Here is a 144,179-nt window from a genome sequence, read left to right on the forward strand (position 1 = left end):
ACGAAAAGAAAAGAAAAAAATGAAATTAAATGTGTGTGTACATTTTATCATGCCTGCTATCGCCTTTTGAAAATTGCAGGTAGCGGAGTGTTTAACATTCTCTTGTCAAGCGTCCTCCTGCTGGGACAATAAATGCCTGTCCAGTTTTGCTCACAGCGGCGGCTGCAGATTACAAACAGCAGGAGCACGCCGGAGTCTGAACACAATACCGATAAGGACGCCTGTCTTAGTGCCGCCGCTTTGGCTGGCTTCTCTTCACGCCAGGAACCTGCTGCTTTCTAATATTTACACACAACTAGAATGGCAAATGTACCGTAACTTCACCCACATACTGCCCCCACACCTGGAATCGGTGTGCATATTTTTGTGTGTTTTTGTCTTTTGGGAGAAGGGGTCTCTTTTTTGACGAAAACGGGAGAGGGAGGGCTAAATTACAGCCCAAGCAGAGTGAAATTTCCATTGCTTCTTTTCATCCAGGAGTTTCAGGAGGAGGTAGGTGTGGATGATTGTAACTGTTGGAGAGTTTTTATTGTACTTTTTTTTTTGGGGTGGGAGCCGGGGAAAAGCCAGAGTTTGTGTTTCACTTTTCTAGGTGAGGGTGGAGGGTGAAATGCAGATTTACTGTCTAAGCTGTGACAATTGAAGAGCCAGGCAATGCAGAGGGAAGACACAGGAGGCCACTGACACAGCATATCAGTCAGCCGCAAGACAAAGGGCTCCATAGGATTTAGATGAAAGCACAATGAAAAGAAAAATCACTTCTTTTTACCTTTTTATAGCCACTAATGCCAAACAAATAAACATACTCTGTCTTAAAATTTCAATAGTGAAAGTGGCTTGATTGAGTGAGCAGTTCACAACATATCGATACAGTTTCTGAACAATCTGTCACTTTATTCCTGCCTGCAGCTGAAATCACAAACTTTAAAGCTGCATTTGTTGATTTTTATTTTTTTATTATTTTTTTGGGGGGGGGGGGCATTTTGGTGGTTATTGCTAACAATTTTCTCATAGTTTGTTACACACACACACACACACTGCTGAAACTAAACATACACCCTCACTCTCACCAGTATACTCAATTTTATACATTGGTAAAGTACTGAGCCTAAAAATACTTGAATCACCTGATAGATATTTATGGCATGTATACATTTTTTATAGTAGAATGTAAACTGCCACAGCTTACCTGACCCACAAATATGTAGCTTTAAGTTTGTAGCTTAAACTTCATTTCTCCCTAGAACATGAAAGAGTGCAAATACGTGTACGTAAACAGTACATGCAATAGAAACTGCCTAATAAAGTGCAAATCCAAATGACTACATACACAATTCCAAAGTGCACAAGCTAACAGTACTGATCACAACAGTAAGCAGGGTGAGGTGCAATCCAAAAATATACACAATGCCAGAAAATGTCCACTGGCTGTAATTATCAACCAGTGGACGGAAAGGTGGAAATGGAAGGATGGTGGATATGTAAGAGAAAGTGGCATATTATTATGTCAGTGTGAGGTGCAGCTTAGCGCCTGTTTCATTCAAAGGCAATGGTTACATCCATGATATTGCATGATTTATGATCCATGTTATCCGTAAATCAGAGCTCATGTTTGTGATCTTCAGACAGACAGTAATCCAGAGAGAGGAAGATTTCAATGATCAGAGCAGAGCTGAAGTGGTGGCCGGAGTCATCTCAGCACCTCGTCTCTGCTGTCCGTCCCTGCTGCAGGCAGATGAGCTGGACAGCAGGGTTTAGGGGGCGTTCTCCACCTGCTCACATCCACCACCAACTCTTTTGTCTCGACAGTGTTAAGATGCAGGAGCTCACCACGGCCTCATACTGAGCCTCCTTCTCGCTGATGCTGAGCTACACTGATGGTTTCACCTCTTTAAGCTTTGTTATCTTTATTTATCTCTGGTTGTTTTTTGGCTGTTTGACATGTTATGAGCATGAGAAGTTGTTGTGCTGAATGTGTTGCCTGGTTTTGTCTGCATCTTTTTGACTTGTGTCTGTGTTCCTCTGATGAATGGAAGTCCAGTCTTCACTCCCTACTGGCTGTCTTTGGTCCAACTCCAGAAAAAAGTATGTGGCTCTTCAGCAGCTTCATCAGGTAGTAGAACTGACATGAACTGCAGAGCTGGTGATAATTCTATGGCTTTGTCACAATTACACACAGTTTTTCCCAAGATACTAAAACTCAGGGGCTAGAAAGTTAGTCATTTTAAAGAAACTCAGTTTTATAATCAAAGCATTTTGGAACTTTTGAACAGGTCAGCAACATTTTGTCACACTCATAAACACAAAGAGTTATGGAGGAGAGGCCCCATCAAAACATTTTAATTCCTTTCCAAAGAGCCACCCAACAAGCTCTCAACTAAGGCAGTGAAACTGTGCACGTTTTTACTTTGGGTGGAATTCTGTGGCATTTGTGATATTGTGATCTAAACCCTCAGCACGATCTACAGGTAGGTACATGAATGGCAGCTTGTGGACACGGTACAATTCTCTGTACTCCCTCATATCTTGTGCAGACACAAGAACAACCAAAGAACAAACGCGGGGAAAAGAGAGTACCACTTTGATCGCTGCTGAGTTGCGAGGCTGAACACACCCCAGCAGATGTTCAGGCTAGTTTAGAACGCACGTGACAACAGATAAAACCTTCACACAATGCAGCATTATCAAAGTTTTCACAGGTCCACATTCCCCTTCAAACTCCTCCACATTCTTCAACACACAGGGTTCAAAACAGTTGTATCAGGGCAGGACACAGAATAGGAAGTGACATCACACACAAGGGGGGGGGGGTTACAAATCAGAGACACCTGAGAGCGGAGAGGAATGTTCGAAAGGCGAACAAAGGAGGCTGAAGCAGAATCAGTGTGAGAAGTGGGATCAGGAAAGGAAGGAAAAGAAAACAGAACTGGGATCCAAAACGAAACAATCTGAGTGATCTGGAGGTGGCACGTTAAAGGATCGGTTAAAGGAGAGGAGGATCGAGCTTCCTGGAACAGGCCGACAGCCTTCGGCCAGTTTGGAATCAGCAGAACCACACTCCCTCAGATAAGCCCCTTCCTCCCCCTCGTTCTCCAGGCTTCTCCACCTGGCTGCCGATTCACCTGCTCTCTCTCCCTCTCTAAATTCTCCACGTACTCACCCCCAAACTCTCCCCCCTTGGACTCTACTGCATTCATTCACCCATACAGACACACACACACACCCTTATGAACTGAACTGAACTGAGCTGAGCTGAGCTGGACTCTTCATACCACACACTCCCAAACAACCTCACACACACCTCCATCAGGAGTGAAGGAACTGAACTGAACGGCAACCTGAACACACACACTCACCCACACACAGGAGGACAGGCGTCTCCGCTACACAGTTCAAACCCTGAAGTTCTACTTTGTGTCCAGAACTTAACCTCCAGGTTTAGAGATCAGTTTGATTTACTGTACCTGTCCAGTCTCTCATGCTCTTTTTAATACTACATGCATTTAGATAAAACATTTCTATTAACATGTCAAATGTCAGCCTGATACCAGCACACTCACACAACTTTTCACAACTAGTGCTGGCTTGTCATCTGAACTTGTTGACCCTGAATCCTGCCTTAGCTGCACCTTACATTCGGGTTTGAACACTTTGGATCCCCTCCCAGCCTACTCCACCAAAATACTGACAATTGTTCCAAACACAGGAAACCCACCGGCCGGGGAAACTGTTATCGAGTTATTGGCGTGTGGTCCGGGGAGGGCTGTCATCCGTATCGTGAGAGTGGTGGTTAGGCAACTGCTGTGAGGCTTTCACGCTCTGCCGGCTCGCCGATCGGAGGCCAACAACAGCAAACACAGGGGCAACAACTGCCTGCCAGGCCGGCCAGTGGATAACACATCCATGCTAAATGAAAAGGGCTGGCCGGGGTGAAATTGTGCACCTCTCTCTGCAAGACGAAAAGATGGTAGTGTTGTGTTTAAGTGCTGTCCCTTTTCACCCTCCATCTTTCCAACCTCCCACCCCCACATCCATTTGCTATCATTATGTACTACTGCCCCCTATTGCGGGACCGTGGCTGTGGCGCCCCCATGGTCATTTTTTTGGTGGGGGGAGGTTGGTGGTAGTGGTGGAGACAGGCAGGGGGCTCTTCACTCCTGAAGAGGCTGGAACAATCGATGGCAAGCCACCAGCCACCACAGGGGACCCAGGGGGCCCTCTCAGCAATGATATTTGTGAGGATGTCTTCCTCAATGGGGAGGGAGGCCTGTTGGGAGTTAATGAAGGGGGTGGGGGGGCCTATAAACTTGAGGACAGGAGTGGATGGAGGGAAAATGGACAGCCTGTCAGCAGCTTCTCATGTGTGAAATGTTCTCCTGTCCACTCTTTGTGATAGAAATATAACTGATGATTCGACCCAAGTTTCACAACAATTTCACAATTTGAGCAGCAGATGGACAGAAGGACAAAGACTGCACCTGCAAATGAAGGACACGGGTTGACATATGTCTTTTCAGAAAATGTGACATGCACGTGTATCACAGGCACTGAGCTTGGCTTTGTTGCATTTATTCCCTTGAAGGTTTGAGAAAGTCAAATGTGACGTTCGCATTCATGTTGCTTGAACTCTGAAAGTTGTTGCATTTTCAAAATTCCTCTTTAATGTTAACGTTCAGTTAAGCGGGGTTGGTGCTGATTGGATTTCCTCAATTCAGAAAATTACTCAAACCCTGTCAAATTCATTTGCCTTCTCTTACCAGAGCTACTTCCGTCACACAGAATAGCGAGCATTCTTGGACACTCAGCACACAAATGAATTGTGATGAATTGTGAATTCATCAATGGCCAAAAAATATTTCACTCATCATTTAGAGATCAGTTACTTTCAGGTGTATGTTTAACTTTTTTTCGTCTGGTACTCCCTCCACACAAAGTGTAGTCTTATAAACACAGCCCTCCTCTTCAGCTTCCTGCATGGCAGATGATGAAGGTTCACCTCTCAGTCCCTGTTTGAGCCTCTGATTAGCTGCCTCCATCCACAGGTCAACAGCTGGCTTTGGGTCAAATGTCTGTGGTGATTCCTGACAGGTGAATGTGCATCAGTGCTGAGAGACGAGTATATGACAGACAAGATCTGTTCCTTGTTTTCATTATGTTGAGATGTGAGAATCCCCTCATGCTGCACTGCTCAAAGGCAGTGGAAGAGACCATTTAACCACCTTGTTGATGTTGGAGTAACAATCTGGATTTCTTGCATTTATTTGGACCAAATCATTCACAGGGTATGCTGCCAAGTGTTTTCCTGCTGCTTTAAGCGCTTTGTCGAAAGATGACCTCATACCTCTGAATCATGGCGCACATCATTGTGTTGCCAATATGGTGAAGGTTGTGCGTGTCCTAGGTAGTGAAGGATCAAAAACCTTAAAAATGTCCATGTGACTTGAAGATTTTAAACTCTTTAATTAAACCCAAGTACATTTCCTTGTCCCTGTCAGCACCAGCATTAGAAACGGTGTGTGTCCTGTGGCTGTTAACGTCAAGGAAAAGTGTGAGCTGCTCAACGGCCACCATGAGTTTAACTTTACATTCTCAAATGGTCGACTTTTCCTTCTGAAACCTGCTGGATGCGGTCTTCAAAATGTGGCCAATGTCACGCATGTTGGTCAGAACGCTGAAAACGCTGCAGGTCACTGTCATCACATGGAATATGAACATGGTAACTTGGCTTTTATCATGGAGGAGCTTCAGGACTCAGTTTGGTCAGCACCCAATTCAACCAATCCATGAACTGAGGGGAGATAGCTCACTGGAGTATGACCAAGAAGTTGTTCTTGTTAATGTTAAATAACAGATACAGCTGATCAGTAAATGTTTATCCATTAATAACGCCATCAGTTACAACTTCTAAACTCTTTATAGAGGGTGGGTAATCAGAAAGTGGTGGTACGCAGTACAATTTAACAGCTTGACAAACGAGCTCTTCCAAAATGATCATAAAGTTGAATCACGATCTCTATAAGACAGTTTCAAAACGAAGTAAACATTAGAATCTTCATGAAAGTTTGCAGAGCTGTTATGGACCCCTTCAGCTCGGTACACTGAGTGTATATTTAGAAATGATGTGTGATAATGTGAGTTGTATTTGCATTATATCTTCACAGGGATGGAAAGAAAGAGAGCTTGTTTGCTGCTTCCTGATGATATGTGAAGTCACACTGGCTTAAACGCACTGCACTGTAAAGCAAACCCTACATATTTACTGCTGGTCTACTGGACACGTCTGGTAACGCTCCTCAGCATCTAATCATACTGGAAATACCATCAGCAGATGGCAGACAGGTGACAGCTCATGGAGCGTTCTCTGTGGATGGGAACTCCAGCAACTCACTCCTTGGACTCCATTTGGGAAGACATTTCCTTATCCTGGCCCTCAAGTCCTTCCACTTGTTGCCAGTCTGAGTGTTTGTGCCCCAGTGGAGTGGAGTCACTCGATTTCAGTTTCAGCTTTCAGTTTTAAGGAGGCTGCTTCTGCTCGGCACGCGCACACACACGCGCGCGCACACACACACACACACACACACACACACACACACACACACACACACACACACACACACACACACACACACACACACACACACACACACACACACAGGTTTACTCATATGAACAACATGTAGTGAATAACGATCATGGTCTCATTGACAGCAGGTCCAAATGTGCAGTCAGCTGGACACACACACACACACGCACACGCATGCACGCGCACACACACACACACACACACACACACACACACACACACACACACACACACACACACACACACACAAACCTCGCTCAAGGAGTGTGTGCTGCTCCTTAGTCTACAATTTACCTTGAATAGTTTTCTTTCCATCACAGTTTGGCCCTTTAATTAAAAACCAAAGACGGACAACTTAATTTCCTCTTTATTACAACGGATCCGGCCTCAACTACACCAAAAGCCACCGTCAAACATAAACACCGATCAGTGCGTAACAGATAGAAACTCCTGCTGTGTAAAACTTAAAAATCTATCTTAAGAAGCAGTGGAAAGACAGAAGGGTGGAGGGAGGAGTGTAAAGTGGATGCTTAGGCGCTGCTTTTCTTGGTTCTGCCTGTGGATTTCAGAGCAAGTCCAGGCGACGTCTGGGTGCCCATCTCCACCAGTCTGGTCTTGGGGTGACCCTGTTTTCCTCTGCTGGGTACCTTCCTTGGTCTAGCAGTCTTCTGGGGACTTTTCCTCACTCCATTCACTTCTGCCAGGGAGAATTCATCATGTTTAAGGAGGGAGGTACAGCCTTTCTCTCGTAAAAGACACCACCTTCTGGATATACAGCTATTTGACGCCGCTTGCTATTATTTATGTCTTTGACTTATTTATGCATCTGGCCATGCTCTGCTTCCAACTACTACAGTGCAGCATAGCTACGCATCCTTGTTCTCATGCTTCCTTGGTAAGAGCTGCCATAGCTGCTGTGTAAGAAGTGTGTGGTTGTAATTTCAGATCAGATTTCTACCTTCACTCCAGTGAACGTGGAGTACAGTGGACAAGGATGCATTGTCTTCGTGTCCACCGTACTCCACTTTTTGTTTGGCACACAGCAGAGGTGAAGTGCACACGTCAGTCATCAAAATGTCTCAGCCTCACTCTCAGTGTGGACATCAACATCAACTTACAATCACGCTCTCTGTAACGTTTTTGGCAAAGTGCCATACATCTACAGCCAAAGGGCTTTAAACAAATCGCACATGAACACAGTGAACTCAGAGGTATCCGATCTGGGACAGAAAATACTGACCTCTTTTCTTTGTTGCTCTCTTTTTCTTGACGGGACTTCCATCAGTCTCACTCTCATCTGCTTCAGGCGCTGCTTTCTTTCTCTTGGTGGTTTTCTGGAAGGAGAAAATGAAGAGAAGGGACATTGACTCGATGACAACTGGACTGTGTGTTAACACACACACCATTTTAAATTTGTTTCCCAGCTGAGAGTCATGTTTGTTGCTCCACCTGTTGTTCAGAATACATAAACAGACATCTTGATATTTTGTTTTCAATCTCTTTTTGTAGCTGAGCGGGGAATGCCTCAATGGACATTAAACAGTCTGAAAGTTATCCATGAAAATGAGACAAAACTGCCTAAAAGGGGCCCAACCGCAAAGTGCAACAGAGTCCTTTTAACAATGAAAAGTTATTAAATGAAGGCGTTCCTGTTTTTAACTAAAATCAAGAAGCAGAGAGTTTGTCAAAGCTCTCAAGGCCTGCAGCCTTGTCTGATAGTGAGTTTGATGAAGAGACGATCACTGAGGCAAAGCCTTGACTTGGCGGCGAGGCGACCCGACATTTCGGAGCCTCCAGCCTTTTGTGTGAGAAGTCTGAGCAAATGCAATTATGCTCTGCCATCTCACCAGACGCCTCGCAGACATTAATCCATTAAAACATCCGATTATGTGTGCCGCTGTTTTGACCACAGAGTCCCAAACAGAAACCTTCCGGCTTTCCTTTCTTCTGCTGCTAAAGCGGGTTTGAACAGTGAGGTCAACAAACATGAAGCAAAGACTATTCCAGAAACTCTGATTTTATCATCTCTGTCCAAATCAAAGACACTGTGGGGTCTGCTGAGGAAAGAAAATGAAAAGGTGGCCTCTGAGACAGTCGTGCACTTAATGAAGGCAATCAACTTCTCCGTCCGTCCTCTTCCTTCCCAGACCTCTGTAATGAAGCTCCACCCTCAGCCTGAACCATCACTCACCCCCCTGCCCCTCTTCCCATTTTTGCCTCCATTTTGACAATTGCTACCTCATGATCACCATGCGGCGCCTGCTGAGGTGAACAGATTGGCGGGATAATTACATACAATAACTAGCGCCGGGGCCCGGTAACCCTTTGGCTGGCAACGCCATGTCCCCGGTGGCATCTTCCATATGCACAGAGAGCAAGAGAGCAAGAGAGAGAGAGAGACAGAGAGACTGGAAGAATAACAGATTGAAGCACAAATAGGAAAATGGAAAGCAGGAAACAAATATCTAAATATAAAGAAATGTTAGAATGTTGACCTATTAGAGGACTGCACAACCAACAGCTCACTACAAAAATAGCACAAATTACAACACTGTTTATGAATGTTCAGTAATAATCAAACAGACCTCAGGGACATCGCTGGAGCACCAGTCTTATAGCATTATATCATGTATATGTAGCCATCAATGCATGTTTAGGACCCTCTTGCAGGGTCCTCATTTTATAAATAGTCAGATGGAGACAGCCAGGTGGAAAAAGTCCACACAACAAGTTCCAATTCAAAGTCCACATCTAACAGCTCCACAAGTGTCCTTGCTCTGCCTGTTTTATCAAGGACACCTACTTTCAGAAATTAGGTTTCTCATCTTGATGAAAAAAAAAAAAGAAGGAGCCTTGATGTACTTTACAAGACTGATCTCAGTTTCAAAAAAGTATTTTTCTCATTGAAACATATATACATTGCAGAAATCAAAAGCTTCCTATCAAAACCAGACCTGCAGACTCGCTTTTAGGACCTGTAAAACTGGCCTTCTCTCTGGCCTGCCACAGCTGACTGTCCAGTCACCATCCCCAGAGGAACAGTCTTATCTCGGCAGTCTTTGATAAGTTACTGCTGTTGAAGTATTTTGATATCTAATGCATTTTGGAAGGTACATTTTGGTTTCAGAAATGAAATAAAACATTTGTTGCTGTCACATCAGTTTGATTTTTGATTGCTGGTGAAGCTGTTGTGGGACACTGTGCTGTCTGATGTCTGATGTCTGTCTTTTGTTGCTATATCTGTCTGACAATCATCACACACATTAACACATTTTAATCAAAATCAAGAAACAAGTAAATGACTCTGAACGGAGGCAGTGTTTGATATTAAATTTAATTGTTATTATTATTGTTATTATTTAATAACCATACTGACTGTATCTTATTGTCAGTGAGGTTAATTGGTCACAGCACAGTGAGGTACAGTTGTGTTGAACTGTAATGCTCAGAGCTGAACTGAGCTGCTGGTGTAGCAACAGCGCTGCACCCATCATACTGCACCCTCCTGCTCTCTAGAGTTTGGACTCCAAACAGAGCTGCTTTTGTCTGCCTCAAGGACCAGATCTTTGAAACACGTTGTCAATCCACTCCCAGGTAGATTAACCGCCAAAGCATGTTTGGTGACTCATTTTAGCATTTTTTTTTATCTAAATGTTTTCATCTGTCCGAGAGAGCGATGTCATCCACTACTGACAATCCCCAGAGCACATGAACAGAACAGCTGCCTACTAACACACCCAGATGACACAGAGCAACATTATCATTCATCTGGAGTCATGTTTGTGTCCTGTGACAAAGATCCAGCTAGTCTCCAACTGTGTCTGTGGCTGCTCGCTGCTAAAATCGAAGGAAGGTGCAGATTCAGCTGATAATTCTCTGTAGGTTCACCACTACGAGAAATCCCTTTCATGCTGTCACTTGATACATTTTTATTATAAACATACTGATTACACCTGTTTCAAGTAAGTTTTGCTGATAATACTTTGAACGCAGGACTTTTATTTGTAACAGTACTGTGACTCTTTTATCATTAAACAAGCAGTACTTCCTTCATCACTGGCCATGCTCAATCACTTCCTGTTGGCAGGTGTAGGCACTGGCAGATACTAATCCCTATATGCAGCAGTGATATGGCCGACACCTTTGCAGTAGCCTAGCTAAAGGGCCAGCCATAGCTTAATACTAGTCTTTAAGATACAGCACATGGTCCACCCACTGTATAACAATTCCACAATAAAATTAAGCAGACAAGATGCAGAGAATTCCTCCTGAGGATTTCTATTACTTAAGTTACTCAAGTTGTTGTTTGTTTCAGAGTGTGTGTGTATATGTGTGTGTGTGTGTGTGTGTGTGTGTGTGTGTGTGTGTGTTGACCTTTGCAGGAGGTGACACAGCTCCGTTGACAGGAGTGAACTCTAGCTTGCCGTCATCTTTAGCCTGCATGGCCTTCAGTCCGGCCTGCAGGATGGAGCGCAGCTTCTCATATGGTGGTTTGTCTTGGTATTCCAGAGATTTAACCTCCTCCATGAACCTCTGGATCTCATCTGGAACACAACAGAACAACAATGTGACACACAACTTCCTGTATCAGAGGACGATGCAGGCTGAAGTCATTTGTTTCACTTAAGATCATAATAGTAAACAAACCAAGAATACCATGAGGTGTGAGTATCAGTGATGTCAGTGGTGTGGGCACATGTTTGCATAAGTGCAACATGTAGTGTGAGGAGAAGAAAATGCTGGACGACTGAAAACAAAACAACAGGGGTGGAGAGCGAGACTCTGGGCCAGAAAGGAGGGGTTTCATAGTGTGAGAGCATCAGGCCCAGGTGCTTCCAACTCAGACACAGAGGAATCCGGCCCCCAGGCCCCCGCTACATGTTCTAAACTAAGAACATAGAATAAGTAAACAAACCAGGGAAGCGTCACACAATGGTACCAGAGAGAGTGATCAGGCAGGTGAGGAATTTCTGTTCAATCTTCTTCTATGCTCCTGTGTATCAGTGTATACATATTTGTGCAAATATAGCATAAATACACACACAGCTGCAAACACACACAAAGATGGAGCTGTAAACAACAGGCTGGTTGTGCTCAGCGGAGCAGAAGGAAGGAGGTGTGACATTTAGTGTTCGTCTCCTGTGCTTGAACGGACACACTGCATGTAGGTCAAAGTGCCAACACTAACATGTTAGCTCTCACCACAACATGAAAACAAAATGTGAAAGTCACCGTTTACAGTCTGCGCTAACATCGGATTGGACTTCTATCTAAACGAGGGACAAGAAGATGAGGATCAAAGTGAAGTGAAGGATTAGAATCAGATGTGGCTGAATATAAATGAAAGATGTCATTCACTTTGGTCAGTAGCAATATGATTAAAATCCTTCATGATGATGCATGAAACTATTGTGACAGCAATATACATTCATAAGTTCCTAATTTATCTCATTAATAGCGGCCTCCTTGTTGACTGATCACTCTCTAAAGTTGTATCAGAGCTGTGTGTTAAGTTACAGCCACTGCAAAAGCCAAACATGTCCCCCTTCACACTGGAGGTTATGTTACTGGCAAAGTTTCCTGCAATGTGTGCTCTGCCCTGAGATACGCTTTTGGACGCAACCAGGTGAGGTCATGCCTTCTTAAGTGAAAACTTCTGGTGGGAAGAAAATGACTTCTGACGCCAACAGTTAATAATCATTAAAGGTTTATCACTCACCTTACTAACTGAGGAAGACCCAAAGCTACTTTTCCCATATTTCTATCTGTAAAGATATGTATTATTGCACAGATATTGCATGGGTGTAACAGCAAGATGTGAAGCATAAATCACACAGTCGTGCAAACAGTAGGTATGTGAGCACAGTGTTACATTTAACAGTGCTAGAGTTGAACAGACTGACAGCTGTTGAAATGAAAGACCAATTAGATTTTGGCTTGAGGTAAGGGTAAGGGTTAGGGTTGCGTTGGAGTTGGGGTACAGCATTTAGTTGCGATGGTTGCAGTTAGGGTAAGGGGCTGGGGAATTCATTATGTCAGTTAAGGTCCTCATAAGTAGAGAAGTACAACTGTGCATACATGTTGCTGACATAGGCTACGCTCGAAGACATATTTTAGACAGAAGGTCAGCTAAGTGGGGAAAAAAATGCGGATAAAAGCTGTGTCCCCAATTGGGAAAAAAGCTGATTTTTGGTTCAGTGGTAAAGTCAGGGTTAGGTCAGGGTAGGGTTAGGGTTAGACTGAACACTGGAATTTTCTACTATTGGAATGGGTCAGAACACCTCTGCAAGATGGCTGCAACAGAGACGCATCTCACAAGCCGGATGCATCATCTACTGTATATATCCATGACCCAGTTGAGCTAGATGACATGAGAAAAGAGATATTTTCAAGTTTTCAACAAAAACAAAAGCCCCAACAACCCTGGAAGGAATGAGGTCTTAATGCCTGCCCACAGACCCTCACTGTGACTTGAATTCTTGCTTTTAGGTCTTACACAGCCTCCCACGTTTATTTGTGTGAAATCACTGATAAGATTGAACCATTTCAAAACAGAAACAATGCAGCCATCAGTAGCAGTCCTTTTATAAAATAATTAAAAGGGCTGTTCCTTTGGGTGACCACATCCGTGATCAGTTTATACAGTGGCAGGTTTAACAGTCTCTGTTTGGTGGTCAGCTCAGCACGCCTCACTCGACCAAGCAGGCGGCCAGAGCAGCCTACGTTCAAACCCACAAGGTTTAAAGTATGTGTGTCAGGACAGTTTGGCTATCACACCGCTACATCCATATTGTCTGTGACAACAGCATTACCATAATGATGGTTTTTATTCTTTAAGTCGAGCTCCTCAGCTATGTCGAATCTAGTGTGTGACTGGAAAAGAGGACAAAACTTTTCATTTCCCATTCGCTGGTCAGAGCACGAGCTGTGACTGTCATAGCTCTGAGCAGCTCATGAAGTCCATTGGCCTGGCTGAAGCTTTGTTGTTACTGTGATTTGAGCTTTTCTGGGGCTTATTTTGGGCAGCGCTTGGCTTGCATGCAAAGGGTGCCGAGATTCTGTCTTCTTCACTACTCTGCTCTTCAAACAAAAACAATCCAATTTTCAACAGTGACAGGTAGTAAATAACCATGTTATGTCATGGTTGACAGCGTCATGGTCCCACAATGGCAGCAAGCCATATTTCTATGGCGATATTGTGAGATTAAGGAAATTGTGACATCCCAAGAGGTCTTATGTCCCTGCAATTTACCATGATGGGCAAAGAGAGAAAATGTCTGTTTGAAAACATTTCTTGTTAAGGTTTGCCCAATATGCAACATTAATGTCCGTTCTACGCAACTTTCAACTAGTGTTTTTTTGGCGGCCTATTTTAATTTTAGTCTTAGCCAGTCTTTGTGTAAAGCTGTCATTTTAGTTTTTATTAGTTTTAGTCACGGTCATACTCTTTTTAGTCTAGTCAAGTTTCAGTCGACTAAAAATCTGAGCATTTTAGTCTTATTTTAGTCAGAATTATCCATGATTATTTTCGTCTAGTTTTAGTCGACGAAAACTGATGACGTTTTAGTCTAGTTTTAGTCAATAAAAATTGTATTTTAGTCTATTTTTAGTAATGCAATTGACTATATTGACTATTTAAGCCAGTCAATATAGTATAAGTACCTAGTAGTATAGATAAAACCAAAATTTTCTTTTGGCCAAACCCATTTCACAATTCAAACAAGGTTGTCTTATTATATTATTGTTACCTTATAGACTCAAGAATACATCCATTTCAGACACGAAGACGCTCTGATTTGAATTCACAACATATTTATTTTACCAACCAAAGCCGGGTGGCCGGCCATCGGTCCCGTTCTCTGTGTCAGTTGTCTGTCATTAACGCTAACCTACCGCAGCTGCATCTTCTGCGAGTGGGAACTAATGCCGTGACGTCGCCTGCGACTGCGCAGTGCAACCTGATGCAGCCCCTGAAGTGAGACACAGGAAACAGAAATACTGCAAAATAATAACAATAACAACAACTAAACGAGATGAAATAACATTATAACATTTCGTCTCGTCTCATTTTAGTCAAACATAAAGAGTTTTTATTTTGTTAACCACACTTAGGCTTGTTTTTATTCGTCAACAATATTGCATTATATATTTAATTATAGTTATCGTCACATGACCAGCATTTACGTTGCGTCTCGTCTCGTTTTCGTCACGTGATAAAGGTTCGTTGACAACGATATTTAGTCATAATTTTCGTTGACTAAAGCAACACTACTTTCAACCTCTGTAGCACCAGTGCTACATGCAAAAAAGTTACAGCTCTGACACTTGATTATTAAACAGGTTCGGCTCCAGTTCTGGGGCGACTGAGATGACTTCACTCTTAGCTGCTTTCAAGATATATGTAGCTAAAAAAGGCGATAAAAACTGTAGCACACGCTGTGCAGTGAAACCACCACTGCAAAACCTTGACTAATGGCTGAACTGATAACACAGGGCCTTCAGGCTCACTGGGCTCAGATGATGGACTTGTAATGGTGATATATAAATAAGAAGTTAAAGTTTTTCAGCACCACCTTTACGTCTTTTTTCATGGTTTGTTTGCCCATCCTGATCCACTCCACCGTTTACCCAAATGGCACAACCATTTCCATCAGGCGCGTAACGTCTGTGTTTTGTCCGTGGTGTGTATGATGCACAAACATAGAAGCACAAACATCAAGGAAAAATCATCAAATAAACACGATCCAAGCAAGTCAACGAAGCTCTTCAGGCAAAACATTTTGCTTCTGAAATGCAACCGCTGGTCACAAGCCAGTGTTTCCCAACCACTGTGCCGTGGCACATAAGTGTGCCGTGAGAAATCATCAGGTGTGCCGTGGAAAATTATCCAATTTCACCTGATTGGGTATAAAGCGGTTGTGGCAGGTATAACGTAGCGGTGGGTCATCATGAAATACGTAAGGGATAATGCCAGACGAGGTGTCCGCTTCGCGTCGGCCGGTTCATGCCTCCGCGTCGCCCATTCATTTCTGATAATGGACACCTCGAAGGGCATTATCCCGCTTATACCATGGTCACTTATGAAAGAAATAAATATTAAAGCAATTATTAATACGTTAATGTTGTTTTTTTCCGTTAAAATTGTAAGTTTTTCACAAGAAGTGGCTGAGTAGACTATTTAATATCTCTCGTTGTGACGCGTTGCCAAGGTAACCGGCTCTGGCCACAGAACCTGCAGCTCGGTCGGCTGCAGCTGTTATATTAAGCCTAATCAGTGGAGGGAAGTGAGATGATTGCTGAACGTTATGTTACGTGATACAAAGTATCATTTCAGAGGGCAAGTGCACCTCTTACCGCTTGTTTGTGTCCAGAGGATGATTTTTATTGCAAGAAATATTATCCACCAGTCACTCTGATCATTAAATGTGTATCAAGCAAATAAATCGATCCTAAATCGTTTTTATAAATATTATCCACCAGTCTACTGTCTTGCCGTTGTGAAAAATAACCTGTGAAATAACGTATGTTAACGTATGTTCTGAGTTTCTGTTGCCACGGTTCCCAACTAGTGTTTGAGCCAGCACAATAATTTAGAACAATCAGGCTATTTGACCGGAACTTTTTCATAGATGTCCTACAACACTTTTTAACGGACACCCTGCAGCCAATCAGAATCGAGTATTCACCCAGACCATGGTATAAGCCTTGTTGAAGTTGTGAACAGTTTCATCTCCAGAGCCAAACAGCGGAATTCAGCAGGTTTTCCTACCTTATACGTGCTATAGTCTACCTACCGGTATGTCGTTATGTCTTTTTTTTATTAAGTAAAGAACTTCAGGTCATGTTCACTTGGTTACGTCTTTTTTCTTTTCTTTCTTTTTTTTTCGTCGTATGCTTGATGTGATTAGACGAGTAGGTTGTGAAATGTCAACTCTGGGCTTGCATGTTATCACTGAAATTGATCATAAGGTTGCAGTATTTTCAAAACTTCATCATAGAGGGTTTTTATTGCAACTTCAACTGACTCTATTGCCTTGCCTCCGCTGGATCACCGGAGCAGTCGTCTGCTTCTCCGTGTCTGTGGCGCTGCATGTAGAGGCTTCAGTGTTGATTGGCTGTCACTGACTCACTTGTGCCATGTAGCCAATCAGTGAGGGCTGTGGGCGGGACATTGTTACACAGCCAAGAATGGTGACTTCAAGCGGAGAGACGGCTGCATCGGAGCCAAAGGAGCGCGTTTTAAAATCCATCCATCCATTATCTATACCGCCTATCCCTTTCGGGGTTGCGGGGGACTGGAGCCTATCCCAGCTACAATGGGCGAGAGGCGGGGTACACCCTGAACCGGTCGCCAGCCGATTGCAGGGCCACATACAAGGACAAACAAACATTCACACTCACACCTATGGACAATTTAGAGTCATCAATTAACCTAATGAGCATGTTTTTGGTCTGTGGGAGGAAGCCGGAGTACCCGGAGAGAACCCACGCGTTTTAAAATACATTAATTAATTTTATTGGTTATCGGTGGAAAGAACGGCAGATGCCGATGATCGAAAAAATGACGAATATCAGCCGATATTATCGGCCAGGCCGATAATTGGTTGATCCCTAATTTTGTGTTGCATTGGCCCAAACTGTCAAGCAGCCCACTGGAAAAACTCCCGGTGCTCCAAATGGTCAGACTGTCATTGCACTGATCATACACATGGCCCCTCTGGATTCCCACTGACAAAAATCCATCGTAGTGAACTTTAAACTCTATAACCCTTTTCAATAAATGCTCGTATTGGTCACACAGGACTGGTGTGACCCTGATGTCTGGTGAATTATTAGCTAGATGGAAACAACAAAGGGCCAGATTGGGCCATTAAGCCGTTGAAGAATCTAGAGGGTCAATGGTAATACTAGTTGATTTTAACTGGCTTTCAGTTCTTATTGGCCATGAAGTCTTCCCTAACCCCTGTGTTTGCCACCTGTGCGAGAGTGTGTGCATGTGTGCTTACCTGGCTTGTCTTGAGGGGAGAAACACTTGGTCATAAATTCAGAGATGTTTTCTTGACTTCTGTAAGGGAGGAACAAGTAGCATGAGTTTCCCTGCAAGTTTAAAAACTCAGTTTAAAACCCCTTATTCTACTGGAGACAAAAAAAACTGCAAAAATGCTTTGTATGATACTGAATTTCACACTTTTTCTCAGCTGGATGAAGCAGACAACCTCTTGCATTCATAAAAGCAGTCAGAGATGATGTGTGCAGTGAATGCAGGTGTGCCTCCCACCTGATTTTGGAGTCTCTGACATAGACGGGGTCATGCAGCTTGTCCTCCCAGGGCAGGCGTCCACAAAGCCACTGAACCATGCAGTAACTCAGGATCTCCAGGTCACTCCGTCTACACGCAGCTGAACCCAAATAACAACATGAGCAACAGCAAACACGGTCAGCAGCTTCTTTTAAGTACAGGGATTAATAGCAATACCAGCATTTAAGGAGGAAATGTACTGCTTTCCAGTTATGAACAACATATACTTGTATTCTCTGATTTTATCTTACAACAAATCAATTTAGGGAGTAGTTCCACATCCTACAAAATACACTTATTTGCATTCATTCCCAGAGTAAGATAAGTAATAATACTTAATAAAATTATTAGTAATTAATAAAATCTCATTCCTATGTGTTGTATGAAGGTGGAGTCTGGACATGGTTAGCCTAGCTCAGCATAAAGACTGGAAAGGGAGGGAAACAGCTAGCCTGGTAGTTACATACATCTCACAACATGCTGCATATTGTGAGTTTGATCCATACAAACGACCCCGACTCCACCTCTGTACTTCACACACAGACATGAGACAGATATTGATCTTCTCATCATACCATCCATAATACAACTTCCCAGCTTTCTTAATTAATTTGGCTAATATATTTTATACTAGAAAAAAACAGCTCAGTTGCTTGCATTGCCTGTTAAAAGGAAGTTTTTCCTCGCCACTGTCGCCAAGTGCTTGCTCATGGGGGAATTGTTGGTTTCTTTGTAGATAAAAGAGCTTGGTCTGTACCAGCTCTATATGGAAAGTGTCCTGAGACAACTTCTGTTGTGATTTGGCGCTATACAAATAAAATTGAATTGAATTGAATTGAATTCTGACAAGGTGTGCTCACGTGACTGACATGACTTTACGTGTCAGTAATTAAAGCTTTCCCAGCTAATGTTAGCTTAATAACACCAAGATAACCACTCCATAGGTTTATCAAAAAAAAAAAAAAAAATTGATACACACACACACATATATACACACACACACACATATACATATATATGTGTGTGTATACATACACACACATATATGTATATGTATGTGTGTGTGTGTGTATAAATCAGTATATCAGTATATATATAATTTTATTCAAGAAGGTGTCATAATTTACACACACACACACACACACACACACACACACACACACACACACACACACACACACACACACACACACACACACACACATGTTGCAAACAAATTCACTACATCACAGAACTGGCAGTCTGGTTTGAAAAGCTGTGTTTAGGCTCATAAGTCCTCCTGGCATTTGTAGTAGCAGTACTTGTACCTACATGCTCCTTTGTGGGCGTCGATGCTTGTGAACTCGATGGTGCCATCATGACATCTCTTGGGGTCTTCCTTGTACTCTTTCAGGACACTGTCGGGTGCATACCTGTATGCCAGCCCATAATCTACTAAGTAAACCTACAATTCACAAACACACCAATTGATACAGGCGCACACACACATGCACAGACCAAGAACAATGTTTCCTGAAATCTAACTTTCTTATTAAAATGAAAAAAACTTGCTATGCAATATAGGCGGAGAGAGGCAAGGGATATGTTCAGCCTGCCTAACACAAAGACTGAAAGTATGGGGCGCAGATGAAGCCACGCTTTTAGAATCTAAATTGTAATTCCACCTACACAAGCTCCATCATTATTAATTAGTCTGCTCCATGCTTACATACTACAGTTGGTTACTGGCGTTAATAAAGAAACATACAATAATAATACAAAACCTACATCCCAGTAATGCCAGGGGAAAACATCAAATTGGCATAGCTGAAAAAAACAAAAAACACCTTACCTAATATTAAAATCCTCAGGGGGCGATTTTATCATTTATAAATAGCTATTTAATAACAGCACCAATGATACATTATTAATCTTCAAATTAAATATTTGCTCCTGCCTTGTTTGCTAGAAAAACCTCTTAGCTGCTACCATCTAATCTCCCCCTCTTTGGAACACACACACACACACACACACACACACACACACACACACACACACACACACACACACACACACACACACACACACACACACACACACACACACACACACACACACACACACACACACACACACACCTCCCTCTTTTCCAGACTTAATTGAATCTAATGAAGCAGCAAGTGTGTTATGATCAAAAAATACAATCATCTCCCTGCTTTCAAGAAGCAGTGCTGAGGTCAGAGGAGCACTTTACTTTCCAAACATTAAAGAGGCCATATTATGCTCAATTTCAGGTTCCTACTTTTACTTTAGGTGTCTGCTGGAATAGGTTTACATGCTTTTTAAAAAAAAAACAAAAAAACAAAACCTTGATTTTTCCTCCTTTTCTCCACTGCTGCAACACCACAAGTCTCTGTCTGAAACACTGTTTTAGATCAAGTCCTCCTGAAAGTTCCCCTTCCGATTAGCCCAGTCTGACTGGTCAGATTCACACAGGCCTGAGCAGGCACCATTCACTGTGTTTCCAATCAGCTCTGATGCTGTTTTAGCTTCCAGCTAGCTGTACTTCCACAGTCATTATCTTCACAATGAAGTAAAATAAAATAGAAAAAAAAAAAAAAAAAACTTCACTGATGCTTATGTTCGAACCTCACAGCCCAATGTGCCACTAGCGTTACAGCTTCATAAGGGGCTTTGTATGGTCTGAGCAAGCAAGAAAATTATTCCTACAGTTTGATCTTTTTTTTTTCACTTTTTACCATCAGCACATGTCTTCCAAGTAAACTGACACAAAGCAGTAACACGCACACATTCTGTCGAAGATCCTGGTACAGAACAGGCTTTGTGTAACAACAAAGCTAACACTAGCTAAGCTAGCGCTGCAGCAGTAACACACAAAAAACAAAATGAAAAAACTGTTATCAGCATCAAACCAAGTACTACATTATTGAACAGAGAGCAAAGCATGCAGGACGGTCACCTAGGCAGAGGACAGTCACAGAGCTGGAGGTGGTGCTGTGTTACATAGTGACGGAGGACATGGCTACACTACTGACCAGGCTTTTCAGGCAGTTCAGGAGAAGTGTTTTCTGTGGGAAAGAGTAACTCCCTTTGGTGTGGATTTTGGGCTTTGTAATTTTGGAGACATTTCACATGCATGAAAAGCTATTCAACATCATAAAGGAAAGGGAAATCCCCCAAAAAGCATAATATGGCCTTTTTAAAAAATTCTGAGTACTAAAAGTTGAAGGTTTTGGAAGCACATTTCCATTACATTTCCCTAAAATAGAGAGCAATCTGATTCTATGATGCTTCTACTAACCTGGTTGGAATCACCGTGGCTCAGCATGAGGTTGGATGCCTTAATGTCTGCATGCACATACTCATGTTCATGGATGTACTCCAAAATATCAAGCTAAACAAAGAAAACAGAAGAAAACAGTGATCTGCCTTAATATTAGCACAAGAAAGAAAAAAGATAACAGAAAATTAATACACAGTGTCAGTGCAGTGGCCTAATGATGGCAATACCCAGACTGGCTGTGGCATGACTCCATGAATGGGAAACATTTTGAGATAGAAAAAGAGGACAATGATAACTCCTCTTCATGCTCTCTGTCTGCAACATTTCCCTCAAAATGCCATGACATTCCTACAGTGTTTCCCCTAGGTTGCTTGTTTTCCCTACTTTCTGAAATAAAGCACAAAGAAACAAATGCATTCATATCAGTGGATTGTTACTGATAACCGGAACGAACTCAAAGCATTTCAGGACTGTAAAATGGGATCGGCATACTCACTCAGAGACTGTGTGTATAGGACTAAAAACCAACTGTTGCAATAACCACCGTTGCTATAATATTGCACCGAAACCACATTAACTGTATACTAGCCAGTTAGTGTGACACTTTGCAAGGCTAACTTCTGAACAGGCTAATTACTGAAAAATGCCCTTACCAACATAACAGTGGTACAATACATCGACTAGACAGTGCAACGTCATTAAATGCTCAGAGAGAATGAGTTGATCCTTATTGCGCAAATGTTAGAATCCTCACTGTCAGTGACTTCTGCACCTGTAACGACCATAACGACGGCGGCAGGAACACATGGCAGAGGATGAGTGGAAAGGCAAAAAAGCGTAAACAAGCCTGTAACTTCCGAAGAAAAATTCAAAGTAAAGACCTCTGCACATAAAAGTGTGAAAGCGAAGAATTCAACACATAACATAAATAAAATATTTTGTTTCCTGGGGGTGGGGGGGGGTCCCACAGGTGGCTGGCTGCCTTCCTACGCAACAGTAGGGGAAACACGACTAAAATTCCATTAAGCTGTTGTTTACTACTTGATTGCAATTCAGTGGGAAATTTGCAAGTGAACTGGAAGCATTTGATCATGAAATGACGAACCAGTCGAAGGCCAAGCTGCAAGACCAGTTTTCTGGGGAACCTCCTTTCGCACTCTTCAAACTTCTTTTGCAGGTCTGTGCCAAGCCTGTCAATAACCATGAACCTGTACCTGGAAAGTACACAAAACACTTATTTAGTACTTCTGAAGTATTACTGAATTGCTGATGTAGCTGTGCTATCATTTGCAGTAAAAACAATAGACATATAACATTAGAAAACAGCAGAACTTTCTGATGAACTGTTACATTTGCACAGGTTGAGAGGAAAGTCAGATGAAACCTGAAGGCAACCTTTCACTGACAGAGTGATGCCTCTGGCCACAGGTCTCACCTGCACGGAGGCATAAAAATGAACGTTTTCCCCAAAAGGCTAAAAGAGTGAGCGGGGATGAGTATTGTGGCCTCTGTTAGCGGCCCTGGTCGAAGTCTTACCTTTTTCCTCCTCTCTCATGCAGACCTGAGCCCCAGTACCTGGGAACTCCCAGATTTTTCAACTTGCGAGACTTCATCCAGCTCTGAACTGCAGGACAAGAGGGAACTTATCAGAAATGTTTGCAGTGCTTTCGATGAGTATAAATCTATGAAATGCACACACACAATGTAAATCAATGCAGTTTGACAAGAACTTCCTGTGAATACACTGCTAACTGTAACGGGTGTGGGTGACGGCTGTGATGCTCAAAGTAATAACAGTATGATTCCGTGGGGGGAAGCTGGGCAGTGCGGCCGCAAGCTAATCTGCTGCTGGGACAAATATTTACCAACAACGTGAGATTCCAGCATGAATAAAATATGAGCCTTTGGTTCCTTAGTAATATAACAGCTAATTGTCAGGGGAGATTGACATTTGGATTGTTATTATATAAAATGCAAAGCTGTGGCCTGGGGGCCAGTGGCGCCGCCACCAAAAGCTTCCCTTCCTCTGCAGGGCCCCGCCGTGCTCAGCTACAAGATTGTCTTTTTTAATTAAGCAAGTTGGATTTCTTTTATTTGTTTGCCCTGGTAGTGAGAGACGATGCTGCGCTGTGATCACAAGGCTAACTTTGGCTTAGTGACATACTTCCAGTTGTTTGTGTTGGTGTATTTGTGTTTAGAGGGAATGATCAGGTGGCTTACTCAGATCAGGCTTAGCAGCTCTCATGTAAAACTTGAGCTCAGAGAACAGCGGTCCATTGTCACTGGGCTCCTGTGGACAAAATAAGGGGTACATTTATGTCTAGATTCAAGCATTCAGGTGTTCCTCCAGGACTGTGCTGATGATGCATGATGCATTATATTGGGGAAAACTTGAGCTAAGTTTACATGTTTTTGCCAGATGAAATTAAAGAGGAATAATTGTTTTTGATGCACTACTTCTGTTGGTCACAGCCTGAGGGCTTGACACACCAAGCCCATTTCAAGTAACTACACAAAGACTGGACGATGTGTGTTCAGACATGTTAAAAGCTGCACATGAACACAGGATAGAGGGGGTCGCAGTCCACAGAATCGTCGATCACAGTGCAATTTTAGGTGATATCTTTATACACTATCATACAATACAACTCCTTGACAGTTAATTGAGAAACCATTAGTAGTAAAATAATAACGAAGTGCATTGCATAGTACCTGACAAATCAGGGTACAATGTCACACTGACGAAAAAAATTTAAAAGTCCAATAATGCCACGAGGACATTTTTTATTCATTTACCACTTTTCCTTACAAAGAAATTCTATACATTACAGTGAGATTAGTCAATCAACAAAATATTGATCGGTATTATGAACTATTTTGATGACCAATTTATCAAGACATATAAACAGACTTGTTGTCCTGTGATCGGCTGGCGACCGGTCCAGGGTGTACCCCGCCTCCCGCCCGTTGACAGCCGAGATAGGCTCCGGCTTCTCAAAAGCGAATATTTGCTGTTCTTCTTTGTCTTTTGTGACAGTAAATTGAATATCTTTGGATGCTGGACAGTTGGTTGGACAAAACAACCCACTGAAGACACCACCTTGGACACGTGCTGGACATTTATCACCGTTTTCTTACGTTTTTGAAATCACATAATGAATTGTTTGAATAATCAATAATGAAAAAATATAAGCACCAGTGCAGACAACAAATAACACGCAACAAGCTAGATATAAGTATGAAGCAGTTCTGATTATTTGATTTGCTCCATTGTCATAACTGACTAACTATAGTGTTTGTGAGCATAAAAACAGAATGAGGAGGATCTGTCGGTTGCAGTTTGTAAACAGCATTCAAAGTTAGCCTCTCCTCCATGGCTGCCACATTTTCGTGGCTTCCTCTTGGATGCAAGGAGCACATCCACTGTCCAAAGGCTGACGGACAGAAACATCGCGACCACAGGAAAATAAATAAATACAGGCAGAGTTCAAGGTCTCTGCAGATGCAGACAACTGCAACAACACACTTAAATGAGTCATACATGATGACTGAGAGGGATTATTTTTGAGTTATGAGTCTATACATTGTTTTTAGGAAAATCCTACTAACCCTGCCTTGAAATTATTGACATGATGACATATGAATAAAAGTCAGTTAGAGAGAAGACACATCGCTCTGTTGGAAGTACAGAAACTCAGTCCAGTCCAAATAAGCCGTCACATTCATTAACTCTTCTTTTCACTTGCAAATGCAGTGAAATGCTGCACTGTCAACTACGCGAATTCACTGATTTGACAATTTCTTTAGAAGAAAACAAAAACAACATGTAACTGAACATTAATTTGTACTGAAGTGGGCAGTGCATGTGAATAGGCAACATATATAACAAAACACATGTAAAAACAGACCATTACAGCTGATGTTTGGGGTTGTTTTGTCTTACCACTTTGATGACATAGGGAGCATCCGCCCCCACAGGTCTGGCAGAATTCTCATCAGCTGGTGAACAAGAAAGGAAATAATTTCTCTACTTAGTTGTAAATTGCTTGAATGTCTGACTTTGTAGGTTATATGTGCGAAGTTGGATTTAAATACATGCAACAGCTAAGCATAAGGCATTAAGTTTTGTCTGAGAAAAACAACGTCTGGTGAATGATAAAGATGCAATCAAATAACCTGTAGATGTCCTTTAACACTGCATGTTTGGCATAAGTCATCTGCCTTCTATCTGTTCTTACCCAAATATATGAGACCAAAGCCCCCCTGACCGACTGGATGGCCCAGCTTCCACGCCTTCTTTGCGGTGTCTGTCAGGACCTCTCCGGGTGGAAACTCCTCTGCTAGCTTCCTTTTAGCCGGAGCTCTGCCCTTGCCCTTTGGAGGCATCTGAAACGCAGTCAGCCGTGCACTTAGTGCTCCTCCCTCTCGAAAACATTTTGGATGTAGGTTTCCACAGCGCAGTTGAGTAGAAGTGAACTTTACACTGAGAGCAGACCGACGAGTTACCGTATGACCTCGTTTTAACACGAAAAGGACGATTCGCCTTAACTGCTGCATGTCATGTTCTTCTATGTACTCGCGAAGTTTTGGTTACTACATCGCCCGTTCAGGTCACCTGTTAGTAACGTCAAGTATCTGTACAATAACATAGCTTTAGCTAACACGATAATTACCAGTATGTGAAGTGCAAATTTGACAGCGTCCTGGTTTAGAACAAACAGCGTTTACGGGCAGACTAAGTCAGCAAAATACTACGATAGGTGGGGAATACTACTAACGTAACGTTCTCATAAAGACGGTTAATTTTAGCTCTTAGGCTAACAGCGCTGTCTCGTTAGCATCTATATCTCACGTTAGCTGCTAGCTTAAATGATGATGTTTAATAACAGAAGCTCTGGGATATCTGCGACGTTGTCAGTAAAATCGACACGTACACATTTTATCAAACTATAAGATGAATACACACCTTGATTCTGTTGTTTATTGCAGACTATGAGTCAAGCTGCGTGCGGACCAAACTTCCCGCAAAACTACCGGTCAGGAAGTGGCGTCACGACACTTTGCTATTCTATTGGTGGATTACGCTGCGTAAGTTACGACTGAGATTCTCCGTAAACGTAAGAGATAAAACTCTTGATATACTTGGTGGGAATTTGTGACGTTTGGGTTTACTGAACAGGTAAGGAAGAAAGCTTTACCCTAATTTATGGTTACATATGCTACAAATGTACGTCAGACATAAAACGAATGTCCATTTTTATATAAACACACTGTCAATGAGCAGTAGTATATTTAAAAGTAGACTAATAATCATCTGTCAAAGACATTTGTGTTAGTATTGTTCTTTTTTTAACTAAACTATGAAGTAATGTTCTTGTGCTCAAATCTTTTTTGCAAGTGACATTTAGTTGCTTAGCAGCTTGCTGGTGCATTAGCAATTATTAACACACCAAAACACATCAGGGTCCTTCATGCATTAACACACAGAGGAACAGAAATGAGTTGGCCCCATTTTCACACTCAGCTCGCAAAATCTCTGCGCATTGTGTCAGTATTAGTTAGTAATAAGTTTGTAGTAACGTTTTTAAGTAAAGTTTCATTTTGTTAAATGTGAGTTATAAATATAATACTGAAACAATAAAGGTCTTAAAACTAGATTTTAGCTCATCTTTACATGAAGTGGTCTCAAAATAAGGTTATGATGCAGTTATGCAATGTGTGATGTGCTCTTGTGGTGCATGACTAGGTAACACATTTTGTTTCATTTAACGCCCCACTTAGCAAGACTTTTTTGTACAAATCTATTCAGTCAACAATCACAGATGACTTTGCTTCTGTCAAATTGGGATGATTTTGAATTTGCTTCCCCAATCAGTTCTGCTGTATTGTCAGTGTGGTGAGAGGTTGATTTCAACACAAAAGCTAGTCAGTGTAAACAGCAGTGAGGAGCAGTTAAACCTGATTTTACCAATGTATTCTTTCATTGGGCGTGTCTCTAGATGGCAATATCTAGTTGATCCACCACTTTCATCCAGGAGAAAATATCTCAGTAAATATTGGATAGATTGCTAGAAGTCTGAACAGACGTTCATGTTCCCCCAGGAAGCATTTGGTCATCAAAACAAAATTTTTGCCCAATAACGTTTATGACCAAATGGTAGAATGCAAAGACTAAGATGGTTTACATGGCAAACATTACCTGCTAAACATCAGCAAGTTAATGTTGTCATTTATTAGCATTTAGTTAAAGAACTGCTCTGTCTCAGCACAACCTCACAGAGCTGCTCGCATGGTTGTAGAGTTACATTTTCTTAGGAATTCAACTTCAAAGTTTTTTTGTCTTCAAAGGAGAGTAAGCAATGTTGGCTGCTGTAGGACGTTCAGCAATGACCAACTGTAAATCCTACAATCTTGTGGCCACAGAGAGATTCAGTCAAGGCCAGCAGGGTGCACTGAGTAAAGCCCATGATGTGCTGTCAATGAAAAAGCTCCTAAAAAGTTTTCATGCAGAATAGAAAAATGCAATTCACAAATGTTTGCTATCACTCTGATTCCCATCTGTGTTCATTCTCATTCTTTCATGTCAGTAATTTCCACTTTGTGTAGATTTGGCATTGCTTACATCTCTTGTTTGCCCTTCATGTTTCAAGAGTTTTTGATGAATGTGATTGTCGCCATAAGTGTTTTTCTTTGGTGTGTCAACAATTGATAAAATAGTAGGTAAATAGTGGAATTCATTATATAATACTCAGGATGCAGCAATAATTCCATCTGTGACCTCAGCACTTATTCTGTAATTTTGACATATAACTTTCCCAATTCAAACATCAGGAGAACACTGAACATTATTATTTTTTACCAGAATCAGGCTATGCTATCAGGCAATAAGGTCTCCCCCCAATGGAAATTATATGGGAATTATTGCTATCATTATTAGTGTATTCCTTATTTCATTCTGCCAATGATAACCACAAACAAACAATGCATATTGAAATCTGAAAAATATACTCAATACTGGTTGACTGAGGGGGTTTGAATGATTTGCACATATTTGTTTGAAAGCAAGGCCTATGGGGAACAGATTTAAATGCCGATGGTGTCGTTATTATACAGCCATTGTGCAATCAGTACTATACTTCATGATAAGTTAAAGCAAAAAACGGAGCAAAATAAAGGTTACTGTTCATTACACGTTTCTCTTTATGGGTAGCAATGTGTAAAATCCAATAAAAACACACTTTTCAGGTAACATGAACATAAAACATCTGTAGGATTTTATGGGCCAGAGAAGCCAAAACAATGAGCTAAAAAAGGCTAAAAAGCTCAATAGCACTGACAGTAACTGAATAGTCAGGTGATAATTTTTTGGGTCAAATAGAGAACATTGACCCAGGAGACCAGGGTTTTCTTTGTTTTTGGATTAAAATAAGAAGTCAGTGTTGACTTTTGGTTTCCCTTTGGACACCGTCCCGTTTCATACCCAATCATGATACTATCACTATCACCTGTTACCAATAAACCTGTTTACCTGTGGAATGTTCCAAACAGGTGTTTTTTGGGAATTACCCATCTTTCCTGTCCCACCTTGTTTGAAAAATGTTGCTCCATCAAATTCAGAATAAGCATGTTTACAAAAATCAGTGAAGCTAGTGAGGTCAAACACTGAATATATTGTCTTTGGACTGTTTTCAATTGAGTATATGTCAAAAAGGATTAGCAGGTTATCACATTTTGTTTTGTTTATGTTTTACACAGAATCCCAACTTTTTTGAAATCGGGGTTGAGGCTGTGCACCTAATAAAAATTAGCTTGCAGCACATGGACATAATAATTTCCGGTGCCATACCTGCCCTTCTTATGGGGTATATATTCCTAAATGTTGCTGTAAATGCTGAATAGGTGTGTGAATGTGCCTTACCTATTTTGAACATGTCATGTGATACAACATATTGGGTTTCACTTGCAACCCGGTGCACAACTCATGAATAAGATATTGTTTCTTTAGTGTCTTTTCTTTCCAAGTGATCACAGAGTGGAGAGAGCTGCACTTCACATCCAACAAGGCCAATGGTCCAACTGTTTGTTAATCAACTGCTGCACACTCTTTAAATTAGCATTACTTCAGTAACTGTTGCCATGGCTCCCACAGGTGACAGGCTATGGCGGCTTTTGACACGTTGACTGTTTACAGCTTTAACTGAAGTGAACCATCTCTTCAAATAACAACTGAACGCTCCATGGTGGAGTCCTAAACAGAGGGATGACCCGCTGCAGTGACAATGATGAGCAGAGTGATGATGGAACAGAAAAAGCCAACAAGAACCAGAAGAAGAGAAGTAAAGGAGAGAAGCATGTGTCTTTCCCTCCTGACGAACAGATCGTGTCGGGATTTGCTGAGCACAAGAACGCTGACAGAGAGGGTAAGCTGCTGCTTCACCATGTGTTCAGTTGAATATAAGTCTGGTCTGATATCATGATGTCATTCTGGTGGCCTTTCATCATCTGTATTAAAGTAGCCATTGACTGGATATTTGGTGTGTAGCTTGTTTTAGATTAAGATCATGTCAATAAGAGGTAATGTTACATTCAAAATTAAAATATACACAATGCAAAGAATGCAATAACAAATGCAAACGCATGGGTATTTATTGCAATCTTTATAGATTTTTCCACTCGTATGGTGACCAGCAGGGCATGAAGGTAGTTAGGTTACCTGTGGATCTGTGCAGTCACGTGCTGTAACTATAACTCATCCAGCAGAAGTTACATAACATAGCATAACACTGTCATTTTTACATTTTGGTTTGTGTACACATAAATGTTATGCAGTGTGTTAATTAGTGATCTTTAGAGAACTTTGAACACAGCCAGCTAGTTGATCCCTGCTTCCAGTCTTTATAATAAGATAAGCTAATTCCCTCCTAAAATGATTCCAGCTCTCGTCAAGTAAAATTCCAAATTTGAAGAGTTACGGCCTGTTAAGTGTATCAGGCCACACCTTCAGAAGTTTGGTAACCAACAGACAAATGGTCAGTGATATGCAAAACAGATTCATATGTTTTGTTTTGGGTTATGTACTTATGGTATGCAGCAAGTTTGGTGAAGATAAGATGAAATATGCACAAGAAGATATTTCATCTTATTGCTTTACTACTCCGCAAGGTTCATGAGTTATTTGCCAAAACGCAAAGCGTAATAACTGTTATTGACACGGGCAATACTGACCAAATAGTGGTGCTAGTCTAACCATGCTGTAATAAGATAAGAATTTCCATATGGGGCACCCGTCCATAAAAAATGACTACTTCACCACAGTTGTTGAGATTCAGTTTTCAACCATGTTTCCCATAGACTTTCACTTTGATTTAAATATTTTAAAAAGCATATCTAGAATCACTGAAACATGTGAGCATAATGACAAGTAATTGCATAGATGTCCTGAAGAAGGTGTATGTTTTGACACTGAGAGTTTCTACGACAAACAGTGCAGAGTAGATAGAAGCCGAGAAATGTCTAAATAATACTGATGAAGAAGAGGAGCTGTGCCAGCTCTCACACTAATAATAATGCCAATAATTAAGACTAAGGGCTGCACGGTGGCGCAGCAGGTAGTGCGCGTGCCTCACAGCAAGAAGGTTGCCGGTTCGATCCCCGGGCCAGGCGGGGCCCTTCTGTGTGAAGTTTGCATGTTCTTCCCATGCATGCGTGGGTTCTCTCCGGGTACTCCGGCTTCCTCCCACAGACCAAAAACATGCTCATTAGGTTAACTGATGACTCTAAATTGTCCGTAGGTGTGAGTGTGAGTGTGAATGTTTGTTTGTCCTTGAATGTGGCCCTGCAATCGGCTGGCGACCGGTTCAGGGTGTACCCCGCCTCTCGCCCATTGTTGCTGGGATAGGCTCCAGCCCCCCGCAACCCCGAAAGGGATAGGCGGTATAGATAATGGATGGATGAATTAAGACTAAAGGGAGTAGAAAACAATAGTGTAAATACTTTCAAATTTCAGAAATAGCTGGTCTTTGTTTATCTTTGTTTTATCACCAATGTTTTATACTCCAAATACTTGAAAAGCAGTCTGGCGTTTGAAGGATACACAGATCAAAATGTTTCAGCGTTTCAGTTGTAAAATCCTGTCGTCTCCCACATCTGGAATTTCCCATCCCGTAAGGCTGTGGTTGAGGAATTGAAGTGCTTGATTGGTTGATTTATTGTTCAGACATTCATGTCCTTCTAGGTTCTCTCTGACTGCCATCTTCCTTGTAGTACACACAAACACACACGCACACACTCAGAGCACAGCACAGTTTACGGTATAGCATTTCTGAGCTCCTCAAGCACTTTTGAATGGCGGCTGATGGCTCACTGGGACACAGAGGCATTAAAGCAGTGAATGAGTGTATTCTTCTATTTTAGCTGACAGCTGCCTCACCTTGACAGAGGTAATGGTGGCCTACCAGCAGAGCTGCAGCAGACACCAGGTCCAGCCTAGAGCGCACATCCTGCAACAGCTCCAGGTACACTGCTTCACATAGAAGTGTTAGTCTTTGTACATGTCAATCAAACAGCATGAGGAGAGTCTTTCTGTTGGATTTACTGTTGAAGTTTGAGTTCCTGTGACTGATGCTGATCAGTGGCTACCAGCGCTCATTCTGCGGCGCACTAGCTGACTGGATTTCCCCACACTGTGTCAAAATGTGTGTCCCCCAAGAAGTACAGTAATTGCAGGGAGGTTTCAAATGAATCACGTGGACATTAAAAGCAGTCAGAAGACTTTCAAAAACAAAATCATACATACAAACATTTTTTTATGATCATGATGACATGGGGGCGCACAACTTACACAACTGATCTCAGACAAGGTGTCCTAATTTTCAGCTTATACCGGAGATAATAGACTGATGTAAACTATTTTATACGTGTGTGTGTGTGTGTGTGTGTGTGTGTGTGTGTGTGTGTGTGTGTGTCCACTGCATCCCTCCTTCCCACTCCAGTTTCCTGTTGCGCTCTCATTGGGTACAGCCCATCTTCCATTGGAAACTTGTCCTCCAACTACAGCATTGAGTTTACGGCTAAAATAATGTTCAACTTTAAATCGAGGCTCCGAACTAAGTCTCAAAATGTGGCTTGACCTGCAATGTGCAGATGATTCTGTGCTGATATTAATGATTTTTGCCTCAGATTTCACAAATATGTCTGCAGCAGTGTAGTTACACTGCACTAGTTTTGTTCAGTGAATCCCAACATGGTAGTCGGGGGTCTCACAAGGGGTCACAGGATGATTTCCCAGGTAGGAAGTTATGACAAACGATCTCACCCAGGGTCAGTTTGGTGACTTCTTCTCAGCAGGTGGGGCTATTGATGTTCAAATTACTATTTTTTCTAAAAATATGAAATTCTTATACACAAAACACTAATTATTTATAGTTTTACCCTTTCAGTCCTCAAAAAATGACTCAGATAAAACAAATGAATGAATTCAAACCGTGACAACAGATCATCATGCTAGAGGTCTAAACCTGATGAAACTTGTGAAATGTTGCTTTAAATGAAGTGTGTATAACCCTATTCTCCTATGCAGCATCAGCAACTCTGCTCATAAAATAACTGTACCATGCAGTGATATTACAGCGCTCCAGAAAAGATCTTAATATCAACAGTATAAGCTGGTGCAAGCCTCACACACTCAAGGTTTTATTAAAACAAAGGCACCTTCATGTAGCAGCACCAACTTACAGACAGACTGAAATACTGATTCACCAACATGTACCGTACACATACACACTCACCATGCCACAGTGAGTGTGTGCGTACACACATTTGAGAATTCCTTGGATAATTTGAATCATTTGGTTCCATCAGCCTCAATCAGGCTTATTGCTGCAGAACGCTAACAGCATCTTCACTGCAAACAAGAGGCTAAGAGCAGGTTAACTGCAGGGCTCAAGTTAGCGTGAATGCAAATAATTCACAGCTGTAAGCTACACATACACACATGCAGAGTGCTGTACCACACTTTATCTAAGTTAACACTGAGCAAGAGGCTTTATCAATTTACAAATATTTATTGTAGCACTGATTTATTTGACGGGGATCTAATTTCTTTCTATTAATTCATGCTTTTGCAATTTATGATGTGTCACATCAATGTGCTTGTTTTGATGGAAAAGACTCGCAATTCGAAGAATTTTGTAAGAGTTCTTGTTGTAAAATCAATGACATTACGCCTCTCACCACAATGCATCGTGCATATACGAATCTTTGAAGCCTAACAAATATGGTGAATGCATTTCCGTGTTCATAAAACACTTGCAGAGCTTTTTTTCCTCCAACATTTTAAATACTGTGTTGTTTTTATCCGCTCTTACTAGCTAGCTTCTACTCTTTCTTCATTGGTGCACTGCTGCATTTTTTTGGCAGGTCACTAGTACAAATATTTGACCTGAATTTTGAGTTACAGGACGTTCAGCTCAGTGACTGTCACTAGTCTGGTGCACCATATGAACATAATAAATGATGTTGAATAAGTTTAACGTATTGGATATTTTAGTTTTTATTCTTTCAGTAATATAAGTAATACATTTTCTGCTTTTATTAGAATATGCCATTCAGTGTTGGGTAACATTACTTTTAAAGGTAACTTGTTCTGTGACTGAGAAAAGTTACTTGCTGGACTACAAAAATGAAAAGCCTCTTCATGAGTCCGTGCACATGTTGGTTATATTGTCGGGAGGCTGCGTAGCTGTGCGTCTACCTTTGAATGTACTGACTCCACAGTCATGTTCATACGGCTTAGTTTTTTTTGCAGTTCAACTGCAATGAAAGAAGTTGAACTATTCAAAGTACATTAAAGTAAATGTAAAGAAAGTAAAGTAAAGAAAGTGAGTGTTGTGGAGATGCGTTGTGATTTTCTTTTTTTGTTTTTTGTGGCAACAAAAGGAATAGGGAAATATAGTGAGATGTTAACAGTAACAGGTTGATTATTTGAAAACGTAAATAACTGATTACTTGCACAATTAATGTTACGTTACCCGTGGCAACAAAAAGTACTCTAATGCGTTACTTTGTAACAAGTTACCGCCAACGCTGGTGCCAGTAGAGAGACGATTTTCCCTGCAGCACAATGCGACCTCAAGCTATACATTGGCCAATCAAATCAATGTGCACATTCCTGTATGACGTGAGATCACTCATGACAGTAAACTGAACATATTTGGGCTTTAGACTGTTTGTAAGACAATATGACTTTGGAAGACATCACCTTTGACTGTGGGACATTTTTTTCACACTTTCTGACATCACCAATCAATCCATATTTGAAGATTAATAATCATCAGATTAATCAGTTATGAACAGAATTGTTTGTTGCAGCCCCTCTAATTTCCAGGAGAAACAACCTTATAACAACCAATCATGCTGAATTTGATTTTCTTGTGAAACAGAAACTTTTTTAAAATCTTTTTAAGATAAATTTTTTTTGACATCTCTGCATTATTATGTGATAGTGACAGGAAAGGCAGGGGACAGAGGGGACGGGGGGACGGGGGGACGGGGGGACAGAGGGGACGACATGCAGCTCTACCAGGTGTTTTCATAATGTTTTCTGTTCACTCAACAGACAGAAAAGAACTTAAAACATAATGTAGGAACAGTTGATTATGGTAAGCAGCTTCCCACTTCTCACAATAGAACTTCAACAATCTACTGTGACTTACATAACATAACGTAACTCAGCAGAGCACAGTATTTAAATTAGGGGCTCAGTGAAAACACACCCACAAGCTTCAGGCTGCTGAGAGACAAGAGACAGCCTGCCACTTTGAATCTGCATGAGTGCTTCAAAGGTGTGTTCAGACAGAAAGCAAAGCAAATTTTCACCTCATCTCACGTCATTTGCGCAAATGTCACTGCTGACAGAGCATTGCATGTTTATTCACCACAAACAGCCAGTGCACTAAATAAGCTGTAAGCTAGCGAGAGAAATATTCTCTTCCAGTTCTACTGTTTTCCTCTTCCTCCAATCTCGGTCCTTTTTCTTGTCATGGTTGCCTCTGTGGGTTTCATAAAGCATCCTCGCATCACTTTGTGTCATCCCAGGAGGCTCTGCATCTGATCCTGCCCACTCACGTCTTTCCATTGACTTTGCATGTAACTGTGGCGCCTCTAAAATTTGCCTTGCGTTCTGTCTCACCTTCGGAAAGAAAGCCTTCTGATTGCCTTTATTCCCTCTTGAAATCCAATAAATGATATGCAAAGAAAAATCTATCTTATATTTGCAGATGCATTGCTCTCAGAATGTATAATTCTGCATAGGTCACACTAATATGAGAAATCCCTTATTAGTCTGTCGTTTTGCACACATGTACCACAGTTACATGTACCACAGACACACACACATATTCTCTGCCTCTCCAGTAAAATAAACTCACTTATTTTTTCTTAGCCTCACTTGAATCTCGCAAGCTGCCATTTATAATTCAGTTTATGTACATACTTACTTTACTTGGACCGGCACCACCCTCCCACCCCTCACGGCATAAATTTTCCTTGAGATCAAGGGGAATTATTTGTGGAAAATTAGAGACTTAGTGCTTACATTAACCATAGAGCCGCCGTATTATCTCCGAGGTGCTAATGAACCCAGTTGCAATGGAAACGAATGTAGGTGGTCCTCCTCGAAGAGTAAAATATGTATGGTTAAGCATTAGCTAAGAGGGGCAATATTTAGACCAAAAGGGCTGCCTGCGAATGAATCCATAATAAGACGATGCAAAATGAAAAGACAAATGCCTAAAGAGCAAATTTATTAAATTAGGTCTTTTCAGGCGAGGGGTGATTCCCTGAGGACCAGTGTTGAAGACTATTTTAAAGCTTTTTTTATTGCACCCTTGGGCCCCTTTGCACTTCTTTGAAATGCTGTAAGTGGATAAAATGGTATTGCCGTTCGTGACATCTTCATAGGAGCGGTAAACAATAATCGGTTGAAGCCACCCAGGGGTCGAAGGCCACCATGCTCAAACTCTCTGATTTCACTATGCTGACTGTGAAGTCTGCAGCTCCCCTCTCTGTTTCTGTTTGGCTCACTCTGTGATTAGAAAGATAATTGAGATGATCAAGCTCCGTCTCTACATGACTGTTTTGGCACGAGCGACGAGCTTAACTCCAGTGATTTATATTCAAATTGAGAAATAACTGTGGAACACATTAGGAGCTAATGCAGGCGCTGTAAGGTTGGTGTCTCCCCCAGGGAGAGAGGGGCATTTTTTTTAATTGATTGATCGATCATTGTTTTAGTATTTAACTTGAAATTAATAGAACCTGAAAACAGACATACAAAACAGCTCCAAAATGATGACTCCGTTTCTAGCAATGACTGAGAGGGTGCATTAAGAGTCCACAGTCCAGCAGTTAAAGAGCAACTTGCAGGTTAAATATTTCATGAAATATATACTTAACCTTGTCTGTAAATGACCATTTGAAATGTTAATGCAGGATTTTAGATGTTTTGATTCAGAATGTTTGAGGAAAGCCATTTTTTCTAAAATTGCATCATATTGTGTCACAGAAAACGAGTCGGAGTCGTTGACTCTGCCTCAGCTCAGTGTTCAGCAGTATGTGGTCGGGAGTGTAAGTGGCTGTAATTTTGTGAATCCTTTTTTTTTTTTTCTTTCTTTTTTACATTAGATTTCACTATTTTACATCATGGCAAATCATTGTGTTGGTCCACAAACTCCACCCGTCAGGAAAAACAGTCTGCTAGCTAGCTGGCTTTGGTGCATGTTGCAGATGAAGAGATGGGACTTCACTGCTGCGTCTATGATGAAAATAACAGTCGTATTCATGGTCGTGCTCTGATTGCAACCCTCCTCCCTGTAGATGCTGTATTTCAAACAGGCTGAGAGGTTGCTGTGATGCTGACGTGTGTTATTTTAAACATGGTTTCCTTAAACCATTTATGCATCAACCCTCATGGAGTATCTGACACTCCAGGCCACTGGATGCTGCTGCAACATGCATACCTCACCAATGCAGCATGTGTTCAATATATGATCTTGACTGCAGAATATGTTGTACAGCAGAGGTGGGACCAAGTCATTGTTTTGCAAGTCTTTACACTGAAGTCCCAAGTCCTACAATTTGACTTTGGAGTCCTTAACTAGCCATCATGCACTCTTCACCAAAGTTAACACCATTTTAACTACAGACTGAAAGTTTGATGTCATTAAATGTGTGACTTGAGTTTGACTGGAGTCCAAGTCATGTGACCCCTGTTATGCAGGATGACTTTTGATCGTGTGGACACCCTGCCTGTAAGCTGTGTGAAGGTGCTGCTCGGGGACAGGGATAAAATATCTACAGTTCCATCTGATAATCTTTTTCTTAACATCATCAAGCAGTGTGATATAAGTAGTAGTTCTAATAGAGAAACAAAATTGCTCAGTTTTGATACTGTCTCCTGTTCACAAGTTCAGATGGGTGAAGTCAAAGTTCACATGTGGAGGATCAAGTGTATGATTTAAAAACAATGTTTACTAGACCTGCTGATCACTCAGCATCAGTCTGTACTTCATTACATTAGTCCACAAAGCTTTTATTGTAATTGTAGAGAAAATCGGACAATTCAACAAACTGGCGGATCGTCTCTGTCTGTCTGTCTGTCTGTCTGTCTGTCTGTCTGTCTGTCTGTCTCTCTCTCTCTCTCTCTCTCTCTTTCTGTCTCTCTCTCCTGTGGTAATGTTAGAGCACCATTAAACGTAGTTATAATAGAGTTATAATATGCAGTGTGAGCTACAACTGACACAAGCTGATACTTGTGCATTACTTTCTGTTATGGATCACCGGTCCTGTTGGTATTAAACGAGCATTAGACTGATACATGATAGCAAACTTTCCAATGTTGTGATGTGAGCATAGATACTGTATGTACACGCTGGTCACTCATCGAGACGCCCAGTTTTCCACTAAGTCATTTACACCATTAGGCAGTTTCTGTTTCCATTTTGTTCTTGTTCGTTTGGTCTCTTTGACACAGGTCAGTTCATTTCTTATTGTTAAACATGGCTGGTTCCCCTCATGTTATGTCACTACCGGTTTGTCTTTTTTTCTTTTTTTTTAAATTTATTTTGGATGCAGAGGCAAAATTCTCTCACAAAAACGACACCGGGGGGGTCTCCAACATGCTAGTTTCCCTTTAAAGGTTCTGTCCAGACACCTAATGCATGCATATATGGAGGATCCAGTCACCACTGATGGCCCTTTGTACAAAGTACAAAATGCAGGAAAAAAAAAAAAAACCACAGTGTAAAATGGATTTACCATGTAAACAAAGCATGGTGAATTGTCAGACCATTAGTGATTTGACAGAAGGTTTTTTTTTTTTCTTGATGAATTCCAAAGTAAATATCTATTTGTTCCTGCAGTCACTTCACAAATCTCTCACTTTCTGATGAAATAAGAGAGCCAAACCCTTATTTTTAAGAGAAATCTTTTTTTCATGAAATCACAACAAAAGACGTTACCTTTCTCATCACCGTGTTTGCTCCTCCATTACAAATTCACAGAAATAAACTATCCTCCCAGAATTTGGATTTAAAAAGACTGATTTTGCTTCTTTCATATTGTGGATGATTTATTGATTAATTAACAGAGAAAAAAAATCCCTATAGTTTCTTAGTTTTAAGTGAAGTATTTTTCAATCCTCCACACACAAAAGGACTCTAAATCAAGCAAGCTCAGAATGAGTTTGTATTCTTTCCATGATGTTTGGAGAATAAGCTCGGAATTAGCTGCATGTTGGCAAATCTTCTAATGAATAGCTTAGTGGTTGTTTCTCCTGCAGATTATTCAGTTGAGTGGACTGAAGAGAAATCAATTACCGCAACTTAACACAACGTATGCCTCTCTTAAATTCATGGGGTCAGATTCAATACCCACAAATGTTATTTTCCTAAGATAAATCCATAAATCCCTCTGAGGAGGGGGGAGGGAGGCATCCAGAAATGAAAAGACAAGAGAAAATCTGTTTTTACAGACCGCTGCTGCTTTCTCAGCTCTTTTGATTAGCATTAATGTTGCACTGCGGAAGTCTGCCGGCACAACTGTTATGGCTCCTTACACACACACACACACACACAGAAAGCTATATCTTTCCCTGCTCGCCTAATTCTACAGGGAACATTTTTTTCTTTTAAATTAAATGCATGCTGATTGTTATTGCACCCCCCCTCCCCCTCCTCGTGTGGAAGAGTCTGCAGCGAGGTAAATGTCACTAAGTAAGTGCCACACTTTTTCCTTGGTGGTTGTTAGTACGTTTTGCATACAAAATAAAAGCACAGAGAGGAGAAGGAGGAGGTGGAGGAGTGTTCCTGCATGCGTCTGAATGTGAGGGCTTATCAGGAAACAGCAGGGGGACCGGACATATGTCGCTCCTCTCATTACAGGCCGAGACAGCGATAACGGGGCGGTTAGTGGCGCATTTGAAATGCCATACAGAGGCAGCCGCCGTGATCACACGGAAAAAAAGAGAAGCAGGGAGTATGGGTCGGGATGAGGATCACCACGGGACCCGCCACTAACACACTTCAGTCTGTCATTCAGACGGCCTCCACACACACAGACACACACTGTCAGACACAACATGCTTTATTTAAAACACACTGACTCCACAGCCTTTCTATTGTAGTTTTACACGATTTTGCTCTAATGCCGTTTGGGAAACAGCATGAATAACTTAAAAAGGATAAAACCTCGTCTACGTGTAAAAGAGTCTATTTTACATCCTCTGCCTCTAATTGAATTCGGAGCAGTTGCAGTTAAACTGAATGGCATGTGTGATGCACTATTGGTGGTGCACTATTAGGCTGAATTGAATTTGCATGGTTGGGTGGTCACACAAGTAATATGAGTGCTTTTGTAAGTAGGCTAATATTACAGGGCTGGACTCACTGAGGGTTCACACAGGGGAGACGCTCTGTCACCAAAATGACCAAACGCCTCACAGACAGAATCTTTACATCCGCTAAGCTCATGTGTATGTAAACAATGTGTGAATCACGTCAGTCTCCTCACGTTTTCATTTGGAGTTGCAGTAGATTGTCGTTCTTTACTTCATAACGGCCCTAAATGACTGCTGCAAGTGTAGAACATACAGTGCAGGATCCACTTCATGCACATGACAAAATGAACGAATAAACAGTAGAAAATATTCCAGTGGAATCTGTCCACACACACAGTGTTGATTTTATTTGCTCAGGTTTTCAGTGTGTCTCCATTAAAATGGAGGAGACTGCTCACAGTCCTCAGTAGTGACATTCTACAACTCCACACACATTTGAAAAAACTTCATTTTGACTCAAGACGAGTATGTGTGACCAAATAGGACTGATATGACCTACATGGTAGGGAAGTGGGTCACATGATGACACGTGTAGTCTTTTCATGAGCTTTGTTAGAAACAGGAAAAATATATAATGTCACCTGACTTCTCCTTTAAGACGTATTTGTCCCGAATGAGCGAAATTTGAGGATCATCAGAAACATGAAAGAGAAGGAAGAGGCAGTGGGATGGAATGTGAAGATTCGAGAGCAATGTTTCCACTGAGACCCACATTAAGCTCCGTGTTCGTGACGAATGTGTTGCGAGGGCTGCCTCTGTTTTCCCTCCCTTTTAGATGCTTCAGCTCATAGTGCAGAATTTGGGTCTTATCTGCTAATAAAGCTGCTACTTTCATTTTCATTTCATTTTAAGATTGAGCCAGCTTCCCTGTTCTGAAGGGAAAGGCAGGGTATCAAATGACACAAAAGGAAAAAAAAAAGTCTGTGTCCAGGTCATGAGTCCAAATTCTTCCAGCGTAACCACAAACCCATCAGAGCTGTTTGCCTTGCTAACAAAAACAGGTGTGTTAAGTGTCCTTTCTCTTCATGCTGGTGCACATGTGAAATTACATTTCATGCACATCTGATCTTTTAACATGTCTTACATTTCCTTTTGAAATATCTATTCTATCAGAAAGTAGAATGTGTCTATATATGAATTTGACCAAAGGTGCTCCACTCCACAAGTGATTAACATGTGAAATGTGTTGAATTCACATGCTTTTTGTGTCAAACAGGCTGCTATATTTGGTCCAAAAACAAAGGAATCAGCCTGTAAACTCCAAGTTTTTACATGTACAAAGTACTTTCTCCCATATGGCTGAAGCCCTGAAATTCCCAGAATAGTAGCAAAGACATGACCTCAGTGTGCTGAGTTGTAGCTACCACCCTGCATATACACTCGTCTGCGTACGTCCACGCATGCAGAACTTTGTTTTCTTGTCTGGACTGTGCAGCTTCTACATTATAATTTGTGTATTCTTCGAAGGGTAGTCATTAGATCATTATTTGGTAGCAGTGTACTGTACTGCAGCACTCAGATTTCAGTTTTCCGTCGCATCCCAATTTATTTCATCTTAAAGATTAAAATAAAGATCGATCAAACCAAATAAAAATGTTAGCGCCGATGAACAGACGCTGCTGGTGGAAGAATCCCAGGATCCCTCCACTCATGCATCCATCAGCAAACGGTGCACTTAGACAGGCTGAAGTGACGGCCTGGTTCAGAACACGTTATCCAGATTCCGAAATGTTACAGAAAGCGTGCATTTCCATTGCCAGCTTCTTATTATACACACTCTGTACCCTGATAGAGTCACAGAGGGAGAAACTTGCAGAGCTAAATCTAAAATTCAGCAGAGAGTTAAATGTGCAACAAACCAAACACACGGCTGTACAACGTGATGTTCACACACTCTGAAACACACGAACACACACACACACACACACACACACACACACACTTCCAACCAAGCAATTGCCACTCAGCCTTGAATGTGTACATTATTTTTGACATCAAGCATTTAAGGGGACAGTATATTTTACACAAAGTGGCATTAATTAAGTCGCTAAACGCACGCTATCATATATTTCAAAAGCAGTGCGGGTGAACAAAGGCAGTGACAGAGGGAAATACTGTGAAAGTCAATTAGAATTTTATGTACGTTTTTAGATCTCTCTTTTTTTAAATGATAAATGAAGTTACTAATTTTGTCTGTGCTCTTTCTAGACACTGCAGCTTTAATTGCTAATTGTTAACAGCGAATGAATACATTTGCATATTAATTAGCTCCCAATTTACATTTTTAATTTGCTGCCTTCAAAGGGTGTGAGATAAAAGGTCGTGTTATTTTAAATAATTTATCCTTTATTGCAGAAAAGATGCTGAAAGGAAAATGTGTGTGTGTGTGTGTGTGTGTGTGTGTGTGTGTGTGTGTGTGTGTGTGTGTGTGTGTATGGGGGGGTTCAACCCCTAAGAGCTCTGAAAATGCATGTTAAAAATACATCCAAACATATATTTATTTATATTTTTGTCAGTTAATTAAATGGGTTCAAGAGAAAAATAGTGCAGTCAAACAGTTTTTAATACAAAGGCAGCCGGAGAGGTAGAGCAGCTCTGGACGGCTGAGTGAAGAATAGCGAAAGCGCCAGAGATGACTTCTGTGGAAGTCAAGTTTGGAAACCAGATCCCCCCTTTCTCTGTCTTTTCCCGCTGCCTGTGTGTGTGAGGGAGGGAGCGCTTTTCTTTTTATCACTCCATTTTGTCCTCTCTCCCTCCTGACACATCAATTGATTTGGCAGCCGACGCCTTCGGTTTCCGTCTTTCACCATGAGGCAGCGGCGAGCGGAGAGGGAATGAGCAAGTTCAGAAATTCATTAAGATGAAAAACAGCCGCCACTGTATTTCTTGTGAGGAGGAGGAAGTGCTGCGTGTGTGTTTCTCTGTCTTTCTCCACGTGTGTGTCAGTGTATGTGTGTGTATTTGGGAGTGTGATATGGGTAACCCGCCAGTTGCTTGCAAAATTTTACCGAGCGTCGTTCATTGGCCCAGTGCCACAAACAAATCGGTTTCACAAGTAGTGGCCAGCCGGACGCCAGCACACACAGGGACACCTTTTGTTGTTGTTGTTGTTGTTGCTGCTGCTGCTGTTGTGACAGAACAAACAGAAATTCAGAGGTGACTGAAATGCACACAAAGTCAGTAAGAGATGAACGGAGCGAGATGGACATAACCACAAACAGCAACTTTGCTCTGTGCTCTGAGGCGAAAAGCCTGAGGCGGGTCTGAAATGCTCCGCCCACCCTGGTTTCACAAAGAAAACAAAACAAGAGTCCTCAAAAAGAGAGTGGTGGTGTTGCAGCCATTTGGAGCCCATCTTGAAGTGTTTTCATTTTTACACATCGTACTAACTGATGACATGTTTGTGATGAATCAAATAAGGAGCTGAGGTGGGTGTGATGTTGCGTTTTGGGATGTGAAGCAGAGCCATGTGAGGGACCGAGCCAGAAGAGACCGAGATAAATTTGATTGTTTAACAGATTTAAATCAGGATAACTTGCATCTGCATGAATCTATCAGAGAGAAGTATAAGTGATGGTTTATTTTCATACTGTATATATAGCTAAACTGATTGCTGGTGGAGATACAGTATAATATGATGCAAAATGATGACCCTGGTCAGCATTTTTGCTCACAGGTAAGAATGAGCACAGGTTCATCTTCTGGTCTAAAGGGGATGAAGGAACCTGATCGAATGATTCACACCGTCTCCTGCTGATAGTGAGGGCAGTGACAGTGAAGGCAGAACGGATCTACCAATCAGGTTTAAGAGGCAGAGCTGTGGCTTTCAGTCGTCTGCAGCCAGCGCATAATAGAAGTCAGTATTTTAGAGTATTTGCCATGTGTGTACGTGGAAGCACAGCGTGGAAACCATAGGAGAAGAATATGCAGCAACAAATGTAGTGTAGAAGAAATATGCTTATGTCTGTTTCATCTAAAAGCAGCAGCTTCCAAAGGTTCTGCATAAAATGATAAAGACTGAGATTTTTAAAGTGGATGATAAACATTATTTAGTTAATTTAAGTCAGTTAATTTTGGAAGTGTCCAAAATTTTTGTGATCGATTTAATAAAAAACATTTAATCAAACTCACATTAGCAGAAAACCTGCTTTATTTCTATACTGTATACAGCAGTGTGTGTTAAAGCACATACACATGCAGTATATACACACACTGTGCATACACACACACATTTTCCGAACATGTTTAAGTGTGTTAATGTGCATGTAGACACATTTGTGCTTGTGTGTGTGTGCATGTGTCTCAGTTAAGATGATTACGGGGGAAATTCAACCACCTCTACCAATTACACACCAGCCTCTTGTATACATAAACAGTGCAATTTATGTCCCATTGATCTGTCTAATTCTTTCAACAGGAGCACATTATGGCCGCCGTCTTTTTGTCTCCCGCCTTGCTCTCCTCTCTGTAGCACGAGAGCCGAGCGAGGAAAGCCTTCCAAGTCCTTTTGTACTCCCCGCGTCCCTTTGAACAATGAATCATATTTAGCAACGAGAGACGAAACAAGGCGCTGCTCGCAAATAAGGCTGCAATTCAGTGAGCCAGCCAAGATGAGTCGGTGTTGGGAAGGCAGTCAGAAAGCCAGGATTTGACTGACACGAAGGGGGTGGCAGGGCTGAGACGAGATTTTTTGGGGCCCTGAGCAGAATTGGGCACCCCATTTCATTTTTCTTTTTAAAAAGCAACTAGAAAATTGATGCTGAAGGCAAGCAGCCCTTCAAAAGTGACGTATAAAAAATGTCAAAGTCCCTGAAAACCTCAGCTTTTCTTCACAGCATGAAATGTTCATGTCTGAATAAGTAACAAGCAAAGGTCAGCTTTGGAAAGAGCAACTCTTCATTCTAACTTATTAAAATGTCTTTTCGTTATCATGTCACAAACTGAGCTGACCTGCTTCATCCTGTGGGTGTGGTTGGATCAGATTTGATTGACAGTGGCCCAGCAACAGAAGCAAAAGCGCTCATCACATTCTGATTTGCTGAATCCTGATTGGTACACAGAAATATATGACAACAACTTTTTGAAACTGAGCCCCACCCACGTTAAAGCAAAGAAAAAAACACAACCGCAGACATTTCTCAGAACCAAAGCTGGTGTGTTCACATAAGGGCCCATCACTCGCAGGAAGGAGCTGGTGGAGAAGATGATTTTCAGAGCCTTTAAAGCAAATCAAACATATTTCTTCCTACAAAATTGTTAAATATCTTTAAAATGAACATTGTAATGTATAGATGTGTAAAAGTACTCTGATGAAAAGCAATCAGTTAACACAAATCTGTTTAGCAGAGTCTCCTTATTGTGAAAAAGAGAGAACCAGTGAGACTATTTTTAATTTGCTCACTTTTGGGGCCCCCTGGTGGTCCCTAATTCATGATTCCACTAACTGACATTTTAAATTAATACTCAGTTTTCATGCTAAACATCCAGCCAGACATCTCCCATGGAGAGCTGTGTTCTTATGGAACAATTCTTTGAAAGAGCATTTGATCATGAGGCGACAGTCCTCGTTTGAATCCAGACTGGCGAAGCGGCTGCTGACCTCAGCCTGCGCTCATCACTGACGACGGCAGCACTGCCTTTAAATACCCACATAAATACCTTTTTGGTCGCTGTCAGAGAGGAACCTCTGTCCTGTCACAGATGAAACATGCTTCGATTCAGTAAGAAAAAGGCTTAATGATCCCGTGTCACACAATCTCATCTCCCCATCATTTCTGAAAGGAAGCTTAAAACAATCCCTGTTTTCCTCGTCAGTGGAAAACAAAATCTGTGTTTTCCACCAGCCGCACAAATCTGCCACCTCTGGTGATTGATGCAGTCAAATTAGATGTATGTGGAACACTGGCTCTGGCAAATGAACACATCAACTGATGACCAGCTGTTTCTAATTATTATACACTGGTTAATTAGGACGCCGTGTCACCATCAACGACGGCGGTAAACTGTGTGAAATTCATAATTCATGCTCTGGCGTCCAATAAGCCTCCCTGATGAAACCGGTACAGTGTGGCATGGATGGAGAGGCCGTGCGGAAAGAGACTGGGGAGGGTGGATGGTGCACTGCTGTTGCCAAATATCTGCGCGTGTGTGTGTGTGTGTGTGTGTGTGTGTGTGTGTGTGTGTGTGTGTGTGTGTGTGTGTGTGTGTTCGCGCCTTTCGCTCACACCTCCTGCTTCTACCCCTTTCTCTGTCTCTCTCTCAGCAGGGTGTGTGTGTAGGTGGCGGTGTGAAATGTCTGGATCTCAAAGGTAAGCTGAACGCTTCACTCCCTCATTATTAAATATGATTGAGGACTTTATGTGACATTCACGATGCACCGAATGATTTTGTAATGTTTTACAAATTCCATCTAAGTGTAATTACGGATAATGTGTAATAACAGTCCAGAGGTATCTTGAGTAAAGAATTCATGTCGTAACGATGTTACAAGGTGACATCCCGTTTCCCGAAGGTGAAAAAACTCCTTTATGACCAAACTGACATAAGTTCATGACAAAGCTCTGTGTGATATTTCTGATCAGTATCCGTCACGCTCACACTCTCACTATGTCTTGGATTTATTCTTAAAGACTGGTACCAAACCATGCGTGTTGATTTACTGAAATCATGTTTGTGCATGTTTGCTGCAGTTTATCACTTATTCTCATGTGCTTGTCAAAATAACCTCCTTTGGAAATGTGTCTTAAAAACCCTGAATGGAGATAACTGCTGAGCTGGCTTATAAAAGGACTCCATCACTCCATGCGATGGTGCCATTCTACTCGTTCCTGATGTAGTTTCAAAATGTTCAACAATTTTTTAAAAATTGTCAATATATGAAATTACACAGAATAAGCCCGATCATGAATAAGAAAAGAACATCAACAAAATCCAAAACAATTTAATTTCATACCCCAAATCTAACTGTGACTTTATCATAACTGTTAATCTGATGTTCATCCTGCTATTCTATTCTAATCTCAGCTATCGCTAACCGAAACCTGAATGAGGGCAGACTCTTGAATTTCATTCCTCTTCACCATTACCCAAACACAAATCTGATACTAGTTCAAATGTGAACCCTCAACCCAAATCCCAAACTAAATTTGGTTGCAGCTTTTACACGTAACTACATCCAATCCCAGTTCCAATCTTAATCCTAAATCTAAATACTAGATTTTAATATAGCACCTAAACTATACATAATCCTCATTCAAATTTGAACTCAAAGTCAGATCCAAAGTAGTGAGCACTGGCCAGAATGTCCTCACTTTGAAGGTCTTATAACTCTGCCAGTTCTCACAAGTAGAGAAGTGCAGCGGCAGACGCATCAGCATACAGCAGCGGTGTAAAGTTGTGTGCGATGCCATGATGGGCGTCACTGTCGTCACGCACTGATGACATCTGACTGCGGGTGTCGCTGCCTTATTATCTTCCCGACGCAGGGCGGATTAGAAAAATGGGATTTCAGATGGCTCTTCCTTCCACCCCACACGCCCTCTGCCATCGCTCAGTTAAGTGATTATTGTTAAAACACAGGGAAAAAAATCATTTTGGAAATAATTATGATAGTAATTATAATTTCCCCTTCTTGGCTGGGGAGATAAGAATTAACCCAGGAGAGAGGGAGAGAGATTGAGTCTTAAAAGTCACATGGATTTGTTTGATCAGTCACAGTTTGATCTGGAGTGTGACTGCTGATCAGGGTTGGGGAGCAACAGTAATCAGATTACCTAATCTCGACTGAGATACATTAGCAAACACACATCAAATGTAAGATTGCTTAAAATCTGGGGTATGAGGGAGCAACACATCACAGTAATCAGATTACAAAATGGTTACAGTGATCCCCGATTATCACTTCTAAAAACAGTAATCAGTTAGAAATGACGGGATTAGTAGTTGGATTACTAAAATAAAATCAAAAATGTGCCAGAGAAGGAGAAACAAACAGGCTTTCAACAGGGAAAGGTGAATTTCACATTCAGATGGCAGATAAATGTTGATCAGAGAAAGTGGCAGTGATGAGTAAAATTAAAATCCATTTTTTTATTCATCCCAAAGAACATTTGTCAGCCAGGATACTGAAATATATTTAAACACAGTATGAAAATAGCACATACACCAGGTGCTAAACCCAAGCTTTGGTCAGTACCTCAGATTTGGGTTCATTACAGTCACTACAGCGAGAAAAACCGAGAACACAGAACGTGTTTGCTCTTTACTTTTTTAAAAACGTATTTTCACTGTAACCATACCACCGCTCAAATGTTGGTGTATGGTCAGTAAGAAGAAAAAAATGTGGTTCATTCAGTTCAACTGAAGTTCCAGGTATTAGACAACATCGCTGTAGCCATGGAGGTCCAACTGGTCATGAATAATTCCTGGACTACAGCAGCTTGTGCATGTTTATACAGGCAAAAGTAATGACTGGAAGTTTTGATAAAACCTGCCAAACGGGTTGACTGGTAACAGGTGAAAGCATCATGATTGGGTATGAAAGGAACATCCTGGAAAGGCTCAGTCGTTCACAAGCAAGGTCGGAGTGAGGTTCATCACTTTGTGAACACATGATTGGATAAAAGATATTACTACATGGGCTCAGGAACACTGTGTAAAACCATGGTCGATAAACACAGTTTGTTTGCAATTGATTGCATCCTGTTGATTCCAAAAAAGTTGGAAGTCGCGCATCTTGGAAGGCCAATCATGAAAAACAGCATCGTGTTTCTTCTAACTGGACCTGTCATCATTATTTCTGTCTCTGATTGTCTCTGTCTCAGAACATACCCACATGGATAAATGTTGCCTATAAAGGAAGCTGTTTTGTCGTGATTTTTTCTGCAATGTTAATTTCAGAAGAAGGATAATGCACATTTAGAGCCATGCAATCTTGCCTGTTAGCAAACAGCCTCCCAATTATCTTCTGTTTGATTGCTTGCCTGTATCAAGGTGAGCGATTAGACCACCGCTCCTGTGAAGCTCTGGAAGTCATCCTGAAATCGCTGCACTTTGATTTCATCAATCTGCAGGCAGCCCAACTGGAAGAAAATGTGAGTTTTATGAGCAAAACTTATTTTTCTCATCTTCGTCTTCCAATTCCAATACAGTTTCATATTCAGGCCTTCCCTTGTATCAGATTAGAGGCTATTTTTTTCCTTCCAAAAGAACTTCATAACATTCCTGTCAAATTTGGGACCTTGCTTTCTTCATTTTTTCTCCTTCGCTATTTTTTTCTCTTCCAGGGAGCATCGTCCTTGCTGGATATGATTTTGTACTATGAATCTACAACCCATCTTGACATTTCTGACAACAGCAGTATGGGAACATCGTGTTGGAGGGCCCTCGCTCATTTGATAAAGCAGGTTGGCTGACGCAGTGGAAGAGTAATCTTTTCTTGTAGGCTTTCTCCTGGGGATAATGTACATCCTAAAAAGTGAGTTTGTTGCACATTACATGGATTGAAGACACAGGGCAGAGCAAACAGGGTGAGAAGTTCTCCCCCTGCAAACATACACAGCATAAACACAAGCATAAACCGTATAAACCCGCATTACAGCAGCATCGCAGACGGCATTAGCGGGCATAACTGATTAGCTTTGAGGTGAGAAACAATCGCTCGGAGTCCAAATATTACTGCTGACTGACTTTCATGAGATCAAAATGGGACAAGCTGAGGGGAAACAATAGAGGACTTCAAGTGAAGCAGCGGTGGATGAAGCACACAACTCCATTACTTGAGTCAAAGTGGAAATACTCCTGGTCAAAACCAGCATTTCCTCTGAAAGCCAACACATTGTTGTGTTGTTGCCACAATGCATTTACAGAACCCAACCGATCAAAAGCCTTTTGATTTGATCAGCCACAGCAGAAAAATACAACTTGTACAAGCACAGACAATTTCATTTAAAATGTTTATCTGGTATAAAACAAATGTTTACATACCTCAACATGCTTTCTCAGGTTTTTGGAGGCAGTGATGAAGGATGTGAACGGTAAACAGAGCAAACATTTTCAACAGTATGAATCTCTCTTTAAAAATCTCAAACATGGACTTCAGCTACAGCCATGGGTGCTCTGGTGGAGAGGACAGTATATTTATTTCAGCATAAACATGTCTTATAAAAGATCTACATACCTACATATTACACAATAAATGTACAAAATAAAATGTGTACGTGAGAGATGTTGAAGGGCTGAGAGAGGTGCAAGAGAGAGAACAACTTACAGCGCGAGAGAAAACGAGTTATTGTTCAAGAGAGTCTGAAGGTGTGTGACAGAGACCGAGATACAGCGTGAGAGGGTTAGGGTTAGAATCCTTGTCTCGCTCACGTACTTCAAGGCAATACAAAATCTCTCACGCAGTACTTGCCCTTCCTCACATGTGTATCACCGTTTCCTCTTGCAGGACTTTTGTTTGTTGGTGCTAAAGTATGTGAATGTGCTCTGTCATGGAGCAAGATCAAATGAAGGATTCGTAATCGATGTTATTTCATCGCCTCTTTGTTACACAGATTAGGTAATAATGATACTGGTGGTGTCTCCCGACCAAAATCTGAAATATTTCCAAATGGAGCTTTTTAGCTTGCTGGCCATGCAAATGACTCTGCATTGGGTTGTGAGCTCTCTGTCGTCATTGGCACATGCTTGTTGTGTTATTCACTTGTTTCAGCTTGACCTACATCTCATTTTCTGTCAATGAAAGCAATGGTTTGTGCAGAGTTCCCAATTGGTGCTGGTCCACATGTCCTGAAAGATGTCTGTATCCCAGACAAATGGGAGAAATTCTGGTCAAATATTGCTTGTTTTTATCGACCGTTATTTTCCCACTTTGTGTCTCAAGTGACTAATAGAGACAACAGTTTTGAAATTGGTCCAGTATTGAGCTCGAGTGCTGCAGCCAGCAGCTGTGAAACAGACTGCAATATAATCATTGCATAATGTCAAACTATGTCCACTGAAAGTGTTTGTTTTTGCCACTGGCAGCCTCAGATTGTTGTTCTGAGTGTCCAATAACATTATGGAGCGGATCCCTACAGAGATACACCTTTCTGTTAGAGATTTAGATAAAGATAGTTAGACAGTAGAGATAAAAATCCTTTTAATTTAACCAGAAACAGCCGTTGTATCACTCTCATACTCAAAGAAAGAACATATACTTACAAAATGTACTTCAGCACAGGACTCAAGTAAATGTCCTCTGTGACTGTCCACTGTCCACTTGTAGTATTGTAATCTGATACTACTGAAGAGAACTGACATTTGTTATGTTAAACTGACAAAACTGACATTACTTTAAGAAAGCAGCTCAGTGTGGTGTCAGTGTGTTCATGTAACAGAGATGTAACCACTCATCTATGGGGATGAACACACTCAGGTCTCACAGTCTCATGACAAACATAAAAGAAGAACAGTTAGCATATTTTCCCTGCAAAGCTCTGCTCAGATCAGAAAGTGGCTCAGTGAAAGTTCATCCACTAAATAGGTGCTACTGCAATAGTGACTTAAGCGCTACTTCCAGGGCTATTTGGCGGACTACTGTAGTTGGCAAGCAAAGTGCTATGCTGGCACATGCCAGTCACAATAGCCCTCCAAGCTAGCTGGCTTGCTAACTGGCAGTTAACTGCCAGTTAGCGAGCTTTGCTCAGCCCCTGACCCTTTAGAAGTGAACAGTTTATTCAAGAGACTCTCAGTATGTCTCAGTCTGCAAACCATGCCTCTTTTGTGGAAAAGTTCATTCTCTTATCAGAGTTATAAACTGCAACACGGCTACTATGCCTATGTTACACCTCTGTTTTGGACTGTAGCTTCCGTTGCCTTAAAGATCAGCTCTGTCAAGACAGTTGGGTCAATGATTTCACAATGTTTGCCAAAGCTGAAATCGTTCTGAAAGGTTTGCAAGGATTTATTGAGCTCACTGATTGTGGGAATGAGTTGTGTCTGCTCAGAAATTTTGCTGTTTTAATGCTCTAACTGGATCACTGTCTGGCAGGTATCACAAAAATCTTACCAGCAGTTTTAACCAACATTTTTTAAGAAATATTATGCTGGCCAGTTTTACAGTTTGGCCAGTTTTTTATAATGATTAGTCTCCACAGCTGCAAACTGCAGCAGTCCTATTCATGTTTCTTTCCTTTTTTTTTTCTTTTTTTTTTTCTTTTTGTTTTTGGTTAGGTAACTTAAATCACTTGCATTATGTCAGGTCTTGGCTGCATTAACTATTATTTGTATTCAAAAATTAATCAAATAACCATGTGCAAAAAGTGCCACTTATACTGACAAACCCTCATATAATTATTACCAACACTGCAGTTCCCCTCATCTCTGCAGGCTGGTTTAGCCTCTTTTAGTTTGTTGTTTCGGGTACCAACCCACAAACTCCTCATTGATCAGCCTTGTTTCCAGCAGCAACAGCAGGTCGCTGTTTCCAGTGGAAACGCTCTGATAAACCCAACAGACTCACAGGTGAACATCATTAAGCAGCTTCTCAGGAGTTTGCAGAGATCACATCCTGTCCTTCTTTTGTTCTTTCTCTACTTTTGGGCAGATTAGACATTCTGATGCATCTTGAATGATTTCTTTGTGCATTTTTCTATATTCACTGTATTTCTGCATGTGTGTGTGTGTTTCAGAGTGTCCGTCTGTCCAGGCTGGATGTGTGCAATGTGCCTGTGGGTGACTACCCGGCCCAGTCTCTATCTAAAGCTCTGCTGACCAGCCAGCTCACAGTGCTGCACCTTCACAATGCCCAGCTCAGCGGCATGCCACTATACACACTCGGTATGATGTACACACACACACACACACACACACACACACACACACACACACAAGGCAATTTTTCCTCACTGAACACTCCTGAGCTTCATCTTCTGAATATTGTCACGATACACAGAGATCATGTTTCCCTGTTAAATCATTTCCGTGTGCAGGGACGTTGAAAGTATGCTCAGCAGCATCATGGGCTTCACTGTGTCCTTTTCTTCGGTTCTATCTGCGTGGTACGTCTGTGTTTTCCCTAACTCAATCCGTATTGAACCTGCTTGACGACCAGCAACACAAGTCACACACACAGTCATCGCTGTAGAGAATGAATACATGCACTGCAAGCTGTCATGTGCTCAGGCTCTCTTGTAACTTATTTGTTACAAAAGCATAATGATCGTCCCTTCGGCTCCTCCATCATAAGTTCACCGTGGGTGTGTAAGTGTGCTTGCTGTGCACGCCTACACATCTTGCGATATCCTCCTCTATTCACACGTCCATGTTTCAATGAGTTATTTTGCTCTACCATTCCTGATCTGCTCGCATTTTCCCATTCTCGCAGTCATTCGTCCCCATTCTCTCACAGCAGCAGGTATGTCACACGAATGGAGTGTAATGCTTTCACCCTGACCATTCACACAGGGCTTGGAAATAGGGGAGAGCCGTGGCGCAGCTTATCTTCCCCTTCTCCATGTTCCTTTATTATTTATTATGAATATTACATTTAAAAAACATTTGGTGCGGGGGGGTGGGGGGGGGGGCACCTTTACTTCTGTTGCCTGTGTTCATGTGCAACTGTGGACTGGGAGTATAAATTCATGTGTGTCTACATGCATTTGTAAATGGGTTTTTGTGTGTGGGTGTGTGTTTATGTGTGTGTCCTGTGGCCAGCAGGACCAGATTTTGACCTGTGACCCTCTCTGTAGGTCTGGACCCGGATTAGAGGCCTAATCTCTTACCTGTCACTTTACACACTGCTGCACACATCTATAAAGGCTCTTGGTAGCCAGGACACACAAAGACACACACACACACACACACACACACACACACACACACACACACACTGATATTTACAGTATACTTTGCAGGCTATTGATGGAAATTAAACCAGAGATACACATATATACACGATGTCTGGATTAGTATATACACATATATGGATTGTCGCCACGGGTGAACACAACACTCAAAGTGGGGTTGAGTACTGTACATGCATGGACGGATGGACATGTGTACACACAAACACACACCTACACACACACAGTTACACAGAACAGGGTGATTAATAATTGACTTGAGGTGCTGAGCGAGACAGTGATGTGAGAATAATAATCATTAGCAAGATTATTTTCATAAAGTCATTTTGTCAGTTTATTTTCATTTTCATTATTCGATAATCAAATAAAAATCACGCTCAAATTCTTTTCTTCTAGTGTTCAGATGTCATGGGAAAACAATCACTGTGTCTGACTTTTTGTTGGGACAAAAAAATCAAAACCATGAACACAGCCTCTCATCTGCTCTCAGCAGGGAACAGAGAAAGAACCAAATGGACACAGTATGCTGCCCACTCTTCCTGACAGCAACTTGTTCCTCCAACATTTTCAGCCATTTCCTGGATCTCTTTGATATTTTAGGGTCTCCACAACCTACCTCCTACTCCCATGCGCATCTCTCATCCCACCCCATTCTCTCTGAGCCCACCGCCACCACCCCTTCTTCCCTCCCAGTGGGGGGTCCCAGCTGAGGATCATTGCCTTCGATCGGAGGGGCCTCTGATTGCGGGATTGGGCGCTCGCGGTGGAGTCGACCGGATCAATCCCACCGATTCCAACATTTGGTTCCCACTGTGCCTGATGACAATGTTGGCATTCCACATGCAGCCCAACAGGCTTGATCAAATCTGCAGCATCGATCTGGATGCAAGGGCAGGAGGGCTCAGGCAACAGGGACACATGTGTACCGCAATACAGTACAGTACATAAATACATAGGGAATGCTCTCAACACATGCATAACTACAAGGTATCTCCCCAAAACACCATTAAAGATGTGATAAAATACCACAATTAAAACAACAATGGCATATACATGTTTTATAAGGTCTGCTGTGCTGAGGAGTCACAACTGTGGCTTCAACAATGGCTCCTTCATATTGGAATGATGAAGGAGTGCTACTTGATCTTTACCACAGTAACGGCAGGAGGTGGCAGTTCCTGCTGTGCGCTTGTATTCATGCTCAAGTTCACTTGCCATCAATCAGTCTATCGTAATTACAACCTGGAGACCCCATGTTTGGCACCCAGAGGACATGCTTGTATGAGGGATCATATCATATATTCATGTCATATTAATTTAAAACCATCTATATGTCTTAACTGGGGCTTGTGGGGGAGGTGGTTCCGTCTAAAGTTAGAAGATACATTTCTGTGCACTCCGGTCCTCATCCGTGCGAGCTTTTCTGTTCTTCTGAGATTGTAGACAGTCTGTCTACATTTGATCATTTCACATTCCAGCAAGGAGCTTCACTAGTTGTGTGTAACATTCACGAGCTGCACATTATCCCTGCAACAATGACCTGGACCCCTACTGGCTTTCAACCGATGGCCACTACACTAAATAACTTTCAAAAATCACTGTAAAACACCCCTTTCTACTACAATTATAATTATTACTACAAAGGACAGTATGACCGTAAACTGAGCAAAAATCTGGACGTTTCGGCGAAGATGGAGTGATGACTTCTGCATCACTTAATGAATGTGATTTATTTCAAAATGACCTTATTACAAAGAAACAGGCAAACTACATTGTTCCTTTTTAATTTTATGGTCCTTCAAAGAATTACAGGTGACATCTGTGCATGAACTTGGAAACAAAGGTGGAGGGTTCAGTGCATTGTCATGGACACTGTTGGCCTCTGAAAACTACCTCAGCTGTCACTGACCTCACCATCAAACTTCATTTCTGAATGCTGGTTTATGGCCTTGTGGCTCCACCTGCCATTGGTGGGCAGAGTTCACCGAAGCGACTAATCAATCAAATGTATCTTATGATGCAAGGTCTCCTCAGGTGGGAGTAAGCCAGCCAGTGCCGCACCTCGCGTAGTCCACTTGAGGAATAACAGGAAATGATACCGTCTGCATTGTCTCTGGGGTAAGCGTTTGAAAACGGTGGAGGCAGGGACTAACAGACACTTACTGCTAACGCTTGATAAAGCTGAAGCCCTGATAAAGCTTGGTTCGTCACAAAATGAGATAAAGAAATACCTTCCGTCTGCGTTTGTTTTTAAATTAACCTGTAATTATCTGTTTGTCTGTCAGAACGGATACAAATCTGCCACAGATAGCAGATTTAACTAACACCAATGAGCTGAAATTAGGTCAAAGAGACTCTGGAGTACTTTATGGAGTTTTTTTTTTTTATTTCATGCCATTATTCAGAGACTGTCAAAAGTGAATCTTCAACAGAAAATTGAGCGATATCTAGTCAAATATGTATTACATTTTCCTTTTATTTTCAGTGCATTGCTATATCCTCAGTGTCCATTTATTTAACTTATTTACTTATTTTTATTGTATTGTATTGTAGAGCACAACTTTGTGGTACACACAGTCTTGTCTTGTTTACTTATTTTTGTTTATTTATTTTTGTGAACCATCTATCAGTACTGAAAAGCATTATATGAGAATAATGTATTATTATTATTATTATTATTATTATTGTACAACAAGATGAGAAATAAGTCCTTTTTGTCGGATTAATAATTGATTAATGATTAAGTAATAGTTGTCGCCCTAAAATTCACCTACCCTACACATCACTCACTTAGGTTTCGACAATTTTGAAGTTAAAGTTAAAATTTTTAAATATTGAAAGTCCTCTCCTTGGCAATTGTGCAACCATAACTACAGCTCGTCAAGGTGCAAGCTTACCGTTTTTTTAATCTCTGTGCAATTCAACGTGATGTAATGTAATGAAGCAGGTATGTCTTGCTGCCCTCTGAGATTGGGTGAAAAAGTTACTTTGCAGTACATGTTTTTATATATACATGTATATACGTACACACACACACACACACACTTCTGTTTCCTGTTTTATTCTGAAAGTTCATTTTCCTCTTGTCTCATGCTTTGTTTGATTTTTCATCATTAACTGCCTACATATATGTTCACTTATTCACTTTGACCTGAAGAGGATCATTTGCGGTTGAAATGCGGCTATCAAAAGGATGAAGTTCTCCTGTGTATCATTTGACTGCTCGTGGATTCATCAGCAACTGCAAAGACAATGATAGTGGAAATCTGAAGGAACTTCAGGTCATATTTCAACATATTTGATGACGGATTAGCTATCGTGATACAGCAGTGATGTTAGCATTCAAACACTTCCTAGCTAACATTATGGCTCGATAACCATATGTCAGATTCCCTCCGACTTACAGTGTGGAATACAGCAGTACCACATTATTCTTTTTGATTACAGCATTTGAGCTTCCCGCCCTGAGTGCGACGTCAGAGGAAAATGTCTGCTTTGGGAATATGGTCTACTTTGGATCCTGTTCCTGATCTTTTGAGCACTCTTTTCTTTTGTTGCTGATTATAGTTGGTGCACTGAAGTCAAACAAGGCTTTGCAAGAGCTCCACCTTACTAACAACCTGCTGAACAGCTACCAGGACGCCCTGCAGCTAGGAGACCTGCTACGCTATAACACCACTTTACTGACACTGGAACTGAGTAACAATTCTGTAGCAGATGCTGGTAAGATGGCTGCCTTGGTTACAGAACAAAATATATATAGTAACTCAAAGTTGCTAAGTGCAAATTAAAAAAAAAGTTATGTCTTCATAACAACATTGATCTGCAAGAGCACTCAACTTTGTCCAATTGAGAACCCACAGATTAATCTGATTTATGAAATGAATTGTTGCACTAGTCCTTTACACCTGAGGTAAAATTGTTTAGTCACAAAATGCATTTGTAAATTTTCATAACAACAAATTCTAGATTGTGTGAGCAATAGGTGTTGAGAAAATACACAAGTTGGTTGCAAGTGTGACATAATCTTAGTAATACTTTGCTAGCCCTTGTTCAGCTTTCACTAATTAAAGAGTGACCCAGCTCACTTTGCCTGTTAACAGCTTATAAGGAAAAACAGTGAATCGACAGCTTAGGTAAATATGAGGGGAGGGGTTGCCACACTGTCAGTTTGCAAATGTGCACAGTCCAGCCTTAATATTATCTAATTATATAGATGTGTGAAAAGGTTAAGCACAGAGCAACCGTCAACGTGGTTACTGGAGCTCAATTCATAAGATGCACTGTAACAACACTCCCACTAAACATCTGTCAGTGCCATTTAGCTTACAAACACAAACATGGACAAGCAGTGTTCTGCTAATGACCACATTTTTATTTATTTTTTTAATTTATTTATTTTTTGCTATCCAGGTTTGGAGGAGCTGTGTGAAGGCCTGAGGCGTCAGACGGCAGGTCTGAAGGTCTTACTGCTGAGGAACAACCAGATCACTGCAAATGGCATGGTCCATTTGGCCCAGGTTCTGGTGAGGAAACGAATGAATGCCCATATTCAGCACGTAAATACATTTCAATGCCAAAGAACAGACCTTTTCTTTAAGAGGAGATGTTTTCAGCCTGTAGGTGTAGACTGTACGTTGTGTCCAGTCTTTGTACCAGACACAACCATCGGCATATTCAGCAACTTGATTCAGGCTTGTAAGTCAGTGGAAGGGTAATAAGTTGGTTATATGCAATATATGTTAGTATAAGTTAGTACTGCAATAGAACAAAAGGAGCCTTTCTCTAAAATAAATAAGGCCACTATGTGTAAGTCCTTACTTTGGGGCCACCTGGTGTTAAACTGCAGTACACACTATAAGGCTATTGTACGCTTCATATGAAGGGCTAAATGGTCATCTAACAGCTTCTAAGCATCTCATAGAGTAATTACAGTACCATCACTATTACTATTGTTATCTCCAAAGCCGCTGCAGGTCCAATGTAGAGTTATAGCTGAGGAGGCACACGTCAGAGCCTATGTGTAACCCACATTAAATTTACATTTAAATTTAATGTATTTAAAGTTGTTTTTGTATGCTGTATTAGGTAAAAAATATATTGATGATTATATTATATTGCAGTGATTGTTAGCTGACAGGCCACATCCGGCAAGGAATAGCAGGGAATTCAGGTAATATTCAATGTCTGATCTAACAGTACTCACCATCATGAGAGTGATCACAGATTAACTTGTCAGCCCCTGGCAATGAGCCAGAAAATTCATAATTCATAGCGCACACATTCAGCAGAATCAGATTATTCTCCAGCTCCATCCTCTCTACTCCGTGGACCCACCATCAAATTGTTCAGCTCCCTGGCTCGCCATTCCCTGACCGGACTACAGAAGATAACTCCAGAGTTGTCAGGGAATCATTAAGCTTGTCTATTAGATGCAAGAGGGATCACTTGAGTTTATTTATTATTGACCTGCTCTTGTATTGAGTCTCAAACTGTGTTACCTGTCATCTTACCGTGACTGAAGTTTGTGGTCAGTGATCGAAATTCATGAGCCACCCCACCATATTTTTCTAGAATTCTGTAACTTTGGAAGGTATCCACTTGATATCTGCTTCTTTTCCTGCACATGAAGTGATTGGAGCAGCCCCTTTAGCTTTGTGCTAGCCTGTCTGACTGATACCTGCTTTCCTCTATCCAGTATTGAGGAAGTGATGAGCGTTGGGCCTCATCCAGAGAAATCCCCTACTGAAAATGTCCCGCCTGCACACATTTCCTTGTACACTCCTAATAACATGCATTCCTTCCGCCTGATTGGCAGCATAAACTGCACCTTCCTGTCATGTGAGTGGCGATTGTGGAAGTCAAAAGGCTAGAAATTAAAGGCCTGCCTTGTACACTCACACTCACACACACACACACACACACACACACACACACACACACACACACACACTTACCCCGTCTCCTCCACTGGTACCAAAAGAAGGAACAGTTTGATTAAATAATAGATGTGTGTTAAGGAGGGGCGCTCATGTGGCCTGCCAGTCATGGGGATAAGTAGATGTCCTTGCAGGCCATAATGATGATAATTAGACCCGTAGCCAGTTGTGTCGAATATGATGACAAGGAGAGCTGTTATTAACCTTTCTGGTTGGTGTATATGCTTTTCCTCTCTGTCCTCAGGGTTTGTTAGCTTGTCTTTTGAAGGCCTAAGCAGAGGTGCAATTGTGGCCAAAAACCACTTGACTTCCATATCTAGAATTTTGGCCAATGATGTCTAAATTTACTTTTTGTTGCAAAAAATTTAAAAAATGATTATTCTGAGGGGAATACATGATGCGGGGTTCTCATTGTTTTCTTCTTTGCGTGCATCCCCTTTTTTTTTTTTTTTTTTTTTTTGTTTCTTATTTTTTGTTTAAAGCCAGCATGTCATGTGTGAAAGCATACTGTGTTTTTGGTGGTTTCACACTCCTACCCCCCTCAAACTTCTCACTCCAACCCTCCCGTGGTTTACGTTTGACAGGCTTCAACCACGCTTGACTCTCACACACTCAACCACGCAGTCGCCTCTTTAATTGTCTACTATTATCCCTTGTGCATATCCATTCGAGATGCTCTTCCTCCCTCCCCTCCTCCCCTCTTCACCACGCGTTGGATGTGGTGTTGCCTCTGTGTGCCGCGACTCAGTGAGGAAAAAGGGGGGGACCCTCTCAAGTGTGTTTGTTGTCACCGCGGTGCAAATTAACTCAGAAGAAGACGCTCCTCGGGTCTGTCGGTTGCCTTCCTGCCTTCCTTTCCGCCCCCACGCTCCCTCTCTCTTCAGAGCAGTGACCAGAGGAATTTAACAAGGGTGGCGAGGCGAGGGGACAACCGAGGAGTGGGTGGTGCATTCCTCTTCAAGCTGTTGGGCAACATGGGCCTCTTGTGCCCCAGACACCCCCAGCTTATGCGCCAGCTAATCAACCTTCAGCGCTAATGTGGCTCTACAGAGTGGAAACAGAAGTTCTGAGCATTTAACATGAGAGGAAACATTTTGAAAAGGAATAATAATCATCGCATAATAATAATGATAATTAAAACTTCTCAGGCTTTCCACACTCTTGTACACTAAAAGTAGCACACTGCACAAAGTATAAGGCAAAGCTCATTGTCGGGTATTTTAAACTTTTCAAACATACTTTAAAATTTAAAAACACTCATTAAAATTCTTCAGTTTTTCTGGGTACCAAAAGTTCCCGGATCCAATTTGAACAGTGTTTAGTCCTTGGTACAAGATGCTAATCAACGTGACCTCAGGATCCCTGTTTTGCAGCCAGTGCTGAAGGTCCTGCAGGTCCTGGATTTGGGTGAGAACCTCCTGGGGAACAAGGGGATCCAGGTCATCAGGGAGCCTCTGATGGTCAACTGCTCAGTGCTGCAGCTTGGCCTTGCCCAAGCCAGCATCACCTGCGAAGGTACAGCAACACATATGCACTATATCTCTGAAATGCAGAACCTTTTTTTTTTTTATTGTGTTTGAATTAACAGGAGACAGAAAGTCATTTCATGAAGATGAGGCCCATTAAAGTCAACAATATTATTGTTTTCAATATAATTCTTATATCATATGTAATTATATGTAATATGCTTTCTGTTAATAATGTTGTAATACATTCTCATTTCTTCAAGTCTGTGTTCAAATGAATGTGCACATCAGTGATACATCTTTGGTTTAATATCAACCACCTGCACATCTGTTTAGTTTTGGATAGAGATAGGGCTGCGACTAATTTCATTCTCAAATAATCTGCTCATTAATTTCTTGATTCTATAAAATGTCAAAAAATAAAATAAAATAAAAATGAGTATGTAGGATTTAGTGGCATCTTGCACTAAAAATGTGAAAAACGTGACAGGGCCCTCTATACAGCCAGCGTTTGGTTTGTCCAATCTGGGCTACTGTAGAACATGGTAGTTTATAATAATGATCATAATAATAATGTGTTATTTGTTATCAAGTCACTAATCAATTAATCTGTTCAGCTCGAAAAAGAGATAATCAGTTCTTAACCTTTAATCTTAATTTTTCATTTCTGTCTTTGGATCAGTGACATATAAAACTACATATTTTTCCCTTTACTTTTTTTTTTTGTTTGTCCACAAGTAAAGCTTTACTAGTAGTAAACAGAATAATGCATAAACAATTACTTTTCCTTTCCATGTATGCTTTATCTTATATTACTCGCAAATTAATCATTTTAACCATGACCTCCCTGTAATGATCTGATTAGAGACAAGCAGCATGCTTACCTAAGCAAATTCAAATTTCAGCTCTAGAAACATTTCTAGAGGTTGATCTGCTCTGGATAGAGAATTTAACAGCCCAGTGTCTGAAGCCAATCAATAGATTTTCTTGTTTAGTGAGCTTTGAACCAAAGCACTGTGAAAGAGTTAGGGAATAAACAAAACGTTATGGAAGCCTCCTCATGTTTCAACGTCGTCTCTCCCTGGCTGAAGGTGCTGTGGCGTTGGCAGAGTTTCTTGCAGAGAGTCGGCAAATTCAGCAGCTGGACCTCCGTCAGAATGAGGTGAAGGTTGGAGGCCTGATGGCCTTGTGCCTGGCCCTGAGGATCAACCGCTCTCTTGTTAGCCTGGATTTGGACCACATACCCCCACAGGAGCAGGTAGGTGCAGCTATCATTGTCACGTTAACAGATCTGTTTCCCCAGCTGTTGAAACACAGCTAAGTCTTCAGCGTCTTTATGTGCTACTTCACTGGGCTGTAAAGCTATTCAGTTTGGCACATTCTGATACAGTTGTTGCATTTATACTGTGGTGTAGCCAGAGCTGTTCGTTGCTTGATTTTAGACACGGTCTCTTTTGTTAGTTAGCTGACAATGAGACGACGAAGCCGCAGTGGGACACAATGATCACTAAAATCACTAAAGCAGTGCACGTTCACTCCTGACCATTGATGGTCTCGCCATAGGGTCTATCAATCACTGCTCTGGAGCTTAAGGACCTCCACCTCTGTCTGTGTTTAAATGGCTATCGGAGCTTTCATATAAATTTTCCTTCTAATTTAGAATGACGGGGCATGGTGCTTTGAGGATTACTTCTTCTTAACATCTTGTCTTTTGTGATATATCCAGGCTCACAGTGGTCACAGATTTGTCACTTGGAGACACAAGTAAGTCATTTGTGTCTCATTTCATCAGTGCTACTTGTTTTTTGTTTCTCTCCACCATCCATGGCTGCAGAGGCCTGAGGAAAACGATGCCATAACTTTAATACATGCCCCTGCTGGATTCACAAAATAATTACCCACACTTGCCATCTGTTTGTCATGATTTTATCTCTGCTAACTTATTTGCATATTAAAGCATTAATTAAAATCTCCAAGGAACGGAATGCTTACTTTAAAATTAACTCTGAAGGCGATCCGTGCACAGCTTCCAAAGTTGTTTTATATTTGTTTGCAGTGGTTTTCTGTTTGTCTGCGTGTTGTTTACACGATTAAGTCTGATTTTTATGAAATGTCTCCTCTGGCTAAAGTCAAACGGCAAGATGTGCCAGATTTTGGAGAAGCAGCTTTTAAGAGCCATGATGTGTCTGTGAATGTGTGTCATTATAGCTGGGACTTCTTTGTCTTCTTCTTCTTCTTCCTCACTTTTTTGCACATGCACCAAAGCCTCCATATTGGCGGCTCTGTTTTCATGCTCTTCTAAGCCGTCGAGAGACGTGATTAGCATTTCCACCATTGGTGGGAGTTAGTGGGGCTGGGTATTTTAAGGGAATGGTAATAAGGGAATTTTTAAGCTCTGTCAGGTTTTGGAGTCACACAGCTGGGATTTGTCTTGGTGTGGCATATCCAGGTGGGAGGAGTGACGATTGTATTAAAAAGCAAATCTTTCCATCAGAAAACAGTGGGTGGCCAGATCAAGTGTTCTTGCTCAGTCACATTCCCTGGGTCGCCAAGGAATACGTGAAAATTTCATTCTTCTGAAGGAAAATAAGTGTGGGTATGAATGTGAGTGAGTGACAGAGGGGGTTATGGCAGCACTTTGTGTGTGTTTGACAGACTCGCTGATATAGAGTTTGTGTGTTCATACATGTGCCTTTTGTATGTGTGTGGTTTTACGACGATGCGGGGGGCAATTTAAGATGCGCATATTTAAAAGGCGAGAAAATAAGGTGGCAAGAGGGGAGGAAATCTGGGTTCTCTTGTCTTTGTTTACAGAGTCTGATTTTTCATGTCTGTTGCCACGCTGCTCCATTTGATCACTGGCCTGTTTGCTGTTAATTATTAATTATTTACCCATCTAAAATATTCATGCACCCTGGCCCTGGTGGAAAACAGCCTTTTCCGAGGGGCAAGTTCTCTCTGTAGCCATTGCAAGGTGGAGCTGTTTATACATCTTTATCAGGGGACTATGTCAACCCAGCTAATGAACTAAACTTTCCCTTGCCCGGAGCTCTTAATCGCAGATCGAACAAGGCAGTCTCGTCAGCCTGTTTACCTGTTTGATGCTTAAATATTTGGCTTCGGATTTGCTGTTCTCCAGCAGAAGAGTTCAGTGATAACGCTGCAGAGTGTCCTCTCCTGAATGTCGCATGTCAGCAAGGTATAGCTGTTAGAGAGTGGTTGTCTCACTGAGTGATAATTACAGCAGCGTGAAGTGTGTGTGCGTGTGTGTGTGTGTGTGTGTGTGTGTGTGTGTGATTCCGTAGCTTGTTTTAGTGGTCCTGTGGAGGGGGAAGACAAGAGCAGTTGTGGTGCTGTAAGAGGAAGCCAATGGGACATTAATGCTTGAAGGCTGAAGTCATTTTGACTTTACTTCTTCCTTGTTAAACAAAGCATTTACATTAACACAGTAGCTACTTTATCAAGTACACCTGTGCAGTGTATTGCAATTCAGTGCAATAGCTCTGGCACAAATGCTACCCCACAAAGTTTAGAATAATCAGTTTTTGTTGATACTGTCAGAAATGTGTAAATTTCAATGTCATGTGTATGACCGAGGTCTCTTCATATTTGCATACAGCAGGTGGTCAGAATACTAGAAACACTAAATGTAATGCAGTCTATAAAATACCACAAACACCGACCTCAATACTAAAACTAGAATTGAATTAAGACCTCTACGACATGTTAAAGAAAACTGAAGATTAGAGACATCAGTAACAGAGACTTTATAAGAGAACAGTTGTATTGGATTGTACAGGTGTACTTATGTAGTGTAATAAGAGAAGTTAACTTCTTTACTTTCCTAAAACTCTGTTTAAAAACAGCAGCCAATCATCTTTGAGCAGTTGCTCCAAAGTGGAGGGTCAGACTAGAGCATTATAGGGCCCAGGGCCATATTTGAGCTCACCATTGAACCTCAAGTTCCAGTTGCCCTTAAGCACCCATCATCATAATATCAACAGAAATGACTAAAGACTGGATTTTGCCAGGACCCCTCTACGAGACACATCTGAAGACGGGATAAAAATGTGAGACCTACATTAAAGTCATTTTCAGTGTACTTTTGTGAAATAAGTTAGTTGCCATAAGGTGAACCTGGGACCTTTGCTTTTCCAGCCATATCTCATAGTTTGGGAGGCCACTGCCAAGAAACAGTTGCCAAAATAAAAGCATAGAATAAACTTTCATTGTGAATGTATGTTGTATTAGTTGTGCTTTAGGTGCTAAATTTGAATGAACTTTCAAACTAAATATCTGTCCCAGACACACTGCAGTACTGCTCAACTGTTCCTGTGTCCAGCACTGTATGTCCATGATTTAGTAAATGCCATTTGATATAACGATAATCAGATTGTACTGAAGGACTGGTTCACTGTGAACTTGCTAAGACTATCTTTGGTTAGTTGTTTATTTTAGAAACTAGCCAGTCTGCTGAAACTGGCTGAAACTGCCGAACGCTTTCTGTTCTATTTCAGTCAACATGTATTGAATATATCTGCAAACTGTTTGCTGCCAATGCGAAATATTAATAACGAATAGATCTGCAAAACAATTTGCTCTCCTGGCAACTAAAGCATGTTTCATGTTCTTTAGCCACACTAGTGTCAGTGTAACCCATCAGTTAATGGGTCCATCTGTCTGCTGCTTCAGTCCAGACTAAAATATTTTGGAAATTATTGAATGAATTGCCATGAAATTTGGTGACATGGTCAAGGTCCCTCCAGGAGGATTTGGACTCACTTCTAGTCATCCCCTGATTTTTAATCAAGCACCATCATCAGATCAAAATTTAAATTTGTCCACTGCTTTATTCGTTACCAAATACAAACTGTGCCTAATAAATAGTAACCTCTCTACATTGTCAATGTGAACATTTTACCATGCAGATATGCATTTAGCTCAAAGCAGCGCCTAAGTAAAACCTCACAGAGCCTCACAGAGCCACTAGCTTAGCTTGAAATTCATGGCCTTGGTTAACTATGATTAATCTCCTGTCAGGAACAACAGAAAAACTACACCTATTGGATACAAATAATGAAAATAACCAATATATCAAAGGTGAAGAGTGAAATGCAGGAAACCTTTCTTTTATTGAAACAAACAATCACCACCATAGCCTGAAAGGCTGCTGTCACCCCCAAATTGGATGCAGCCTTCTCTCTTTTTTTGTACTATTTTTCCACATAAAGATTGTAGCAAGCTGAAGCCAAAATGTAACATGGCTCTGAAAATCAGACTGGCTGTCTTTATTTCATCCAACAGCCTTAACTGCTCACACTTCAGTTTAGTTTACTGGCTTTTATATTTCCGTGCATGTCAGAGGAACAGGAGTGACATCTGAGAAAAGATACATGTGTTTGAATGGGTCCGTGGAGAGATTGCTGTGGGAAATGCACTGCACAGATGGCACCGTCTGAAGGAGCATGGATTCTTATTTTAAGAACAGTGTGAAACAAAGAGGTCTCTTGGTATGTTTTCAGGCACCCTTCCTGTCATGGTCAGGCCCAGTAGGGTGGCTAGGTGACAGGACGGCCTGACCATGCATGTAGTTGGCACTCAGGTTTCAGTTGCATCATAATGACATTGATGCTCTGGGGATCAGAATACGTAGGCAGACAACGGCAACCAGGCAGAACAAACCTCCGAGCAACGCCTCAGAGGGCAGCAGGGAACAGCTCCGAGTAGTCAGGGGCACCCGGGTTCACACCGCTATCAGATCAGTCAGTCACCTGCTGAAACCACAGCACACAGTACAGCTCATATAGAGCCAAAATGAAAAACAGTTTTTAACAACTTTTTAACCAACTGAATACCAAGAGAACGTCACATTTCTGATGACCTAACAAAGGAAATTCACCCTTTGATGGAGAAAAGGAATAGATACAGAAGTTTACAGAAGATGTATGACCAAGGGACAGAAAGACTGAGCGATGTGTGCATACAAACACAATAAATGACGTACTTAATCAACATTTACCATAGCTAACAACAACCTTTTTTCATGTAAAGTCCAGTATCATTATTAGTATCATCATCATAGAAGCCAGTTCATGGAAAAGGCAATGGAATTTCATTTTGTCAGACCCACCCATCCAGGAGCGTGGCCCTTCAAGCAGACATCACCATTATTGTAGTGTAGTGTGCCAGTGTCAGGTTTGGACCGTTTTCACCGAGTCTGCAATCAAACCAAAGCTGGACCAGTTGATATGAGCCCCATATCATGAGGCCACCGAACCTGTTCCTGTACTGTGTCCCCCACTAATATGCAACATTACTTGCGCAGAGACTCGACTGTTCCTCCTGATACCTCTGAAAGGGACAAAGCTGGATGAGTCACTCCAGCAGACGAGGGGGCTTTGGTTGCTGAGGGGGAGGTGGTGGTTGTTGTGGGGAGGGGGGGCAATCCCCTGTCTCTCTGCAAACACAACAACAACAGCAGTAACACACTCCTCGCTGCACTCCTGATGTATTTTCAGGCAAAAACAGGCATATTTGCCAGCTGTGTAATTTACTACGGCTCTCATTTGCATATTAAAGCCTTAATTAGCCCCTCTGAGCGTGTGTGTGTGTCTGTGTGTGTGTTTGTGTCTGAGTGTGGGGTTGGGGGGGGCGGGGGGTAATCACTTGGACGTGTAGCCAGGGAAAGGGGGGTGATCAGCAGTTCGGGTCTGGATTGGGGCCGGAGGGGAGCGGAGTCTCCCGCCCTGGTTCCCCCTGTGGACCGGCTGGTTCTGATGCAGTGCAGAGCGAGGTGGAGCTCTTTGATGAATAACACTCAACATGTCTCCTTGTCATTTTTGATCAGTCCCACTCTTCCAAACCAGGAGGTGCAACCTACACTATCACAGGAAGAAGATTTGTTTTGTTTTGTTTTTTTTTCCAGCTAGCCTCGCTCTGTCCAAAGTGAAAAAATATACCAACATAACACCTCTGGCGTTCACTTACTAGTACTTTGTACTCTCATCTCATTTCACCAAAATCATCAATTTGTGGTTTTAGCTGTGCACACAGTATGGATAATATAAGCTTCAAACAGGTACTGTTCATTCATGCTCCAACTTTTTAGATCAAATTCTATTATGTAAGTGTTCATGTTATTGTGTCCACCCCCATTCATGCCTCTGACAGCTCTTCAGAGCTGCACATCCAAAGTGTTGATGAGTACTGATAGGTGTACACTGAATCAATGGTTTACTCACAGCTAAATTAAAGGGTCAGTTCACCTAAATAAAGGAAAAAGAGAAAAAAACGTTACTTATGCTAACCTCTAGCAGTGTCGAGCTATGCTGATAGTTGTGATACAGCATCTGTCTCTTAGATTTTTGCCTTCACCTCATTGCAGTGGAGGTTAACAGAATTCCATTTGTGGTGTTCACAGCATTAAATGACATTTCAAAAATTGCATTTACAAATTTAACAACAGCATGTGACTCTGGATGATTCACATACTGTACCTTGTTGCCAGCAGTTTTCAAACTGCTTTCAACAGAAGTAGCAGTACCTACAGTAGGGACTAGTAAATTATACTCACTTCCGCTGTAGAGGGCTGAGGCAGACATCTCATAGACATATGCCTTTAAACCTGGACAAAACTATCTGTATGGTAAGATACCATCAGAGGTAAGAGAGGACATGTTATTTGGTAAACAGATCCTTGACCTGTGCATCAGACCCACTCCGATTTCAGAAGATTTGGTCATTGCTGTTTGTGTAATACTGTATAGCGTTATTTTTCTCTCACCCACAGAGTGAGCCCAGTGCACATATGATACCCCAAATGTACATTTTCATTGGTGAAACTAAGTTGCTTTGTCAAAACTTTATTCAGCTTTGCTGACACACCAGACTGTGCAATTCAACAATTTTGTGGAGCCACAAGGTCATTTTATGCAGAGGAGGCTTTTCTCACTGGTCATAGCCCAGTAAGTCCACATTCCCCATTCAGACATGCAAGACGCTCGCTCAAACAACTTGGCATAATGACCAAAACACTGGAAGTTCTGCAATTGATATGGGCTTCCTCTGCATAAGGGGGCATATGTATATCAGCCCCACATAAGTGGGGGTATTGGATTGCATCGCCTTTCAGCGGGCATGTCCTGAGGCGCCACGCTCAAACAGTTACCCATCAGCAGCTGGCAGCCTCTCATCTGACTACCATGAAGCCCTATGCGTGTCTATCTCTCTCGCTCCCTTCATCCACAAGCCACATCCCTTTCACTTTTGAATGGCGGGCTGACTGCAGAAATTGCCCCTGTCCACCATGCGCGCTGAATATTTAACTATGAATGTGAAATATCTTGGCAAGACTTCAACCAACTTCAAAAGTGAGAGCCCCTCCAACTCTCTTAGCATACACACACTCCCAGTATCCCCTCTTTTTTACACTCGTGGATCGATCATCCCATCCCCATATGGAGGGATGTCAGGAGAGGAAGTGGTGAATGATCTTCTCCGGTTGGGCACCAAAGTCACTGACTGAAGGCAAAACTCCCGACACTAAAGCTCTGTGGATGATAAGGTGAGACTCCTTCAACACAGTGCACGATTCTGGTGGAAAGAGGAGATTGACAGAGTGAGGGAAAACATTACAGCTCAGGAGTTCTGCTTTGGCGGTTTGGCCCCTCCATTCAAGGCCCTCCCTCCATTCTCCCTGCCAGACATGGTTCCCCTCTCCTTCACCCTAATCCACACAGGGCACAGCTGTGCCAATTGTCGATCAATACCGGACTGCGATGATCAGCACTTAACATGTTCCGTCCCAGACCAACAGTAGGAACCAATTTGTTTATGGAGATTTAATTGAGTTAGTGTTTGAAAGCAGGACAATCGCTGGATTTGAAAACTGGGCCTGTGTCAGCTCATTGGGTTTGCATTGTGTCAACGTCCGCATCCCCCCTGCTTGATGTGGAAAGAAAAGCAGGACTTAAATGAGGTGAAACCAGCTTTGGCACGTTCAAGGCCACGGTCAAACCCTGCTGCCTGTGCTCGGGGCCAGTGATCCTCAGCTGATGGATCCTTAAGAGGGAAATGCTTTCATTTCATACAGCAGTGTCATAGCAGTGACTTTTAAGAGATTCAAACAGTAATGCATCTGATTGACAGTATATAAAACAATTGGCTCAGGGATTTTGACATGTGTCATATTGTCATATAACACATCACTGCTCATTTAAGTCATTTTGTACATAAAAAAACTATATGGTTGGATTAATACATGAAATGTGTTGTTGATAATCATGGTCCCTAGACGATAGACCACACTAAATTAGGTCATCCTGTGATCTTAAACCCAGCTCCAGCTATACATTAAGGCTTTACAATACAGCATTAATTGCCATGATATAGTCAACAGTCCACAAATGCCATGAATTGCTGACCGCATTCATGGTCCTAGGAAGGAAAACTTTGGGTTTTTGAGTCCATTGTCTGGTCTTCATTTCAGTCATTCGATGAAATCTTACATTTTGGCCCATGCAGCTTAAAGGTTCTAATGCCGTACATCAAAAGGACATGTCTTTGACCTTTGATGTGTTACGGCCTGAGAAATGCAGCAGCCACTAGTGCATCGTCCGACAAAACACTACGGCCACGGACAAATCAGTCTGTTGTCAGTATAACACCCCCCCACCCCCCCAGTCCAGTGATTGGGGGTGGGTGGGGGGTAATTGGATTTGTTGTCCACTGGCTGGCAGGCCCGGCCTGTCTGCTCAGCTTAGTGATGAAGACATCAGTGTGACAGGGACCCAGTGAGAGGATCAGCTGGTGTCCTGGATGCCACTAATAAAGCTGTGGTCATGCCACGGCCATGCCGCCACGGCTGCAGCCAGCTGTTACCTCTGCCACCTCTCCCCCAGTGCTAGTGCCGATTCCACAGCTTGGGGAGTTGGGGGGAAAGGTAGGGGGGGTGACATGGTGAATCAAGAGTGGGCAGCCTTATTAAAGCAGATGCCAGTCCCCTATTTGCTCTGTTGGAGAGGTCAGAAAAACACTCCCTCAAAACTCCTCTGTGGTTCCGGGCAATGCTGGCACCAGAGAAGTGTCCTGGCATTGCCTGTGATGCTCTGTGTCAGTAGGCATCTTATTAAAGCACTGACAGGAGGCTAGCCAAAGTCAAGGGCTGTAGTTTAGGCTTCACTGCAGTTGTCCCCTAGTTCACCCCATCAGGGATCAATAGTTTATGTCCTTAGTGTCCTGCAAAATATGCCATCTTTAAACATTCTACTAATTATTGCAAAAAGAAATTCTAGTTGAATCCTAGAATGCTTGTACAGTTTTTAAGAATCAGTGTGGCTTAGATACAGGGAGGGACAGATTTTCCTCTTGCAGCTCATAAAGATGTGTGTGTGGGGTGGTGGCTCTCAGCTACAACAGAAAATCAATTTCACGTACAAAATAAAAAGCAGCCGATATGCACGTGAGTGGCTCTGCATAGCCGATATGATACATGTAGTATCATCACAGTACATGTCACACTGGAGCATGAGTGAACATGGTGGATATGAAGCTGACCTGGTACCTGTGAAGCAGAAGGTGTGCACTAATTATGTGATGGCAGTGACAACTGAAGTTGAGACAGTGTGATGCAGTAAAGCTGTAGTGATGATGTGGTTGTTGAGATGAGAGCACCAGCAGTATTTTTAGCAAAGCACGCCTTCTTTAGATTACAACAAACTGTTTTCCAAACATTTAGACTTTTGAAAGTTTTTTTAATGTTAAATTAGATTTTATTTATTTATTTTATTTTTTCCAGGGTAGCAGAGCTTTGATATGTACCTTCAGAGGCCTAATGGGCTGTGGGATAGTTACATTTTTTAAGACTGGAGCAAACTTTCACATTATAGTGAGGCTAGACTATTAATATTTTCAATTTTGGCTTCCAGCGTTCATGAAAATGAGGTAATCGAGATACAATTATCCAATTATCGCAGATCATATGTTCTTGCTTTAGCAGGTGATCCACTAGACTGGTTTTGAAATTCACTGCCGATGTGGCTGAAGTCTGAACTTGTTTTCTCAGACCCTGCTGGCACAGTTTGCATAAAAATGTGAGATCCTTTCCCCTGGAATTTACCACGATTTATTCAGAAAACTCCTTCAGATATTGAAGGAGTCATGAAGAAAAAACTCTTCTGACTTGTCAATCGCACTAACCATGCTCTCATGCCACCCATGTTCACGTTCATGAGTGGCAAACAGATACCTACAGTTCACTGTTCACCAAAAACACCATGTTCAATGAGCATACAGTATCACTTTACTCTGTGCATGCACAACACTAAAAGCTTATTTCCCAAAGACCCTTCTGCAACCCCTCCATGTGACCAAGTTGTTAAATGGAGTAATTCAGTTTGGAAGTGTCACTCGTGTAATCATTTACATTTAAGAACTGGTTGTTTAGCGGTTTGGAAAAGATACTCACTCAAAACTCATAGACTTTGAGCAAATGTGGCTGATCATAGGTAACAGAAAACACTCCCAGAATCTCAGGTTTATGGCCAAGATGTGAGCTGTGTTGCCAGTCATTTCCATTCTGTCTGATCCTTCCTGTCTCTTCAGTCTGATGTGCCTCCAAATTATCAATGTTTCTGTCTTGTAGATGAAAGCCAGATGACTGCTGCATGAACAATGAGTGTACCCTTAAGGAAGCAATAGTGCAGAGTAGTCTGTCATTAGTTCTTTATTTGCTGCATGTATTACTTTTGTATGTAGTATGAATTTAAATATGATTAATAATGAGGAGACATTTTAGTGTATTTCAGTGTTCATAAAGCAAAGAGAAAGGTTGCTTTCCATTTAATGTTACAGCTGGTTTATTAGATGTTCAGCAATAAGTACACTTTTTACAAACAAGTAAAGAAAGAAAGAAAGAAAGAAAGAAAGAAAGAAAGAAAGAAAGAAAGAAAGAAAGAAAGAAAGAAACTTCCCTCCCTCCTCTCTGCAGTTGTTGGTTGTCATCGTTCATTTCACTTATTATTTAGTAATTATTATTATTTTAGTAGATCATTAGCCTCTCCACTGCAGTTTACATTGTGAGCCACCACTTCAGATTTGTTTCCTTTAGCTTTGGCACAAAAGGAAACATGTGCACCGTTGTCACTGAGCAATCAACGCCAGAGGTTTTCAGTGTGGGAGAAAAGGGAAAGCAATGGGGATGATTGTAACTGTTATCTGTTGCTATCTGGGTGGTGATTCAGGGGTCTGGAAACAGGCTGACAGTGCTCAAATCTCAGATTTTTTTTAATTTCACATAAGGAAGTAATGATTTCACCTCTCCACTTAAACATTTACTTGAACATTGCCACTGGCAGCAGGGAACTTCCAGTCTGCCCGCCTCAGACTGAGTCGACGGTTACAATATTTAAATGCAGTACCATCTCCATAGAGGCAGGTATAGTAATAATGAGCTACAAATATTCACAGTGGCATCATTTTAATGTTAATTGGATATTTTAAAACTCCTCAGCTGCCAACTGGGACATCGTGGTTTCGCTCGCATTACCTGCTCAACCAAATTTTAAGCTTAATAGAATCTAACATTGGGCCTGAAAGTTCATTCTTGGAGTGGTGGATGACGCCATGACAGTTGTGGGGAACTTGGACAAGAGATCAAGTGAGCACAAGAGGCAGAAAGAAAACCAGACCAAAACCACACAGCATCCCCTGGGAAGAGATCAAAGGTCACCTGAACAGCAGACACCATTTCTGATCAGGTGGGGGTTACCTTATCTCCACAAATACAATCACCTGCTAACACCTGACCATAGTTTTCACCCTTAGGCCACGAGAACACCCTAACTTCTCTCAGTTATAACTCCAGCAATAGCTGGCTGGTGATGTTAGATGTCTCATTACTTGTTAAAAACTACAAAATATGATGTTTTAATTGGAGCTATTTCCATTCCTGTTTCAAAACAAGAGTGATTGGCTGCTCTGGAGGTGGGGAGAACACAGTCAGGAGGCACAGAGAGTCCCCAGATGGAGACCCAGTCTGCGCTTGGACCCCTCTCGAATTTTTGAAGACAAAATTACACAGAAATCTATTTTAAGGCTCGTTCTACCAGTTTGTGAGAAAATAGATCATGACAGGTGGCTTGTTGATTATTGAGATTAAGATGCTCTGACAGATGATCTGGCATAACTAAGGTGTAGATGACCCATATTCCATTCACACACACACACACACACACACACACACACACACACACACACACACACACACACACACACACACACAGTAACCTCAGAGAACATATGCGGCCTAACTTCTGAAACACTTCCATACATATGGCAGCTCAGCTCAGGCTGAAGCTGCTGAAACAGCTCCTTCATATGGCCTCTCCTTTCTCCTCTGCCTGTCCCTCTATATTTTAGATACATTTGTGAACGCACACCCTCTTGCAAACTACATATAGTTCCTACCAACATTCTCACATAAGCCACAAGTACACATACATGAATAATATTTGCATATATTTACTAATGATTTGATCAGATCATTTCTGTGTGCTGATGAATAACAGCTGCTGGCATCTGATGTTATATATTCCTCACTTGTCCTCTCCTCTGGCTCGATCCTAACAGTAGAATACATGCACGAAAGGCATTCAAAAAGCCAGGCGTTATTTCTCATCCTCTACATTCCAGTTTTTAGGTGGAACTAAACAGCACAGCGCAAAAGACTTGGGGGGTGGCACTCTGTTTTGTGTGAGAAGTATGACTTTTAAAGCAGTCTGCAAATCAGCCACCCTTATATACAACACAGAGACAAAACTAAGGCAGGGTTTGTCCTCAGGGAGTCCATTCGGGAAATGTCACAGACATGGAGCTTTTTTACCAAGCCCTGGATTGCATATTCACCTGTGTAACGACCCAATCACAGGTAGCGCCACGGACACTGTCGACTCACTCTAAGTCATTAAACGCCACAGAGAGGTGGCATTGAGGAACGTCAGGAAAGCTGAAGAGGAGACGAAAGTCACAGCTTTGGGAGTGACGGTGGAAGGGGTGACCAATAAGAGAGGCCTCAAACATCTTTCAATAAACTTTTAAAAAAAGAATTGAGAAGAAGAAAGGAAGCAAAGATTAGGTGCTCTTTGTTTTTTCTTTGTGGTCCAAAGTTGAATTGTTGTTGATGACAGAAAATATGTAAGAATGTGCATGAGTCAACAGCAGGGTTGAAACCTTTATTGTGAAAAAATAAGGGCCAGAGAGAAGAGAATTATTATGAAGTTTCTATATAAGTTTCATCGTTCTGAGCAGTTTTGAGAGGTTCACACTTTTTGCATTCCAAATAGCAAAAAGGATTCATGGAAAAGTCTCTGTCATAGATGAAAATGATAGACACCCTAAATGTATAGTCAATGTACAGTATCAAAATGTCAAAAAATGTTACATTTGTAATTTCTTTTCAAAGATCAAATGCAGATAGAAAAGCAATGATTTTCAGAAAAACAAAAAGCAAACATAATTTCTTTTCAAACATAAAATTAGTGTTGTAGCTGAGTGTCTACATGTATGAGTAAGTTAAAGTAATGCTTTCTATGACAGTTTGTGTAGCAGGCCAGTGTTAAGGCACTGTTAGGGTTTGTTTGTATCAGAAATATTGTCACTGATGCACTAAAATATGTCTTATTATGGGGGGGAAATGCAAGAAAAAAGATAAATGGAGGAAATTAGGGTTCATGTTGCATCATATCAAGGGTTTTATTGATGGTCTTGTGAAGGACAGCGGTATGAATGGCAGGCGAGGTCTTGTTGCTTGGTATGAGCTTGCTTCTCAATGTTAGCATTAGCTCCTAAAAGACTACCATTAGGAAGCTAATGTTAGCTCACTAGCATGATAGCTAAGAATGAACATAATCTCAGCAAGCTGTAAAATAATTTAAAGAAAAGGTTAACCTAGCGCATATCTCTGCAACATGTACCATCAGAACTTCTTCACATTTTGTGTATAATGTTCACTTTTTGAACTTTTTAAACTAAAATTCTGGCCATATCTGACACATTGCATTGCATGCTTTCTTCAGCAACAACTAAATGTGGAAGTCTGGGTATCGTGAATTGAGCGATCTCTGTGTCCTCCATCCTTGTCGTTCCCTGCTGAACGTTGCTTCAGGTCGGACGGTCCACCATGGAAGACCAAAGACGCTCCATGGCAAACTGCGTACTTCACCTTGTACTCATTATGGTCCATCTAATCAGATGTGTATTTGGGCAGCCACTTCTTTTTACGGATGGACTTGAACTAGAAGTATTCTAAAAGGGCATCTGAGTAACGAGGGCAACAATGCCATTGATTAACAGACAAGTTGCCCGTCTTTCGCAGTGTCATTCAATGTCTTGTTAAATTCTTCTCTGGCGTGCATGAAAATGCAGGACAATGTTAAAACATAAGTATGGTTGTTTTTTTTGTTTTGTATTGCACATTTTTCCCAAAATTCTACATCTGCATTCCAAGAGTTGGATTTAAGAAAGAAAAAATACTTTGTCAACATCAACAGCATCCAGTGAACAACAAGATGGAGTGTAATCTCCTGCAGCTAGAACAGCCAAACAGAGTTTTACCTGTGTTGATTTCAGGAGGAAAATAGTTCTAAAAGTGTGAAGATCAATTAGGCAGAATTAAAGCGGTGCTGGCTTGGGAGAGCATGGCTGGGGGTCTCTGCGGTGGTCTCTCCAGATAATCACCAGCCCAGGGCCCTCCATAATCACATGGAGGAGTGTTAGCTTTCACACACCGCTGCTAAAGAGAGGGATTAGAAAGCCACACAGCCTGATGAATACAGGGCAGGATGGTGTGTGTGCTGGTAGATGGGGCATTGTAAGTTCAAGTTCAAGTTCTTTATTGTCACACGAAGTTCAGTTAGAGCCAAGCAATTTTTATGGGTCAGGCTCCCTCCAACAGTCCTCTTAAAAGCATGGATTAAAAATACGGATGAAGAATCACCTAAGTGGGAATAATTAGAATCAAAAACATAAAATATCGGGACCAAGTGGGCAACTGACAGGACAGGAGGTGTTCATGGGTTTCTTTTGTTTCCAAGACCAGACCTGGGTCCCACCAGATCCAAGTTAGACTCAATCTGATTTACTGCAGAACTCATATTGACCCAAATCAATGTTTATAATATCAAAGTTGAGCAGAGTGCACCGCCTTTAGTTCTGATCATGTGGTGCATCATAGATTTTTTTTTGTTTTTTTTGTTAAGACTGGGAGCGTGTGCAGGGAAAATATTAGGTATTGCTCCTCTTTTTAGCTTTTCTTTCATTGCTGTTGTCTGTGCGTGGGTCTGTTTGGGGTGACTTCATTTGGAATGGGTCTAGTTGTGCTCTGCTCTGTTTGAACTGGTCCTTTAATCCCCGTTTAGACTGGATCTTTTTTTTTTTTGTATTAAGTTATGCATGTCAGGTATGAGTACGTTTTCCAGAGGCCCATTCAGATCTGTGAAATCACTGCACTGTATGTGTTGTATGTTAATTAAGTGCAAATTTGTTTCTGATTATTCACCACTAAATTATAGTATCAACTGAAATCAACATGGACAAGAGCACTGTGAGCCAAATCCTGCATGATTAGTCATGTAGAAAGGCCCAGTGACATCTTTTAATACGTTAAGTTTAAGTTATGCTCACATGGAGTAAATTCACACACAGACTGCTTTCTGATTTCCACACCCTGTCTGTGGCTCTCAGCTCCAAGCCCACTGGTTCTTTCACAAGATATAAATCTTTAAAAGTAGCTCATAAACATATAGTTTCATTATTTTCAAAGGTCTTTAAAAATCAGTATTTTCTGAAAACAGCTGGTCACTGTAGTGTGTTTCAAACGTTACTCATATTGGAGGAAACAGTGCATTTTGGGACTATTTTCAGCAGCAGATTAATCCACATTCGGTTCCTTAGTGAGTATTTGGGGCAGCAGGACGGTGTACGTGGGACTGAATTAAAATAAACTCCAGCTTGTGTGTTCCTGGTAATGAAGGACCATGTCAGCCAATGCAACAGTGTGGTGCACTGATTAGTTTTTGGACATGCCATACCGAGAAAGACAGAAAATTTTCATGCGTCATAAGTTCAGAAAATTCAGCAGCATTCATAATGGAACTGGATCAGCCTAGAGCGTGTTTCATTATCAGGTTCATTCATGAAAATAATAATTCAAATATTTCTTATCATGATGTTTCAATTAAAGATGAATATTGTTTTGGTCAAGTCTTGATTCAGTCGCTCCTGAACACAACACTGTTCCGCACACTGATCACTTATCTAAATTTCCCAGTGGGCTCGTGTCACTGTGGGGAACACAACCATGATCTGTGACCAGCAGCTGAATATTTATCTGTTTAATCCATGATCATTAAAACCTCAATATGTATCAATATTTCTTCCCTGATTTATCAATTCCTCAGTATTTCTCAGCCTTTAAAGTGAGATCATCTCTGAGCCAAGCTGCTGTGGATGAATTCAGATGCTGGGTTTAACCTATTCCCTGAACATCTGCGGATGAAGTTAAGTTTATGGAGAAAGCCATCAACCAAACTGCAGCGCAAAATCAGAGCAATTCAACAAAAAATAAAGCACACGCCAAAATGTGTCTCTGATGGTCGTAAAAATCCTGTTGAATCAGTTCCCTCACATGAGACAGAAAGTCGACTCAAACACACCGACACAAGTTTGCTGCAAGTGTGTGAATGTGTGTGTTTTCCTGCGCACGGGGTCAGGCATGTTGAATTCACGTACCCTTCTTGGAGCGCCTCGTGTTCAGCCTATTGTTTTCCTTCCTGTGACTTTTATTTTGACTCTTTTTTTAATTGTCTCCCTTGCTGTGAACCTCAATATAATTATCAAATCATAACTTCCCAAATATGTTGCTGTTGTAATTACCAAAGCCAACATGTACAGCAGAAGACTGCAGTGACGCCGGATAACAATGCATGTGTGTGCTAAAGCTGAGCGTGGCACCACCTCCCACCCCCTTAAACACCAGGCGTCATTTTCATAATTTTTGTAATGAATACTTCAGCTCTGGAATAATTTCCATTATTTTTTGTATTTTTATAGGCCATGTTAAATCAGTTTGCGCTGCATGTGACGCTGCAGCGTAAACTGAAAGTAATTATTAGTGTTTGGGACTAGATCAGGTGCAAAATAAGAAAACAATGATAACAAAAGTGGCAGTTTTCATACCTTAAAATTGCACTTTACCACAATTTCTCCTAATTTGCTCAACAGTCAAATTCAAAATTGTAATTTAGTTGTGTGGAGTTTGCGTTCATGTGTTTACCTCTTATTTAAAGATCATCCAGCTGGATTAATTCTAATAGATTTCTTTTTTTGTCTCGTGTACCCCCTGCATTGTCAAAACTTCACAGTCAAACGCCTCAAATACAACATAGCTTTGTTTCTCACTGATGAACATGAAAACATATTCTCTCATCTGCCACACATGCTCGCAACATGAGGGAGCAGGTATTTGGTATACAACAGTGACATCTTCAGTCGGAGTGATGGAAGGCTGCAGACAGAGCGGAGGACAGGGACGTGGAGGAGAAGGAACAATAGACGAGCATCTCAAAGCAGCTCTGTGTGTCTGTCGATGGAGGAAATGCTGGTAATTACTGCCATTTATAGAAAGAGAAACAGGCTCTGTGAATAAGCTCAAAATGCATTCATTAACATTTACTCAGCATTATTCCACCTCCACTGAATAACAGAGTTTGTTACGAGATGTTCAAGTTTCCTGATGGAGGGAGCAGCTGACCGACTTTAAGCTGCTCTGTGTAGTCTGTGAGAATGGGTGGAGGCTTTAATGGCATTTTTTTTTTGTTATGGTTAATGAGATATTAATGATTGAAGACAACTTGTTTTTGTACTTCTAACTGTAAATTCAAAACATGTCTTCTACCCCAGATCATCCCTCTCCACACCCACATCCACCCAGTGTTTGATGTCGCTGTGTTTCAGTTTGACTGGATTATGACTGCATGCACGCGTGCATTCGTACATTCTCTATCCATTTACAATATTTATTGGTTAAGAAGTTTGGCTTCTTTTGTGAAATGAAAACAGGTTGGTGAGAAACTAAGCCATGTTGTATAACAGTGCTGGAAAAGAGTTGGTTTGAAACTGAAACAAACAAACAAAGAAAGTCAAACGAGTCGTTCCACAAAAAGGTCAAAGGTCATAATTACTGTTTTGGACAGATCTCAGTCTCAACTGTTGAGCAACCATGGAGTCCTCATAGGTCACAATTTATTTCAACCTCGTCTATTTAAGATTTCTAACAATATACAAGCACTTATGAATGAGATACAAACACACTAACGTACCTGCAAATGATATTTAAAGTGTTTGTCAACAGCTACATCTCCCCACAGGAAGCATCTTTATCTGATATGTAACATATCATGAATTCAATATGGCAAAATGATTTGTAATTTGTAATTATTTTATACTAATATGTCTTTGTGCATGTTGAACATATTTATGGAGTTTCAACTGGCTCATGAATAAATGCTTTATACTGTTAGGATTTATAAATCGTGTAGTCATATGTAATGGTCTGCTGTGTTTTCAAGCATTCGTGAACTGTTTATTCACTAATTATAGAGGATTTAAAATCACTGACAAACACCTCAATAATCCCTGAAAAAAATCCTTTATATTTGTTTACAATTATGTTTAGTAAGTGTCACTCACTGACCTCTGGCCTGCCAAGTTGACACTCTTATGCTAGTGTTGGAGCAGTTTGGGCCAGTTTAATTAGGACCAATATCATCCAGCAGTTTAATCTCAAAAGAAATAACATTTGTGAATAAATAATCATTTTTTGTCATTGTATGTCTTAAAAATCATGGACTTTCCAGACTTAACAATCTGGTTTTTTACATTAACGTAAGTGAAGCACTGACCAAACCAAAATCTAGAAGGCGGTGTTCAGTGTTACTGAACAAAACCATGTCATCAGCTTCTCCCACAAAGACTCTGCTCTGCAAAACCTGACAAAACAATTTGTCTTCATTTTTTTGCTTTGCCCGTTTTGTCTATTTAATATGTGCAAACTGCGCAATTATCTTTTGTGTAAATTAATATTTTATTTAAAGACTTTTCCACCCCCTGAAAGAGAAAAAAAAAATCAACGGCAAAATCTTGGAATTCATTTGAAATGTATGGCGTGTGAGACAGTAAATGCATTGGCTGCAGTGTTTTATGAGGAAACACTGAGCCGGTGAAGAAATTAATAACTTACACACCTCCAAATTTAAAGCACTCGCATTGTTGATCAGCCTCAACAATATGACTTAAAAAAAGGACACAATACGCCACTCGCATAACACTTGAAACTGGCATCTGAGATGTCATTTACATATATTAGCATATAAAGTAATTGGCACAGATGCCAAGGAAGCAGCCGCAAACAGATTAATTGTCATCGAGCAGTCGTGGTGACATAGTTAAAAATGAGCTCCTTTTAAGGCACCAATTATCAGAGAATTTCCAAAGTAACCTTTTTTCATCAGCGATTCCCTTTCCCACTGTTGTCGCCTGGAACACACACACTGGCACACACACACATGCACGCACAATGGAAGACAGACATGTAATATGCATAGTATCAGCATCCTAAATGTATAAATATTGTAAATAGCTGTCTGTCGTCTTTCAAGTTGTGCCTTTGAAATCAGGCCGCGCCGCATCCCGCTCTGAAAACGAGCACATGTGCCTTTGTTTAGCCCGAGACGAGAACAAACGGTGGATTCTCACACACAGTCATTGTGAGAATCCGTAATGAATTTTCACAGATAGAAATAAGAATGCCTCTGCTGGAGCTTCCATATGCTGTTTTCTTCTCTTTTTTCTTTTTTATGAGCACATTTTAATACTCTGTGAGCCCTGGTTTAGGCACAGGTATTGTTATGCTTTGTGCATGCGTGCGTGTGTTTGTGTGCGTAGGTGTGGGTGTGTGGGTGTGTGTGTGTGATCCGCCTCTGAACCTGCACATGTTCACATTTGACAAAGACCGTCTTCTCTCCTCTCTATAGCTTTACCTCCACGCTGTTTTCAGAAAAAGGCTTAATGTCAACATTTAGCATAAAACCAGCTCCTCGTGCACGAGCTTCAGTCTGACCCCGCTGACCCTTCAGTGTGCGTTTCACTGTCCTCCCTCAGCGACGCCAACAGATTGGAGCCGCCGCTTCTCTCCTCCCTGCTAATAATAAATGGAGAGTGGCTCCATTTTTAAGGTTGTCTTCGGGAATGCAGGTAACAAATGAGCTAGTTTAAGCTGCCTGCACCTCAGAGAGATTTAAACGCTCGTTCCCGGCAGCCACCGTGCAGCCATCTTAACTAACGCTGAGCTGACGGAGAGAGAGAGAGAGAGAGAGAGAGAGAGAGAGAGCGAGAGAGCGAGAGCGGCTGAGGCAATCCCACATGGAAACATCAGGCGAGGAGGAAGGGGGCAGACTTTTCAAATCAGAGCCTCCCGAATGTGTTGTTGTTGAAATTAGGGTTCAGTATCGACCACAGCTGCAGAAAATATGGCCCGGCGTGCCCGACGTTCCAGGGAGCTTCTGTAAATGTCATTTTTTAAGAAGATGATAAACACAGAAAAAAATTCACTGGGACAGGTTTTGATTTGAGACTTTCCAATATAATTTTAATGGCAGAATCCATTATTAGATTGCCAAAGAGGTATGAAATTCACTCCCTGTGCACATTAGAAAACTCAGCACTTAGTTTACTATTAATATTCAAACATGCAAACATTAGGACACCAGCTGTCTTCTGCTGCCATCTTGTTGTCCGTCTTGATCAGTCCTCTGCCCTTCTCTTTTTTCTTTTTTTTTCAGTGTCTCCTTGCTCTCTGTGAATTGTGGCTCACTGTTATGCCGTGGCATTATAGAAGTGGAAAGTAACAAAGTACATTCACTCAAGTCTATTTTTAAGGAGCTTGTGTTTTTATACGACTTTAAACTTCCACTTCACGACATTTCAAAAAATATTGTCACGACTTTTTATTCGACCGCTTAAAAACGTAAAATTTACAAGCACTGAAAAACATGTGATCAACACACACACACACACACACACACACATATTCACCACATGTAATTTTGAATGCAGATCTTCTTGTAGAGTTTACTGTTCTTTCCATCTTCAGCAGGAACCACTGGGCTTGGAGCGCTGAGAGCCACGGTAAGAGAAGTCAGAGAGTACTTAAAGAGTCCTTTAGTTGCATTTAGTTTTACCTATTTCCAAATAATTGCCCCTTGTAGTCGTTTTACTTTGAAAAGAATTGTTTTATCAAGGTTGTAGTTATCATTTACTCTGCTTCTGATTGGCTCATTTGACCTCAAATTTGTATGGTTAGAAAATGATGGTTTGGACCACATTTGCACACTGACACCAGCCCTTTTGGGATTGGACATTCCATTGGTCATGGGAGCGCACACACACACACACACACACACACACACACACACACACACACACACACACACACACACACACACACACACCAGTCAAATAGAGTCCTTGACACTCGCGTTAGAATTTTGACATGGCAGAAAATGGAGGAGAATGTGAAGAAAGAAGTAATTGTGTGGTGACAAAAAAGGAGTTCCCCCTGGCACCGAGTCGGGAAACAAGACTTTGTTTGGATTTCTAGCACTGACAGAAGGTGTGGAAATGTGTGTGTGTGTGTGTGTGTGTGTGTGTGTGTGTGTGTGTGTGTGTGTGTCATTTCGAGTGTGCATCCTGCACTGATGTTGCAGAAGCAGCCATTGAAATTGTTCACACATCCAGAGTGTTTTTTGTGCATGCATGAGTACCTGTGCATTTCTACTTATGCACATGTGTGCATGTAAGTGTGTGTGAGTGTGTGTGTCCTCCCATGTGTGTTTATATTCCTTAATGACTTTCTAATTCAGGGCCAGCAGGAACCTGCCTTTATCTCTATTAGTTTAGTAGCAGGGCAAACAAAGAGAATCTGTGGCCGTGGCACCGAGCCAGAGGAAGACTCAACCGTAAAAGCACTTGTCCATCTGCGTCTCCTCCTCCTCCTCCTCCTCCTCCTCCTCCTCCTCCTCCCACACTCTTATTCCTCCTTTTCTGGGTGTGAAACGCTCTCCTCTTCTCTGTCGGTGAAAAAAAAACATCTTGATTCCAGGCTCAGCAGTTCGCTTACTCAATCTTGAGGTATTGATTGTACATAGTGTGTATTGGGGGAAGGAGTGTGTGTGTGTTTGTGAAATCAGTAAATTAGTTTTTCTTTGCTGAAAGTCTGGCACCTGTATTCCATGTAGTAAACAGATATATTAAGGCATGATATTCCCTTGAGGCATAATTTTACTCATCAAAATGCACAAGAAGGAATCAGATACTAAAATATCATTAATTAGCAAGTCGATTTAAGAAAATGGGAGAAGATGGAACATTTGGCGCGTAAACAATGACTAGACGGTGTCAAAGATGCTGTTTGATGCAAAAACTGAGGTATTTATTTACTCTGCAAGCGATACAACTGGGTAAAAAGAGTGAAATGTGTACAAAATAGCTGTGACACCAAAAAAATCTCACATGGATCCTCGTAGAAGTCATTGTCTGTCAAGGGTTTCTCTGTAAAGAGAATCAAATCAAAAATGAAAAGGTTGAAAAGAGAAAACTCCGCTAGAGATTTAGGCACAATGTAAATGCATATATTCCCTAACGCATCCTGTAGATATGGCCAGACTTGAGCATGTTTTTAAAAACACAGTTATTACATAAACAGATTATTCTTGATTTTGGGGAAAGCAGTTTGATGAAATAATCTTAACTCAAGGCCCTTTTACTGGCTTTTATCAAAGCGAAGATGTGCTTACAAAATGCCAATTAGAGGACCTTGACTTAGGATTATTTTGTTAGTTATTAGTTGTAGATGCTCATGTTTAATGTTTATGGAATTAAGAAAGTCATTTGGAAAACAGTCTCAACTGTTGTGGAGCTTTCGGTCATATCACGTGTCGTTAACATAGTTGTCATGGAATTGTAGGTATTCAAGCACACATTGTTTTTGTTTTCATTTTTTTCCACATCAGCCTGTCATACCTACACTTTACACAAAAACATGTTTATTGATGAGGAATATGCAAATGTAACAAATTAATATTAAAACTAGAATAATTCAGTAAGTTACAGCCAAACCCAGAAATCTAAAATAAGCCACTATATGGTGGCTTCACTGTGTATCTGTCAATGACTGAAAGAATAAAGTTAGTGATATTCTTTATTCTTATTATTGTCAACAAATTCCATGAAAAAAGCAAAAACAATGTCAGTCATGTGTTAGTTCACAGGTTCCTAAACAGGACATCAGGAGCCACCAAGGGTTTCCAAGATAAATATGAAGGGATAAGCAAAAAAAAAAAACATGACAACATTATTGCAAAGGTTTTATATATACAGTGTTTTTTCCTGACTTTTGTCTATTTTTACTTTTTTTCTAGTGAAACACGGATCATTTCATTTCTCAAGGCCTCTAAAAACCTGCACATGAAACACTCTAAATGAACTGCTCACACACGTGCACGAGGCCATGACTAAATATTACGTTCATTTAAATGGTCACACACAGAAAAGGACTAAGGGACTGTTTACAGATGAATTCAGATTAAGTGTTCTAGTGAGTATTTGGGGCAGCAGGACGGAGTCAAAATGCACTACAGTCTGTGTGTTCGTGGTAATGAAGCACCGTGTCACCGTGTGTAACAGTGATGTGTTTTTAATAGCTTTTGGATAATAATGGAGCTCTATGGCACAGAGGATGAAGGCATATCATTTGTTGTCAAGTACAATACCATAATTACACTCAGTGCATGAAATATAACACACAGATGATCATTTTACAAACCAACATCACCTCTGACCTCTCCTGCTTTACTCAGGTCAGCTGTGTTCCTTTAGCTAAAGCACCCCAGGCCTCTTCCACGGGGGGGAGGGCAGCTTGTTCCTTTGTGTTCACCTTGTCAGCCTCATTACGTGGCATATGCTCCTCGCCGCTACAACAGCCGCTCGCTATATGTTGACTGTGGGGTTGCTTTGTGCCGGAGCACTGCCAAAGAGATCCCACGTGACTGCAGAGGCAGGTTGGAGATATACTGATATTTAATACTGATGTATGGAAAAATGGTAAGTGAGTGCTGTCATCACTACATGAGGTCCGCCAACTTTCCTGGCTGGGTTCTCTTCTTGTCTCGAAGACAAAGAGTGGGTGAAGCTACCCCACCCTCCTCCTCCTCCTCCTCCTCCACTCTTCTTCCACTCTCCTTGACACACGTTCCCCTTGAACAATGAATGAGCTATGGAGAGGGCCGGATAACAACTGCACACTCTCCACCTCTGCCCTGCTGCCTCCCGTCTGTGGAAGCGTTCAGGGGTTATGGGAGTGGTGGCAGATCTGCCTTTACCAGCTCCCACTGCACACATTGAGCCTACATTGTATGAAATCTGCTATATAAATAAAGTTGATTTGATTTGATGCCATCAGAGGCCAGGTATAATTCAATTGTTTGTGTGTGTGTGTGTGTGTGTGTGTGTGTGTGTGTGTGTGCAGGCGGTGGGGGATTCCCAGCTCCACACACTACCAAAGAGAAGACTGGTTCATTTCGTTCACCCGCCATGAGGACCACTCCTTTGGTTCTTTAGTTTTTTAGTACTCGACAGAAGCAAAATAAAATTCACCAAAACCACTGTGGTTCATCTTTCCACTGTTCCAGCAATCACCAACTCTGGTTTGGTGGAAATAAACCTTTAATTTACAGTTAGATATGAAAATATTCTGCCTCTACACACTGTTTTTCCCTCCTGCATCTCTTGTGCTACTGAAGGAACGCCCGTGTAATCATCCACTTGACCAACCCCAGTGTGTATACTTACATACAGGGATTATCTTGTGATGGCAACACATAGACATTCACCTCCCTGTTGTGGACAAACAGCCAGTCTCCCAGGTTAAGCATTCAGTTGTAGGGTTAAGATTTGGGTTAATAAAATGCCATGTGAACTGTGTCATTAGAACAAAAATAGATTTTGAATACAGGGAAAGAATATAGCATGCTGGCAGAAAGACTGAGTGGACAGGTTGAAAAAAAGAGAAAAGAAAAAAAGAAAGTATATGTGAAAATCAGATCATATACAGTCATGATGCACTTTCCAAATGTGTCTTTTAATGAAACACAGCAAACGGTGTCTCATATAAAGTTCTGTGTGCAAAATACTCTCACTGCTTTGCATAAATAGTGACCTCTGTTAAAGATGTACCTCCTGATCTGACTGATTTGAATGGTGCAACAAAATCAAGGAGAGCGCCTTTAAAAAGAGCCCATCAGGCCAAAGGCTTCGAGTTACAGTGAAAATGACAGTTCAAGCAGGTCTGTGGAACCTTTGCTGATGAGCAACACTGTGGCATTATGGGAGAACTGGAATGTCCAAAATGTAGCGTTACAGTAGCAACAGTTGGGCATGTTGAGAGTAACTGATGAGTGATGTTACGCAGCTATCGAGAGAAGGATTTGGAACATGTCATTAACAGACACTCTCTGAAGCATCCCTTTGAGTTCAAGCAGATTTAACTTTGACCACTAAACCAAAACTACCACCTCACAGCTCTGAGTAATACAGACTCAAATACGACATGCCAACAAGCTTCATTTGTCAGTGTGTGTGTTGTGGTCACCCACTGGCATTTACCAGTGCACCTGTGTGTGTGTGCTGGTAGGACGTGAGTGTAGAAATCAGCTGTATGCTGGGTTTGTCTTGTATTCTGTGTGTTTGTACAGTATGATTACAGATAGCCAGCACTGTGTGTGTGTGTGTGTGTGTGTGTGTGTGTGTGTGTGTGTGTGTGTGTGTGTGTGTGTGTGTGTGTGAGTCAGTGAACGTGCGGTCCTGAGTCTCTGTTGTGCCCTTTTGGGTCTTGTGTATGGCATCATTGGCATCCCTCTGACTCTCTCACCAGAAGGCAGTGGGTGTGAACTCTGACCGCCCCCCACCACCACCACCACCACCATCACCACCACCACAACACACACGCACATACACACAGACAAACCTCCTCCACCAGCAGAAGGTTGCATTGCTGTTCTCCACATGCCCGGCTCTCACCCATCCAGCCCCCCATACATCCTCCTTCTCCACCACCTCACCTACCCCCAGTGCTGGCAAAGGCATCTGGGTGTGTGTGTGTGTGTGTGTGTGTGTGTGTGTGTGTGTGTGTGTGTGTGTGTGTGTGTGTGTGTGTGTGTGTGTGTGTGTGTGTGTGTGCGCGTGTGTGTGTCAGGCGGGCTGCTGCGTGGTGAGCGTGCCCTCTGTCATTCACGCAGAGCAGCCCTGTCCAACTGTCACTTCCTGACAGGCCGATAATCAATCTCTTTATTAACTGCTCTGCTGCAGACCGCCACCACTGAGGGGAGGAGGGTGGGAGGAGGAGGAGGAGGAGGAGGAGGTGGAGGTGAACAGAAAGGAGGAAGGGAGGAGAAAAGAGAAGAGCCTGCTGCAGCTTAGAAAGTTAATGTTTCGCTCGGGGAAAGGTTCATTTTTAAGGCTGCTGGTTTTACTTTTGGATGGTGATGTCACACCTGATGACACAAAATATCAGTGTCAGTGACGATAAATGACAGAAAAGGTATGTTCAAGTGTTTCCCCACAGGGGGTCAGGACCCCCACAGAGGTCGCGGAATAAATCAGAGGGATGACAGGATGATTTTTATTTCTTATAATATTCTTTTATTTAAAACTGTTTGAGTGGGTCACAAATAGTCACTGCTTCATTTTAAGGCTACACCAAACGGCTGGGATGGAATCAGCCTGTTTATATACAGTATGTTGTGTTTTTAGCTTTTTCATTTCAGTGTTTTTATGTTGTCATGTAGGTTGTGTATCTGTGATTCTGGTTAATGGATTGTGTGTCAAATCCAAGCCACAGGTTCATGCTAGTTCACATATTCTACTGTGTGTGCTTGAGCGATTCAGGTGTTCAAGGAGGGACAACAGCAGGTCCATCTGAATCTGAACAAAGCAGAGACGTGGGTGGCGAAGATGTTTGGAACCAGGCTAGAGTTTGTGGGCAGGATAAAGCAAAACATGGAGCTGAAAGAGGCTAAAACGCGGAGCTGCAGGGTTGGGTGATGATTCCCTGTGAATTTTTCAGCAGTGACCTCTTTCACACAGCATTTTCATTTGATCTATTATTAACATAGACACATTTATCAGTACAGCTTTAAATAAAAATATGTTTCAGGGTGTTTTCATGATTGACAGGTGTTTCAATGATGGTGCCACTTGTTTATCACACTTCAGGTCCACTCATGCTTCGTTCCCTTTGCCTTCTTGACAACCAGAAATAGATATTTTCAGAGTTGCTGGTCTTGGTGTCATAATCTATTTCCATGTGTTTAAAAAGACAAAGCTGAGAGTGATGACAGAGAGAAGCTGGCTTGAGCTGCCGTCCAGACCTGCTGCTGCTGTTGGTTTTTGGGATGCTGGGCTTTCCTGACAGCATCACACCCGTCACCACAGCGATAATTTATGAGGCGAGAAAGTGCATCAGTGATTCTGGCGACCAGCAGCTAGCCAGGAGTCAGCACACTGCCTGTCTCCTGCTCTGTCCTTTTATTCTCCAGCCTTTCCTTTCTCTCCTCTGTCACTTCTCCACTCCTCTCTTCTTCTTGTCCTCTTGTCCTTGTTTGGAGGTGCTTTTTTTATTGTCTGAAGATAACTGGGAATACACTTAGATGTAGGAAAGAACAAACCGAAGAGGAGCAAATAAAGCACGCTGATGCAAAGTGGGTACCATAGAAGTACATTACAACATTTAATCACGATGGAGTTTTGCTGTCTGTCCACTCAACACAAATAACGTCTTTACAACTCCTCTGACCAGATCCCCATGAATCACACCCAGATGATGCATTCTAATCATTTTAGTGATTCTATGACCTTCATCAAGTGCCACCATAAGGTGAAAACTTCCACAATAACACAAGAAATATAAAAATCGAATGTGCAGGCTGGCATGGGATTGCTACACATTTATTCTCCTCAGAGGATGAGCCCCTTGCATTTTAGACAATCTTTAAACCTGCCTGTCATCATGTGATGAGCTAATTGAGCACTTGGGTCTTATCTTCATAGTTTCTCTCATCATTTCATTATTGGTAATCACAATATCATCATCACAAAAACGCAAGAAACACGAGCAGTCAGACGGTTTGATAGGTTTTCAACATGGATGCACTGTTCAGACTTTTCACTCTCCCATCACCTGTTCTGGTCTCAGCTCAAGGTATCTGTCCATACCACGAACAAGTGCCATCCCAGTGCCCTCTGTTTCCCAGATTTCAAATCTACACCACGCTGTGCATTGCAGAAAGAGCAAATTTTATAATGACATCTCTAATGTGGATCAGGATCCACTTATCAACACTGATTCAACAGACTGAATCAAATCAAACCCCGGGTCAGTCACACTACTCAGGAGGAGCACTTAACTTTGTGAGTATAATGTTATCGGAGCGAATGGAAATTTGGACAAAGCTATGAAAATAAGTTGGAATAAACTTTTGAAAGAGGTTCTTATTTTTCCCATTTTTCAAGAGTGCTATCTTATGTCATGAAATCACATAAAGAGTTCCACAAGAAAAAATGAATTCCGGGCTCACAAAGCACAATATCAAGCTGACGACAGCCCAACCTGACAGACCTGCAGCGTCAGTAGCTCATTTTATCTCCATCAGTGTAACATTCCAGCATCTGCAACACTTGACTGCATGCTGACAAAAAGACTAGTAGCACAAACATTTGCAGCTTCTCTCACTGAATCTGACCTCTATGACATGTTCCATGATGTTGACCAATAAGAACATAGAGCCATTTTGCTGGCACAGGCAAGTGGAAAAGAGAAAGTGGACTTGTCTTGTTGGTGCTGTCAGGTGGGAAAATGAAACCGGGCACTGGTGCCTCCTTTCTGATCACCTGTGTACAACTCATAAAAGATGGGGAGGGGTCCAACGTGCAGTCTGCCATGTCTCTGTTATCACCTAATGTGACACAGTGGGCATGTCATAGGATAAATATGATCTCGTCTGATCCTTGAATAACAGACATGGTTACAAAGTTGTCGTTCCCTTGACAACAGTTGCATTTTAGAGACCGTAAACCTCCTTGTGAAAAGAATTACACAAATCAAGGATCAAGGTTTTTTCAGCAGTCAGTCAAACAAACAAAAGGAGATCCTGTTTATTTTCTATCTGAGAGATGTCATTTCTGTGTGTGTATATCAAATGGCATTTTGCCAATCCTCATCCTCATGAGGATTTTAATGGCTGGTGTTTTTGTGTGATCACCAGGACGACTTTCTGACGGAGACTCAGATGAGGTTTCAGTCAGAGATCATCCAGCGCTGCCTTGCCAACGCCAGCCGCTCCCACCTCGCCGCGGACACCTCTGAGACATTACCCGCCGAGGCCGATCGACGAGCTGACAGCATGAGTGCAGCCTGTGCTCGCACACACACACACGCGCGCGACGCAGAGGGGGAAGCTGGCTAACCTTGTACAGATCACCTCAGAAAGCACTCATGGATTTAGTCACACAGACGCTGTGTCCCAGTGTCCCAAACCCAAACAGCTGACTAGCAGATATATGTGAATAATAATTCTATCGCAAATAATGATAACCATAAAACTCCAAATCCGGGTAATAAAGGCGGAGTAGAGCTCCCTAATGAAACGCCGGCCTCCCCGCTGCTTCCTGCCTAATGTTCCCGCCGAGCCGCTCGCCACTTTCCATAAAGCAATTTTGCAAGCCCACTTCAAACGTGAATCACCTAGAAATGAAGAGAACTGCCCTCCCCACCCCACACCCCTCTGAACCCCCACCCCCACCTCCCCCCTCCCCTTCTTACAACACTCACTCTAGAGCTACGTGTGTGTGTCTGTGTTGCAAATCCCTGTTTGCTTGTCTTCCATCATCACTTAATGTTCACAGTGATGCATTGTAGGACACTCCTCAGAGGTGTGTGTGTGTGTGTGTGTGTGTGTGTGTGTGTAGGGATGTAGCGTCATTACTCTGACATTGGTAGCAGCCATGGACTCAGCCAAGTTCCATCTGCATTAATCAGTTGAGAAGCAAAGGCAGGCAGGCGATGTTCAGCAGCAACACAATGTGAAACACAGAGCATCCAGCTACAGTAAACAGGAGTGTGGATGTGTGTCAGGAGGTCTGCATGGCTGTACAAGCTGCCGCACGAGCAGAGGAACAGGCTCACATACGCAGAGTTTTAGTTTTCAGTTATTTTCAGTAGTTTGGTGCTTAAGGTTGTCTAGCTAGACTAGCAGTAAGCCTCTCTGAATGCAGACTACACTAAGCTCAGCTTGGCAAGTTAAACTCTGGAGTTCAAACTCCTGCAAACAGTACACAGTACAGTGAACTCGCAGTTGATATGACGGCTTTGTTGTTCAGGCTCAGGAGATTACACTTGTGTTCCTCTTATCTTCCCTGTAATTTACAATAAAATTGAATCTTATATCATACACTACAGTGCCTCCATTCATTTTCATTCATTTATCGGTCTGTATTCATTCATCAAGTTTGATAAAGTGTGGCGAGATCTGTACGTATGAGGAACCAAAATTAGGGCATATGGCCTACCTAATAAAAATGAAAAATGAAATCAAATACATCAGACATACCAGCAACAAATACTGAAACAGCAAGCTGTATAACTGGTATTTCCTTGATATCACTTGTGCTTATAACCTTAAAACATTTTGAAATCAAGAAATAAACTATTACACCCAGAAAAATTCTAAAATGATTTGTATGCACAAGTTAAGATCAAACCAGGCTCATGACTTGCACATAGGCATTGCTAAAGCTGATGTAGTAACTTCATGATGGAGTCTACACCGAGCGACTTGGTTGTACTTGCAGCCTCTGCGGATTTGTACTTCCTGCTGTGGTCTGAAGGCTGCAGGGCATCAAACTACAAGGTAAGTTGTGAGCAGATAAAGTAGACCTATATGTGCTGTGATCTGCTGCGCTGGATGTGACAATATCAGTTTCGTCACTCTCATGACTAATACACCCACAGCGGCCTGCTCCGCCTCCCCTCCCCCACTCTTGTGAAAGATCCAGTGATTGACAGATGAGATCAGACGAGTGGATTTAGCAGGGGAGATCTCTGCCTTCCCTCCAGAGTGGGAGGTGGGTGTGATTTTTCTGTGTGTATGGAACCAGACTGACAGCAGCATGTGACTGCCCCCCCCCCAACCCCCAACTTCACCTGATGTTTCATCACCTTGTCTTCATCCACCTGCACCTCCTCCTCCTCCTCGACCTCCTCCATCATAACCCATGTGGGCATGGCGGCCTCCCAACCTCCCTCTCCTCCAGCCAAAGTGGCCCCAGGAATGGTTTCTAGCCCAAACCCAAGCCCATTGATTGGATCCCCTCCTCCAACCTTCCCTGAAGCCTGGGTGAGCTGAACCTGATCCAGTCCTGATGGCAGAGGCAGAGGAGGCAGATGCCTGGGCAGTGGGAGTAGGGCAGCGTCCATGACAGGAACCGGCCAACTTTATCATACTTAAAGGAGTGAGGGCAAGGCATGAATATCAACATACACACAGACGCATATAAGTATTGACACTGCATACTGTATCATTAATGAGGAAAGCTCATAAAAGCGTACACAAGTAGTGAATTTGGGGCAAATATGTCAAGAAAAAATGAATAATCCATTGAAATGTTTCACCACTCATCCAAGAGGATTCTTCCTCACAGAATATTAACATGTCGCAGGGAGGGAACAACAACATGATGATAATTGTCTATTCCTAAACCTCTTTCACACATAGTTCCTGTTAAATTACTTGGATGACCTTTTAGGCACTGCCAGTAATTTTCACAATTCACACATGCAGCTTGATTCAGGAACATTGTCCTTTGAGGCAAGGGACAGTCCAGCAAATGGTGATAACGCAACACTTATGGTTGCCAACCACCACAAAACTCAACAGACAAAGAATTTGGGGCAAGGCCACATTGGAAGACGTCTCTTTATTATTTGGTGGAAGAGGAGCTGGTTTTGTCCAGTGCTCTTGTGATGTATTCAGTATTCAACAAGGCGAGTAATGTTTTTACATTATCTACTAAAGGTAAACAAGTTCCAGATTCAAATACCTCATCAGCGGAGTCTTGTGATTGGTTCATTTCTCAGACAGGTGTATCCCTTTACGTCCTTGTCCCTGCATTGTTACTGCTTTCATTCACACAGCTGAAATGGCATTTTTCCTGAAATGTTACGAGGTGTTGTGGTGAGAAATTAGCTGTGCAGATTTCCCTGAATACCGATCCCTGCTCCCATTCACACATGATTGCTCCTGAACATTTCAGGGATAGACAGCATGTGTGAAGGGGGCTTTAGATAAAATGTTAAGCTTCTCCTGAGGTTGGCACCAGAGTAAATTCCATAAATAAAAGGGTTTGTCCTCTTGGGAGCATGTAAGTGCTCTGAAATATTCATGGCAATCTGTAAAGTGGTTCATTTCATTTGTATGATTATCATGATGGATGAAAGGTGAGAACATTAGGTGTTATTTTATTTAGGTACTATTAATATCTGCAACAAATTTAGTGGAAATCAGGCTGTTATCTGTCACGATGCAATATTATAAGGAAAGGGGAAAGTCTGGCCTGATGCAGCCTTCATTAATAATCACCATCTGAGGACCGTGAATTGTGTATTATATTGTGCATTTCTGGAGAGAAATTGGCAACCAAAGAGCCACATTAATAAAAGAAAAAAATTCAAATTCAAGAAGTAATCATTCATATTTTCAAATAAAAAAACTGTTTCTACAACTTTGCGTAAAAATACAGACTACACTGTTGAAGCATGCATACAATGTATTGTCTCCTGCCTCGTCCCTCGAGGGATGATAAGGTGAAGTTTTCCCCACCACTGATGGAAGGAATAGGTCAGTGCTGGTTGTAATCATTCATCGCAGTCTGACATTATGGCTGAGCAATTAGGCAGGACAGTTGTGTACTTTACTAATGAACAATGGTTGAACGAAGCCTCCCTCAATGCTCCCATCCATCACCCAGAAACATTCCCAACTTCTCCAAGCTCACACACACACACACAAGCAAACACACCGCTGGCTCCCTTAAAGTATCCACATCTCTCTCTCTCACACACACACACACACACACACACACACACACACACACACACACACACACACACACACACACACACACACACACACGCATCCTGCTGTTGCTGGGCTGTTGGAGGTGTTTCCATCGGTTTGATGAGTTTCTGGCCGATGCTCTCAGCCTCCCTGCTGAATGTGTGGCTGCCTCTCCTCCTCCTCCTCCTCTTCGTCTTTCCCCCTTGTCAACACAATCCCTCCATCCATCCGTCCTGAGGACCGGGCCCGGCGGGGGCTGTTCCGCCCCTCGCAGCGTCCTCTGGGTGCTCTCTGCTTCTCCTCTGGTCCCCCTCCCACTGCACACACATATGTTTGTCTTTGGACACAAGTGAGGACATTTGATTTATTGCATAAGTTCTTTAAAGCCACATCCTGCTCCGTAGTTCCATATCCACTTTACCCTTACCAGTATCACGCTGTAACATATTAATCTAAAACTAATTTAATCTTAACCCTAAGGTCCTTCATGCTGAGCTAACGTTGCATGGACTTGAAGTTGGCGTACTTTGCCACAATCAAAACTGTCATATGGTTAAATATATTCTGCAGTGAAGAAAAATACTTGTACATCTATTTGGCTTTGTTTCCAAGGCTTCTTCCTGGATCGTTTCATGATTCTGCAGCTCTCTGTTGTCACCATCAGTTCTATTATTTCCTCTCTCTGAGAAATCACTTTTTTTTTCTGTTACTTTGATAATGGCAATGCCCATTCAGAGCTCACGCCATGCAACCACATTCTAAGCTCTGTGACTGGATGTTTCAGACTGAAATGCATCTTGGGAGTTGTGCTTACTTTCTACATAGGTGATTTTTATCAAAGAACCAGATAGTTTACCTTGTGTGCTAATGATTCGACCTTTAGAGAACTGTCCCAATGGTCTCTGCATAAAATCATCAGGACTTTGCCTCCAGAGCTCTAGATGCCAGTAAGAACGCCCTCCACTTCGCAACGCCATTGTGACACCCTGTCTGTGCCACGTTTCAGTGCACTGTTTCGTGCATGTCTGGTGGAACACACACACTTCGGGTTTAATCAATGAACCTGTCTGCACTGGCACATAACCCGCTGGCATTTTACTCACACATTATATTTTACTATGGCCAGGAAGAACAGAAAAGAAAAGTTGTTGGCTTTGAGTGCTGCACAAATGATCCTAATTTCACTGCAGGATATAAGAAACTGCTGTTGCATGACTCTTGGTTGCTTTCATCATGCAGTCAGTTTAGTTCATCCCCTCAACAGCATGAATATGGAAAGCAAATCACAAAACGTCACAAAAATAGCGACACTAATGGTCTGCAGGTTGTTTACCATTTACCATGGCTTAGCTTGTTAGCATGCTGACACTTGCCAATTAGCACTAAACACATAATAGGGAATGTTAGCTTTTCAGGAATTTGGTCATAAATGAAAGTATTGGACCGATCAATATGTTGACCTGACGGTGACGCTGGATGAATAGTCAAGGATCACCAACTGTATTACAATTCATCCTGAGGGGAACATGACTGTAAATGTAAATAAAAATAAATTTAATGACAACCTGCACATGAGCTAACTTTGTGTAGAAACATAATGGTGATAGTAAATAGAAGTCAGGGGTCCCACAAAGCATGAAGACCCTGAACATCTACAGCAACCTTCATGGACAGTGTTGATGATGGGACAATTTAACCTAAATGTGGCATGTGAAACAATTGGAAACATCTTCTGGAGACTATAAATATTCACATATACACTTCCACTGGAATTACTAACTCTTATATGTCATGAGGATACTGTCCTGTTGTATAGACAAAGATGAATGTATTGCGGCCTGCACTGACTGGTTCCTGAAGACATTCTCCTTTGATGAAGCCAAGAGGCTGCTGGTACTCATTAGTGGAAAAGAGGAAGCAGACTGCTCCTCTTCCTCTCTTGTGTTGGCCTGCTTGTTGGAATGACACATGCCCATTCATTACTGGGGAAATAGGGAGTGAAGAGGAGGAGGGGATCGCTTCTGCAGGGCTCTTGTGGCTGTGCCAACTTTTGCGAAACAGACGACAGGAGTGGAAGCGGGTAGCAGGCGAGTTAAGGCTCCATGTATACTCCCAGTGAAATCCAAATTTGGCTCGTTCACAAAGACTGTCAAACTGCAGCTGCATGTGGAGATGTGAGCAAATGTCAGGGCACTTATTGAGACTCCAAGTCTGTTTGTTTAATGATGAGGGAGCTCAAGAGTCTTGACAGGAAGTGATACAGTGGGAAGACATGATACAACTGGAAATATGACAGTGATGGAACAACTGCAAGAGATGGTCTATTGGGACGCTGCAAAGAAATTTTTGAGAAAAAATTTTGAGCATTTTAAAAATGTAAAAAAAAAGGTTTGTTGGAGAATTGATGACGATGTAATCTCAAATGTAGGCTGGACTACAAGGGATGCAAGTTCATCCATTACATATGTATTATACTTTAAACAGTTTTAAATGGACACAATGCTAGATAATAAACGTTGCAAATGTAGCAAAGTAGTGGCTACATTTCCTAGAATAGAAAAAAAAAAGAGTGGCTCAAAAAACCTTGACCAGAATCCCTACAACTGTGTCTGCTGGGTGATTATTCTCTCATTCACTTTGGTTTTTCATACTAAATGTTCCAAAAGATAAACGGACAGTTGTGCTGTCAAAATACCAAATTTGGAGCATGGTAAAAATTGAAAGTTTAAAGAATTGATTGTTGTAAAATGGACTGATCAGTCGGCTAAGCAAACGGCTGTGTTGGGACCTCACCGCCTGGGTGAACAAGGACAGGCCCACATGTGAAGGCAAAGCCTGAACAATGAAACACCTCCAACATCCCGTCAGACCCTGTGAATCCCACCTGAGTGCAAGATTCAGTTCGAATGGTTCCCTGGTTTCCTATTGGACGAGGCCTACCAAGACTAAGGGGAATTCCCATGACGTCACCATGGATATAACAATCAACGTGCCCTTTTCTACCTAGCCTTTCCACTGCAACGTCAAGTTGTTACAAGAGGTGTATTGTTCCTAATGAAACATTTGTACTTTAAGTAGCCAACAGCACTCCTTTTACCCACTGGTAACACCTGTTTATTCAACATAAGGTGAGACACAACAGATAATGGTGTAGAATTACTTTGATTGCTTTGCAGGGTAATGCTAAACAGGGTTAGAAGTTGATTAAATTTCTGGGTTAAAAATCTTTCTGATCACAGTTACAACAACTTTTTACTGTGTTTTAGCACCAAAATATTTGTTATATACTGTTGTTGGTAATAAAAATTAAGCAAATTTCACTCAAATAAGTGAGATTTATGAAGTCTCAAAAGAGCCAGAAATATCATTTTCCTGTTTGCTGTGTATGGTTTGATGCAAATTTGTTTGTCCTGAGTTAGTAACAAATCTTGACACTTGATCTTGTAGAAGGACCTGCTTTAAGAAAATACTTTTAATAGCGTCATCAAGTTTTCATTGTGTTCACATGGTGTGTATTTCTACATTAATCTCTTCAATTTGTGTACCTTAAGGCAGAGGTTTCTTTTTTAACTGTGAGGTACGGGTGCAGAGGGAGAGACATGAGGATATGTGTGAGGTGAAAGGGACAGGTGTTTTAACAACAACAGGAAGTTAGTTATTGCAGTTTGGCTGCTGATGTGATCACTCATCAGCACAGTCAGCAGGTGGAGCTGCAGCACTGACACACAGAACGAAGATCAAGAGATTAAGGTACTTAATATGTGATTTACACTTTCTCAGGATATCATTATACACTTGGTATATAAACGTTCATAAATACATTTAGGAATCAGAGAAAACAGATGCACAACCTCACTACTGTTAACTGCAGAACTTCACCTGAGAGTGATCATGCTTTGAGGCTTTCTTAGAATCAAAATAGTCCAGTTATAGTTGTCTGTGCATCCATGGGTACAGTGCAGACAGCTAATACAGCAGCTAATTCAGCACACTTTAATGGAGCCAATTTGACAACATGTAAACAAATACAGGTTTGAAAATGGTGGGTGCAGTTGTTTTGGTGTTGCCGGTGTGTTTGCCTGTGTGTGTGTGTGTGTGTGTGTGGGGGGGGGGGGTAGCAAAGCATTGCTACTCCTAACCTTGACACCTGCCATGGCGCCGTGCAGCCGTTTTGATAAATTTACATTAAAAGAGGTGAGGCGTCTGGCGGCGGAATCTGCCTTCCACCGCCTTTAATCAATGAAAACGTTTTTGTGGGCCTCTGGAGAGCGAGTGGAGCGGAAGATAAATATTGGCAGAAAAGAAAAATGTGTCGTCCTTCCCAATCGAGGGGGACATAATGATATTCAAAAGGAGACCCCCTGCCGAGATGCAAGGCAAACTGTTCCTAAGCAACAAAACACATTTTTCCTCTCCTAGTGCTCAGAGCGAGCCTGGTGGTGGGCTTTCTGGGGAAGAGAGAGAGAGAGAGAGTGTGTGTGTGTGTGCGCGCGCATGCACGTGCACGCTTGTGTCCCCTGATGACTTAAACCAGCAGTTCGATGTGTGTGTCATTCTGTCTGTTTCCTTAAGTGTGTATTTATCTATTTAGGTATGAACTTGTAGTTTTAAGTCTGTGTAGGTGTGTGCTGTTAGTGTTGACTGTCAGTTCTGTATGTGTGAGCATGCATGTGTCTGCTTGATTCTGTGTGTGTGTGTGTGTGTGTGTGTGTGTGTGTGTGTGTGTGTGTGTGTGTGTGTGTGTGTGTGTGTGTGTGTGTGTGTGTGTGTGTGTGTGTGTGTGTGTGTGTGTGTGCGTGTGTGTGAGACAGATCCCTCCATGGATTAAGGGGTGTTAGGGAACAGTGACCAGCATCAGTGAGAGTGGATTCAGTCCAGATGCTGCCACACACTCAGACATATATGGCTTACTGCAGCTCATGGCTGGTGTTAGACATGATGGAGGAACGTATATCATCGGGAGCCAAATGTTAAAGGTTCTCACTGCCATATGACTTGGTGCTGTGGCAGTCAACTGACAAGAAGTCCGTTCATTACAGTAGCAACACAAGACAATGTTCAACTTAGGATCTTGTGTAGGAATAAATGAGTTCAGGAGTAAAGCTGCTGAATTAAATGTTCTCATCATTACCTAAAAACACAGGCTGAAAGATTAAGAGAGCAGCTTTGTAGAAAGTGTCTGAATGCATTCCTTAATTCGATAGCGTCAGAGACCAAATTTATTTTCATGGTAATGTGAAAGACAAATAAACTGTTTTTATGTCATTAATACATGCCAAAATACATCAGTGAGTACGTTAGCTGCTCAGGTGTTGTTGTTTATTGTTGGGAGGCGTTTCAGCAGGCTGTTCAAACTGCATCAGTTTCATGTCAGCACCTTACATATAACCAACACACACACTCTCCCACACACACACTCACTGAGTCCAGACTGTGCTCACTGTGTGCTGCTGGTGCAGTCATGAGTGCAGCACAGGACACAAAACTACTGCACAGAAAAACACAAAAATAATAATAATTAATCTCCTCTTGTTTATCAATGAAAATAAAGTGAGATTTTTGTAAGCTTTTCTGATTAGAACCACATTTTAGTCTTTTAGTTTTAGATTTTGGTTTCTTTGTCTTTGTCATAATTTTCTTCAAAAAAACAACTTTCTGCTCTGGGTGGTTACACAGGCAGACGTTTTGGTTAAAACTTCAGTCCATGCAGTCATAAACTCCAACCTGATGTCCGTGTAGACCCTTGCAGACTTGGACATCACACAGACCCTTACAGCTCAGCAGATGCAGAAAGTATAATTCATATATATTTAAGTGTAAATATGCATACGACTCAGTTATTTAAACAGGTTTCTCAGAATGTTAGTATGGCATCTCTGTAACAGTGGGGGACTCACAAGAAACACAATTAAAAAAAAGAATAGTCAAAGTGATGCAGCAGAGGCTGAGACATGAATGAAGCTCCAAAACAGTACATCCCACATTCCCCAGTGCAACCAATTTTCAGCCAAGGACTGGATAAGAAGCACTAACAATGCTCGGGGGGGGGGGACAAAAACAAAAAAAACACACCTATAATTCCTGGACAAATGGACAAACTCCTTCTGATGAACCTCATGTGATGTGGTTCAAAGTTCTTATTTGTTCTTGTTGTTGGTTTTCTTAACAAACAGCATCTTTTAAGTCAGACCCTCCCGCCTGGTAAAAGCTCCCCTCCACACTGTAACACAGTCTGAGCTGAGGTAAGAGCTTCTGGTGGCATCATGTGGGTTATTTTGTGAGACATGACAAAGCCTCTCCAGAGCCGCAGCAGACATCATACCCCTTTATGACCTATATGTGGAAAATTGGGGGCGTGCCCCTCAGAGAGTTTGCCTCATAGGCTGTGCACATAGGTTGTTAATGTTTGCTAATATGTGCGGCTCTTCTGTCAGCAGGAGATGTACACAGTGATGTTGTCAGTTCATGAACTCCTTTACAGTTTTTGTTTGTTTGTATGGAAAAACATATGGGATAAGCATGAGTACTGAGCTGTCGTCAAAATGAGCACTGATGCTCATCACGAAGACAAAGAGAAGAACCTGCAGAAGCTCAAACTTCAACACATCACAATACCTGCGTCACATCACAAAACTGGTCAGAGGTCAATGTGGATGGTTGCTGTTGTACATCCTAAACTGTGCATTTAATAAAAAACAATAAAAAACATTTTGTCATAGATCATCTGAAGAGTCAGAACGCACAGAAATCCTGTAATCATCACCTCTGGAGTGAGAGTGACCCACTCCTGACAGCCAATAGATGATCTAAGACTGCCACCTATTGGTACAACACTGGTAATAGAACTGACTGAGGCCCATCTCAGCTCTTTAACTGAAGTCCAAGCAGACATGTCCAAACATGCATCCCAGACAGGAATGTTGCTGGAGTCTAGCCTGAAGGTCAGAGGTCATTCTACTTCCAAAGTTGAAGGTTCCTAAATGTGAAAAAATGCTTCGAAAACAGTTTGACAGCACAGACTGACGTCTGTGCTGCACAAGAGCACCAGGATTTACAACTGTAAAAAGAGAAAAGTACTGGCTCTTATATTCGATGCAGCTGGTGCTCTCACTTTCTATTAGCCAATGTAAAATCATGCATTGCAGTACTAGAACAAATATGCAAAGGTTTTACTTCAGGAAATGTACCAACACAAACAGTCATGTGAAAAGTGACTAATAATTACAGCTGTCATATAAACATAGTAAAAACAAGCATTTCCCTCTAACATGTTGTAAAGCACAAGTCTCATAAAATGGAAATACTTAAGTACTTAAGTACCACACAAGCTATGATCCATTATGAATGAGGTAAGGAGTTTTTGGATTCTGGGTCTTGGTTGAATAATAATAATAATAATAATAATAATAATAAGCCTCATATGAAAGAAATCACATGCACCAAGTGAGTGCTTCACATAGAAAGGACAATGGACATAAAAACTGTTAAAAACTGAGTGCTGAGAAGTGCTCATCTGGATGTTCCTCAAAGCATTCTTGGCTCAGTCTTGGTCTGTCGGCGTTAAGCTGTTGATGGATGATGGATGGGTGTTCGCATCACTCCTGTATTCAGTCATCGAGAGGCACAGGGCTGATGTTTTAGAATCATCCCTGATGTGATCTCAATGTAGTCGACACCTCAATTACTGTGCGGCATTTATTGTCATGAGCTACCTGACATCTCATATGTTAATCTATGAAGGACACCTACCACATAGAAAATACTCTAATATGTGTTCTACACCAGTTGCTGGATAGTTGAGATGAGAGCGTTGCTTTGAAACATCCTTGCAACTCCATATACTTTGCTTTAACAGTAGTGAACCTGTTAGTTCTGGCTCAGTTTAACACATGTGCTTTTGCCTGTTTGGTTCCTTCAGCCTGTGTGCAAGCTGTCCATCAAACTCTGGTGCTGACTCAACAACTGGACCCAGACCACCGCGAATGAAAAGTCTGCTTCCAAGCTGGTGGAGTTTGTTTGCGGTGTGAAACCAAAGCAGATCATCTGCAGGATTTTGTGACATCATATATCTTTTTAGCATTGACTCCGAAGCTAAGCTGATATCAAACCCATCTGCCAGTCCTGGGAACTGTCAGGAAGCAATCAACAAAACATTATTTGGCAATATGACACCTACAAATACATGAGAACAGCCTGCTGAACAAACATGAGTAACTGCAGAAAACAGGTTAATAATGTGCGTCTGTTGTCTTATGTTGTTTTGACAATGCTCGAGATGGATGGCTGCTTTACTGTTGCTGTTTTCATGCACTGCTCTTCGCTCTTCTTACCTATTTAGCTAAGGTTTGATATTTGGTAAGTTAACTGCTTTGACTGAGCAGCAGAATCTTACATTCACAAGCTGCGAGTTATCAATTACTGCAGCAATTTAATACATGAACCCTCAGGTGTTGTAATGGGAATGATGAATTGCGACGTGAGGAAGATCATTGTGAACAATAAAGTTGATAAATTCTCATTAAGATGTGAATGTAACACCACGAAGGCACAGTAACTTTCCCCCTGTAATATTACGGCAAGACACCTCTTTTTGTTTGTAATGACTGACGTGATATCAGTGAAAATAATATTAGCTCTACTGACATTATAACACATTAGTGGTAGAATGTCAGTAGAGCTTTCCAGTTCTATACACAAACATAGGAAATATAGTACTTTGTACTTGTAGTTTCATCAAAATTTACTAGTTACTTTTCAGTGTTTCAGTATTTTTTTTTTTAAATATTATATTGTATATTGCATTTTTAAGTGAAACTTCTGATCAGTAAAATATGCATTGTTATAGATTGGACTGCCCATCAGTACAGTAGAAGTTGTTCAAATTTGCTCATTTTTGATATTAAAGTGATGCTTCTGGTACCTGTGAATGAATCAGTAACAGTGTTCCACAGTGCAAGTGATAAATCTAACATTTGGAATGTGGCTGTTTTGCATGATGAGAACTTTTCTTTTGATAATGAGTATATTTTGCAGCCTATACTGACGAACTTTTATTTCCACTGTTAAGTGCTGCTCCTAGCCAGAGGCTTCCTGGCTACCAGCAGGCTTGGGTCCAGTTCCAGCTCTTGCCCAGTACTGGTCCCCCCACCCCCACCTACTGTTGCCTGAGAAGGTGTGTCAGAGTAAACACGCCCACGCCATTCATTCAATTGCAGGGTGTCACCATGAGATGGCACTTTCCTCACAGGAACACATTGGCAGATAAAGCAGTGTGTGACGGCCACAGTCTGCTGCAGAGTCCTGTTTCTTTGTTGAGGCCATGGTTTGTATGTTGTATCTTTCCCAGACTTGAAGTAGTAGTTGGAACTGTAATAGTGTTTGCCTTCCATCGAGTTGTCACTAGTTATTATTCACATATTTTAAACTTTTTTTTTTTTTTTTACACTGTATTAACAGTGACAGTGAAATAGGTTTGAACACTCCATTCACAAAACACTTGTGCTATTAGAGGAATTTTTCTTGACTGGGCTTGAACAGCTGAATGCTGACTGACAAACACATTTCCAGCTCTCTGCATCCTATTCAAGCTGAGCACCTGAGGACAGGTGAAAATGTGTACATGAAGTGAGGAAGCTGTCTCTTCTTCCTGAAACTCTCTGTGGTTCTGACAGGGTTTTTTATGACTGGTGTCGCTTCCAAAACACTCAACATTTACAGACAGTGTAATGAAGAGGTCTGTCTCGCGTCACACTGGGTTCTATGACTCAGACATAAAACAGCGACAGAACGCTGTGGAAGCCCAACAGAACAGGTGACCCCAGCTGCTACCCTGACGTCTGCACATGCTCGCTATCTAAATTTGAAAAAGAACCTATATTTTATCTTAGCAAATGCATAAAAACAATATCTGTGTTTTACAGAAATCTTCAGCATAATATTTCTATGACTTTATGAAATGATCATAACACGTGCTTCATTATAAACATGCTCAGTGAGGGAAACACCTTCTTCCAAACACATAAAACGGACCAGGTGGGGATCAGACAGAGATCGCCTGGGCCCTGTCACAGCCCAGCCCACAACTTAACATGTCTGCTACTGTAAGTAACTACTTGAAATTGAGTATGTTTTCACTGTGGAATTACACCTGATTCCAAAAACATGGGCTGCTGTGTAAAACATACTTAAAAACAGAATGGTCATTTGCAAATGAAGTGCGTTTACTGACGACAGTTTATGAAGTGCTCCTGAGCCCATAGATTAACATCCTTTAATCGTGTGTTCACAAGGTGTTTTTGGAGCATTCCACATCTCTCCCAGTCTTTAGCTGCTCCTGACCCAACTTGACTGAAACGTGTTGCTGCATCAAATTCGGAATAAGAAGAAATTTACAAGAATCAATGACATTGATGAGGTCACACATTGAATACACTGTCTTTGTACTGCTGAATACAAAATCTTTAGGTAGAAACAAAGCTAACGTACGAACATTTATAAGCCCACTTGATCACTGTAACGCATTACTTACTGGCTTCTCGAATAACAAAACAAAAAACAAACAAACAAACAAACAAAAAAAACCCTCAGAGACATCAGCTCATTCAAAACTCTGCAGCTCAGCTTTGAACGAGCACCAAGAGCAGAGAGCGCATCAGTCCAGTTCTGGCAGCTCTGCACCGGCTTCCTGTAACATTCAGGATTGATTTTAAGGTCCTCCTCCATGTATTTGTATGAATGGACTGGGAGAAAGCTGCTTCAATATCAGCTCATTGAATACTTTAATAAGAAAGCTAAAAACGTATCTCTTCACATCAGCCTTTGACTAGTTATGACTCACTGATACAGACCTGAAACACTAGTGTTTATGCACTGCTGCACTTCTTTTAAAATGTTCCATTTGACTTGATTTTAATATATTTCTACTTCTACTTTATTATTTTGTTTTATTTTCCATCTCATGTCATGCATTGTCTTTATTTACTTTTACCATGTGGGTTTTATTCTGCATCTTATTCTAAATAAATATTTTAGTTCTGTTTTTATTTCCATTCTGTCATTTCTATATAAAACACTCATTCAGTGCATATTTCTTTCTTGCAGAGCAAAAGTGTATTACTATTATTATTGTTATTATTATTATTATTATTATTATTATTATTATTATTATTACTCAACAGAGTTTATGTAAAAAAGGATTAGCCGATTATCACATTGTGTTTTATGTTTCACACAGTGTCCCAGCTCTTTTGGAGCGTGGGTTGTAGTCACGTTTTTTATTCTATGCATTATTGCAAAATCTTCGGACTGTTCGTCAAAATGGGAAATAAAAAATGGTTTCAGATCACATGAGACTATGAGAATTATTGTATTACTACATTCGCTGTCAAAATGGATGTCTCTCACTTTCAGGAAAGCCTCCATGTCGTGTTGGTACCTGCTACTCACAGATGGTGCAGTCAAATTGTCTTGCAGCAGCTTGCGTCACAATGTTTCCCAAATAAACTCAACTAATTTCCCCATGTGGTAATTAAGTATGTACAATGAAATAATTTGGTGTTCCGTCGCAACCAATTATGTACACTTTGGAGTTGCGAGTGGCAACATGAGAGAGACACAAATTAGCTACCATTTGTAACATTTATCCTTCCTGGATAACGGAAGCCAAATCAAAGCAATTATGACCCGAGAATGTGTACTTTGGAGTTTATCAAGTTCATTACGCAAATTAACTTCCTAATTAGCGTTTGGTTTCATATGCACTTTCATCCGCTTTTTTAGGGTGCTTTTAAGTAATGGCCGGCACACAAGAGCCCAAACAAAGCTGTGTGTAAATACAACAGGGGCAGAAGAATGGGCCACTTACAAATCAGACCTAATCAAAATCCCAGCATGAACCGAGGGACATTTGGCATGTGCTGGCTGAAATACTGTGACTACTAATAGCGTGAGTCTAAAGGACTCCAGGAGGTTTTCTACTAATAGAAATGTTGCATGTAATTGACTTCAGTCTCTAATGTATGAGAGAGCTCAGGAAAATTAGGAGACTTTTGTTTTTTTATTTCGGTGTTTTTGTATTTGCGTCGTGTGTGCAATTGGAAAAATGACCTCTGCTTTCAGTAGTTCAAGGGGTTGTTCTTTAACAAGTGCTCCGCCTGTAATGAGACAAACCAAAAGAGATAATCACGATCAAGATCTAGTGGTCAGATGCAAAGACTTAGGCCAAAAAAAGAAAGTCATACCAGGAAGTCCACGGGGTCCTGCGGCTGGGCTGTGCAGCATTCGATCAGACCCTGGGTCAGTGTGGGCATGACATGCTCCATCAGGTAGTTCCTCATAGGGGCTGACTGCGCCTCAAGCAGAGCCTCCTCCTGCTGCCTCACCTCCTCCAAACCCTTTGTCTGACACACACAGAATGCATCACACTTCATAATATATGAAGATATATAAAAGGATGTTTCCAGATCCAGCGACACTGGAGCCCTGCAGTGTGGGAGCTACTTGTTTAATGTTTTACTCACTTTGTGGCTCAGCGCCTGCCCTGGTGGTTTGCATGTGCATGGTTACTCTGGGTTTCTAGTTTTGGCAGTCACTTCTATTGGTAATACAACATTGTACTCCCCTGTTTGATTGTCTGACTGCTGCTGTTTCTAGCCTTGCTTCTATTTTGGTGAGTTCAATGTTATCATATCTGACAGAAATGATGGTCAAACTACAAAAATTAAACAAGAACCACATTGTAGCAAACCATAATTATCCTTAAACTTTGCTAAGAGAGTCTAAAGGAGACGTCTGTGTATTTTTGAAGGACCTGGAACATCATAAGCTCCCATTCTGTTTAAGAATTCTGAATGAGTCAAAATACTACAGTATACAACAATCAATATCTGTTTCTTCACATTCCTGTACTGAGTAATACGTAATGTCCATCAGCCACTGAAAACTGACTGACTGATACTTTTAGTCCTTTGCCAATCTGCTCCCGACTGAGATGGATCCATATGATCCAAATCGCAGCTATCCTGCCTAATGTATACAGCAGGATAACTGCTCAGGTCCCGCTGGTCAGACGTGGGACTGTCTCAAGACTGAACAGGGGTCCGTGGTGTATAGGGAGATTTATATGGGACATAAAGGCGCAATACAAAGCTAAAGCAGCAGTAAAACAGCTTGTGCTGACTTCATTTCATGCTGATTCTCCCTGGCTGCAGTGGAGCTATGTGTGATATGAAACGTTACATCCAGCTCACGCGTCTTTTTCGATTGACTGTGTACACTGCACAGAGGGATACACATACCAAGACATGATTGGAGCACAGTCTTATCTCTAATGGACCTCCGTGATCACAGCAGATGTGTTTGCTAATCAGCTGATGTGAAAGTAGAGCATTTCTTTCTCCAAACAACATCCCAACATCCAAACCCAGCATCCTCCCAGTGCCTACCCACTCCTCCCAGCGTGCAGCCCTGTGCCTGGCCTCCTCCGCCTCCCTTCTCTCCTCCTCAGCATTCTGCTGGGCCTCTCTCCTCAGCCTCTCCTCAGCCTTCCTCATCTCCTCTTCCTCCACCTCCTGGCTGCTGGGGCCATAGTTCCTGGGCTGGCCCACTGTGTCACAGATCTTCTGCAACAGCAGCAGGCAGTCAGGTTCATCGCTATCGGTGATCTCTAACAGGATGACAATGAACGCAATAAGGTTTGATGATGAAATCAGCTGTCAGTGATGGATATGAATATGGCAGACTTTAATACATTTTATATTTTTGCCTCATCAGCCTTTAAAGCATTGACCAATGAACCTGAAAATCACTCTCACAGTGGTCTTCAGAAGGGTTCACAGGAAGCAGTCACACATCATGGATTACCCAGGTACAGAGGGGTGATGTCCAACTCATCAAAGTAGCCAACAACAGTATCGTCTTCCAAGTTATTCTCTCTGTACATGGCCAGTCGACGAAGGAAGTGCTCCTGCTCGTAATTGTGCTCCTGTACCAGCCTCTCAGGCAGGTTCATCACCCGGTCCTTCAGGAAGACATCCGAGGCGTCCAGGCACAACACAAACTCTGTGGCACACACAAGGAAACCATGACAATACTACACTGACCACTGAAACACTCAGGCTTTTTACTGACATCTTTATGGATATTTTTGTGGTTATTGAAAACATGTAAATACATATAGCTTGTAGTCGTAACTGCTACGAGGTCTAAAAGAATGTTTAAATCTCATTGCTGTGGGGTAACCATGGATAATAACAGGACTGCAATGACCTGGCGTAATCCTCTGGCTGTATATAGAAATCAGGGATGTTCCCTCTTCTGGTTGATATTCTTCAGCTAGAAAAGAAACATACAGACGTGGAGATATGTGTACTATCCATGGATGTATGTCATTCCATTGATGTGAAATGTGTCAGTGTCTCACCATAGAAGAGCTCTTTAGCTTGTTCATATGTTTTGGGAAAGCCATCCAGGACAAAGCCTTGGTTTCTGCATGGGTTCGTCATGAGCTTATCCTTCACCACCTTTACCAACAGCTGGTCATCCAGAAGACCTAGTGAACAGAAAAACTGCCATTATATTGTGTAAAATAACGTTACAGAACAGTCCAATGATTTAGTACTTCCACAAAGTCGAGGGACTTGTGGAAGGCAGGTTAAAAAGCAAAGGTCAAAATCAAAACAGCAAAGTTTGATATCCTGACCTTTAGCCCTCATCTGGCCAAACTCCAAGCACACTGGTTTCTACACTTCCCATAATGCAACCAATAATATCACAATAGCACCTGTCATTACAACTTCCTGTCAACACAACTTGCTGATGTGATAATCTAAGAGGAGCAGCTCTGTTTTGTTGGAGTTCCATTGCAGATTCTGACAAAACAGGAAGCTAGAGCAAGCAGAGTGTGAGATTCTGGGGGTGTATACAAGGGGTACTGGGCAGGTAAATCCTGGTTGTCACAGTGTGTACCTCTGTTCTGCTCCATGCTGTCCTTCAGGCTGTTCAGCAGCTCCTGGGCCTCTGCTGCAGAGTCCTCATTCTCTGCATCTGGATCAGCATTCTTCACAGCATTTTCCTAGAAATGGGGAATCAAAATGCAATTGTAAAATCCATGCACAGGAAATGTATGTCTGGTGCCTGGGTGTTTGTGTGCCCTTGGAGAAGCTGACCAGTTGTGAGAGGGTTTCAGAGATGGTCTCCTTCAGTGTGATGTGATGGAGTTTGTAGTGTTCACAGATCTGTTTGGACACTGTGCTCTTCCCCACCGCAGGAGGACCCAGTACACACAAACGGATGGGCTGGAGAGAACACTCCTACATGGATTATCTAGCACAACTTAATGCTCATCTACAACTTTCAGACATAAGTAGCAACACTATATCGATGAACGTTTGACACACTCTACATTTCTACTTTCTGCTTCAGTGCCTACCAGCAGTCCCCTGGTCTGCCGGTATTCCTCTACCACCAGTTCTATATTCTCCACCAGACCAAACTCACACAACCAGTTGATAGAGAAGAGCTCCTTGAGATGCACACCCTCCATGCGTAGATTGACCAGCATGGAGTCAATTTCCATTACCTGTCAAGGGGATAACATGTTCACAAATTAGCTCACTAATTAAGACACCAGATCCCTTTTGTTAAATCTGCATACAAACAGATATATAATAATGATGAATAAAGATTTTGGGGTTGGAACTTCTGTGCAGTGCCTCTGGCTATAGGACAGAGAGGGTCATGGTGAACAGGTTTTCATTTTTGTCTCTGTACAGACACAATGGCACCAAATCTCACTGTGATGTCCAGACTGCAGGAAGATGCACACAGTCACTGCACCCAGCTGCTGTTTCTGAAGAAATAGTTTAAAGTCTGATAAGCCATTTTTACATTTTGTAATTAGTCGCTTTACAGTTGTTGGTGGGTGAATTTGTGAGCTTTGAGCAGAACCAGGTTAGCTGTTTCCCTCGCTTCAAGTCTTTATGCTACGGTCATCAACTCATGTCCTGATTCCAGTCCATACTTAACACGCAGGCATGAGACTGGTATCCATGTTCTCATCTGGCTCTCAGAAACAAAGTAAATAAGGGTTCTACAAATGTTGCACTTTGGAAAAGTTTGAGCTGGGAGGAATTCAGCTTTAATTGCTAGTTAATAAGCAATGGTGAACTATGATTGTGAATAATTCAGTGTTAGCCATGACATGAAAACAAGCTCTGCAGAGGATTGCAGTAAAGTAAGCAGTAAGTAAACATACACTCAAGTCCTTTATGAGGAAGGCTTCCTCGAATGGCCTTTTCTGGATCTTCCCTGGTCCAAGCACAGAGGCAACTGTCTGGTGGAGAAACAAGTCACATATCATATTATCATTAGTGTTGTCAAAAATATTCCGTTATTAACGCATTAACACAAATCAATTTTAATGGCGTCATTTTTTTTTTTTTTTTTTTTTTATCGCGCGATTGACGCTCTTTGTGGCCTAGTGAACTCGTAGTTTTTTATAAACTGTGGCCACTGCTAGTAATGTTACAAAAACTACAGGATCCGGTTGTCAACCGGAAACAAAAATAGGCATGCCCCACACATGTGTTTGGTCTTGCCTGCTCGCTAGCTGTAAAAGAGTAGGCTACCGGTTTGTGTGGATGTGAAGCGCGAAACGGTGAAATGTTTGCGAACAAGATTCTGAATGGAAAGTTTAGTTTCAGAAAGTTGCCCGATGGGTCGACTGACAAGACCAAAGTTATCTGTGTGTATTGTTGGTGTAAACTGAGTTATCACCGCAGCACATCCAGTCTGAAATACCACTTGATGGCCAAACACACGGCGAATGCGAATTCTCCGCGTCCTTGTCAAAACCAGGTGACAGTGGATGGCTTTGGACGAGGCATATGGATACTGGAACTAAGAACAAGCTTACTGCAGCCATAGCCAAGTAATGTTCATTCTTTCTGGAGAGAAATAAGAGGCTGCGTTGATAAGCCTCTGGTGAATAAAAGAAGAGCATCATAGTCTGACTGCTTGTATGTTCAGAGGAAACTTAAGAAAGGAAAGTTTCAGCCATGGTTTAACTGCACTATAGCCTGAGTCCTAGTTTACAATGATGTGACCTTTGTAACTTTATTTTGTATCACCCTGTTTTGATCCCTTAGAAAGGGCTGTTGAAGGGACTTTTTTGTAAACAAATATATATTTTTTTTGTCATCTGTTTATTGACAGTGTTAAATTGTGTGAGATTTGATTCATTCAAATGTGAATGACTGCTCAGTGAGAATGTTAGTGTGAAATATAACACTACACATTGTTTTCAATAAGAAACATTTGCACAAATCAAGCCTATCCACTTTTACATGTTGACAACAGTATTAAAATGATAATTAATGGGACATTTAGAATAGATAAAAATGTGAGATTAATTTGTGATTAATCGTGAGATTAAATATTTTAATCGATTGACAGCACTAATTATCATCTGTATTAGCATTTAAATAAATATACATGCGTATGCTCTATCACTGTGTCACAAATGTAATAGAACCTGAAACATTGTTTTGTGTAAAACAAAGTTCTAAATTTGTCAGTGACTCTAACATTCGAGGGTTCATTTTACAAATGAAAGATGTCACCGCATGATTTCAACAGGCTGTAAACATTTTGTAAGTGCTAATTGCTACACACACCTTCACAATGTCCTCCATGGTATTCTTGGAATTGTCCACAGCTAGCAGGTAATATGGCTTGGGCTGATGTTCAATCACATTCTGAATCACACTTTAACATAAAGACACATCATTTATAGCATATACAGATGTACTTTACGTGTCATTTGTATGAAACCATTTAAAGTCAATATAGATCGCATTTCTCAAAGCCTTTTGCAAAGCAGGGCTGTGTGCGATCTATCACTAATTGTTCAGGAAAGCTATTGAGGAAAAAAACATGTATTTGTATGTGTGTGTGTGTGTGTGTGTGTGTGTGTGTGTGTGTGTGTTTCTAACCTTGCCAGGTCATTGACGTGAATCATGGGAATGATGTTTTTGCCGTCTCCAAAGACAGGTATTTCATGTTCTTGCCCCAGCCATGATGTCTAATACCGTAATACAGATGATTTTAATTAGTTACATGTGAAGTAAATCCACTATTTGCACTGTTTGTCTGGAGCCTCAGGATGGCGATGTTGGGCCATCCAAGACTTTGACTACAGCCAGATGTCTTGGCAACTACTGTACAGATTTCCATGATGTCTGGTTTTGATATTCATCGTAATGATTAGTAATAATTGGGACTTCATATGTCCTATTAACGAGTTTGCAGGTCAAAATTTCAACTTGAGCATGTGAGTAACGATGCTGCAGATATTCACTGTCTTCCAGAGCATGAGTCATAATGATTTATTGTGATTTTCACTGCAGTGATACTGTAAATGCGATGGTGGATTATCCTGTGCAGTGTTATGAGGACAATGAGAATTAATTTTATGTTTCTTGACTGTATTTACTGGAATCAGAGTGCAAAGATGAGGAGCTAAATCAGATGAAAAGGAAAGAAGAGGAGAGAGATTCTGTGTTACTATGAGAAGGATTGAGAACATTAATGCTGGCTGTTAACAACATGAATCTTCTCTTATCTTTTCTTATCTTCTCATTTCCAGTTTTTGGGCAGAATTTCCTGTTTGGACCATATTCCAGCTCACTGCAATCTGAGTGAGCTCAAGTGAATCTCCAATGCTGACCTTGAGTTTCAGTGATAAATAGAGAAACACATTTGTACAGTGAGAGCCAAAGCAACAATCTACAACGGTCTTCACATCCCACCTTGAAAAAGAAGTGGAGGACCTGCTCTCCCATCCCATACTGAAGTCCTGATGCCACCACATACGTCGAGAATAATGGTCTGTTCTAAAAGCAACAAGCATGTGACAGAGTGATCAGTATCAGTCGCATGTGTCTCATATACAAGATGTAATAACAGGAACTGAAACTGACAGTTTTGCCCAATTTGACCACCCTCTTCTCCAGGTCAATGTGTTGTTTGAAGTTGGGATGTGCTCTTCTTCTCCAGAACATCTCATCAGTGAAAGGAAGATCCAGATCCTCCTGTTAGACAACACAGACAACAACAGGGGTGTTACTACCAAAAAAAAAATCCACTTAAACATAAATCACATATGGCCAGAGTTGGCCAGTAAACAGACCTAAGACACTGTAAAAAGGAAGAGTAGGACAGGAGCAAAATCTGTTGAAGTCTGACATATTTAAATTTGTCCAGGCGTAAGGTCCAGTGAAAATAATTCCTGAGGTAGATGTGAAAATATTCCGGTCCTTCATGCTGCTTTCCTCACTGCTTCTCTGATGTCTGCGTTCAAATGAAGTGTGATTTACGATGATAAAATGACTGTTTTTCTGTATAGAGTCTAGTGGCATATGGCAAAAGCGATTTAGTGGCTGTTTCTGGTTAAACAAAGTGATCTTACTCTTTAATAAAAAGGTTTATCTCTGTATGGATCATTTCCATAATGTTGTCAAACACTTACAATAACAATCTGAGCCTGTCAGGGGAAAAACACTACATTAGTGGTCGTACACTGATGGTGTGCAAATGCCCAGAGGAATTACATTGTAGGTTGTTTCATGGCTGCAGCGCTCTCGGTCAATATTGGACGAGTTTCAAAAACTGTTGCCTCCACTCGTCACTGAGACACAAAAACATGAAAAAAAAGCATCATACTCAGACTAAATGTGACTGGAATTTCTCCTGTTTGTCCACAACACTGAAATCTTCCAGGACGTATGGAGACTGCATATACATCACTTTCACTGATTGAAAATGAGAGGTAGGTCAAGCTGAAACCAGTGAATAATTCAGCAACACTGCATAGGACATTATTCTATATTTTGTAATCTGTATTTGTGCAAATACTATAAAAGACATCCATCCATCCATTTTCTATACCGCTTATCCCTTTCGGGGTTGTGGGGAGGGGGGGCTGGAGCCTGGACCGGTCGCAAGGCACAAACAACCACCTAGGGGCAATTTTAGAGTCATCAATTCACCTAATGAGCATGTTTTTGGTCTGTAAGGAAGCTGGAGTGCCCAGAGAGAACCCACGCATGCATGGGAAGAACATGCAAACTTCACACAGAAAGGCCCTGCCTGGGGATTGAACTGGCAATCTTCTTGCTGTGAGGCACGCACACTACCTGCTGCACCACCGTGCAGCCTATAAAAGACATGTTTAAGTTAAAAAAACATACAGGTACGTCTGTATGGCTGTATTGGCTTGCTCTCTTACACACATCATGCACACACAAAAAAAGATATTTGAGTGATTTGAGTCTATGTGGCCAATTTTTCCTTATATGTACTGAAGACTGTGAAGGGATTTAATGAAAGGAATTAAGTGTCTTTTTTGGTGAAATGGAAGTTCTAACTATATTGACACATATGACTCCAGTGAATAATGTCCAGGTAGAAACATGCTGTCTTCACTTAGAGACTATTTTTCCAGAGGAGTACAGAGGACTGATCTTCATGACATGGTGCAATTCGATTCCTGGGTCGGGCCTTTCAGTGTGAAGTTTGCATGTTCTTCCCGTGCATGCGTGGGTTCTCTCCGGGTACTCCGGCTTCCTCCCACAGACCAAAAACATGCTCATTAGGTTGATTGGTGACTCTAAATTGCCCCTAGGTGTGAGTGTGAGTGTGAATGGTTGTGTGTATGTGCGCTGCGACCGGTCCAGGGTGTACCCCGCGTCCCGCCCATTGATAGTCGAGATAGGCTCCGGCTCCGGCCCCCCCCCGACCCCGAAAGGGATAAGCGGCATAGAAAATGGATGGATGAAAATGATCAATTTACTGATCAGTTTTGATAATTATTAATCAAATACAAATACCAAGCATGGGCTATCAAATATTCTCTGTTTTTCTCTGTTTTTGGCTGTCAGTTAGAAAAAAATGGTAATTGAACCAAAATATTCTATGACGGGCAGTTTTGTTGACACTAAACTGCACACTACATGTTATGACTGAAGAGAATACCCCAAAATTTCACTAAGCTGGCATGACATTAAATTAATGTATGAATACATGACAGCCTTTAAAAAATGTAATGAGCAATTGAAAGGATCTATGCTACTCAAAAAAATAACATGTCAGGCTGCCCATAGGTTCAGTACGTGTCCACTTACAGGATCGAATGGCTTGCTGCACGCCCAGGTCATCACAGTGGAGATGAGGATGAACATCTTTGGTCCATTAAAATGGCCCATTTCTTTGTGCAGAGCTACAAATAAAATACAAGATACCAGATTAATCAAAGATTGTATTATGAGATCTAATTATTTTCTATCAATTTAATCCTTTTCAGGTTTTTGTTTATGTGTATTGGCTGCTAGTGATCTGTCTGTAATATATACTGCTTAAAAAATGACCACATCCAGATATAAACACTCATTGGGTTGGCCCTGTGTTTTGGGGTTGGTTTTGATAAATAGATCCCTTCTTAAAGTTGGGGTGAGTCATTCTGAGGAAATATTGCTCACGATCCACTAGCTGTCTGTTCTATGTGGGCTAAAAAATAAAATCCAGTTTTTGTACACAGCCCTGATTCTGTAAATGGGAAATAAAGTGGCTTGGACAGTGTCACACAACACCATTTCAGCCAATCAGCAACAGATGAGGCTCATGCTTTACTACAGGGGACGTGGAGAGAAGATGGAGAGAGCCAGAGGAACAGAACATATGGCATGTAATCGCATTGTGAAGACAGAGAAATGGCATTATCAACATTTTTCTTCCAAATGACTCACCCCATCTTTAAAGGGAAATACCGTGAATTCACACATAGTTGAAAGTCACATATTATTTTCAAACATACAAACAACAGCCAGAGAGACAACAGATGCTGTGAAAGTTTAAAGGTTAATTAGTCACATTAAAGGACATTCTGTGAAGGAATTTTCCATCACATGCCTTCTCTTTAGTTATGAGCACAAGGGTCTCAAGGTTAGGTGACACAGAGACCTCAGACAGTCTCACATTAACACAATATTTAGGTATCATTCCAGCAGATGGTGGATAGGGAATTACTCCCTGGTTATGTCTCTGTAGTTCCAAGGTCTTATAGATAGTTAGGAGATAGGGAATAATTTAAGGAGTAAAAGGGAGAAACATGTTACATTGGGAGTATTAATACGCCCCCTTAGGAAGGACATCTTCAGGATTTGGTGTGGCAATAATATGGTTGACATTTTACTGCTCATCAGCCTCTCATCGATGCATCAAGCCTGCAATAAATACATCTTGAGACTCTGTCTGGAGTGGCCAAACTTATATTACTTACTGTGGATGCATCGACTAAGTGTGAAACTAAAAGGACAACAAACAGCCTGTCAACCCATCGTCCACCCTGCTTACCTGAAACAGCCCAGAGGGCCTCTTCCACCTGATCAGCATGCTGGGTAATGTTGTAGATAACAACATCACAGTCCAGCAGTTTTGAAAGCAGCTCATCCCTGTTCAAGTGCTTGCACACACACAAGAAATAAAAAAGAAATGTCAGAAATAGAAGAAACTAGTTTACAGTAAGCTATAACACAGTATACAACTATTGGAGAGCTCTGAATGGTTCTTACAAAGTACTTCTCCAGCACATTTGGTCTGTCCTCGTCACATTTTTCAGAAGCTGTGCCGACAACGTGAAAAGCTCCCACTCCGCTGTGGTTTGAAAGCACCATCTCCTCCTCTTCCGCTGTCGCCATCTCTCCTTCAGGAGAATCAACAGGTGCTCCGACCACACATTCAGACAAAAACTGCAAAGATGAGTATGTTATGTTGCTGTCCAAAGTTGTCCGCAGCCATGTCACCAGTGTTTACTATATTAGCTGAATTCCCTACTCTTCATGCTACGGCAACAAACCATGTCAGCAAACTGCTAACGCTAACTACCTGCTCAACCAGCTCAATTCTGACATTCCACATTGAAATATATTTACCTTGGCAATACATTTAGAAGCGTATGAGTCTACGTTGTTGATAAAAACTCTTTTAGGTGACTGTTTGAGTCTCTCCATCCCAGGCTCCGCCATATTTGCCTGTCTAAAGCTGTTAGCAAGCGCTGTTGGTGTCCCGTTGCCATAGAGATGGCCCTCTCGAGGCAGAGACACCAGCGTGCGCGTGCGACGCGGAAGTATTATTCGCAGAGATCACAGATAAACCAAATTTAAAGAGGTGTTTCTACCGTTAGAAGTGAACAAACTGACAGAAACAACATCGGAAATACGATATACTGCAAGTGTCCACGAATCCAAAATGTAGGCCTACATGTGGATGTCATTTTTAATAAATATCTCCCAAATGCAACCTTTCCAAGAATATTGGACTCTGATGTCTGACATCCCATGAACCTAGCACACAGGTCCCATTATTATTCACTCTAACCACAGACTTTATGATTTGGAGCAGCTTAGTTTCATCCTCAACTCCAACCCGTGTTCAGACTTTCTTCAGATCCAGCATCTAGTGAACATTGAAGCCGTGTGAACCTGTCCCATATGCAGTCATTTTTCAAAGGCTTGATGTCTCCTGGGGGACATATCTGGCTCTTTAGCTGCTAAATGCTTCACGATGCTCAGCAGCGAGTCTCTATGTGTGCTGAGCAGGTGGTGAGTTTATGAGCTTTTCAGTGAGGACGGCCACCTGCTGCTACTGGAAACAAGGCTGTGGAGAGCATGCAAGCAAGCCGAAGAGCTGTAAAACCAAAACAATGAGCTAAAAAAGGCTAAAAAGCTCCACAGACCAGAGTGGAACTGCACAGTTCGGCTCTCAAACAGATGAAATGACAATGGCCCATTTATTTCCATTCATTTTTAATTTCAGCCCTTCCAACACACTATTTTAAATATAATAAAGCTTTTTCAAAAACGTAAAGAAAATATTTAAAAAGTATAAAAGAAAAAAAATCACATAGTGCAAAATTATTTACAAGTACATGAAAGAAAATGTCGGGGTGCAGTGTTTCATTGCTACATTATGTGCCCTCTTGTTCCCTCGGTCCTTCTGTAACATCATTTAAACCTTCATAAAAAGATCTATATTTATCACACTAATCTGTTAAATCAATGAATTAATCACGCCAATGATGAATCACAATATTCACAGCAGAGTGTTATTATTATTTCACAGTGAAGTCATTATTCTGCTATCACAGCAAAGTTATCAAACTGAGCCAGCTCAAATGAGCGTGTTCCTATAGCAGCCCAGCCGTTCTTTGGCGTCAGCACCACAGCGTTCTTCCACAGTGGGTATCCATTCAGCATCCCTGACGCATACTGGCCCTACAGGAGAGAGGCAACACAGTGACACGTTACAGGAAACGGTTCTACTGCAAACACATATCAGTGTCATCAGATTCAGTTTACAGACTCTTTATATACTATCTGCTTGCTCATCCTGACGGTCACATGTATGTACCAAAATAAGCATGTGAGAAGTTCAGTTTCCATGTGATTACACTGTAACCAACATTAACAACCAGTTACTTCAGGTCCACTGAACTCCTACAGAACTGAGCAAAAACTTCAAATCACTTCTTCTCAATTCAGTCACCAAAGACATTCAAACAGAAGCTTATGTTCATGTTTCTTTATCAGTGGGACTTACAGTGTCCTGGTATATACGAATAGAAACAGAAAGTCAATCAATCAAAGCTATCAGTTCCTGATATAAACTATATAAACTCCAGATATAAAATACTCTCAAGCAGGACTGGAACTCACTGTTATTTTAACTGTTTTCTCAAGTCAGTGTGTAGTTAAGAAAATGTCAGAAAATACTGAAAAATGGGCATCTGGATTTCTCTGAGCCCAAGCTGACTTATTCGGATGTCTTTTGTTTGACCAACAGTCCAAAACCCAAATATATGAATCTTACAAGAAGCTGACTATACACAGTGACTTTTTGCTGTTATTACTTTTTACTGTTACGATAAAAAAAATACTTATTAAAAGTGTTGCCTAATTGATCACTTAATTGATTAATGGAATTATCATTTCAGCTCCATTCTCAAGAAAATGTCAAAGAATTATCTGGCTTTATTTTCCCATGGTGCCGCTACTTAGTTCCACTTTGTTTTCATTGAAGAGCACAGGTAGATATTTAGCACTCACAGGCAATACTACAGCAGGAAAACAGAAAGATATAACCCCCATTGCAAAAAAAGGTGGGATGCGGTGTTAAAGGATTATCAAATTAACACATTCTGTTTTATTCACTGTTTTTATTTATGCTAACTCTTTGGAATCAGGGTTGTATATAATTTGCCAGATGAAAAAGCTCCACCAGACCACAACAGTGACGCAATTACAGCTTCTCCCACCCTCAACAATAACCCTGAATGACAGGACCCATCAACCAAGATAATGCATCGTAATTGATTCCAAAATCCTGTAGAAAGTTTGCATCACGCATTGAGTCCAGGCTTTAAAGAAAAGAAATGATTCAACTGATGAGGTGATGGAGAGAAAAATGCTACTATTTCTAATTCTAACCCAATCGACTGCTAGTCTAATGTCAAAGTCCTCATGAGCATTCAGGTCAAGCTGCCAAAAGAACAATGGTAGAATAGGACAAATAAAGAAGTTTCTCTACAAAACAGTAAAAACCATCAGTGTCCCATTCACTTACTTTCACAGTGAGTGATAAGGTGTGCCAACCATACGCTCGGGTGCCAGACTGTCCCTCTGCAAGTACCGTCAGTCCAGCTGTTGACAAAAGAAGAGAATGAAACAGTGGATCAGAGGTACAGTAATGACACCTTAGGTCAGTCTGACTTTAATAGGGAGAGGTCTGGTGATACTCTTCTCTTTCTTCTCGCCAATAATGGTCTTCATAATAAATTGTGCAGTGAAGCAGAGGGTGATACTACTGACCAAGATCATTGGTAACTTTGTATGTGCCATCTGCAAACACCCAGAAGAAGACTCCTCTGGCGGTGCGGATTGACTGGCCTCCTTTATCCACCCTGGCTGCTATGAAGACACCACCAGTCTGAACTCTCTCCATGAAGACGTCACATGTGACCGTCAGGCTCTGCCTGTAACATAGCAACACAAACACAACAGTGGGTTGTTATGTTGGATAGAAATCTGCATACTTGCCAGTTTACATTCTCACTGGGACACCAGCGCTGAAAATGAAGGCCAGCCCCATCATCTCACCACTGATAGTCTCCTATGACACTGATGGTCTGGTCCGCATCAGACGCCCATGTGACAGGTCTCTGTGTCAGGACCTGCCGTAAGGTGAGGACGTGAGGTCCAGGGTCAGTGAGGTTGATGTAGTACTCAAACACCCCCGTCTGGTCAGCAAAGTCTGGAGCCTCCGAGAAGGGAGGGTTTCCTGCAGGAGGTCGGACACAGACATTGGACTGTTAAAGCCTTTATCCTCAGTGTTTTGAGGATATAAGGTCAGAGTACATGAGGAAACACAGGAATTACATGGATCTGCTAGAATTTTGAGAAAACTCCTATTTTCGGATCAAAATCATTCTTCTCAATATACCACAGTCCTATGGTTTCCATTATGGTCCTCTCTTAACATTGTATACTTTTAAGTGACTTTTCACACAAATAAATCTGAATTAAACTGAACAAGGCATCATGAATTTTATCCTTTCTTAATACCTTTTTTGTATTTAATGATCCTGTTTTGTTTCAGCAGGTCAAGCAAACTTCATGAATTGTACTTCATGTGTATAGAAAGTTAGGTTGGAGTTTGATTCTGTAAAGCGCCCACTCAAAATCTATAATTGCCTTGTTTGGGGTATCAGAACTGTATGATTGTTCAAGAATTCATGGAGCATATAAAAATGACTGTGTATGTTTTACTCACGAACATTGAAGTCGTCCTTGTAGGCTTTCGGGAAGCGAGCAGAGGGAGGCGGGTCGGGGTAACTGCCTTTCTGTCCGGTTGTAATTGTGGTTAATGTGTAAATCTCATCTTCGGCTAGGGTTAAGTTGAAGGATCCATCTAAAAGCTGAAATCATGATCATTAACATAAGAAAGCATGTACAAGCAACACAATGTGTTGAAATCTTTCCTCTTTAATCTTTTTTTTACCTTCAGTGTAGTTAGTTTCTCAAAGAAGGAGGGTTTCTTTGTTTTGAAGTTAAACTGCGACCGCCATGCTTGTAGTTCCTTGATGGAGGCCTAAAAAAATGAAATACCTTCGTTAAAGACAAGTATCAACATCTTGCTAACTTTCTGCAATATGATGAATACCTCACAGGAACTTACCAAGGACCCCTTCAGCTGGAAAGTTGCATTCTGGGATGTCACATTGAAGGCAGGTAGTGGAGGTCTCACACACACTGAATGATCGTGAGTCTGAAGGAAATGTGGAAACACAGTCATGGATCTGAAGAGCAGATTTAGTGTTTGTGTGTAACTGTAGTGAGTGCATCTGCTGCTCTGGTAGTGCCTGCATCAAAAGAAACACACAAGGCTCCAAAACAGCTGAAAACACAGCAGCTAAGCCTCTAAATCTGTTGTTTTAATCTTCTTTATAGCATTAAGAACTTCAAATTACACAACAAGAAGATGAAAACGTTTGAAGCAAAAAGTTCAAATCACAATAGGAAAGCCTAACTTGCCATGGTTTCTATGACAACAGTGAGGTTTCCTCTCCCATCAGTCAGGGCTACGTAACTTCCACCTTGTGCCAGATGTCCAACAGTCTTCAGGTACGTCCATCCTGGCTGGGTGAACTGTGTGGTATGGGCTGGAAGAAAAACAATCAAGTGGAAAATGGTACAATTTATTTATTAAACCATTCCTGATTAAGAGTTAATGATGTCATGTTGTGCTTTTGGGGGTTTTGCCTTTCCCTGAAGCATCTGCAAAGTTACAAAGGCCAAAGTCCACGCCAAAGAGAAAACTGCCTCAAACACTGCTCCATGGCCATCCTCTGCCGAGGAGACTGTCCTGCCCACCTCGCTGTCTGCCCTTGTTACATGAAGATGTGGAAGGTAGCATGAGCGAAGCAGCCAATATCTCTGTTAGTCTTCATCTGTGTGGATTAACTTTATTTTTGATGGAAATTGGACATAAATGTCCCGACAGCGACAGGAAAACTCCATGCATGCTGTTTAGCATGCATGGAGTTTACTTCAGGCTGTTTTGTGGACCAGTACAAAGCTAAAATGCAACAACAATAATAATAATAATAATAATAATAATAATAATAATAATAATAATAATGATGTCCCCACAATTGAAAACTGTGTGTGCGTTCTAACATTATGCTGGACTCCTTTGTCAACAAGGGCCGTGAACAGTACAGGCTCACTGACAGCCTCTTTACACAGGCTCCCAATACAACTGACAAGTGAACACAACATTACGTCAGTTATCTTCATGACCTTCCTCTGCACAGCTTGTAACATCTGAATACATGTTGTACTTTACATTAAATGCCTCTCAATGCCATCTTAGTGTGATCTCAGCTAAATCACTGCAGGAAAGACAGGTTTTCTAGTTCTTCTGAGGCTATCCATTTGCACTGTTTTCAGTGGCAACTTGGAATATGCAGTGTCTTATTTGACATACTGCTGTGCTATTAAGATTAACAGAAGTAACATATTTGTGTCTGTCTCTATATTTCCGAGGGATGTAATGCAGACCTGTAATCCAGATAGGGGACTCCACCACATAGTTGCCACTCCACGGCTCCTCAGCTGTCATTAGCCCGTCTCTGCCGAATGGCAGCTCCTCATAGTAGCTGGCCACCAAGTTCCAGGAGATGGTACTGGAAGAAGAATCAGTCATCAATCAGACAGCTGCAAGGGTGCAAGTACTAGACTGGCCTGCCTGCAGTCCACACCTGTCTCCCATTGAAAATGTGAAGCAACAACGGAGACCTCGAACTCTCGCAACTGAAATTGTTTATCAAGCAAGAATGGAGAAGAATTTCACTTTTAAACTTCAACAATTGCTGTCCTCTATTCCCAGTGTCTGTTTAGAAAAAATTCTGGTCCTTGAACAAATGTAGTTGAGGATCACTACCACCTCAGGTTATAAACAGGCAACAATATATTATGTAGTTTCTATTTTGAAATAACTTTTCTATTGATCAGTAAATTGTTAGTGGTGTTGAATATTCAGTGTAGCTGGAGATCATTGACAGCCATCCTGACCCCAGGTGAATGTGGTGTTAATGTGGCTGATTTCCCTGTCCTTGACACCATTAACTGACAGAAAGACTGTTGTGTGTTGTTGCTGCTGATTCACATGTTAACGTTACACCAGAGAATCTGCAATCAGCTCCTAAATTGAAGATACAGAAAGTCTCATTCTGTGTTGAACACAGTTTCTACAGCTAGTATAAATATAGTTGTAAGACTGTCTGTTTTAGAAATAAATACGGACTAACTGTGAGCCTTGGCTGCCTCGGTTTCATGCCCATTTAATCACAAGAGATGTGACCTTTCATTGTGTAGCAAATCCCCCTACCTGCCTGGGTTTCTGAGGGGGTGGGCCCTGGCCTCCACCTATCAGGCCACAACCGAACTGTTAAAAGGCCTGAGTCAGGCCTGCTCAGCCTCTTCCTTTGTTTGCTGCAGCAGGGCCACCACATGGTGCTGCCTCTCATCTCCTCTCCAGCTGACTGAATAGTCGATGCATTATCTGAGTAAGTTATGATTTGCCATAGTTATTGTTACTTTACTGTCACTTTATTGATTTGCTCAGTTATGTTTGATTGGATCTATTCAGAAACTTTATACTGTTTGTTTTGTTTCTAGTCATTCAATCATCGATCAGTTAACTGCCTGTGGTAAATGAAGACAATAAACTGTTGAACAGCTCTCATCTCTGGTCCTCATGCTTTAACGGGTTTGCCAGTGCAGAAGCATGTAATAGTAATCCTGCAACCACCGCACAGAATTCAAGTTTTTATAATTGGTTAAATGTTATTTTGTTATTGCCAATCATTCTGGACCTCTGACCTTGAATAAACATCAGATGCAGACCTTTGAGTAATAAATCTGATAATCCCTGACGTGTGCAGTTGGATGGCTTTAACTTGCAACAGTACTACAAGTATTATGGGTGATAAAACTTATTGTTTTGCATTTGATAAGGTTAGCCAGGACAAAGTTGAGGAAATACTGGTCTCTCTTTCAAGTGAAACATCACTAGGTGCAGATAAATGGCATGGAAATGATTTTATAATTGTGGATAGGCTACCTTCCGACACCTAGACAGTACAACATCATGACCACAGAGAGAGAGAGAGAGAGAGAGAGAGAGAGAGAATCAAGCTATAGTGGTACATGAAAGGTTTATGTAACATGATAGCAGCAATACTAGAGTTTAAATCATCAGTGACTTCTGCACTGTTAACGTCAGCAGAAACACAGCACAGCAGAGAAGAAGAGCGGAAAGAGAAGGAAGCAGAAATAATAAAATAATAAAATTTCAAGCAGAGGTCTCTGAAGATAAACATAACAAATAACAAGTGTGTTTTTCAGTGGGGGCGATTGGTCCTGATGGTATGGGAAGCACTACCAATGAAATGACACAGTTGGTCAGAAATGCTCATTATTTTTGCCTGAATGTTTACTTACGCAGTCATGAGTCCGTTGACGTAGTTTTGGTTGAGGATGCGAGCCCAGCAGCCTCCCCCCACCTCATCGTTGAAAGTGCTGTAGTCCTCTGACGACCACAGCTTCTTCTTCGTCTTCAGGGCCTCCGTCACTGTGGTGGTGCCTGGGTAGTGGGCCCTGAACATCAGACAACACGCAAGTTCAAGATCAACTCTATGATTAAAGAACAGAAGTCTATTTACATTTGGATGTCAAATTCTGCTAATGCACATCTGTGCACACACAAACACGCATGGGCGCACACACACACACACACACACACACACACACACACACACACACACACACACACACACACACACACACACACACACACACACACACACACACACACACACACACACACACACACACACACACACACACACACACACACACACACACACACACTATTATCCACCAACTAGCCAAACAGGCCAAATCAATGAACAAAGGATTCAACAGCCAGATAAAGAAAAATACATGCTGGGCTAATGAAGGGGCCACTATAGGAACATGGCAGCATTTTGTATTCCATTTCTGTCAGTTGATACCTCTAAATCCTACAAACTGGACCTTTAATGATCCTTTAAATGTAGTTGTTCAAGAATTCTGATCCAGATATGTAGTGGGCAGGACATTTTACGTATGGCTGAAAATAAACTGTCAGTTCTCTCTGGTGGACAAACTATGTAATGGAGACACTGTTTCACATAAGCTCAAACATATCATTGATATTTCTGACCTGACATTTCTTCTTACTCACTGGCCAGCAGATAAAGTAACCTGTGTACTTTCAGTGCATTGTGTACTTGGTATTTCAGTGAACAAAGTAGCACTCAGTAGCAGTTGGAACACCTGCTGGTTAACTGAATGCAAAGGATCTGTATGTCCCAGGTTCAGACACATGATCACTTCCTCGGGAAAAATGTTCATCTACTTCCAATCTCTGGCTGAAGTGGCTCTGGTAATTCCAAAATGGCCATGAGAAGTCCATCCGTTTGAGCCAAAACCTAAAGACAGTCACCTGCAGCAGCCTCACTGATGAGTTTATTACGCTCAAGACAGCACCCAGTTTAAGTCCATGTGGAGCAGGTGGAAGGTTTCCGTTCAGGCTAGACTACAGCAGGTCAAGTGAGTTCAATTCAATTGCAGTATTGAGATTTCAATTGTAGCTGTTGTATTCTGTGAAATTGCATCGTTCATATTTGCCTGTTCAGGCACAACAGTCACAGTGTTATAGTGCTCTCCGCTGTCACTGCGGAACAAAAAAATCACTCATCTGCTTTGTGCGGCGTTGACATGGAAAGTGACTGCATGTCTTAAAATCTCAAGAAAGTCTCAAAATTTGGCACCAAGTGTGTAGTTTGATTCTGAATTCTGTGATCGCACTACTAAAAATATTTCTTCACATAGCACAAGAGCACTACAGCAGCAGTAGTAGTGCAGTGCAGTAGTTTTGACAGAATCTATTTGCCCTTGTAAATATTCAGCTCCATCAGATTACAGTAATTCAAAATCTGCTTAGGTCACCTTTTCACACACTGTTCTACACATAGACATCAGACATACAGAGATCCACCATCATACACTACTGAGATCAGACAGAACATGGATCAGAATCAGACAAATATATTTGTGTAAGAACACGTGAAGATGCCCATGCATACACACAAAACAGAAACGCTGATCACAGGCTTAGTACTATTGTTAGTATTGTATCACATCATGCAGGTATAGAATACATTCTTAATCCTTTTAAAGATGACCACAGATTCGGCACTTGCAGCATCACCTGTTAATATCTCTATTTTTAGGCACAAGCATGAAGTTACAGACAGATTCTTACAACAACAAGCTGATGTTACGGCAACTGACGACAGAGGGTGTGCATGCAAACGTCATGCACAGAGGGGGGTCCTACCCTATCACGTCTACAGCACTGCTGAGCTCAGGGTCTAGCAGCAGCGACAGGGCAATGGGCTCCCACACGTTGTCACTGGCTATAATCCTGACACTCTCCAGACCACTCTTATCCAGAGTGTACCTCAGCAGCTGGTGCAGCCAGTCAGCCACACAGGAAGACAGAGAGCAGAGAGCAGAGGAAGACATGGATTCACATCTGTGACAATTTTCACTTTCTCTTCATTTAACAGTGTTTGCTGCAACCATGTAAAACACCTTATGGACTTACAGATGAACTGACTTTAAGGCTGCATTAATAGAAAAGCATGATTTGTGCTTAAGAAAGATTGAAACAGCATCAGACACATTATTATCTTATTAGGTTGATATGGCTAACATGCAAGCAAACATCCAGGAGACTCAGAGCAACATTAGCATTTATTCATTCAGTCATTTATAGTTGTCTTTCTGGGCAACTGATAACGGACAAAAGTCCAACAGTTGCCAGATTTCCATCCAAAGTGCCTAGAAATCTTATTCTTAGTTCAGCCCTCTGCTGTGTGTGTTTCCATTACAGTCTAAAGACCCACAGAGGCAAATTACTTCGGCTAAAGTATGAAAATGTAACAGCTGTCTTTCCCGTGAAGCCATATTTAGTGACAGACAGGCAGCACTATTTACATCACTGTAGACTCATGTTGATGTGTCAAAGCACAATGGATTAAAAAATGAACCTGGCTTCATCTGCAGATTTTTAATTTTGGAGGCCAAAATAAAATTCAGTGAGGCCAATCACAAATGCACAGTACACAAGCCCCACCCAACAAAGTTCCTGTCCTGTCCCTGGACAATCATTTGGACCCCAGTCTAAATTACGCCCTGGTGGACATGCAGGGAGCAAAGGTTCCCGGTCCCTGGGGAAGGTCCCTACAGTGGAAACATGGCTATTCAGTCTCTTTTAGCTCTGCTTTACTCTCCACCAACTCCTTAGCTGCTAAACGAGCCGCTTTGTTCCCCAGCTCATTTCTAACATTGTGTGCCATTCGGGCAGGTGATGCACAGTGGATTTATGAGAGCATTTTACAGAAAACAGCTGTGACTGCAATTTAGGTTGATGAGAACAAAGTCTGCAGGTCAGAAAATCAAAACAGTGATTGGTAACACTATCTGAAGGAGAGTACATCAGCCTGACATGACATGGTCATGACCAAATGCAAAGTAGACATTGTTGGAGATGCCTTTGTTATGACAGCTGGACATAAACCAAGACAACAAAATCTGCCATAAACATGTCCTTGCAGGCCCAATTACCAAACTTAAGGAAACTATGTTATGTGTGAACATTACAACTATCATATGTGGCTGTGGTTGATACTGGCTGTCATGACACCATTATAATCGTAGTAGACTGGTACAAACTGAACCACTGTAACTGAGGTCAAGAAAAATATTCATGACACAATAATAGGAATTACATATAATTTACTGATGTCTACAGGCAACCGGCGAGCTAGCGGTAACTCTAGCTAGTAATTTTCTGAGGCGACTGAGGTCCTTCAACATCTGCCGGACTATGCTCAGGATTTTCTATGAGTCTGCGGTGGCTAGTGCTAGTCTCTATGCTGTTGCGTGCTGCAGCAGCAGGCTGAGGATGGCGGACGCCAACAGACTCAACAAACTGATCCACAAGGCCAGTGACGTTGTGGGGATGGAGTGTGACTCTCTGACGGTGGTGTCAGACAGGAGGATGCTGACTAAGCTACAGACTATCTTGGACAACCTCTCACACCCACTTCATGAATGATGTGCTGGTCAGGCACAAGAGTACTTTCAGTGAGAGACTCATCCCACCAAAATGCAAGACTGAACGCCACAGGAAATCATTCCTGCCTGTGGCCATCTATCTATCTATCTATCTATCTATCTATCTATCTATCTATCTATCTATCTATCTATCTATCTATCTATCTAGATAGATAGATAGATAGATAGATAGATAGATAGATATACACACACACATAAACACACATATACTCTTCTCTCTATATTCTCTCTTTTAATTGCACTACATGTTTATCTCTTCTATCTCTTCATCATCTCTTCTATTCTTTTAAGGAGCACCTGTAACAAAATACATTTCCCCCGGGGATCAATAAAGTCTATCTGATTCTGAACTCCCCAGCTGTAGAGCAGACTGAACAGAGTATTTCACAGACTGTTTCCTCTGCTCCTATGGCTTCAACTCGCATAAACAGATAATATCTCATCTCTTTACCAAACACAAAAGCATAGATCAGCGTGCAGAGTACTTCAGCTCCCCACCTTTGTCAATGCGATGGCAGGTGCAGCTTTAAAACCACTGAACTAAAATATGCAACACTTTATTTTGTTTTTACATGGTGGCAGCAAAATACTGTACAGTTTAGTAATGAGTGACCTAATTTTAATGAAAAAAAGTCATGCTTTATTAGAAACTACTTTCACATGCATATGGGCCTACTATAGCATGCACATGCATGCAGCTTAAGATAAAATGTTACTTTTCCCTCTTCAAGCCTGACAGAAAAACAGCCACAAACATTCAGCTTTGATAGAGGAGAGCAGCTAGATTTACAGGGAATAAGATATCACCAGATGAGGAAGACAAGCCCAACTCACAAAGTGTTTTAAGCAGACACACCCAAAAGCAGTGGACATTTCACCATCTCTGCATCACATGTTCAGTCAATCAGTAGTCAGGAATAAAGCTGCTCTCAGAGCACACCTCACACATTCCCACTGTAATTACACTGCCTTTGGGTCAAATGAGTGATGAAGCAGGAGTGCGACTTCAAGCCGACTGTACTCACCCAATGACTTCAACAGAATCATTAAGGTACGTGTCAGCGATCATAGACTTAGCGATGCTCCAATCGCCGTCTGCTGCAGTGATGCCAACGCCAGTTAGACCAACTTTATCCAGCATGTTCCGGAGCACCTTGGCAACAAAGACATGCTCTCAGAGGAACCCATAGCTGGAAGTTAAAATCATCTCCACTGAGAGTCAGACTGCTTCCCTCAAGTGGGGTACAACTCAATGTTGGTGGCTGTTTCTCTTCTTTAATTCACAGTTTAGGCTAAGCTTACCCATAATGCACAATTGTCGGTCAAAACAATGACAGGATATTGAAAGATAAGAGGTTTTAAGATTACCTTGATGTACTTGCTGTCATAGTTTCGCTCGTTCCAAATCTAAACGGATGAAAGTGAATTTTAGTTCCACAGCAAACTTGTCCAGGTTCATTAGTAATCTCCTAATGACACACATCCCTCAATCCGGCATCACACCCTCAACTTCCCACGCAAAAGACTTCAATGCAGCTGAACTTTGTCAGAGGTACTTTGTGTGACAGCCCCTATTTGCGTTGTTCTGGATATGGTACAGGGCACTGAATGACATCGCTTCAACAAATTCATTCAGGTCAAGGATCACAAGCAGTCAGACAGGGCGACAAGTTACTCCAGATATTCTAAATCATTTCATTTAGAGGTAAATCTGAAAGTGAGCACACCTGAAAGGTCTGAAATAATCCCTCATTATACTGAAAAATACAAGCACGAAACTACAGTGCCAATGGTCAAAGTCGGATGAGGAAGTTAGTGTGTAAACTGTGACGGATGCTTCCAACAGACAGTTTAGTAACAGTTTTTCACCCTGGCACTAGTGCATCCTCACAACCTTGCAGTTTCACCACACAGACTCAATAACAAACTGTATTTCGCAACTTATTAAAATAGTACCCAAGTTGTACCTTAACAAATAAGAGCATTATAATTGGCAAGATAAATACATCAACAGTTTTAGAAAGCATCGTGAAATAAAAAGTGTTTCTGCATGTAGTTTGTCATGCAACTCACACCACAACCCAAAATGCCAATGTATGTTTTGCATAGTATGTGCACTTTTGATGGTTTGAGTAGGTCTGATCTAAAGGGCAGTTCTACAATGTGTAGCGTGGAGCTGAACAGGAGAGAGATTACACACCCCAACATACTGAATGTCCAGGTCATGGTACTGCTTGGCACCAAGGATCCAGTTCACCACATATGTTGCAGTGATGTCTGGGAAGTCGTAGGGCCAGTTCTTACCATGGCCCACCCAACCAGGAAACGCCCAGGGTAAACCTACATGAATGCACACCACACACAAGCAAGGCTGAAGATGTGTTGTGTATTTCCAATGCTGCCAGTGTCAACACCCATAGCAATGCAGTGCTATCTGTTCATGAATGAACACTGTAAGTCTTAAGATTGCTAAAGCTGCAACACTTCCTGTAAAAATACAAAACCTGTCATGCCAGATGTTTCAAGCCTTATGTAACTAGTGTGCACAGGCATTAGAAAAACAAAAACTACACGGTACACTGAACCAGGTTTTTGATCTCCAGTTACAGAGGTGATGAAGTCATACCTTTATCATTAATTGATTGCAAAACCAGTTAAAAGACAAAAGACAGTACACTGTGCAGTCTTACCTATGAGTGTGATATTTGGGTTCCTCTTCTTGGCTTCTTTCATCAGCCACCACTCATAGCCTCGAAAGTAGTTCTCATCATTCTCGTAGTGCATGTGTGACGGCTCTGTTCCATCTTAAAAAGTTAAAAATCCAATGTAATGTCACAACTATGAGACAGCACGACACACAAAAGCAACATGTTCTTTCATGAAATTATTCATTGATTCCAAGGTTTCATTTTATTTGTCCATCTCTCATTTTCCACTATTACCTGACATTTAAAAGGTTGAAGTATGAATAAAGTAAAACCAAAAGAGTTGCAGTGTAGCCATGACTCACCAGTAGTTTGAGCATCTCCTCCAATCTCCACCTTTAGTATGTGCAAAGAAGCTCCAAAGTTCGGCTGAAGACAGCAAAGAAGAGACAACAGTGACTTCGCAGGTCATTTAAACTGGGCTGTATGAATTACATGCATCATAACGTACCTTAAAAAGGTAGTCTAATATCTGGCTGCGGTACGGCTCAGCGTAATTAACCAGTAAACGAGACGTTGCCTAAAGACACCAGAAGATAAAAGGATCAGAAATACACAAACAGCTAACTTTTAAAGTCCTCTTGACCGCCGTAACCAGGAAGTAGGTCAAAACTGGCTGAACTCACCCCTCCGCCGCTCAGACCTCCAATTCCGTCAAAAACTCTCCCCAGACCCTCTTCATCGTTCAGGACATAAGTCTGACAAGAGCAGAAATTCAAAGAGAAACCGAGAAATAAAACAATAACTGTCAACACGCTGCGGTTCATGCCGAAAAACTGTGGGTTTTGGACTGTATGCTGCGCGCGCTTGCCGTATGGCTCTTAAGTCACATGACAGCGCTGCTGAGCAGTCACGTGGTCACAAAAGCGAGGACCTTTTTTTCTTCGTGTTTTAGTTATAACCTTTTTTTTCCTAACATAAAATACAGTTAAAATTAAAATAAATTTATTTCATTTGAAATAAGATTTATTTTTTTTTAGCTCTTTTCTGAATAAATCAAATTTATGAAAACTTTGACTCTAATACCAGTTGAAATTAAAAAGACAAAGTAATTAACATGATGGCAGGAAACAAATCTACACAAAAAGATGTTTTCCGTCATTTGTGGTTTCCAACAACTATTGCAACTCATGAGGAAATTCTGTCTTACCTAAATATAACTTACATTCTTAATGTTGCCAGAATTCAATCAGTATTTTGTATATGGAGAATATATGTATGTATTCGTATTCATGTAATGAACATTCATTTTCAAGACTCACACAAACCATCACCAGACTTTCACTTGTTCACTGTGATCCAGTCTATGCTGTGACCTAATCTCCATGAGGTGCAATAAAGGACACAGTCACAGAGTGTCACTGTTGTACACCTAAATAAGGTTTGGCTGCAGGTGGAGCAGCAGACACAATCAACTCGGTCATCTCAGTCTTAAATTTGTTGAATTCTTTATTCATATTGTTGTATTTTTTTTTTATAGATGCTTTCCAGACAATTTGACATTCCATGGGCTCTCCTGTGGCGCCACCTGTAGGACATATTCTACATTTTTGACCTCAGTGCTGGTCAGGCAAGGTAGTCTCCAGTTACTCTTGTTTTTGTTGTTCCTTATTGATCTCACCATCACAGCAGATGTGTTTGTGGGAATATACAAGCCTGATTTGTTTTTGTTGTGATCAGTTCCTCATTAAAAAGTGAATGAAACATGGTGAGTCCTCAGTGTAGTGTAATATTACAGTACAAGAGGGCTATTCGTCCTTTTTCTACTCGTTTGTGATTTATGATACATGAGGTCCAGGTGCAGTCTGCAGCCATACATTTCATTATCAGCTTTCTTTTGCTGAGTTCTTTGTGACACATTGGCATTTTCAAGGATATATACTGCCGCTGGCACCCCGTTACCTCCACTTCTGCATTTAAAGGAACAGTTCAATATTTTGGGAGAGAGGCTTATCAATTTTTTGAGCTCAGCTAACCATGTTCTGACTTGTCATGCCACCGCGATGAAGTAAATAAGCACATTTCCCAAAAATGTTGAACTATTCCTTTGAGCCCTTCCAGGCATGAAATACATTGACATTACTGGCTTCAGTTTGTTAAAAGGATGGCATTGGCCATTCTTCACAGGAGACTCTTCCATTAATGTTCCTTATGCATTCATTCAGACATGACGGCACAGCTTTATGGAGTGAGCAGTGTGCCGGTGTGATAATTGGCACCAGGATGTGTGAGAGGGAACAGCAGAGAGTCCACAGCTGGTTTTCCCTCTTATGGGTATAATGCACAAAAATAGATATTGTAATGATTGAACCTAGGAATAATCAGATGTCACTTTTAGCAAATTCTGACAGCCCTTGGACCCTTTGAGCAAAGTCAAGAGCTTCAAACCACCAGCAGGCCATCATATACTCAATAAAATGATCATTACTATCATGGTGAAGTTATGAAACGAATCTTATCTATGACCTTATCATAGATGCTGAGCCCCTCTGTCTGTCCCTGTGTGTCTGTGGGGTGTCTGATTGAGTGGAGACAGGTGAGCAGATCCTCTCCACCTGTAGCCTATCCTTCTACAAAGACTCAGCTTTGCCACATCAACCTGCCAGATCGTAGCTCCTCCTCAGTCAGTCTGTGGTCCCAGATCTTTTTCAAGTTTATATTTGCTTGTTGTTTGCCTGTCTTCATCTGCATTTTGGTTTAGCTTAACACGTGACATTAAAAATATATATTTTTGTTATTCAATTGGATGTCGATTTAAGTGGTGCTCACAAGTTCAAGCCACCTCTGATATGCTGGGGTAGTTTGAATAAACCTGGTCAAACGTGTTCAGTGTCATTTTGACCAGTAGCATTATGGTCTGCCTGGTGAAACCATTGTTCCACTGCAGCACTTCAGACTAACAGCAGAGCAAATACTCACATTCTTCATCGTTTCACCAGCATTCACCTGCTGTGGTGATGACAGGACTCGTCCTGACAGTCACAACACAGAATCTGCCTTCAGACAAACAGCAAAGCTGCAAGAGAAGCATGACTGTAAGTGAAGAAAATACTACAAACACTTTGAACTTTTAAAAGCGTATAATTGCAGTCTGAGATGAACAAATGAAATGTATAAGAACAATGCTACTGTAAGGCAATATCTGAACGAGTGCATTTAATCACCAATTCATCCTAAAGAAACTAAAGTGAGTACAACACATGCAGAAGGTTTCATTGACCCAAATAAGTGCAGTGCACAATAACAGTTTGTATAATTCAATGAAATATAACTGTCTGTGAAAAGTAATGAAAGAAAACTGAAATGAAACATAAAAAAGGTCAATATTCTACAGTTATTTCCATTTCAAACAGCCTTTCAACAACGCTTTTCTCTTGCTGCGAGGCAGCATGTCTCTGAAGCTCAATTCCTTTGGCAAGTCTTACATTCACAGTAAAATTGGTTGAAAATGACACCACTGACACCACTGAGTGCCTCTTCTCTTTTCATAAAACACAAAAAACGGGTGTGATAAAGGCAATCTATAATAGTAAGAAGTTACAAATCACAACTGTAGTTACTTTTCAATCACTGAAGAAAGAAAATACAATAAAACAGAAGTCAGTGATGAAAGAGCAAATCACTTTCTAACTTTCTATTTTTTTTATTTTTTTTATTTTTTGGTGTGTGTGTGTGTGTGTGTGTGTGTGTGTGTGTGTGTGTGTGTGTGTGTGTGTGAATTAAAAATGTGCATTTCTCATGATAACAGGTTTCCCTACTTTTCAGCAATCATTGTTGAAACTAACCAAGTTAGTGTTGATTATACTCTGATTTCTTCTTTGCATTTCATTCTTCATCTTACAATTATTATCATTACTGTTACTAAAATGTCAGAAATAATGGAAAAAAATGCCCAGAGCCAGAAATGAGTTCCATGTTTCCATTGATCAATGTAAGCGCTGACATGCTGAAGATAAGAGATGCTATGAGCCATTTAACCTCATGAAGCAGTTCAGCTCTGGCATGGTGAAAATCCCACATATGACCACTTGGTGTCAGTGTTGTCTGAGGATTACAGAAAAGACACCAGACACTGTCTTTTCAGCACATGTTCCACATCCTCACAGCAGCTGTTCAAGAGTCAAGTGTCCGGTATTTAAATTTGGTAATTGTCTTTTTGTGAGACAGATTGGCTCTCCAGCCAGTCTCTATTTCAACAAGTCATGCCCACTGGATCCCAAATTATTTTTCAGACTCACTGAACTATTTACTTTGTGCCTGTGCACACTGTGCACACCCAAGGAATGGCAGCCTCTTGAAACAAGTTGAATATAGACAGCACTTAGGTCCATTAGCTGTCACTCATTTAAAGAGCTGAAGATTTGGTGGAAGTCTGAAAACCTTCCAAACCACACAACAGATCAGAGAAGCTTTTTTCCTTGTTTTACAGATAGACCTTGTTGGATCTCTAAGGCTGATGAAAAGTGTAAGAGCAATCAGTTCAATTATGAAGCATTAGCATACAGTGACATTTGAGAATTGGCAAAGTCTGTGTAGGGAGGCTGCAGCCTTCATGGCAACCTGTCAAGAGCCTGAAGTCTGCAGGGTGGCCCCCTGCATTTATAAAACTGAAGTCACCCCTTCACTGTGGTTTGGTTTAACATTTGTATTTTTAGATATTCATTAAGGCTGTTCCTTTGTCTCACCAGCTTCACTTTTCACATTAAAGGATGTTGCTTTTTGCAGGTTATGATTTTGCAAATCCAGTATTTAAATTCTTATTCAGAGTCTGTCTTGTCAAAGGCTTGATGAGGTAAGTGGGTGAATTTTTATTCATAGCCCAAAGAGCTGAGCAGCCTGGATTTTGGTTATGTCTTTTGTTGCTTTTGTCAGTTTTCAAAGAGATCTTAATTATGACTGACGCGGTCAATGTTGGGAAGACGTATGAAAGCTTTTAGAAATACTAAAGGAACACATGTTTGTACTGTAAAAAGAATAAATCTTTAATACATCTGGTTGTTTAAGATATTTTTTCTTTCACAAGAAAAAAAAAATCCTCTAATAGGGTGATATCACTCCATAGAGTAAGTTCCCCCCACAACAAGAAAATGACTGAACTCTGTCTGTTTAAGCTGTTTTGTTTTTGTTGTCATATATTTCTTGTCATTACAAATAGGTTTGAAGATTCATAGTCCATCTTCCATGTCTGCAGCCCACAACAGACAATGAGAGCCCGCACTGAAAGGAAGTGCATCTCTCTCTTGTTTCATGTAAAGACAGAGCCAATTGCAACCCAACCCACTGTCCAAATTGATGTAATAATATAAATTTAAGTGTACATACCCTAAATATGAATGTAGTTTGCCTAAATATAGATATAGATATAGATATAGATATAGATATAGATATAGATATAGATATAGATATTTATCTACAGAAATATAGCAAATGGCCTTTTTTGGACAACAGCTTGACACACTGTATTAATTTTCTGTGGTTTTTCTGTTATAAGTATGCTAATAAACACATTGTCTGTACTGATGCAGACCATTACATCATAGCATTTAACCTCAAATATAAACCACCCTGAGTTCACAACACCACTGAGATATTTCTTTATAGCATCAGTTCTGTTGTACTGTTGAGGTCCAGATGATTCTGCTGCACATTATTAGTGTGTAATAGGAACGCGTCTTGCAATACAGTCCTGATGTCAGTGATAAATGAGGGGCCAGTCTGTGACTGACACTGCTGTGTGGGAATGTGTCACTTCACCTGCAAGGTGAGTCCCATATATGATGACTATATTCTTGAAATAGTCTAACCTATAATAAGAGAGAAGTCCTGCAGAGAGGAATGACAGATTAGCTCCTCTGCTATCTTCTGGGGGTTGGGGAGGGCCACGGCTCCCTGGGGAGGAGGAGGTCTGCTGGAGACTGATCTACTGCTCACTCTCATCCTCTGGGAGGATGGAAGGAAAGTGAATACCCCCTTTGGAGGCCGGTTTTCTCACTGCACAGCAGTGTGTTGTACAAATGATGAGATACACTTAAGACCTCCTTTGCTGCTAGTTTAAAGTCTGAGAAAGTGTTCTCTAAAGTATGGAACCAGATGAGACTCTACCTATCATGATAAGAAAAACAGATTGACAGCAAGTACAGTCAGTCAGTACAGGACAGTTCTTAACTACCACTTTTGACTTAAATACAACCAGAGCCTCTGGATTTTCCTGAAAGCTTCAATGAAAGCTGCCTCTCCAGCAGTGCACCTGGAGTGCATGAGCCTGATTAAGGCTCAGGAAGACGCTGAGGTAGAGTGGTCGCTGGATTATCCTGATCTCTTCCATGAGTTATCCAGAACTGTGCCCAGTGAGTACTTCCAGTCTTTGCCTAGTTGTGATCTCAGTATTTTGTCATTGGCTTTTTCCTGTGCCTCACCTGTGCTTTGTTTGTTCGCAGTGCCTACCAGCCATGTTCAGCCTTTGCCCAGCCTCAGCCTCCCACGTGGAGAACTGTATGTTCCACTCGCTGAGTGCACCTTTCGTTTCTCTCTCCACTCGTTGAGTGCACTTTTGGTTTTCATTTTCCACTCCTTATGAGTATGCTTTCTGTTTTGTTTTCTCCACTCCTCATGAGTGTGACTTTTGTTATTATTCTTCTGGGGCCCGTTGCACAAAACTAGGATAAGGGATTAAGCCGGAATATGTTGGTTGTCCTGGCTCAAGTTATCCGTGATCCAATTGCGCACAAGCAGGATAGCGGAAAGTGGGATATGTGATGGGATAAGTTACCATGGAGATTTATTCTGTGGAGCTAGCCTGCTCCAGATCAGGCTAAGTTCCAGGATCTATTTAATCCCATCCCTTATCTCAGTCAGCAGTCATCACAAACGGAAACCAATAGTTATTCCACTGACCACTACACATTGTTATCACATTCAGCTAGATCCACGGTCATTATTTAAACATTAACACAAAACATAAGCATCATTAATTTCAATTTTAATTAATATCATTAATTTTAATCATTGTAGATAAGTTATGATTTTAGATGATGTTGCAATCATCAGATAGTTTCCCATAGACTATATATAAAATACACATCCAATATAAATATAAATACTAGTGCTGTAAATCGATTAAAATATTTAATCACGATTAATCTCATGAATGTCATAGATTATGGAGCATCATAATATTTCTTATCACACTTACGCAAATGATACACAACTTTATATTTCTGTGTCGTCATATGACTACAGTCCCTTACTTTCACTGAGTGAGTGTATTCATCAAATCAATGAGTGGATGTGCCAGAATTTTCTTCAGCTTAATGCAGATAAGACAGAAGTAAGATAGGAGAATTAAATGTGGACTGCTTAACATCAGATCCCTGTCCTCTAAAGCTGTTCTAGTAAATGAGTTAATATCAGACCAAAATATTGATTTATTTTGTCTGACTGAAACCTGGCTGTGTCCTGAAGAGTATGTGAGCCTGAATGAAGCTACTCCTCCGAGCCATATTAATACCCACATTCCTCGAGGCAGCGGCAGAGGAAGTGGAGTTGCAGCCATTTTTGACTCAAGCCTTTTGATCAACCCTAAACCTAAACTCAACTATAACTCATTTGAAAGCCTTGTTCTCACTCTTTCGCATGAAAAATGGAAAACAGTGCAGCCAGTTTTATTTGTTATAGTATACCGCTCTCCCGGTCCTTACTCCGAATTTATAGCTGAGTTCTCGGAGTTTCTATCAGGCTTAGTCCTTAAAGCAGATAAAGTAATTATTGTAGGTGACTTTAATGTACATGTCGACGTTGATAGTGACAACCTTAGCACTGCGTTTATCTCAGTATTAGACTCAGTTGGCTTCCATCAGAATGTACATGAACCAACTCACTGTTTTGACCACACCCTCGACCTTGTTCTGACATACGGCAATGAAATCGAAGACTTAATAGTCTCCTCACAGAATCCTCTTTTATCAGACCATCATTTAATAACTTTTGAATTCATATTACCAGACTACCAGCCAGTAGGCAAAAATTCTTATACCAGACTCCTGTCTGATAGTGCTGTAGCTAAATTTAAGGATATGATCCCATCAGTATTTAATTCAATGCTGTGTTTCAATACAACAAAGGATTCCTATGCTAACGTTAGTCCCTCCCAGATTGACTACCTGGTTGATCGTGCTACAGGTTCATTGCGTATGACACTTGACTCTGTTGCTCCCCTAAAAAAGAAGATAATTAAACAGAGGAGGTTAGCTCCATGGTATACTCCTCAAACCCGCAAATTAAAGCAAACTTCACGGAAAATAGAAAGGAAATGGCATTCTACCAATTTGGAAGAATTTCGGTCCGCCTGGCAAGACAGTCTTAAAATATACAGGAAAGCCCTCCGCAGTGCCAGGGCAGCCTATTACTCTAGACTAATAGAGGAAAATAAGAACAATCCCAGGTTTCTCTTCAGCACTGTAGCCAGGCTGACAGAGAGCCATAATTCTGTTGATCCATGTATTCCTTTAGCTCTGAACAGTAATGACTTCATGAGCTTCTTTAATGACAAAATTCTAACTATTAGAGACAGAATTCATCGGCTCCTGCCGTCAACAGGTACTGTTTTGTCTTCAAACACAGAAACCGTAGAAACTATTACTCAGTCTGTCGCAGTTTTAGACTGTTTTACTCCTGTCGACCTTCACCAACTAATTTCAATAATTTCATCAGCAAAATCATCAACCTGTATTTTAGATCCATTCCTGACTAAGCTGTTTAAAGAAGTATTACCTCTAATTGACTCTTCAGTATTAGACATGAACAATCTGTCTTTATCAACAGGCTACGTACCACAGTCCTTTAAAGTAGCTGTGATAAAACCGCTACTGAAAAAGCCTACTCTTGATACAGGGGTTTTAGCCAACTAGACCGATATCCAACCTTCCCTTTCTCTCAAAAACTCTTGAGTGAGCAGTTGCCAATCAGCTGTGCGACTTTCTAAACAATAATAGTTTATTTGAGGATTTCCAGTCAGGATTTAGAGTACATCATAGCACAGAGACAGCATGGTTAAAGTTACAAATGACCTTCTAATTGCATCTGATCAAGGATTTGTCTCTGTACTAGTCTTATTGGATCTTAGTGCTGCATTTGACACCATTGACCATGGCATCCTATTGCAGACACTGGAACACTTCATTGGCATTAAGGGAACTGTGCTAAGCTGGTTTAAATCCTACTTGTCAGATCGCTCTCAGTTTGTATGCGTTAATGACGACTCCTCTGTGCTCACTAAAGTCAGCTATGGAGTTCCGCAGGGTTCTGTGCTTGGACCAATTCTATTCACCTTATATATGCTCCCTTTAGGTAAGATTATCAGGAAGCACTCAATAAATTTTCATTGCTATGCAGATGATACCCAGCTATATTTATCAATGAAGCCGGAAGAAACCAGTCAGTTAACTAGACTACAAGCATGTCTTCATGACATAAAGACCTGGATGACCTGCAATTTTTTGATGCTAAACTCAGACAAAACTGAAGTTATAGTAGTAGGCCCTAAACATCTTAGAAAGTCACTTTCTGATGACATAGCAGCTATGGATGGCATTGCGCTGGCCTCCAGCACCACTGTAAAGAATCTGGGAGTTATCTTTGACCAAGACATGTCCTTTCACTCCCATGTAAAACAAATTTCAAGGACTGCCTTTTTTCACCTACGTAATATCGCAAAAATCAGGCATATTTTGTCTCAAAATGATGCAGAAAAACTAGTCCATGCATTCGTAACTTCCAGGCTGGATTATTGCAATTCCTTACTATCAGGCTGCCTAGATTCGTTCGTGAATATTCTTCAGTTGCTCCAGAATGCTGCAGCACATGTTCTGAGAAAAACCAGGAAGAGAGATCATATTTCTCCAATACTAGCCACTCTGCACTGGCTCCCTGTAAAGTTTAGAATAGAGTTTAAAATTCTCCTCCTTACTTACAAAGCCATAAATGGCCAGGCACCTTCTTATCTTAAAGAGCTCATAGTACCTTATTGCCTCACTCGAACACTGCGTTCCCAGAATGCAGGTCTACTTATGGTTCCTAAAGTCTCAAAAAGCAGAACAGGAGTCAGAGCATTTAGCTATCAAGCTCCTCTCCTGTGGAACCATCTTCCCCTCTTTGTCCGGGAGGCAGACACTGTCTCTACATTTAAGAGTAGGCTTAAAGCTTTCCTCTTTGATAAAGCTTATAGTTAGGGCTGGCTCAGGCTTGTCCTGGACCAGCCCCTAGTTAGGTTGCTATAGGATTAGACTGTCGGGAGACCTCCAAAGATACACCGAGCTCCTCTGCCCTTCTGTCCCTCTCCATCTGCACGCTTTCATGTCTTACCACAGCGTGTTACTAACTTAGCTCCTTCCCCGGAGTCTCTGTGCTTTGTCGTCTTCCAGATTACACAGTGGCTGAATCTGGATTGTGGATTTCAGCTGCGTCTCCTGCCTTGGCCCTGCCTGACATCCACTGCAACTGCTACTACTGTTATTACATCCACTGTCACTGTTACTGTGATTGCATGTCTGTCTCTCTGTCTCTCTCTCTCTCTGATTGCATTTCTGTCTGTCTGTCTGTCTGTCTGTCTGTCTGTCTGTCTGTCTGTCTGTCTGTCTGTCTGTCTGTCTCACTCTCCCTCTCTTGCTCTCCCTCTCTCACCCAACCGGTCGAGGCAGATGGCCGACCACCCAGAGTCTGGTTCTGCTCGAGGTTTCTGCCTGTTAAAAGGAAGTTTTTCCTCGCCACTGTCGCCAAGTGCTTGCTCATGGGGGAATTGTTGGTTTTCTGTAGATAAAAGATCTTGGTTTGTACCAGCTCTATATGGAAAGTGTCCTGAGACAACTTCTGTTGTGATTTGGCGCTATACAAATAAAATTGAATTGAAAATTGAATTGAATTGAATTGAATTGACTTGAAGTGATTGTTTTTGGCCCCAGAAATGAAAGGTCAAAGATTAGTGCTCACCTTAACTCCATGTCACTGACAACAACAGATAAAGCCAGAAATCTTGGTGTAATTGTTGATTCTGACCTGAATTTTAACAACCATTTAAAGCTTACCAAAGATTACCAAATCAGCCTACTACCACCTGAAAAATATAACCAGAATTAAGGGATGTCTGTCCAAAGAAGACATGGAAAAACTGGTTCATGCATTCATTTTCAGTAGGTTGGACTATTGCAATGGAGTCTGTACTGGCCTAAACAAAAAATCAATTAGGCAACTACAGCTGATCCAAAATGCTGCTGCACGAGTCCTTACAAACACCAGAAAAATGGACCATATCACACCAATCCTCAGATCACTACACTGGCTTCCTGTGAGTCAAAGAATAGACTTTAAAATCTTACTGTTGGTCTACAAAGCATTAAATGGTCTAGGACCAAAATATATTCTGGGTTTATTAACTCCATATGAAGTATCCAGACCCCTCAGATCATCAGGGACAGATCTATTGTGTGTTCCCAGAATGAGAACCAAACAAAGTGAAGCAGCTTTCAGTTATTATGCT

At 41.5% G+C, this 144,179-nt stretch overlaps 4 protein-coding genes across 5 annotated transcripts; 1 reads left to right on the plus strand and 3 right to left on the minus strand.

Annotated features, from left to right (window-relative positions):
- Positions 1–6,932: 6,932 nt before the first annotated feature.
- vrk1 (VRK serine/threonine kinase 1) lies at positions 6,933–26,211 on the minus strand. The gene is made up of 13 exons (XM_070980097.1): positions 26,132–26,211; positions 25,404–25,551; positions 25,109–25,164; positions 23,386–23,455; positions 22,702–22,789; positions 22,271–22,379; positions 21,184–21,276; positions 19,194–19,326; positions 17,862–17,982; positions 17,590–17,648; positions 10,958–11,127; positions 7,824–7,917; positions 6,933–7,280 (listed from the first exon to the last, which is right to left on the minus strand). The coding sequence occupies exons 2-13, from the start codon at positions 25,549–25,551 to the stop codon at positions 7,114–7,116; spliced, it is 1,308 nt and encodes a 435-aa protein (XP_070836198.1). The 5' UTR covers positions 26,132–26,211; the 3' UTR covers positions 6,933–7,113.
- A 3,214-nt stretch (positions 26,212–29,425) lies between these two features.
- On the plus strand, positions 29,426–91,935 carry LOC139342356 (protein phosphatase 1 regulatory subunit 37). Its single transcript, XM_070979423.1, has 11 exons — positions 29,426–29,585; positions 31,579–31,679; positions 46,320–46,365; positions 49,049–49,149; positions 49,342–49,461; positions 52,729–52,876; positions 57,469–57,624; positions 58,315–58,427; positions 61,214–61,355; positions 62,398–62,564; positions 91,735–91,935. Exons 1-11 carry the CDS (start codon positions 29,426–29,428, stop codon positions 91,933–91,935), a joined length of 1,455 nt encoding a protein of 484 aa, XP_070835524.1.
- Positions 91,936–107,696: 15,761 nt separating this feature from the next.
- ak7b (adenylate kinase 7b) lies at positions 107,697–118,662 on the minus strand. Its single transcript, XM_070979438.1, has 18 exons — positions 118,569–118,662; positions 118,209–118,385; positions 117,991–118,099; positions 116,763–116,857; positions 114,561–114,671; positions 114,390–114,473; positions 113,574–113,662; positions 113,256–113,346; positions 111,836–111,913; positions 111,011–111,160; positions 110,748–110,876; positions 110,548–110,653; positions 110,003–110,131; positions 109,849–109,914; positions 109,444–109,641; positions 109,026–109,246; positions 107,823–107,981; positions 107,697–107,735 (listed from the first exon to the last, which is right to left on the minus strand). Exons 1-18 carry the CDS (start codon positions 118,659–118,661, stop codon positions 107,697–107,699), a joined length of 2,124 nt encoding a protein of 707 aa, XP_070835539.1. The 5' UTR covers position 118,662.
- Positions 118,663–119,420: 758 nt separating this feature from the next.
- On the minus strand, positions 119,421–133,487 carry galcb (galactosylceramidase b). Of its 2 annotated transcripts, none has more exons than XM_070979143.1 (17): positions 133,276–133,487; positions 133,101–133,169; positions 132,955–133,018; positions 132,635–132,748; positions 132,145–132,284; positions 131,313–131,351; positions 128,140–128,270; positions 126,198–126,353; positions 124,254–124,378; positions 123,225–123,352; positions 122,869–122,958; positions 122,692–122,781; positions 122,464–122,608; positions 121,791–121,971; positions 121,503–121,666; positions 121,258–121,334; positions 119,421–119,909 (listed from the first exon to the last, which is right to left on the minus strand). In XM_070979143.1, the coding sequence occupies exons 1-17, from the start codon at positions 133,414–133,416 to the stop codon at positions 119,766–119,768; spliced, it is 1,998 nt and encodes a 665-aa protein (XP_070835244.1). In that variant the 5' UTR covers positions 133,417–133,487; the 3' UTR covers positions 119,421–119,765. The 2 variants fall into 2 exon arrangements, with proteins under 2 accessions (XP_070835244.1, XP_070835245.1); XM_070979144.1 differs by lacking the exon at positions 128,140–128,270 and adding an exon at positions 130,970–131,097 and having other exon boundaries at positions 133,276–133,459.
- Positions 133,488–144,179: the final 10,692 nt, after the last annotated feature.

The sequence above is a fragment of the Chaetodon trifascialis genome, chromosome 14, assembly GCF_039877785.1.
Source record: "Chaetodon trifascialis isolate fChaTrf1 chromosome 14, fChaTrf1.hap1, whole genome shotgun sequence".
Classification (NCBI taxonomy): Eukaryota; Metazoa; Chordata; class Actinopteri; order Chaetodontiformes; family Chaetodontidae; genus Chaetodon; species Chaetodon trifascialis.

Coding starts and splice junctions, on each gene's coding strand:
- vrk1 (XM_070980097.1), bottom strand. CDS start 25,551: ATGCCTCCAAAGGGCAAGGGCAGAGCTCCGGCTAAAAGGAAGCTAGCA. Junction 22,380..22,701: donor CATGAGAGAGGAGGAAAAAG/GTAAGACTTCGA, acceptor TGTACTTTCCAG/GTACAGGTTCATGGTTATTG. Junction 7,918..10,957: donor CTGTGTCACCTCCTGCAAAG/GTCAACACACAC, acceptor TTCTCCTTCCAG/AAAACCACCAAGAGAAAGAA.
- LOC139342356 (XM_070979423.1), top strand. CDS start 29,426: ATGACCCGCTGCAGTGACAATGATGAGCAGAGTGATGATGGAACAGAA. Junction 57,625..58,314: donor CAATTCTGTAGCAGATGCTG/GTAAGATGGCTG, acceptor TTTGCTATCCAG/GTTTGGAGGAGCTGTGTGAA. Junction 58,428..61,213: donor TCCATTTGGCCCAGGTTCTG/GTGAGGAAACGA, acceptor CCTGTTTTGCAG/CCAGTGCTGAAGGTCCTGCA.
- ak7b (XM_070979438.1), bottom strand. CDS start 118,661: ATGGCGGAGCCTGGGATGGAGAGACTCAAACAGTCACCTAAAAGAGTT. Junction 118,386..118,568: donor CTTCTAAATGTATTGCCAAG/GTAAATATATTT, acceptor TCATCTTTGCAG/TTTTTGTCTGAATGTGTGGT. Junction 110,654..110,747: donor CTGAAACCCTCTCACAACTG/GTCAGCTTCTCC, acceptor CCCCATTTCTAG/GAAAATGCTGTGAAGAATGC.
- galcb (XM_070979143.1), bottom strand. CDS start 133,416: ATGAACCGCAGCGTGTTGACAGTTATTGTTTTATTTCTCGGTTTCTCT. Junction 121,972..122,463: donor CAAGGACGACTTCAATGTTC/GTGAGTAAAACA, acceptor GACCTCCTGCAG/GAAACCCTCCCTTCTCGGAG. Junction 121,667..121,790: donor GTCATAGGAGACTATCAGTG/GTGAGATGATGG, acceptor GCTATGTTACAG/GCAGAGCCTGACGGTCACAT.